The sequence below is a fragment of the Diplotaxodon limnothrissa genome, linkage group LG6 (genome assembly GCF_057381915.1).
Source record: "Diplotaxodon limnothrissa isolate DT_005_m linkage group LG6, D_limnothrissa_male_GT1.1, whole genome shotgun sequence".
Lineage (NCBI taxonomy): Eukaryota > Metazoa > Chordata > Actinopteri > Cichliformes > Cichlidae > Diplotaxodon > Diplotaxodon limnothrissa.
In genome coordinates, this window is record NC_140601.1 from 5,997,578 (window position 1) to 6,141,756 (window position 144,179).

General features: G+C 39.0%; 6 protein-coding genes across 6 annotated transcripts in view; 2 read left to right on the forward strand and 4 right to left on the reverse strand.

Annotated features, from left to right (window-relative positions):
* Positions 1–4,028: 4,028 nt before the first annotated feature.
* LOC146630008 (sialoadhesin-like) lies at positions 4,029–11,829 on the reverse strand. Its single transcript, XM_085355400.1, has 14 exons — positions 11,740–11,829; positions 11,315–11,421; positions 10,891–10,957; positions 10,735–10,771; positions 8,503–8,838; positions 8,085–8,285; positions 7,647–7,979; positions 7,305–7,529; positions 6,232–6,486; positions 5,845–5,997; positions 5,546–5,630; positions 5,396–5,453; positions 4,267–4,526; positions 4,029–4,092 (listed from the first exon to the last, which is right to left on the reverse strand). The coding sequence occupies exons 1-14, from the start codon at positions 11,827–11,829 to the stop codon at positions 4,029–4,031; spliced, it is 2,271 nt and encodes a 756-aa protein (XP_085211526.1).
* Positions 11,830–22,798: 10,969 nt separating this feature from the next.
* On the reverse strand, positions 22,799–60,529 carry LOC146630009 (uncharacterized). The gene is made up of 12 exons (XM_085356739.1): positions 60,503–60,529; positions 56,873–57,029; positions 56,103–56,438; positions 55,764–55,986; positions 31,013–31,332; positions 30,675–30,896; positions 27,343–27,600; positions 26,846–27,100; positions 23,909–23,990; positions 23,764–23,821; positions 23,030–23,286; positions 22,799–22,862 (listed from the first exon to the last, which is right to left on the reverse strand). Exons 2-12 carry the CDS (start codon positions 56,925–56,927, stop codon positions 22,799–22,801), a joined length of 2,130 nt encoding a protein of 709 aa, XP_085212865.1. The 5' UTR covers positions 56,928–57,029; positions 60,503–60,529.
* A 6,209-nt stretch (positions 60,530–66,738) lies between these two features.
* On the reverse strand, positions 66,739–80,863 carry LOC146630010 (uncharacterized). The gene is made up of 14 exons (XM_085356737.1): positions 80,718–80,863; positions 79,165–79,500; positions 78,830–79,048; positions 78,376–78,708; positions 77,866–78,099; positions 77,422–77,754; positions 77,054–77,284; positions 72,141–72,398; positions 71,645–71,905; positions 70,501–70,761; positions 68,936–69,017; positions 68,766–68,823; positions 66,986–67,203; positions 66,739–66,839 (listed from the first exon to the last, which is right to left on the reverse strand). The coding sequence occupies exons 1-14, from the start codon at positions 80,821–80,823 to the stop codon at positions 66,770–66,772; spliced, it is 3,000 nt and encodes a 999-aa protein (XP_085212863.1). The 5' UTR covers positions 80,824–80,863; the 3' UTR covers positions 66,739–66,769.
* A 7,014-nt stretch (positions 80,864–87,877) lies between these two features.
* Positions 87,878–100,958, reverse strand: LOC146630011 (uncharacterized). Its single transcript, XM_085355401.1, has 16 exons — positions 100,906–100,958; positions 100,573–100,702; positions 100,389–100,469; positions 99,335–99,394; positions 98,183–98,353; positions 96,088–96,216; positions 95,841–95,886; positions 93,738–93,828; positions 93,482–93,623; positions 93,218–93,322; positions 89,213–89,300; positions 89,024–89,057; positions 88,689–88,763; positions 88,465–88,567; positions 88,178–88,317; positions 87,878–88,013 (listed from the first exon to the last, which is right to left on the reverse strand). The coding sequence occupies exons 1-16, from the start codon at positions 100,956–100,958 to the stop codon at positions 87,878–87,880; spliced, it is 1,584 nt and encodes a 527-aa protein (XP_085211527.1).
* Positions 100,959–110,360: 9,402 nt separating this feature from the next.
* On the forward strand, positions 110,361–120,716 carry LOC146630012 (uncharacterized). The gene is made up of 12 exons (XM_085355402.1): positions 110,361–111,382; positions 111,584–111,806; positions 111,983–112,148; positions 112,230–112,312; positions 112,391–112,567; positions 113,008–113,100; positions 113,776–113,841; positions 117,223–117,309; positions 118,661–118,795; positions 119,800–119,853; positions 120,007–120,075; positions 120,618–120,716. The coding sequence occupies exons 1-12, from the start codon at positions 110,361–110,363 to the stop codon at positions 120,714–120,716; spliced, it is 2,274 nt and encodes a 757-aa protein (XP_085211528.1).
* Positions 120,717–143,802: 23,086 nt separating this feature from the next.
* Positions 143,803–144,179, forward strand: part of atp6v0e2 (ATPase H+ transporting V0 subunit e2) — a 7,707-nt gene continuing 7,330 nt past the window's right edge. Inside the window, exon 1 of the mRNA XM_085355537.1 lies at positions 143,803–143,906. Within this exon, the coding sequence (XP_085211663.1) occupies positions 143,803–143,906 (104 nt within the window). The remainder of the gene's footprint in view (positions 143,907–144,179) is intronic.

Sequence of the window (144,179 nt, forward strand, 5' to 3'; positions counted from 1 at the left end):
ACTCATTTTGAATCCATTAAATAAAAAATTGGAGTCTTTTTTTTTTAACTTGGTCATACTATGTTTCGCTGTTTTTTTTCTCATTGACTGTACTGGCCTGTCAATCACACTCATCAGTGCATGACAAAGGTACTCTACGCGTGAAACTAATGAACTGAATAAAAACCTACTGCTGTGATCTGCTAAATAAAACAGACAAGAGTTAATCACCCGGTTATCTTTGGGAGTTTCAACCAAAACAGTTTTGGTCGAAACTGACAGTTTTGCTAATGCACTTAAATTCAAATGCAGATGGTGAAAAGAAATGCCCGTACCAGTGTCCCTTTGGTGTCTGCTTAATGTGTAACAAAGCAAATGACAGATATTCAAATTCAGTATGTCTTTAGTGATTTGACGTCTATCCTCAATAACCTGCAATCCTCTTCATATTATATAAGCTATTATGTGCTTATTTGTACAACAGAGTCAAACACCACTGAGCCGATTTCTCCTGGATGAAGTTGAAGTCTCTGTATGCTCACGTGCCGTCTAGATCAGTTTAGTGTGGAAGAAGTGTTTGATAAAGATGGATAAATAAAAAAGGAAAGCTGAAAGAGGTAAAATAAACTAAAAAATAAATGCAACAAAATGTGTCAGACTACCCAATGTAGGAGAAATAAATAATATAAAGGCCTCGGATTCACGGGTGGTGACTGCTGTGAACACTAACCAGGGAGAAACACTGGAGGAAGAACAGCAGTCCCACCAACCGAGTGAGCAAGAGACGGAGAAAAGTGTACTTTACGTGCGAATAACAAAAATCGATGGAGGCACATAAAGAAAGAATAGAGGAGGAAAATCAAGTAAACTTGATTAACCTCGTTTAAAAAAACTGTCTCAATATCAGTAATTAAATCTATGTATAGAATTATATTTATTTTATTTTTATTATTAATTTTTGTTTATTTATTAAAATGGACTGATCACGGCGGGCCGTTTTTTAAATCGCAGTCCAGACATGACCGTTACTGAGCCGTGTTCGTAAATATCGCTGCAGGCTGTGTGAAACTGAAGCTGCATGAACGGATTAGAGTCGTTATTATATATCTGAAGGCTGTGGCATGAAGCAAAACAGTTTTATTAAAAAAAATTAAGAAGAAGAAAAGGAAATGACATGAAAATCGCTCTGCGTGCTCACTGGTGAGACACTTGAGGTTTGTGCCGATCTCCGTGCACAAATGCAACTAAAAACCTGAAACACGCTTCAGTTCTGCTCAATAAAAATCTCTGTGTTATTACTGAGGAGCAGAAAGCGCTCAGCTCTGCGTGAGGACTGAGCGAACAGAGAAAGCCACGTTTCAGCCGTGAACTCTCAGCTCTGAGACATCCACCCGTCACAGTTACTCTACACTTACTGACATTTCCCCGTCTCCTCAAACACTCTATATACCCTTACTTACTTCTAGTTACCCTTACTCATTTCTCTTTTTTAAATTGCATTTTTAGAAAAAAATTCTCATATAATTTTTTTAAGTAAGAATTTTTTTTTGCCTTTTATTTTTGTTAATCCCTTCACCATTTGAATTATTTATTGATTAATCAATCATTATTTATTATTCCTCTTTTACTGTTCATTAAAATTTTCTAAATTCACAGCCTCCCACATAACTCTTAACCCTTTCCACTCTGATAGACAACTTTGTTTCTTTAGCTCTGTCTTTATTGTGGCATGATGTGTTGCATTTTGTGCTCTTCACTTAATCAGATAAGTTCTGTTTAAGTGATTTCTTCATTCAGTGGGTCCTGCAGCAATCAGGCCTACGTGTAGCAAACTAAATTTAACTAGCTTTCCAATAAATAGAAAAAAGCCAGTTATTTCAAAATTTAACGGGGTAATATTTCTCATAATATAAAAAATATCTGTCATATTGTAGCAAATATACAAAAAGAAAGAAAGCATATGCAAAGACATCAGGAAGGGGTAAATACTTTTTCAGTGCACTGTATGTGACCTCACATGTACATGCAAGAATCCTTGATCAAAGCTGTCAGATAAAATGCTTGTAGTGGTGGACGCTAAAGTAACATAGTATAAGTATATTTTCTAAAATTTGGTTTCAGTCCAAAACAGCCGTTTCTTCATCCCGCTCATTACACAAACACAGCTTTACAGTATCATATGATGTGCAGCGCTTCAGATGCTTGAGGTGAAACCACACGTGAGTGGTTTGTGTATAAAAACAAAACATAAATGGAGATTTATATTTTGTACCATATCAGCACAGAGAGAAGGAAGACTTCACTCGTTACTGCAGTTGCATTTATAGCTGCTCCTCTCATTTCTTTAAACACTTCTTGCTTAAACTGCATCAGGTCGATCACATATGAAAAATTGTGTATTTCATCAAAGATGTTTGAAGATGGTTTCTTCTGTGGTTGGAAAATTAAAGCGAGATCGATATCCGGCTGTCTTCCTTCCTCCGCACACGCCTAATGTGCATGAACAGATTAAATCTCCTCTGGTGCGATCACTGACGACAGCTTTAAGAAAACACATTTAAAATGGTTGTTTTAAAACACACAACAATTTATTAATGAGATCATTCCTTGTGATAGCTGAGCTATTTTCTTTCCCATACGGAAAAGAAATAGTAAAAACTTATATGTGATTACTCATGAAAGTGGCCACTTTCATGTGTAAATCATATAAGGCTTACATGATTTACTCATGAAAGTGGCCACTTTCGCATTACTTTCATACATTGTTTTAGTAAGTATCCAAAACATACAAGTTTCATTATATAATTTTTCAAGGGATCTTATATCTGTTTTCACTCTTATATGCTTTTCATACAAGTTTCACACAAGACAGATACAAACTTTATAAGATTTATATATATCTTTTCCATATGGGTTACCTTCAGCTTTAAATTAAGTTTATTGTGTGAACTTGCAGTAAAAGGGAAACTCAATGTCTCATATCACCCAACTTGAAGTAGATAACAGGAAGTTGGTGAAGTGCAGCTGAATTTAGCCGTTCTGCTAGCAGAAAGCAGCTCAGCTCAAACCCTCTATTTAAGATGTTTGGGACAAAAGCAACCTGCAATTATTTAAATATGTAAATGCTCAGCACTGTTACTAGCTTGCTCAAAAGCAGCAACATGAAGTGGAGAAAGACACCAGAATTTGTAGAAACAATGTTTTTTTATTATTTTGTTTTATTTTATTTAATCTCAGTGAAACATTTCTAATTTTACTCAAATTACAAGAACGACTTGAATGATGGACAAAATCATGCTCCCTCTGATTCACTATAAAGGAAATAAGTTTAAAGATAACAAGAAACTGCTAAACACAGCTGTAATCACAAAACACATGAGCGCAGTTCAGCAGGGCACTGAAAATAACAGCAAACGGTCAAAGCACCAGGACTTTAAGATTAATCAGACCTACCTCCTGCTGTTCTGCAAAGACTCCTATATCCCATATCCACACAAATAAAAAATAATTCTACTCACAATTATGTTAAGTACATTAAAATGGGTTTCAGCAGGACAAATAAAAGCCTTTACACTTGTTTGAGTGTACTACAAACTTAAAGTACCCTTAAAAAGAACAAAGAAAACAAAATTAACATAAACAAAGTACAATACAATTCCCCCAATAGTGCCTACTGCCTAGAGAGGTCTTGGGCTTCTTGTTAGCTGTAGTAAGATTTTATTTCAGTAAAGGTAGACTCATTTTTTTTTTAAAATTTAATCCTGTCTGGCAGCTGTTGCCATCAGAACTCTGATCAGAGTGCATTTGTGGTGCAACACATTTTGCTTTTCCAAGATCGCCAAAAATAAATTCTGTAATGTTCCTCTTGTTCAGGTCTTCAAGAAACTAGATACACGTGTAGACAGGGACAGGAAGTCCACTGTCCAAGGACACATTTTGATTCATCTGTTGCATCATTCTTTATCAAAATGCAAACACAGCCATACACAGCAGTATCTTCCTAAAAGCATTAAATATGTACACTGAGGACACACATTCATGTTCATACTCTACTTTTTCCTGACTGTGCTGTACAGTGCTGATGAATGCTCTGCAGCCTGTTGATCTCTTAACCTGTAAAGGTAAAAACACACTCTCAGAAATATAAAGATAATATGATTTTTTTAAAAGCTCACAATATCAGTAACATTAATTAAGAAAAGAAAAAACTTTGTGTAGTGCCAAAAATGAACAAATATAACAGCCTGGAAATATTTTCCCAGCGTTTCACAAACTAAGTGTCCTCACCTTTGGGTGCTGTTTAATCTGACCACAGTGTAGTCCACATCTGTTACTTCTTCATCCTGTTTTTTTCTTCTTTTGGTCTTAATGGGGAGAATGTTGTAGTAGTCGTGCTCTTCTGGCTTCTTTATGAAAGTTACACTGGAATAGCAAAGATCATCCTGGTGCTCCTCTGCTGCTCTACTCTGTGCTGGAGCTGAAGGGCCGTCACGCTTTGGACACCCACTTTGCGGAGCGTTAAGTGTGTAATAACAATATGCATTTTCCTGTAATTAAAAATAACCATAAAAGGTGAAAGGTTATGGTTGGACATCCCCCTTTCCTCCTGAGCCACAGCCTCCCAAACCTTGTATTTCTATTTATTCCTGGAGAGGTTTATATGGTAAATGGCCTGCATTTGTATAGCACTTTTCTAGTCCATAGGACCCCAAAGCGCTTTACACTACATTCAGTCATTCACCCATTGCTACATTGTAGCCACAGCTGCCCTGGGGCACACTGACAGAGGCGAGGCTGCCGGACACAGGCGCCACCGGGCCCTCTGACCACCACCAGTAGGCAAACACGGGGTTAGTATCTTGCCCAAGGATATTTGGCATGCAGCCAGGGTGCAGCCTGGGATCGAACCACCGACCTTCTGATTAGTGGCTGACCTGCTCTGCCACCTGAGCTACAGCCACCCCACCCCACTACAGCCCTATATGCAGCAAAGGAAGAGCAATGCCACCAACAACACTATTAAACAGAAAGATGTCATTTTCTCAACACATGAAAGTTAATTACAATTAATCACACTCTCAAGAAAAACAGTAGACTTTACATTTTATGAACTGTTCATGTACATTTTCATATATGAGAGAACTTAAGATACCCACACACTGTGCAGTATTAGAAATCAATCATTAGATCCACACTGTGCAGTGTGGATCTCATAAACCTGGGTGGGACATGAAGTTTGAAGCATGTAAACTATACAAAGTCATCAAACGTCTGTACTATAGCAGCCAAATTTAAACTTCCCACTGTGCGGTGTATGACAGCAGTATGCGACATATACAAAGAGATTCATTTACATTAACATGGTCTTTTTCAGGTTCATATATGTATACCTGATACCTGACCTCTTCTTCCTTACCTCTGGTTTGTTGTCTGGCCTCTGTCTGGATGAATTTGTTTTGAAGCACCCTTTTCTTCTGTACAGAAGAACAAATGAACATGTTAATTAATCATAACATGAAATTACTAAATAAATTTTTAATAACAACAATAAAACTGAACTGCTCACCTAATGAATATGATTCCGCAGATGATTATAACAGCCAGAAATAGAACAGTGATTGATACAACTGCAGCTGTTTTTTTCCATGAGTCTAGGAAACAGTGACCAAACTGAAAACTTGTTACTGGATTACAAGATTAATGGTCCCATAAGAATGGACATAGAAGATAAAACATATCAGACCAAAGTCTTAATTAATGACTCATTTTGAGTATAGTTCTTGCCTAACGGCATACAACAGTTGAAAACTAAAAATACTAAAACTACAATCAGGGCATTTTTTAACAACTCAGTTGTGTCACTACCTTGATTGTTCCTAATGTCAGGAGAAAAACTGACTGTGCTACAGGTCAGAGTCACTGGACTGTCGTCACCAATCTCACCAGACGGAGTGACTGAATTACCCTCCATTATCTCAGCAGAGGGACTCACTGACACAGAGGGAAGCTTTGGAGCATCTGGAAGGGATGTGGAAATAATTATGACAAAAATTGCAGCAAATTTACATTTGAATTTAGTGTTCAACATAATAATTGTGAAGAAATTGTACACCATCCTATTCTTTAAGTTTAAATATCTATTCCCGACATCGCAGATTGTACAGTTGATTGACAGTTTTCTCCACCTGTGACGATTTCAGAGTTTAAACCCCTGTTTCTGTGTGGCATTATAAGAAAACTGTCTTGACTCACATTTCACTTTGATAGAGATCACTTCAGATGACCTTCGCCCCACCTCATTCTCAGCAGTACAGTAATACTCTCCAGAGTCAGAAGACCGGGTGGACCTGAAGGTGATTTGCTTTTCTTGGCTGATTGGTTGTTGTTCCTTGTACCAGGTGTAATTAGCTGCTGGGTTAGCATCACTGCTACAGGTCAGAGTCACTGAACTTCCCTCCACTATCTCACCAGAGGGACTCACTGACACAGTGGGAACCTCTGGAATGTCTAGAACAGAAAAAATACATTTACTTTTATCGTTATTGTTATGTTATAATTGTGTGTGCAAATTATCTCTATTATCTAAAGTGGTGGTCAAGAAATTTCCCTCACTTTCATTTCAGTCTGTCACATCCAGTATGGGGAAACACAAGCCTGTAATTATTGGTCACATCTGTTATCTTTAGGGTGACCAACCGTCCTCTTTTTTTGCACTTGTTGACTTGTAAAAGCCAATATGACATTTTTAATTTTACCATTCATTAACCGCACAGAGAAGGCATTGTTTAAATATGTTTTCTTTAAGCAAACAGTATTATTAAAGTTCCTCATGACTGGGCCAGGTGTCCTCTTTTTTGAAAATCAAAATATGGAGATCCTAGTTATCTTCAATATAGCAGATTCATGCTTTGCATGAACAGACCATGTTTGCTGGATTTGTCAGTTGTTCCATAAATTGGATGTACACATGACAGTCCATGGACAGACCTTTGTAGACAGTCAGAAGATCCCTGCTTATTACATTGCTAATTAGTTCCTCTAAAGTAAATAATCACGATTAAATGTACATGTGCTTGTACCTTCCAAAATGAAAAGAACTTTGATGTTCTCTGATCAGGATCAAACCACTCTTCAGCACAATGACTGTTCTTTTCTGACTTTAACTGAGTGCTTACCTCTAATTCATGAACCTGACTCCACTCACCTTTAAACTGTATGTACAGTATTGTGAATTCTACTTAATATCTTAAACAACATTTTGGTGAACAAAGAAAGCTGAGGAGCTGAAAATCATGATCATCAATAACAGAGTGAAGTAAACTTACACACAGGATCTGAGGGATAATCTTCATGTCCTTTGAAAGCACAGGAGATGATGTCTCCAGGATTGAACAGATCTTGATAAGAACTTCGTTCAACCATAAGCTGCTTGTTTTTGAACCAGATGAAAGAAAGACGACCAGCTGGACTGCAGCTGCTTTCACACTTCAGCTCTGCCTCAGTCTGAGACTCATGGACTGATATTATTCTGCTCACCTTCACCTGCAGAGCTGAATATGACAACACAGCAGACATCAGACTTAAATACTCAAAACAATAAATACACCCATTAACACAACAGAGCAACTGAGCTGATTAAATATCCATCAGTGTGTGTTGATCAGTACCTGTGACAGTCAGAGTTGTTCCAGGTAAACTACTCTTCCATTCAAATCTTTGTGTTTTGAATTTGAAGTGATACTCGGCTGAATCACTCTCTGTCAGGTCTCTGATTCTCAGAGTGGAGCGTCCTCTCTCTCTTTCAATTACCTGAACACGACCTGCATACTGGGAGTCTTTTCTGAGGTCCTCAGATCCACGACCAGAATGGAACCAGGATGTTGATTGGATTTGACGTTCAAAATTGTTGTAAGTACAAGAAATGTCCACTGATGAGCCTTTGAATGCACAGATTCTTCTGTTACTGTAATTCACTCTGTTGCACCACTGTTTTTTGGCACCTAAGAGATAAAAAAAAAAACATGCTTATTGACAGAAAGAACACACCATTAATAAGCCTCCATATTAAAAGTTTTCATTCAGGTAAAATCTCAAAGTGAACTCACAAACTAATGGAGAGTGAAAATCCTCAAATCCTTTTAAAGCACATGAGTAGCTGTTTTCAGTGTCATATTGAGCTTCATAAGAAGAAGAGCTGGCTCCATTCACTTGTTGTTCATTTTTGTACCAGACATAAGATGAAACATAATGATTGCACCTGGTGACACAATCCAACTGTCGTCCAGTCGACACACTGACCTGAACATCTTGACCAGTGGACAAGAAACAATAAATAAGATGTCAGTCACTCTCACACTGAAGGAGACATCAGTAAAATTCACAGAAGTAATAAAATGAATTACGGTAGTAACAAAATAATAATTCTCTCAATGTCTATACATTAAACTATTGAAAAGTTTAGAAGCACAGTAGAACATGCATATTAAGTTGATGAAATATTTATCAGTGTGTGTAGATCAGTACCTGTGACAGTCAGAGTGACTCCAGGTAAACCAGTAAAACTTTTCTGGTTTGCTTCAAACCTGAACTTGTACACAGCTGAGTCGCTCTCTCTCAGGTCTCTGATTGTCAGAGTGCAGCTCTTCCAATGAGAGCTGTATGAAAGTCGACCTGCATATGCTGGGTCTGTTTTCAGATCATACGGGTTATAATTATTCCCTTTAGTGAACCAAACTTTTTTTAACACAATTACTCTTGAAGGGTGTTTGAAGGAGCAGCCTATGACCACTGTTGATCCTTTTACAGCACAGATCTGAGTAGAAGTGTAAGTCACTGCATAATCATTCTGACTCTGTACCACTGTAACACAGAACACATCAGAATGCAGTTAGATTAATGATAACAACCATAAACAGTCTTATTTGTAGTTAAACTATATACAGAGAGAAATTCTGATGGGATTTAGACCAAGCACTCTTCATCACAATAGAAAAACTGAAGTTTTGATTCTTTTGTTGTTGACCGTAACAATCATGAAATAGTTTTAGAGTCATTTTCTTCTAATCACCTAATTGGTTGAGACCAGGTATAGTGCTTGATAACAGGGTATAATATAAATGTATTCATATGAGGTATATGTGAGAATGTTTATTAATCCTTAGAAGATTTCTCTCATAAATTCAATGTTTAATAAACTAGAAATAATCTAAATTGTGTAAATAAGTACTATAGCAAAATAAACATTTTAGAAAGTTAAATACAAATACAATGGCCTTTTTCTAACAGTGTATATTTATGGAAAAAAATAATATCTGTAGTGTTTACAACACATTACACAACATTTGTATTTTTTTACTAAAAAAAAGAAGGCAAAAAAATAAATCTCTTCTGTTTACAGTTATAATTCATAAAAGTAATGCAGTTGCTGAATGTGTGACAGCCAGAAACAGCTCTGGTGTCGACAGTGTAACCGTAGGTATAAATCAAATATAGAGGTTCCCAATACCTGATAAAGAGAGAAGGAAGATAACAAATCCACTGGCTGCTGCACTTAAACTCATAGCTGCTCCTCTCATTCCTTAAATTACTTCAACATGAAAAATCCTGTTCACTAGTTAGTCTTCATGAGACGCTGAGGTGAGATGAGATGTCTTCTGTGGTTGGAAAATATTAAAGTCATATTAAACTGTCTTCCTTCCTGCTGTACACGCTCAGTAAGCATAAACAGACTCCCACACTGAAATGAAGAAATGGTTTTTATACAGTGCAGCACGCAGAATGAACTTCTTAAAAACAAACACAACATATTTTAATCACGTTTTAATTTTACGTTTCTGGTCCAGTTTATTAATGAGATCATATGATCACAAGACCATGATCAATTTTTCTATAAATCTATAAAACTCAAAACTAATCTCCACAGTGTTACATTAAAATAAGTATCTATAATGTAACTAAAATTTTAACATGGATGTCAAAATAAATATATCCTGTGTGGGGCGTGAATGATTCACATACTTGTTAAGAACCCCGCTGTATGTGATTCGGGAATTTATTTTTTAAGACAATAAGAAACCATTAGCTGTAGATTTCATAGAGGGCAAAGATGACATGCCACCACCTAATATTTAGAATACAGATACGTCCAACATTTGTAGGATTTTTTTTCTCCAAGTGAAGTGATCTATTTGAACCCTAAACGTGAAATTTAAGTACACATTACACCACACCACAGTCTTTCTGATACTGAAGATAGTTTTCTAAAACAGAGTCAAAAACCACCACTATGCACACAATACCAGAATGCAGAGTGGTCTTGTACTTGCTCTTCTACTCTCAGTTGGCAGCCAAGTAATTATGTATCATCACAAGTTTATGGACCACAAGCAATTACCACACTTTTATCAGATAAAAGAACCTTAAATATTAGTCCCTGCAAATCTGCCCTTTATTTTGCACTTTGGGATTCTTCGCTGTTTCCACCAGGTCATCCCTGTTTCTGTTTCGCTAGAGTCTGAGGAAAACCATTTTTTAATTTGGATGCATTACATTTATTTTAATCACATGGTCATAATAATGCATAGTAATTCTAAGTAATTAAATACAAATTTGAGTGTGACCTCTTCCATGTAGTAATAACTCTCTTAATTAGCAAAAGTTAACCAGCTTCTAGTGGATGAGACGAACCCAGAATGGCTAATCCAAAGCTGGACAGTCCTGATCCCCAAGGATCCCCAGAAAGGACCAACTACTAACCAATAATCTGCCTCAATAAAACATGGAAGCTCCTGTCCTGTAATAGGGCGAAAATGAACAGGCACATAGAAGGAAAAAGGCAGAGACACCAGAGGGGCAAAACACCTCCTTGTTGACGGAGCAGTCACTTGAGACTGTAAAACCAGAATGACCAACCTGTGCACCGCCTGGATCGACTTCAAGAAAGACGATGATTCCAGGATTCAGATGGATCCTGGAATGCCTGAAACAGAAGAAGATCAACCAGAGAGCCTTCATTAGGAATTCAACAGGGATGTGGCCAACAACACTAGAGGCCAACAAGTCACTGTCAAGGATGCAGGATTTACCAAGGAGATACTCTGTCCCCACTCCCTTTCTACAAAGGCCTGAACACCCTTAGTCAAATCATCAATGAGACTGGCTGAAGAAATCATTAGTCATATCCTCAACATGGATGGTATCAAGCTGTGTGCCAGGAGAGACATTAGTTCACCGATCCACACTGCTAGGATCTAGTGTAACAACATCTGGACTGGATAAATGTAGTTGGATGGGAAAAAAGTAGAGAAAGTCGTTAGAACTGGGGAGATTGTACTACCAGAAGGCAGCATTGTTGACATGGAAGATAGATGCAAAGATCTTGGAATCCCACAGGCAAATGGGACTCATGAAGAGGCCTATAGGAATGCCACAACTGCCAAATTCCTGCAGAGAGAAAACCAAGTAAAATGAGCCAGTTGAATGAAAAGAAAAAGATCTAGGGAATCAACACCTACACACAAAGATCCTTTAGTGCATCAGGAAGATGGCAACAGCTGATCACATGCTTAGTGAATACCCGAGACAGCAGAAACCAGAGAAAGAAGAGGAGCAAGAAGATGAACCATCAAAGAAGCACAGGCCCCTGAACAGCACGTACCACCCAGCAGATTGAAAATCCTGCCAATGGCTTTACAAAGCCGGACTAAAAGATAGCACAGAGGCACTAAACACAAGATCCATAGAGGCTGGGGTCTACCACACCAGGCAAGAACCCCAGGTGCAGGTTGTGAAAAGATCCCCCTGAGACAACCCAACAGCAGGGTGCAAGATGCTAGTAGGCAGGGCGTACATGGAACACCATCTCAAAATGGTGTGTAAGTCTTATAAATAAAAGTTATGCACAAATTACATATTTAACAAACTTATTTTCTTAGTGATAATTTGAGTGTCATCTGGACATTCCAGTTGTTGTTTTTTTTCTAATTCCTAATGTTAAAAATATTATGTGCTTTACTATTGTGAAATACACCTATGTATCTATTCAGAAATTGCCACTAGTTTTGTTTTTACAATGTCCTGGGATTTTTTAATTTGTTCAAATATAGGACTTTAAAGGGTTGCCTGAATTTTGGTTATATTTTTAATTAGCCAATACACAGATGTGTTTTAATACATCTGTCCCAAATTACAGATTACAAACATAATATTTTTAAGGAAATCAGGGATGGCGGGGAAGAAAATATTCTAATATTTTGATGACTTGGGATTCGAGTGACCAGGTCAATCAAGAATTGGCACACATTTAACTAAATTATTTTCTGAGCTATAATTAGAGCACTACCTGGACACTCCAGTATTTTTTCTGTTTTGATAGGACAGTTTAGTGATCGTTTTTGTGGTGAAGCCTGCCATATTTGTTCAATCCATCATGAAAGTTAAATAAAAATAGCATTGTATTCATTTTTATCACTAAAAATTAAATATTAAAAAGTATCTGACATGCTTTATTTTTACAGTATTGTATTTGATCTTTTCTGTTTTCTATTTATCACAAAAAATACACACAGACTATAAAAATGCTACCAAAACAGTAAGTTCAGCTCCAAGTCGATGCAAAAATACAAATACAAATAAATAATCAGAAGATAATGGACAGGTCAGCAGGGTCAGCAGGGAGTGTTTTACTCCTGCAAATCTACATGATGGGGTTGAGTGTGATAGCAGTCATCCACTGGGCAGGCTTAACTACTCACTGCAGTGATGTCTTATCTGCAACAACACAAGAAGTCTTTCTGGAGGTTTTCACTCCACACCTGCAGGTGGTGGTGTTGGTCCTAGTTTCTTTAGCCTCCTAAACAAGAGGAGTTGGTTGATTTGTATCCAAACGAGCATACACTGTTAACTCTTTCCACATTCACAGCTTAACAGTATAACAATATGGCTGATCAAGTAATAATGTGAGCTTAGAATGTTTTATTATATTAATCAGGTTTTGTTGACTGTGGAGTACAGTGCAGATGATTTCTCTACTCTTCCTTTACTTCTGGTGTAGACAGAAAAAGAGAGAAGATGATATTATTGCTATTAATACAGATTCACATAGTAGAAAAGCTAAAAAGCATTACATAGAAAACACCAGCAGTTTGGATCAGGATATTTAACAGGGTTTCTTCACACTTAATGCTAAGTTTCCTCATTGAATTGTTCATGACAGCTCATTTGTCTAAACAGCAGATAAAGCGGGAATCAACACATGTTCATGTTTTACCACCAAGCAGTGTGGAAACTGTTGAGTTTAAAACAACATGTCGAGTTCTTTAAGAAGAGTTACACACCAAAATATTTGTTTTCAAAATTAAATGACTTTTTCTGTCTATGAGATGCAAATAAGGTCATTGGAAGCTCTTTTCCTTAACATTAAGTTTTAAGATTGCTTATTTTTCTTTTCTAGTGAATTAAAAACTAATTTATTGTGAACATATTATAGCATAAGTTGTATCCGTAGGACCTGTTACTTTAACGATATTTATTATTATATATTATAGATTAATTTGTCCACTTTCAAAAACCTACAAGTCTTTTCCTTGTGGATTTAATCCAACAACAAGAAACTGGTTGTTTAATTAAAAAGAATTCATTTATTGGACTACCTGATCCACAGATTCAACACAAGCAGAGAAATCAGTATCGAGTCAATTTAATGATGCACTGAAAGTGTAGGAATTACAAAGTATAAGAATATTTTGTTTTCTTTGCACTGGTTACATGTTTTTGGAGTTCTGACGTCCTCTTGTGTTCTTGGCTTCACAGTAATGAGTCCCACTGTTTTTGGGTCTGATGGTGAAGTTCTGTCCTGATGCTTTTGGGAGTCTTTAATTAGCTGATCTGCACAGTGATCTAAACAAAGACTGAATCGGCATCATCATAATAATGTTGGTCCAGGATTAACATTGCAACTGACCAATCATGTCGCTGTGATGTCTGATGTTTTCTTTATTAATTTGTACAAAATAATAAATAAATTATTGTATCACTCATTGTTACTGTGGGACCCAACATACAGACACTGGGTCTCTCGATGATAGAACACACAGACTTTATTCTTGCAGAGATTTTAACACACTGCACACCGCAGTCATCACTCACCCCTGGTCCCAGCGACCTACTGAGGCTACGTCCACACGTACACGGGTATTTTTGAAAACGGAGATTTTCCGTTTTCGTTTTAAAAAATAATCCCGTCCACACGTAAACGCAGAAATGAAAGAAAACGCTGCTAGGAACATGCCAAAGCAACAGGTGGCGATATATTCCTAACCGTGTAGAAATGTTGGCCAATCAGAAGTCTAGAAGCCTCGGTGGGAAATAGTAAACAAAGATGGGGCATAGAAGCAGAACCGAGTTGTATGTGTGGAGGGACAGTAACTGTGTGTGTATATGTAAGCATTTAAACACTGCAGAGAGTAGAATTAACAGTAACAGTATTGTAGAAATTCATTTCACCGGAACAATAACGTGGCGCACAGTGTGACGTCAAAAAAGGCGCACACCTTTGATGCTGCATTTTCTGCGTTTTCTCCGTTTTTCTCGTCCACACGTAAATGCAAAAACTGAGTTTTCAAAAATATCCACCCTGGCCGGAGTTTTTAAAATCTCCGTTTTCAGTGACCGAAAACACAGTTTACGTGTGGACGAAAGGTACAAACGCATAGAAAAATACCCGGGTACGTGTGGACATAGCCTGAGACAAAATAGAGGAATCACAATTAGCTGATGACTGGCAGCTGTGGCCGCCCGACTCCTCCGACACTGTCTCCAAAACCTCTCCACCCATTCACCACACCCACCCACTCTAATTATCAAGTTAAGTTTGCTGTTAGCCAAATTTAGGTTACAAATTTGGTGTGATAGTCATAATTTTAAAAGCATTAACTAACTTTTTGGCTCAGATAATGTAATTTGGTCAGTTGGAAGGTTGATCCTAGAACATTTATGACGAAACAGGAACCTTTCATGACTGGAACAAAATTTGTTTTTTGTTGAACCACACAAAAGAAAACCAGCTGGACTGCAGCTGCTTTCACACTTCAGCTCTGCCTCAGTCTGAGACTCATGGACTGATATTATTCTGCTCCAGGGCTGTGCAGAGATCTTTAAAGGGGCGGGTACTCAAAGTTAAAAAGGGACACATAGAACCAGGCTGAAGAACAACAACACACATTCATCAAGAATCTAATATGGAATCATATCATACTATACCACTGTCATCAGGTGGGGACAATGTAAAGCAAATGTAGCCTATGTTTTTACCTGATGGGCTACAACATTGTAACGCGTTACAAGTAAAGCGTTACTGCCCATCTCTGGTTGTCACAAGACAGTTGACCAATGTGTACATAATAACCTAATACTGCTGTGTGCTATACACTACAATGTACGCTGTACACCTACTTACTGTTTTTGCATCAGTCTGCATCTCTCAATTAACTTGTGTTTCTCCTATAGCTCTGCACCACTCAGACGGCAAAAAACGTGCATGCTCTTTGCGAGCTCGTTCCCGGCTCGTAACCAGCACGCTCTGCCATCAAGAGCGATCATTGGTTAATGGTAGTCATGTGACTGATGCAAGCTAGATCCTTTTATTTAGCAAAAATGTAATTAATAGTTAAATATTATTGTTGAGGGGCACAGACAGGACTCCACACACACACACACACACACACACATTAAAAAGAATTATAATAAAAATTTAAAAACAAATAAAAATCTGCCTCAAGAAAAGGGCACTTGGGGCACTGTAAGTTCAAGAAATGAACACTGATGAATGCACAGATACTTCTGTTACTGTAATTCACTCTGTTCCATAAATCACCCTGGACAGTGAAAAATTTCATTCTTTATATACTTAGCGCCCATTTTTGTACCAGACAACATGTGAAGCATAGGGATTAAACCTGGCGACACAGTGGAGAGAGTGGACAGCTTCAAATACCTCGGAGTTCACATCACGCAGGACCTGTCATGGTCTTGTCACATCAACACCATGGTGATAAAGGCCCGTCAGCGTCTCTACCACCTCAGACGCTTGAGAGACTTCCAACTGCCCTCCAAGGTGCTCAGGAACTTTTACTCCTGCACCATAGAGAGCATCCTGACGGGAAACATCTTAACCTGGTTCGGGAACAGCACCATGCAGGACAGACGAGCTCTACAGAGGGTTGTGCGATCAGCTGAGCGCACCATCCGCTCCGAGCTCCCTGACCTGCACTCAGTCTACAGCAGGCGGTGCTGGACCAAGGCCAGGAAGATCGTGAAGGACCTCAGCCATCCCAACAACAGACTGTTCTCTCTGCTGAGGTCAGGAAAGCGATTCCGCTCCCTGAAGACCAACACAGAGAGACTGAGGAGGAGCTTCTTCCCGCAGGCGATACGGTCTCTCAATCACACCACCACACAGTACTGACCCACACATACAGTTCTTACACACACACTGGACTTTCTGGACATTGTTTCACTTCATTACTTAAATCACTTTAAGCATATTTGCACTGCACAAGACATAATGTGGATTGCACAACACTGGTCACTATATTCTTCATTTCCGGTTAATACTTGTACAGCTGCTGTTATTGTGTATATATTTATTTATATTTCTTCATACATTCTTATATAGTTCTATATTGTGTATTTTGTTGTACAGTTATTTTATTTTCAACTTTAATTTATATATTTTATCTTATTCTTCCCAGTTAAATTTACCCTTCATTCTAATTTGTGTTGTACAGTTATTTCATTTTTAACCTTAATTTATATTTTATTCCTTCCTAGTTAAATTTACCCTTTTTAATTTTTCATATTTATTTCCTATCTTATTCATAGCCTTTTCCTTTTTTGTTTTCTTTAGGTCACGAGCAGTTGTCCAAGCATTTCACTACATATCGTACTGTGTATGACTGTGTACGTGACAAATAAAATTTGAATTTGAACAGTCGTACACTCCGTTTTAACAGTCGCCTCTGAACAACTTGATCAATAGAAAGAAATAATAAGCTGTTATTCACACTCACACACAGACAGAGCAGGAAATGCAATTCTCAGAAGTAAAAATGGATGGAGATGGAGATGTGATCTGAAGATGATTTCTTCTGTGGTTGGAAAATTTTAGAGAGATAGACATCTGGCTGCCTGACTTCCTCTGTACACGCTTAATGTGCATGAACAGACAAAGGCCTGTAAATCCCCTTTAAAATGAGAAGAAAGAAATTACTGCATAAAAATTTAAAATTTCATGTCACATTTGACTTCTGACTTCATCTTTAAGGCCAATAGATTAGTCTACAGGTGAAATTAATAATAATGCTTTATAGAGCTTTTTAAAATGGCAATATGATTTCAGATTCATTTCAGTATGCCTTTGTTGTGTACATTAGATTAACATCTTATAACAGTTTAAATACATAACATTTTGAATCCCCAAAAGTTGATTCAGTTCATCTGGACGTAGCATTTTGAGACTGAAGAAGTCACTTGGCTCAGTGATGAAATGTTTCTCCCACTGAAAACACCACGTCTGGATGAACTGAATCAACTTTTTGGGATTTACTTATCTGGATGACTGAGTATGCATCTATGGAACGCCAGGACTGCCATAATGAATTAATTAAATACACCATTAAATAATTATTTAAATGTGGCAATAATTAATTAAAATTGGAATTAATTAATTAAATAAATAGTTATGACACATGTAATTAATTAATTATTGACACATTTAATTAATTATTTATGTATTTCACATTTTAATTAATTATTGACACATTTAATTAATTAATTATTGACACATTTAATTAATTATTTATGTATTTCACATTTTAATTAATTATTGACACATTTAATTAATTATTTAATGATATATTTATTTATTTCATTTTGGCAGTCCTGACGCCTGGCTCTCATCATGAAATAATTTTATCTGTCAGCCTCACCCATCAAACTCAGGGGGCGGGGTTAACGCTGCCCATGCAGCTTCTCTAACATTTGATTGGTTGCCGTGCAAAGTAAGTCAAAACAGGTCGATCCTAGAAAATCGATTGCTTGTGTAGACTTGGGGCAGCCAGGTATCCCAGAATGCAGATCAAATCACAGGCAGCAATGGTGGTGGTGTAGTTTTAAAATACCCCGTTTTTCTGTCACCAGCTACACTTTTAACAGTGTTTTAGCCGCGAATGTCGCAACGTATGTCTGGTCAGGTTGTCAACATAGAATATGTTTGCAAAAGTGCTCAGATGTTTTCAGAGATTTCACTAGCTCTGCTAACAATTAGCATGCAGAGTGCACCGAGGGGGTTACGTTAACCGGTTTGTTTACATATTCCACTCTCCGTGTTCCACATGTTGCATTCGCAGATTCTCATTTTCACCGAACGATCGTCTCTTTCCGCCTGGTCTTGTGTCTCTGTGCTTCTGTAACATAAAGAACGAGCTGACATTTTTCTCACGAAACCAGCGATCAGCTCAACAGACCCTCAGTTTACCTGCATGCATCCTCCTCCTCATCTGTCAGCTGTTTAACACCTGCTGCTAATTCAAGAAACACGCCTACGTTACCTGGTGATAGTCACAGTTTAACTGGGCAGCCGGTGCTCGATATAAAGCAATGTCAGCGCATTTTTCTGCACAAGATAAGTAAATATAGTGTTTTCCCTGAGCGCAGAGCTGCTGGAGCTTGTTTCCTTACAGAGCACTTTATAGGCGAACAGCTTCATCAGCGGCTGATGTCCAATCACCGGCACACAGCTTTCAAACCTCAGCTGAGTTTTAGCTCTCAGTGGTTAAACACTGGACTTCATTCACTCAGGTTCTGTCTGTCGGGTCACGTTTACTTCGCTGTTTTATTTACAACTGAGCAAATCGGTTTGGCTGAGGTTAAAGTTACGTTTCATAACTGCATAGTTTCACAGACGTTTAATGGTTCACTGGCACATGTGTTAGACTGAACTATCATCTAAATATCATCTGTTTTTTAATAGTTATTCAACTGTATTCTAAGCACCAGCTATCTGTTAGAATGTGATTTTTTTTCTCTCTCTGTTGGCAGAGGTATAAAAATGCGCAGGAAAATCTGACGTGCATGGCAAACTTCAGCGACGATATTTAGGGAGGAATAAACACACATCAAACATAAATGAACCATTTGCCTGTCTCCATAATTGAGAGCATTTTCTCTTCTTATCTCAACACTCTCTCTCTCTCTCTTTTTTTTTTTTTTTTTTTTGCTTTTTCGGTCATGTTATGTTTACCTGTCAAAGGCTTGTTACAAACTATGAAACACATCGTGCAGACTTCTGGATGTTAGAAGAAAACTAATACTGCTCATGAATGAGACTAAAGGCAGGAAGGTGTCCTTTAAGACTAAACATGTTAATAGGACCTCCCTATTTATATCATAGTTTATGATATAGCATGTGTATTTCAGTAATAGCCTGCTGAGGCCACTATACGTGCTGGCCTCATATCAAATGTGAAGGCAGACTGAGTCTATGTTTGACGTTTTTTATATCTAATCTTCCTTTTCAAACATTTAAACAGCAGCGAGTCTGCAGCTGAGGGAATACAAATTCAAATTGTCGGAACAGGTTTGCTCGTTTCTTGGATTCATTTGGTGATTTATTAAATGTATAACTGTTATTCTAATCTGCTGCTGAGTCTCTTACACTTTTCTTTATGCTGTATATTTTCACGTCTCTGGAATAGTTGGAAGTTAGATAGTCAGGTGGGAAACTTTGTGTTAACTCATGGAGCTGAGGATATCGTGGATATCGTGGACATGCTGACCTCGCTGCGTGGTGTACAGAGCGAGGTCAGCATGATTAATATTCACAATAAAAATATTAGCCGAACATCATGAAGTCTGTATGTGTTTCATAGTGTCGAACAACCTTTGTACAGTTAAAGCCAGCAGTTACTACATGACAGAAACACCAACGTTATCTCTTTTATGTGTTTATACACAGGTCACGCTGATTACTGAACAAAAACCCAAAGATCAGATGTTAAACAGATTTATTTGCTCTCTCTCCTCCTTAAACATGTTTTTAATGTTAGTTATAATTCAGAATTGGCGACTGAAACACGTAGGACACATAAGAACATCAGGAAATAAAACACCGATAAATATAACCTCAGTAAAAGAAGTCAGCGGGGGTTACTACAGCTGTGTACCGGGGCCTGCGCTTTGTCGGTGGGATTGCTTGTGAGGCGAGCGGGTCTATCCCACGCTTTGCCGTGAGACTGGGCAGACATCTCCGAAATCATCGAAACACTTTTGCAAAGAGGCTGTATCTTGACAAACCGACCAGACACATGAAGATTAAACCACTACATTCTCGGCTAAAAAAAATATTAAAACGGTATTTGGTGACACACAAACAGGGTTTTTCAAAGCTCAGTTCTGTTAGCTTCCACATGCCGGTTGTTGTGTGCTAGAAACAATGGCCACCAGGCCAAAGCAATGGTTTTGACTCGATCAGCGTTAACCCCGCCCCCTGAGTTTGATGGGTGAGGCTGACAGATAAAATTATTTCATGATGAGAGCCAGGCGCCAGGACTGCCAAAATGAAATAAATAAATATATCATTAAATAATTAATTAAATGTGTCAATAATTAATTAAATGTGTCAATAATTAATTAAAATGTGAAATACATAAATAATTAATTAAATGTGTCAATAATTAATTAATTACATATATCATAACTATTTATTTAATTAATTAATTCCAATTTTAATTAATTATTGCCACATTTAATTAATTATTTAATGGTGTATTTAATTAATTCATTATGGCAGTCCTGGCGTTCCATATGCATCAAAACATTTTGAATGTACAAAATAAACCGAATCAAATCTTTATTCGCATGCTTATTACCAAAGATTTTAACAAATTGTATTAAACAATGAAGTGAATGTTTACACATTTACAATATCCACACGAATTAAAAAAAAAACCCAAAAATATTATACTCAAATTATGTCAAGTATATTAAAATGCTTGCACATTGCACATTGCATTTTTTTCCTGCATTACAAACTTCTTAAAGCAAGTTTAAAAATAATAAAGAATACAAAATACATATGCAAAATGTAATAATCTTCCCTTAAAAATAAAACTGCCCAGAGAGTGGTTTGTGCTTTCAGAGTGCTTCTTCTTGTATTAAGTTTATATTCCAGTACAAGCTAGATTAACTTCTAATAAACTAGTAATGATTGTTACATGTGATACACATATGCATAGCTCTAACCAGTAGCTGTTTTAGATACGGGCGACATGGGCGGTTGCCCAGGGCGGCATCATGGTGGGGGGCGGCATCACGGGCATCGGCAAAAAAAAAGAAATGCTCGTACTCATGCTGCCCCGACGTCAGCCAGCGCATATTGGGAATGGCATAGGCACCGATCGGTTTTCTATCATTTGCTGGGAGTAAGGGCGCCCTCCGTTTGCGAGGTGCGCCTGCTGCTTGTGGCGCAGAGAGGAGGGGACGGGGTGACGGGGGATTCTCTGACCGGATGAAGCAGCATCTAATAACCAACTCGCAATAAAACAAAATAAAAACAAACCAACAAACACGAAAACACCAGACATCATGATACAGACTTATAATTTGCACCGATGTTTTTTTTTGAAATTCTGTACACAAAAAGTGAGCGCGAGAGCCCTCGGTGCGCCTGCTTGCTGCTGAAGTCAAAGTAAACTTTATTGTCATCTCCGCTACAGTCCAGTACATAGAGAGACGAGACGAGGAGGCTCCAGTTACAGCAGTGCAAGTAAATAAACAATATATATAAGAAGAGTAAGAAAATAAATACACACTTTAGGACTAGGGGTAAAGGGATCAATAATCACACACAACCCGTCGAAAGGGGAGGGAGACCTGCTGCTTCCAAATAGAGCGCATTTCATTTATAATGTTGTAAATCCAAGCCCATTATTTATTCGTGATTTGAATCCTGGGTTGTGTGAAATCTCAGAAATGCACCCTAGACAAAGTGAATCTGTGAACTAAGGTGTAGATCTGTTAAATTATGTTGTGGTGATCCTCGGGTTGAGGGATGGGTGCTCATGCTGGAGTCCAAAATTAAAACCAATGGAAGATGGACAAGAAAACTTCAAATCCATCAGGTTCTCAGTTTAGAAAAAAGAGAAAAGAAGAGGAGAAACGAGCAAAAGATACAGGTAAGCAGATGTGTGAATGGATAATGGCAGGTCATCCTGAAACAATCAGAATCAGAATACTTTATTAACCCTAAGGAAATTATGTGGGTTACAGTTGCTCCAAGAAGAAATGGTAAAAATAGTAACAGTAACAGACTAAACTCCAAACAATACATTATGTTACAGATTTTAATATTAATTAGTCATTGTCAATTGTTGATTTGCCCTGTTCTCATTGTATGACGAATTATGATGGCTGTTTGGTAGCCGTTTGCATACTATGCATACTCTCTCTCTCTCTTCGTGTGTGTATACAACAGTACAACAGTTGTATACAACAGTTGTATACAATGTTAATGTACAATCCTTAATATGTTTTGTGTGTGTGTGGGGGGGGGGGGGGGGGGGGGGCAGAGGGAGTGTTCGCCCAGGGCGCCAAACAGGCTAGGACCGGCACTGGCTCTAACGTTTATAATAGTCCACTGTCCAAGGACACATTTGTTATATCTATTGCATCATTCTTTATCAAAATGCAAACACAGCCATAAGCAGCAGTATCTTCCTAAAAGCATTTAATATGTACACTGAGGACACACATTCATGTTCATACTCTACTTTTTCCTGACTGTGCTGTACAGTGCTGATGAATACTCTGCAGCCTGTTGATCTCTTAATCTGTAAAGGTAAACATGATGTCAATAAAACTCACAATATCAGTAACATTAAGTGTTTTCTTTTCTTAAGTTAGACCAAAGTTACACCAAAACTAAATAAATAATGCATTTACAAAATCAAAACAAAGAAATTATGGAAACATTCCCACAGAAACTAAGTGTCCTCACCTTTGGGTGCTGTTTAATCTGACCACAGTGTAGTCCACATCTGTTACTTCTTCATCCTTTTCTTTTCGTCTTTTGGTCTTAATGGGAAGAATGTTGTAGTAGTCGTGCTCTTCTGGCTTCTTTATGAAAGTTACACTGGAATAGCAAAGATCATCCTGGTGCTCCTCTGCTGCTCTACTCTGTGCTGGAGCTGAAGGGCCGTCACGCTTTGGACGTCCCCTTGGTGCAGGGTCAAACATGTAATAATATGAATTTTCCTGAAATGCAAGATAACCATAAAAGATGAAAAGTCATGGTTGGACCTCCCGCCCTCCCCTGCCATCTGAGCCACAGCCTCCCAAACATTGTATCTGTATTCCTGGAGAGGTTTATATCCCGAGCAAAGGAAGAGCAATTCCACCAACAACAGCATTAAACAAAAAAGTGTCATTTTCTCAACACATGAAAATTGATTACAATTAATCACTGTCTTAACTAAAGGTACCCACACACTGTGCAGTATTTTAAATCAATCATTACAAGCCGCACTGTGCAGTGTGGATCTCATAAACCTGGGTGGGACATGAAGTTTGAAGCATGTAAACTATACAAAGTCATCAAACTTCTGTACTATAGCAGCCAAATTTAAAACTTCCCACTGTGCAGTGTATGACAGCAGTATGCGACATATACATTAAAATTGTCTTTTTCAGGTTCATATATGTATACCTGCTACCTGACCTCTTCTTCCTTACCTCTGGTTTGTTGTCTGGCCTCTCTCTGGATGAATTTGTTTTGAAGCATCTTTTTCTTCTGTACAGAAGGATGAATGAACATTTTAATTAATTATATGAAATCAATAAAAAACATTGATTAAAACATTAAAACTGAACTGCTCACCTAATGAATATGATTCCAGAGATTACGATAGCCAGAAATAGAACAGCCATGGATGCAACTGCAGCTGTTTTTTCCCATGAGTCTAGGAAACCAAATTGAAACCAAATTGACCAAACTGAAAACTTGTTACTGCACTAAGAGATTAGGAGATGGACACAAAAGATCAAACTGATCGACCAAACTCTTCAAATTAACGACTCATTCTGAATCTAATTCTAACTCTAAACTGTAACAATACTAAAACCAACATTAGGACATTTTACAAATCCATTGTGCTATTATGTTGATTGTTCCTAATGCCAGGAGAACAACTGTTTGTGTGTTAAAATGTGCAGACCATGACCTTTAGTGAACTCGACCTCAACCGACTCAACACTAAATACAGAGAAAACAGAACAGTAAGACTTGTGGTTAGCATTAGCTAATGGGACTAAAGGGAGCCCACTTAATTTCATCTAAAAAGCTCCACAGCTGCAAGTATCAATTAAATTCTCTCTGACATATTTAGGACAATGACAGTGTCTTTTGTAACTGCTACACACTGATTACCATTGAACCTGAAAGTTTGCCCATGTCACACTGTACTTTAGAGGATTTCATTTACTCTCTTTCAGTTTGTATTTACAAAATGTCAAAAAGACACAGATGACAAATGACAAAAAACACTACAGTTAAAGACATAATCATATTTCTAATTAAGAAAAACAGAGTTGGATATCCAACACTGGCAGCACTGACTATGGCTATGACAGCCAGAGGAAATAGATTTTCAAACATCAGATTGGAGAACAGTTAAAACATTTCATGCCACACTTTAACTTACTTGTGAAATGCTCTTTTGATCTCATTGTTGGTCATTATCATTATTTGGGTGTTTCGTGGAAAAATAATAATGTACAGGGAGTGCAGAATTATTAGGCAAGTTGTATTTTTGAGGAATAATTTTATTATTGAACAACAACCATGTTCTCAATGAACCCAAAAAACTCATTAATATCAAAGCTGAATGTTTTTGGAAGTAGTTTTTAGTTTGTTTTTAGTTTGAGCTATTTTAGGGGGATATCTGTGTGTGCAGGTGACTATTACTGTGCATAATTATTAGGCAACTTAACAAAAAACAAATATATACCCATTACAATTATTTATTTTTACCAGTGAAACCAATATAACATCTCCACATTCACAAATATACATTTCTGACATTCAAAAACAAAACAAAAACAAATCAGCGACCAATATAGCCACCTTTCTTTGCAAGAACACTCAAAAGCCTGCCATCCATGGATTCTGTCAGTGTTTTGATCTGTTCACCATCAACATTGCGTGCAGCAGCAACCACAGCCTCCCAGACACTGTTCAGAGAGGTGTACTGTTTTCCCTCCTTGTAAATCTCACATTTGATGATGGACCACAGGTTCTCAATGGGGTTCAGATCAGGTGAACAAGGAGGCCATGTCATTAGTTTTTCTTCTTTTATACCCTTTCTTGCAGCCACGCTGTGGAGTACTTGGATGCGTGTGATGGAGCATTGTCCTGCATGAAAATCATGTTTTTCTTGAAGGATGCAGACTTCTTCCCATACCACTGCTTGAAGAAGGTGTCTTCCAGAAACTGGCAGTAGGACTGGGAGTTGAGCTTGACTCCATCCTCAACCCGAAAAGGCCCCACAAGCTCATCTTTGATGATACCAGCCCAAACCAGTACTCCACCTCCACCTTGCTGGCGTCTGAGTCGGACTGGAGCTCTCTGCCCTTTACCAATCTAGCCACGGGCCCATCCATCTGGCCCATCAAGACTCGCTCTCATTTCATCAGTCCATAAAACCTTAGAAAAACCGGTCTTGAGATATTTCTTGGCCCAGTCTTGACGTTTCAGCTTGTGTGTCTTGTTCAGTGGTGGTCGTCTTTCAGCCTTTCTTACCTTGGCCATGTCTCTGAGTATTGCACACCTTGTGCTTTTGGGCACTCCAGTGATGTTGCAGCTCTGAAATATGGCCAAACTGGTGGCAAGTGGCATCTTGGCAACTGCACGCTTGACTTTTCTCAGTTCATGGGCAGTTATTTTGCGCCTTGGTTTTTCCACACGCTTCTTGCGACCCTGTTGACTATTTTGAATGAAACGCTTGATTGTTCGATGATCACGCTTCAGAAGCTTTGCAATTTTGAGACTGCTGCATCCCTCTGCAAGATATCTCACTATTTTTGACTTTTCTGAGCCTGTCAAGTCCTTCTTTTGACCCATTTTGCCAAAGGAAAGGACATTGCCTAATAATTATGCACACCTGATATAGGGTGTTGATGTCATTAGACCACACCCCTTCTCATTACAGAGATGCACATCACCTAATATGCTTAATTGGTAGTAGGCTTTCGAGCCTATACAGCTTGGAGTAAGACAACATGCATGAAGAGGATGATGTGGACAAAATACTCATTTGCCTAATAATTCTGCACTTCCTGTATGAATGTCTCTCTCAGTGGTCTTTTGGGTGTGATATAATAATATAGGGTCTCACAAAAAAAAGTGAGTATGAGGTGAATATATTGTTCATGATGATGACCATGAAGAGCATTACTGTTAAAAACGTCTTTGGCAGAAAACACTTGAGCCAACTGCAAAGCTTGAGGACATGATGACGGCTAACCCTAACGCAGTGAAGAGGTATTTTATTTATCTTACCTAACTGAGACTGGTAGTTCAAGAATGCCAGAATAAACTAGATAAACTGTTCTGTAACCGTAAGACAATGTGATGCTGTGGAAGAAATTATAATAATAAAAATGCAGCAAATATGTATTCATCTTTGGTGCTCAACCTAAAAATTGTCTACAAGTGGCACAAAATCTTTCTATAATTTTGATTATCCACACTTGATAGAGTCGATTATACAATCATAGCATTTTAATGTCAATATAAGAAAAGTCTGTCTTCCCTCACATTTCACATTGATAGAGATGACTTCAGATGAGTTTTTGCCCAGCTCATTCTCAGCAGTACAGCAATACTCTCCAGAGTCAGAAGACTGGATGGAGCTGAAGGTTAACTGCTGTTTTCTACTCATCAGTTTTTTGTCTTTGTACCAGGTGTAATTAGCTGCTGGGATAGCATCACTGCTACAGGTCAGAGTCACTGAACTGCCCTCCACTATCTCAGCAGAGGGACTCACTGACACAGAGGGAAGCCTCGGAGGATCTGTAAGAAATGTGGAAAAATTTATGCCAAATACATGCAGTAAACTGAAATTCAAATTTGGTGCTCTAGCTAACAAATGTGAAGAAATTTTATAAAATAATTTTCTTAAACTTTAAATATCCATTCATGATACAACAGATTTTCAAATCCTAGAGTTTCAATGTCATGATGCCTCTTTTCTGAATCTGAGATTATATATATATATATATATATATATATATATATATATATACTTGACTCACAATTTACTTTGATGGAGATGTATTCAATCATTGGCCATTTGCCCAGCTCTTTCTCAGCGGTACAGTAATACTCTCCAGAATCAGAAGACTGGATGGACCTGAAGTTGATTTGCTTTTCTTGGCTGATCTGTTTTTGTTCCTTGTACCAGGTGTATTTAGCCATTGGATTAGCATCACCAGTGCAGGCCAGAGTCACTAAACTGCCCTCCACTATCTCACCAGAGGGACTCACTGTCACAGAGGGAACCTCTGGAATGTCTAAAACAGAGAATATTAACATTAGATTATTAATTTTCATGAGTTGGCTTTAGAAATTAATTTGAATACATTTTGTATTCAGACCCCTGTGAGTAGAACACCAAGGGAACAGTACACCCTGCCCAGGACATGGTTACCATGGGCCCCACCCTGGAGCCAGGACCGAGGGCAAGCGTCTCGTGGCCGTGCCTTAGTCCATGGGCCTGGCTGGGCACAGCCCAAAAAAGAGACATGGGCCCATCCTCCTGCAGGCCCACACCCACAGGAAGCACTGTTGGGGTTGGGTGCATTGTGTGCCTTTGGGTCTGGGAACTTTTCCTGACTGTCATCTGTGCTTATGCGCCAAGTAGCATTTCAGAGCACCCAGCCTTCTAGGAGTCCCTGGGTGGGGTGCTGGAGGGTGCTCCTCCTGGGGACTCTATTTTCCTACTGAGAGACTTCAATGCTCAGTGGGCATGATTGGGTGGCGTGATTTCCTTAAGTAGATATTTGTCAGAGTAAATTGTTAAATGTTGTCATTGTTGTACTTAAATTTGTAAACCGTGCCTTAAACTGCATGGTTAGATATTCGTCTGGTCCTCCCCTACACATCTGGGGAAGGTAATTAGCTGTAGCTGTTTAACTGCAGGCACATTCCATGTGAGATTCTGGGTTCCTTATCTTGTGAGGGATGTCCATCCCCGGCCATATAGGGGCTTGCCTATGCTTGCATATGGTGAATCATTAAAGTTAAGTGTGGGGAGATGACCTTTAGATAACTAGGGAATGTGGTTAAACAGCTGTAAGCATATATTGTGTGGCAGGAAGTCATGTACACAAGAAAGGCTGTATATTTGAAGTTGGCTAGGAAAAAGGTGAGGAGCGTTCAGCTCCAAGATCTTGGGTTCCGTCCAGCCTTCCGTTGCTAGCAAGTAAAACCCGGTTCCATCATTGTCTTGCTTTCGTCATGAGTAATGAGTCTCTGAACTAGCGGGTTTGCTGAAGCGCCAACCCAACAATATACCTCTTAAACCATACACATATATTGTTCAAGGTACTGTTGTCTTATTTGCTTTCATCACCACATGCCAGTCCACAGGTAGGAAATGATAGGAAACGATCTTTCATGTTCTCTTATCAGGATCAAACAAGTCTTCAGCACAAAGACTGTTATTTTGGACTTTGAGTACCTGCCTCTGATTCCTGAACCTGACTCTGCTCGCCTTTAAACTGTACAGCAAAACACTTGCAGAAATTAGATGGTTGAATAGTATTGTGAATTGTACTTAATATCTAATATTTTGGTTAACAAAAAAGCCAAAATTATAAAAATTATTCACCATGTTTATCACAGTAAAGTAAACTTACACACAGGATCTGAGGGATAATCTTCATGTCCTTTGAAAGCACAGGAGATGATGTCTCCAGGATTGAACAGATCTTGATAAGAACTTTGTTCAACCATAAACTGATTGTTTTTGAACCAGACGAAAGAAAGACGACCGGCTGGACTGCAGCTGCTTTCACACTTCAGCTCTGCCTCAGTCTGAGACTCATGGACTGATATTATTCTGCTCACCTTCACCTGCAGAGCTGAATATGACAACACAGCAGACACAAGACATTAAATACTAAAAACAATAAATACAACCATCAACACAACAGAAAAACTGAGCTGATTAAATATCCATCAGTGTGTGTTGATCAGTACCTGTGACAGTCAGAGTTGTTCCAGGTAAACTACTCTTCCATTCAAAGTCTTGTGTTTTGAATTTGAAGTGATACTCGGCTGAATCACTCTCTGTCAGGTCTCTGATTCTCAGAGTGGAGCGTCCTCGCTCTGTTTCAGTCACCTCAACACGACCTGCATACTGGGAGTCTTCTGTGAGGTCCTCAGATCCACGACCAGAACGGAGCCAGGATTTTGATTGGATTGGACTTTCATAACTGTTGTAAGTACAAGAAATGTCCACCGATGATCCTTTGACTGCACAGATTCTTCTGTTACTATAATTCACTCTGTTGCACCATCGACCATATGAACCTGAGAAAATTAGAATGAATAAAAAAAATATAATTTTTTTAAAAAACATATTTATTGACAAACCCCTGACATTAATTATTTTAACCTTTTGATTGATTAAAAGTTTTAATTCAGGTAATATCTCAAAGAAAACTTACAAACTAACGGAGAGTGAAAGTCTTCAAATCCTTTTAAAGCACATGAGTAGCTGTTTTTATAGTCATATAACCTTTGATATGGGTAGCTGTTTGAAGTGGCACGTGGCACGTCATAAGAAGAAGAGCTGGCTCCAATCACTTGTTGTCCATTTTTGTACCAGACATAAGATGAAACATAAGGATCACATCTGGTGACACAATCCAACTGTCGTCCATTGAACCCTCTGACCTGAACATCTTGACCAGTGGATAAGAAACAATAAATAAGATGTCAGTCACTCTCACACTGAAGGAGACAGTCAAATTCATAAGTTCTAAAATACATTTTTAACAAAGTAATATTTCTCTTAATGTTTATACGTGAAACGCTTTTAAAAGTTTAAACTGTAGTTTAAAAGCACAGTAGAACATACAGATAGAATATTAAGCTGATTAAATATCCATCAGTGTGTGTTGATCAGTACCTGTGACAGTCAGAGTTGTTCCAGGTAAACTACTCCTCCATTCAAATCTTTGTGCTTTGAATTTGAAGTGATACTCGGCTGAATCACTCTCTGTCAGGTCTCTGATTCTCAGAGTGGAGCGTCCTCTCTCTGTTTCAATCACCTCAACACGACCTGCATACTGGGAGTCTTCTGTGAGGTCCTCAGATCCACGACCAGAACGGAACCAGGACTTTGATTGGATTGGACTTTCATAACTGTTGTAAGTAGAAGAAATGTCCACTGATGAGCCTTTGACTGCACAGATTCTTCTGCTACTGTAATTCACTCTGTTGCATGAATCACCTTGGACACCTGAAACATAAAATGATTTTGAGGTCAGATTAAAGTAAGCAGTGATAGTGAGTTTGACTGTTTTTATTCAATTGTATGTAGTGACTCTACAAGATTGTTTTATGTTACTAAACTCACACACTGAAGGAGATGGGAAATCTTCATGACCTCTTACAGCACAGGAGTAGCTATCTGAAGGATTCAGATTGTCTGGATACCATTTCTGGTCTGACTGAGTAGAAATTTTCTGTCCATTTTTGTACCAGATGTAGGAGGGACGATCATGTAGTCGACAACTGCTCTGACAAGTCAGTGTTGCTGAGTCAGAATATGATGATGTGTCCACGTGTACCCGAATGGCTGATTATGTGAAGAAATAAAATCAAAGCAGAAACATAGACATCTATTATCCATATCCAAACACACACAGTCATGTTCATAACAATTTCTGACTGATGTGTAAAAAAAAAAGTTACCTGTGACATTCAGAGTGACTCCAGGTAAAACAGTAAAATCTTCCCAGTCTGTTTCAAACCTGAACTTGTACACAGCTGAGTCGCTCTCTCTCAGGTCTCTGATTGTCAGAGTGCAGCTCTTCCAATGAGAGCTGTATGAAAGTCGACCTGCATATGCTGGGTCTGTTTTCAGATCATACGGGTTATAATTATTCCCTTTAGTGAACCAAACTTTTTTTAACACAATTGAAGGGTGTTTGAAGGAGCAGCCTATGTCCACTGTTGATCCTTTTACAGCACAGATCTGAGTAGAAGTGTAAGTCACTGCATAATCATTCTGACTCTGTACCACTGTAACACAGAACACATCAGAATGCAGTCAGATTAATGATAACAAACAACAGTCCTATCTGAAGTCGAGCAATTAAAGCAGGTAAAATAAGTATGGAAAACAAAACCAAATTTCTAAGTATAATATATTTCTAAAGGTGCTATTTACATGAAATTCTCACCAGATGTCAGTAACAAACCATCCAATCCACACATGCAAAGAAATCAAACCATAGATGCCCATAAATCAAGTTATGTGTAATAATGGGAAATGAAACAGGGAAAACGTATTGAACACTTAAAATATTGGAGCTGCAAAAAAGGCATGGAAAATCATGCCACCAGCTGAAAGTTGTCAGAAATTAGGAAACAATCCTGCCATTAAGTGCAAATTAATCTCAACTGGCCTATAAAAAGGTGTCACACCAGAAACATCTCATGAAGTGTGAAGGCAATAAGCTCTCATGGGGCTTTCACAACCTTATTGTTTAAAATCATTGTGATAGCATTGGTCACAGAAATTTTCTAAACTACTGACGGCTCCAGTGAGCACTGGTGGGGCCATAGTGTGGAAGTGGAAAGAACATCATTTTACTACAAACCGGCAATGATCAGATCCTCCCTGCTCAACCACCATTGCCTGTATGAACGCTCACCACGCAAGACTCAATTGCAGAAGAAAAGGCATGTTGAATTTAAAGTCTGCTGAACAACATTTAGACAAGCCTGTGAAATACTCAGAGAATATAGTCTGATCAGATGAGACCAAAATTGAACTCTTTTGATACCATAATACAAACAATGTTATGAGGTCAAAGGGCACTGCATATCAACCCAAAAGCGCCATACCAACAGTGAAGTTTGGAGGTGAGATCATCATGGTGTGGGGCTGTTTTTCAGCATACATCACTGGCACACTTCATACAATTGAAGGAAGGATGAATGGAAACTTGTACTGAAACAGTGTTGATGAAAATCTGCTGCTATCTATCAGGATGATGAGGATGAAATGAAGATCACCTGACCTGAACCCAAAATAAAATCTGCTGAAAGAACTAAAGTTCAGAGTTCGTAGAAGGAGCCCACAGAGTCATCAGGATCTGAAGAATGTTTGTGTGGAAAAATGGGCCCAAATTACACTTGAGCAATGCATGTGACTAGTTTCTCCATACAGGAGGCCTCTTGAAGCTGTGATCAGGGCTGGGTATCGATTTCAATTTCTATAAACGATTTTTTCTATAAACAATTTGATTCTGATTCACAAGTTCGATTTTATTCTGTTTTGACTCAGACGGTCAGAAATATTATAATTCTGATCATTTATCAGTATATATATCCATATTTTTATGTCTATGTATAAAAACAAAGCTGACAATTGTGAGACTTCATCAGAGGTGTGTTGTATCCACATACTATTGCATTTGTTCTGTAGATGCATTTACTAGAGGACGCTAGTGAGTATGTTGTTGTTGTGGTATTTGGGAAGAAGAAAAGATAATAAAAAAGGAATTCTCTCCGGTGATCCTCTGTTCCTACCTGCATGTGTGTGTAATGCCTGCTGAACAAACACCACACAACAAGTGGCGACGAGGATGGGATGAAGTTATGGCTCTGCTCTCTTTGCAACCCCGGGCTGTGTTCCTGGATTTTCCAGGCGAACCGAAAATTCAATTTGCTGCGTGGAAACAGTTGTTCGATAACTACTTGCTTGCGATCGGGGGTAATGACTTTGCTACGGAGAGAAAGAGGGCCCTGCTCATTCACTGCTTGGAGGAGGGACAACAAATCTATAGTGCCTTACCACTCACTCCGTAAAGGCTTTGGAAATGTACTTTTGTGGAGGTAAACACAGACGACACGAGAGCTCTCGATTAACGCTCCTCGTTTATTACTCATCACCACACAACTGAACACTTTTCCCTCCAAAACATAGCAACAACACTTCCTGAGAACTGGGTGTGAGTGGAGCCCTCCAGTGGTTCACCACACATGGTGAACCACTGGAGGTTCTGGAGTAGGGTCATCCCCTAGTCCAGAACCCTTGCTTTAATCAAACGTCCAGAACAGTTGTGAACTCGGAAATGGCGCTGGAAAACCTGACGCAAAACCAGCTGTCAGAACAGCTGGCCACCAATATATCGTCAAGGTACACGAAGACGAAAGGCAGCCCGTGCAAGACAGAGTCCATCAACTGCTGAAAAGTCTGGGCGGCGCCTTTCAGGCCGAATGGCATGCGCAAAGATTCAAACAGGCTGAAAGGGGTAATAACGGCAGTTTTGGGGACGTCTTCGGCGCGCACGGGAACCTGATGATACCCCCGCACCAAGTCAATTTTAGAAAAAATCGAGGTGCCAGCGAGGTGGGCGGAAAAATCCTGTATGTGGGGAATGGGGTAACGGTCGTTCTCCGTGACATTATTCAAACGGCGAAAATCCCCACACGGCCGCCACCGACTGTCGGACTTGGGCACCATGAGAGGCCCAGGCACTATTCGAGCGCTGCAGAATGCTGAGGCGCTCCATAGCGGCAAACTCTTCCTGAGCGACGGAGAGTTTCGCGGGGTCGAGGCGGCGTGCACGTGCAAACACCGGGGGACCGACCGTTGGAATATAATGTTCAACCCCGTGCTTCGTTGCCGTGTTCGAGAAATTAGGAACAGTCAGTGAAGGGAACTCCAAGAGCAAACGCTGAAAAAGATTCCCCGAAGTCACCAAATTAGCCCGATTCAGGGGCCCGATGGCGCAAGTGAAACAGGGTACTGAAGAAAAAGACTGGGCATCGATTAAGCGTCTGTTAGCGACATCGACCAGCAGTCCGTGGGCACAAAGAAAATCAGCGCCCAAAATAGATACAGAGCTAGCAGCAACAACAAAGGTCCATTAGAAATCCCGACCATGAAAACAAACAGTCACGAACCTTTCCCCGAACGTTGCGATGGGAGAGCCATTAGCCGCAATAAGCTGTGGTCCGCAGCCCGCTGCTAAACTGTCGGCGCCGGACGGGGAAAGGAGGCTCTTCTGGGAGCCAGAGTCGACCAGGAAACGTCTCCCGGAGCACGAGTCTTCTATGAAGAGCAGTTTTTCTTTGTCACCAGCGGTTGCGGCCGCTACAGCACGCTGTCGAGGCCCGTGTCCCAGGGTCGGAAAAGCACAAGGCTGCAAGCAGCGGCGCGCTCTGGGGCCAAAATGCAGATGGTAGAAACAGAGGTCGCGTCCGCGGTGTCGCTGTGCCGCGATCATTGCCGTCAGCGAAGGAGCGGACACGTTAGGGCAGGTCAGCGGGGAAGTGGAAGGCGCCGCCGGCGAGGCTGGAACTAGGTCGTGATCGTGGAAAGTGCGGGTAGCCAAGAGAATACGATCCGCGTCCTCAGCCAGGGAGCGATAATCCTTCGTGCCCAGAAGCGGAGAGTTGGCGAGGCCGGCTCTCACGGCCGCCGGCAGCTGTCGGAGGAAGATGTGGGCGAACAGGAATCCCCCTTCGTCTGGACCGAGAAAGGACAGCATGCGCTCCATCAGTTCAAGAGCCGTACCGCCACCCAGGCCTGAGAGGGGCTTCTCGGCTCGCTCTGAGAGGAGCTTCTCGGGTCGCTCTGCGTCGGAGAGGGCATAGCGCTGAAGAAGCAGCTCCTTAAGGGCGGCGTACTTCCCTCGGGCGGGTGGGTCCCGGAGGAGAGTCAACGCACGACGGGTGGCTAGCGGGTCGAGAGAGGCCACCACCTGGTGATATTTCGTGTCGTCAGCCGAGATGCCACGAAGGGCGAACTGAGCCTCCACGTGCACGAACCACGACGGGGGATCGTGAAGCCAAAAGTCCGGCAGCTCGAGCGGCACAGCAAACGCAGCTGCAGCCGGAGGCAGAGGGCTGGCGGCTGCTGATGCATCCAGAGCGGAGTCGGTGCCACCATCGGACCGCAGCATGTTCGAGTCAGGGGTCATCAATGTGGAGGTAAACACAGACGGCACGAGAGCTCTCGATTAACACTCCTCATTTATTACTCATCACCACACAACTGAACACTTTTCCCTCCAAAACATAGCAACAACACTTCCTGAGAACTGGGTGTGAGTAGAGCCCTCCAGTGGTACACCACACTTTCATCCTAAAGTCAATGTTGTCACCGAGAGATACTGCTTCATGCAACGAGCCCAAGCTGTTGGTGAGTCTACAGATCACTACGTTGCAGCACTGCATGAGCTCGTGATACAATGTAAGTTTGGAGCTATGGAGAATGAAATATTGCGGGATCAACTTGAAGAGAAGACAAATAATGCTCATATACGTGAAAAACTGCTAATGGAGGAGGATTTGACGCTCGATAGAGCTTTGGAAATTGCTAGGCGTACAGAGGCTGCAATAGCTTATGCAAAGGCCATTGCTGTTAGTGAAACAAAGCCTGTTGCCAGTTTTCAAGTATAAAAGAAGATGCGCAAGCCAAAACACAAAGCAGCTATAAAAAAACGGATACAGCTCAGACGTGCTACCGTTGTCGTTCAGCTGACCACAAAGCCAATGATAAATCCTGCCCCGCAAAAGACTGCAAATGTAATACATGTGGGAAAATCTGAAATTTTTCGAGAGTGTGTAAATCTTCCCATACGCCTGTTAATGAAGTGACTGTGCCTGAAATGTGTGTTTTAAATGTTGACAATTGTGTCAGTGGTGATCCGGCTAAACTGATGTGCACTGTTACTGTACCAAATACTGCACATGCATGTACTGTTAAGCTACTAGTAGACACAGAACTCAAGAACCTTGAGGAACATGGCATCATAGAGAAAATAGCTTCTGAATGGGTCTCCCTGATTGTAGTCACTAGAAGGAAGACTGGTGGCATACGCATGCGCGTTGATTTGTGAGAACCTAACAAAGCGGTGGCCGTTGACAGTCATCCCTCGCCTCTGATTGAGGACATACTGTCTGAGCTGCGTGGGGCTGTCATGTTCTCCACCCTGGATCTTAAATCTGCCTACCATCAGCTGAAACTACATGAAGAGAGTAGAGGGCTCACTGCTTTCATTACACATAAAGGACTGTAGCAGTACTGCAGAGTCCCCTACGGGTTGAGTTCGGCACCTGCAGTGTTCCAAAAGATGATGACACAAATCCTACGTGGCCAAAAAGGGGTGCAATGCTATCTTGATGATGTCATCACATATGGAGCTTCAGAAACTGAACATGAGGCCCACCTGCGTGCTGTGTTACGCAGAATCAACAATTCTCATATCACTATTCTGCATGCTCAACCCCCTACTGATCCTGCAACCCTGCACTAATTTCTTGGCTTGGGTGCATGGTACAGCAAATTTGTGCCAAATTCCGTGACTTTTGTTGAACCTATGAGAGCTCTTCTGCGTAAAGACTGTTCATTCCACTTGAACAAAGCAGCTCAAGCTGCGTTTGATCAAGTCGAGCGGTTAATTGTGCACAGCCCTGCTCTGGTGATGTTCGACCCCAGTAAGCCAACCATAGTCTCGACAGATGCCTCAGATTAAGGCGTAGGTGCTGTTTAAACTCAACTTGATAGTAATGATGCAGAACCGACTGTTGCATTTGCATCTCGCAGCCTGTCTGATACAGAGGAAATACTCAATTGTCGAGAAGGAACCCCTGGCTCTGGGGCAGAAAATTCATCCTACGAACAGATCACTAAGCGCTTACAGCACTGCTGACTATTAAGGGCAATAACAGAGCTGGTCTACGCATAGCCAGATGGTCAGCTCGCCTGTTGGAGTTTGACTATGAAGTGGAATATAGAACTGGTCATTGAACCATGTTGCTGACTGTCTTTCTAGGCTCCCACTTCCCGAGACAGACATGGCATGTGCAGAGGATGTGGAGTCAGTTGCAGCCATCCTCACTGATCTGAGTGCTGTGTCTGAGGATGACTTCCAGTCAGAGTACAAAGCCTGTCCAGTGTTCACAAAGCTCCATGTAAATGGACTGATTCTTATATAGTGTGTGCAGATACAGAAAGGCTGGCGTGCAAGGAAGACGTCACTGGAACCTGACTTACAGCCGTACTTCCCAGTCCGCCATGAACTTGCGGTCATGAACGAGTGCATTGTCAGAGGTACACATCGATTGCTAGTGCCTGAGTAGTTGCAGAAAAAACTCACTGATATAGCTCACCAAGGCATTGTACGTACCAAACAATGCCTGAGGGAATTGCACTGGTGGCCCAAAATGGATTGTCAGATAGAGACAATGATAAAGAACTGTGCAACAGAATGACAAGTCAACTGTCACCCATGATGACTTCAACCCATTCCTCTACCAGCTACTGCTTGGGAAAAGGTGTCTGAGGACATCATAGGCCCTTTTGGAATAGCCCCTTCTGACTGTAGATTTGCTATCACATTGGTAGACTACTTCCGTAAGTGGCCTGAAGTAGCTTTTTTTGTTTCCCGAGCTGATGCAGCTACTATCATTCATGTCCTTTCTGTAGTTTTCTCTTGTGAAGGGAATCCAAAGACACTGATAAGTGACAGTGGCTCTCAATTTCTCTATGCTGAGTTCGCTGACTTTCTCAAAAGCAAGGGAATCCAACATCTGAGATCCTCAGTGTATTACCCAAGAGCTAATGGGGAAGTTGAGAGATTCAAGGACAACCCTGGAAGTCGTTCCTGAGAACTTACTTGATGGACTACAGAGCAGCCCTTCATTCAACAACTGGAGTTTCCCCTTCAGAACTGCTCTATGGATGACAAATGAGAACAAAGTTACAGGTAATGGATATGCCTGTTCCCCAGACAGAGATGCATACCATGTGCGAAAGAGTTAAGAATAAGCAACTGAAAATGAAAGAATACATGATGCTCGCAGACACGCCAAACCGTTCAACTTTCAGCCTGGTGACAAGGTACAGGTTAGGAAGCCATGGAAGGTAGAGAAAGGCGAGTTAAAGTGTTCTAAACCAAGGACTGTCATGACAAGGAAAGGACCAAACGTGTATTTTCTGGATGATGGAGGGACCTGGAACTCCTCACAATTATCGGCTCTGTCAGAGCTGAACACAGGTACTGATTCTGACACAACAATGGACTGTCATAAACCAGAAACTGATCTAGCATCTAACTCTGAGTCTGATAGTAGGCTTAGGCCCACCAGGATGAGGAATCCACCTTGCTGGACTCAAGACTTTGTCATGGGAAAGTGAATGTTACTGAGTGATATGAAATATGTTAAAACGCGCATTAGGTGACATAGATCAGAATAATGAAGTCAGTTTCACATAAGAAATCCTTGTTCAAAGGGCGAAGATATTGTGTCCACATACTATTGCATTTGTTCTGTAGATACATTTACTAGAAGTGCTAGATGGCGCTAGTAAGTATATTGTTGTTGTGGTATTTGGCAAGAAGAAAAGATAATAAAAAAGGAGTTATCTCTGGTGATCCTCTGTTCCTACCTGTGTGTGTGTAATGCCTGCTGAACCAACACCACACAAGAAGGTGCAAGCATCACAGCAGTGATGCAGTCAAAGTAACCGAGGATAAAACAGAAAAATGTGAAAAATATGAAGGAGATTTTCCTGACCTGGCTTTCTCCAGATTATGGCTTTATAGCACATAACCTTAAATACAGTGGATCTAAAAATGAAGAAAACCATGAACCAACATATGAACATTACCTGATGCTGCTGAAGTGAAGCAGAGCAAAGTTACAGAGGTTTTATTAGAGACACAGCAATGCATTTTGCAATTTGGCATCATTTTAAACAGTTTAAATTTCTTCAGTATTGAACAGCAGAAATTAGGCTTTCCTGTCAAAGGTCATTTTTGAAGAAAACAAAAAACAAACAAAAACAAAAAACAGTGTCCGACAGCGCTGGAAAGAAGGGTAGACTGATGTGTTATAAGCAAGCGAATAATGCAGAAAGCTGATATTTGAGATGGGAAACTGGTCTTTAAGTACACTGAGAGAGAGCTGTGCATGGCGTAGGATTTTTATCGTGGTGGGAACAAAACAGCCAAAGAAAGAGGGAATTCATGACGATGTTCTTCAAATGTGATACGTAGTTTGGATCTTCTTTTGCTGCTGGTTCAGTGAATTTTGGTGTGACAAAACCTGCAGCTTCAGAATCTGTATGATATCGGCTTTCAGCACCCAAAAACATGCACAGGTACATACTGTCGAGTGACCGATCTGCGCTCTGTGTTTACATCTTTCTGTGGAATCCGTTTACCTGCTTTTTAAAAGTTTGGTGTTTTAACTCTTTGGTGGTTGTTGACAGGCACGTGCAGAGGGGGGGGCTAGAGGGGCTTGAGCACCCGCCCCTTTCCTGATGGGTGCCCAAGGTGCCCTTTTGTTGAGGCAACTTTTTTTAAAAAAAATATATTTTTTTTTATGTTTGTGTGCGTGCGGAGTCTTGTCTGTGCCCCTCAACAATAATATTTAACTATTAATCACAGTTTTGCTAAATAAAAGGATCTGGCTTGTATCAGTCACATGATCACATTTAACCAATGGTCGCCCTTGACGGCAGAACGCACTGGTTACGAGCCGGGAACGAGCTCACAAAGAGCACGCGCATTTTTTCCGGTCCGGAGCTGTAGGAGAAACACAAGTTAACTCAGAGACACAGACTGATGCGACAAAACCAGTAAGTAGGTGTACAGCGCACACTGTAGTGTATAGCACCCAGGAGTATTAGCTTATTACGTACACGTTGGTAAGCTGTCTTGTTGCAACTGACGAACTGAAACAAATGAGCGTGCTGTGTTTGCAACAGCGCGACAAACATTACCTGTCCTTTTATTAACTGCACAAGTAGTGCTGGTCATAGCTGCTAGCTACCTGTGTAAGGCTGTCATGGGTCTGTAGCTCTGTCACCGTTTTAGGGAACATATTTAGTTTTAAAGTATTTAGAAACATATTTAGTTTTAAAGCAAGTTACAGGGCTTTTCCTGCCTTTCTGGAGGGATTATATTTCACTAAAAAACGATCTAATATGCATGTCCACATAATTATGCATTATTATAATTATAATATATTAAAAACACACGCTGTATTTTAAAGAACATACATTAAGAAGCAAATTATATTAGATTTATATTTTAAATAAGACAAAATTTGGATTTTACAGCAGTAAAATGATTGTATCTCTACAGTTTAAAAATGTAATAAGCTTTGCCCCTGCACAGAGTGGATAGTGAAACAAATGGAATCATCATAATGACATTATTTCATATTTATTACTTTTTTCCCCTCATTGCTTTATTATTGTAGCTCTAGTAATAAATAATAATGTAAGGATTCTGGATCAGCACTGTGATGCCCATAGTATATACAGTATTCTGAAGAAGGTCTAAAATGTCACTGTGTGTGCGTGCATGTATGTGTTTTATTTAGATGGAATTTTTAAAAAAATATTACCGTAATTGTCGGGCTATAAGCCGCTACTTTTTGCACAAGCTGTGAACCCTGCGGCTTTTAGTCAGGTGCGGCTTTTCTATGGATTTTCCATGATTTTTGTCATATCGTAAGAGGATTTGTTTTGTTGGTTTCGCTGTTGTACGACTCTACCTTGCCTGGCGGAAGGATCGGGGTTCAAGAGTGGTATGTTGGTCACATGTCCGTCCACCAGGCAACGTAGTGCCGTACGAAGTACCGCGAAAAACAAACTTCAAAGTAGCGCTGCGCGTTCAGCAGGAGGCGTGGATGATGAGCGGCGATAAACTTGCGAAAAGCAAGTTAAGCTCAACTCCACCGGTGGATTCTGACAGCGTGGAAAAGTGCGAAAACATCCACGATCACCAACGGATTTCGAAGGGCTGGACTGCTGCATGATGGAGAGGAGGACACCGCCACGGCCCTTCTGAGGGTGTTCGACTCTGACACTGACAACGAGGATTTGTTTGGTTTTGAAAGTGACAACGAAGGAAAGAAGCGGAGAGTGGATGACGAAGCCATCATGAACCTGTTCGTTTCCGACACTGGAGGAGAGGACTTTGGTGGTTTTAGTGCGCAGGAAGAAGAGAAAGATGGTGAATGACTGACTTTTCTTCTTGTTAAAGCCGTGTCGCTGCACCTGAGCCTAAAAGGTAGGCTGAATCTATTTTTCTGGTGTGCTGTAGGTTATTGTTATACACTACATTTGTTACTCATTTATGAAGCACAGTACATGTTTCATACTTGTAATTACAGCTACTTGTACATATACCCTAAAAAGTTATGCAAATATGTACCCATAACTTGTTTTTCAAAATATTAATAAAAGGGGTGTGTCTCCAAACAGCCGTCTCTTTCCTGACAATTCCCTTTGTGCATATTCTCTTACATATGATAAGTCAACATTGAAACACCTGCGGCTTTTAGTCAGGTGCAGCTAATATATGTACAAAACTGGATTTTCCCCTGATTTTAGCTTGTGCGGCTAATATTCAGGTGCGCTTTGTAGTCCGGGAAATACGGTACTCATGATATAACATTGTCCAGACATTCCAGGGGCCTGTTCTTCGTACGTCGCTTACTACATCCAAGATCAAATGACACATCCAAGACCAAACCATCGCGCTAACCGTGAGCTCGCTAATCCGGTTCCCCGAACACACCTGCTGTTGACGATTAGTACAGCTGGACGCAGTAATGTGACATCACTGGGTGTCGTAAAAGGGGCTACGCATCGATAGTAGAAACATTGATCGGCAACCCGCTGATTGGTCGGCAAAAATGTCGAAGGGGCGTGCACGGTATTTTCCGGCAGCAGAGCAAGAACTCATGAGTGAGGGATTTCAGGAGTTTCAGAGTTTAATTAAAACGCAAGAGAACACTGCAAAGGCTGCAAAAGCAAGGAGAGAGGGGCTGGCAGAAAGTTGCTGACAAATCAAACTCGTAGGTAATTTAATAATAATAATAATAATGGATTGGGTTCATATAGCGCTTTCCAAGGCACCCAAAGCGCTGTACGATACCACTATTCATTCACTCCCACATTCACACACTGGTGGAGGAAGCTACGGTTGTAGCCAGGCTGCCATATCGCGCCATCGGCCCCTCTGGCCAACACCAGTAGGCGGTAGGGTAGATCTATCATATGACACTATATTGTCCAATATCATATGGCATTATATTATATTATAATATGTTATATTATATCCCCTTTCACATTAGAGCCACAACAGGACCCACAAGAACATGGGAACAAGTAAAAGTGGAATACAGGAGTATTCTACAGAATGGTAATATTTATCTCTTAGATTGCTTTTCGTCTCTTGGCAAGGTAATACTGGCCTGTAATACTCTGTTAGTTTGTTCCTAACAGCAACCAAGAAAAGGGCAGAGCAAAAAAAAAGACAGGTGGTGGTCCTGCACCCCCTCGTCAACAAGTTGGTTAAGTAAATAATACCCTCACGGGAATATCGATATCTCTCAATGAGCACACTGTCGCGCTGAGCTAAAGGATCCTGTCTATCCCGCAATATACGCTGAATTCTGAGGACTCTCCTTATCAATCTTGCACCTTCCGCAATGGGTTGGTCGCGTATACGGACAGGACATGGCTGCGACAGGCTTCCCAAATCCACCTTCGCTTTTATAGCCGTGGTCTCCCATCTTGATTACACGAAGTAATTTACTATTACTACTCTGAAATATGAATTACATCTGTAATAATCACATACATGTAATAGAATGTTAATAGTACATTTCCCTTTTTTAGGAAATGACCTGTATGTATCTGTGTGACATCAATAAAAGGATCAAGTGCTGCATTATCTTTAGTTACATTGATGTTATTTATTTATGGTGAAACAGTGGTGGAATATCGCTGTTGCTTTCGTATAAATGAAGCGGACATACCTGCGTGGCCGCGATCTAATCCTGTTTACATAAAGTAAACCTGCTCCCGAGCAGGTTTACGCTTACGGCTCTGTTGCTATGACAGCAAGTCCCGGATGAGCTTCGGGGAACCGAACGATCCAGGATCACGCAAAATCGTCAACAATCTAATCCAGCTAACTTACTTAGCGAGGTACGAAGAACAGGCCCCTGGTAAGGACATGAGGAGGAAACAGTAGGAACTGTGTGAGGCTACTAAAGGCAGTGCTATAACATTTTTCTGTCATCATTTTATTTTAGATTAAGTGCTGGAGTTGTTAAGTGTGGATAATTAGATTATAGTTTATTGCAATAGCAAGTTGTGCCTTGTTCTCAGATAGACAGCAAGTGGAGAGTGATATATGAAATGATGGGATGGAAGGAAGAAGAGAAGCAAAGAGTGAATCACAGGCAGAGCCTAAATTATTTTTCACAGTTTTTTGTTGCCTTATGGTTCCAAGCGCTGTCACCAATCTTTGCATTTTGTTATTATCTCATGACATTTAATCAGCCATCTCTCCTATGGACTTTTTAATGTCTACAGTCTCAGATCAACACAGCCCTGCCCTCCAGCACTATCCACAGCAACCCCTCAACAGCAACATTGTACCCATCAGGTAAAGCATCGGCTACGTTTGCTTTGCCTTGTTGCCCATATTAGATTCTTGATGAATGTGTGTTGTTGTTATTCGGCCTGGTTCAATGTGCCCCTTTTTAACTTTGAGCACCCGCCCCTTTAAACCTCTCTGCACAGCCCTGGTTGTTGAAATAGTCTTGTGAGCTTTAACCCGAGATTCTGGCATTTCAGGCAAAATACATTTATATTTAAAAGTCAATTCAGGATTTAATAAACCGATATTGTGTTATTCAAACTAAAATCGTGAGAATTGTGTTTGAGGAATTAAATATGTCAGTAAGCATGTTTAATACTTTTTCCCTGAGTCATTTCTCATTATTACACATAATTTATGAACACCTACGGTTTGATTTCTTTGCATGTTTGGATTGGATCGGTTGTTACCAACACCTGGTGAGAATTTCATGTCAATAGCACCTTTGGAAATATATTTAGTTATTGGTGTCGTGTTCAATACTTATGTTACCCACTGCATATAGGGAGAAATTCACAAAATGGAAAAAATGAAGTATGTGCTTCATTTCTATTATAAAAAATATTTAACAACTGTTTTTCTCAGCCAAATGTGTGAAACGAATATCTTAGAATATAAATAGATACAGTTGAGTTTTACACATTTTAAATTATCTAAATGATCTATTTATACTACTTGACAACAAAGTATAACAGAAAATTGTTTTTTTTATGACACAATTTGTATTAGTGTCAGAATTTTTCTCTCTGTAATTCAACGATATATATAGTAGAAAGAAAGTAAGTACAGTATTTTTAAAAAATTATTACTATACTTAAATACATATTATAGAAAGTAAATTATAACAGTTAATGCATCAGCTGTTACTTCTACTTATCCTGTATAATACAGACATCTCCATCTCCATTCGCTTCCGCTTATCCTTTTTCAGGGTCGCGGGGGGCGCTGGAGCCTATCCCAGCTGTCATAGGGCGAGAGGCGGGGTACACCCGGGACAGGTCGCCAGTCTGTCGCAGGGCCAACATACAGGGACAGACAACCATTCGCACTCACTTCCATTCGCACATTCACACCTAGTGACAATTTGGATTATCCAATTAACCTATCCCCACTAAGTGCATGTCTTTGGACGGTGGGAGGAAGCCGGAGTACCCGGAGGGAACCCACGCAAACACGGGGAGAACATGCAAACTCCACACAGAAAGACCCCGGCCTGTAGTTGGAATTGAACTCAGGACCTTCTTGCTGTGAGGCAACAGTGCTAACCACCGTGCCACCGTGCTGCCATACAGACATACTGTAGCTTTATAATGTTAAGTGTCATGGTGAAGTTACTGAGAACGTGAAAAGTGGAAACCACTCTGTGTTTTTCTAAACGCATGTATATATAATATCTGCGGTGTTTGTACACATCACACAGCATCAGTGTTGGGTAAGTTACTTTTAAAAAGTAATTAATTACTAATTACTAATTAGTTAGTCAATATTGCATTTAAAATACTTATCTAATTACTGTGTCAGAAAAGTAACTTAATCATTAAATAAGTAATTTAACTAAATACTTCTTAAAATCGCTATAAACCTTGAGTGGGCAAACAATAGAAATTAAACTCTTTAAATAATAAATACTTTTTTTTAAAGACGGAGACTCTACAGTACGCAGCGGTAGCATCTCTTCCACAATGTAGCCTGCAATCATTTTTTTAAGCTCACCTTCAGACACTTTCTGTGCTGCTGAAGTAAAATCACGTTTTCCTGCTTAGCAGGAGTTGCCGCGGTGTTATCCATGGATGATGAACAAGGATCGCTCAGAAGTGTTCGTCTTCGTGTCAGGCGCTTCAGTAGATGTGCTATTAACAGCAGCCGATAGTTTTTTCTCCCCAGGACATAGCTTACATATCACTGTAATATTCTTGTCTGCTTGTTTCAGAAAAGTGAAGAGATGGGAATATTTCAAAGAACAGCCACTCGCTTCAGCCGCGAAATGACGTGCACCTGCACTACAGCGATGTTAAAGCGGCAGAGTTTACTTTTACGTTTAGAAGATAAATTATTGAAATTAAATAATGATATTCAGCGAGTTTAATTATTTTACAATGTAACGCAAGTACATTGTAAGTAATTAAAATACCTAAAAATGAACAGTAATTAGTTACTCTACTTTTTCAGTGGAAAAGTAATTTAATTACAGTATCGCGTTACTTAGTAAGGCATTACACCCAACACTGCACAACATCTGTATTTATTTGCTAAATACCTATTTAAAAACATTAAAAATGTAAGTAGAAAACAAATGCAAACATGTATATGTAATTCCTGCAGATGGTGGATGTGTGACAGCCAGAAAGAGCTCTGGTGTCGGGGTGTAACTGCAGATATAAATCAAATATAAGGGTACACAATACCTGTTAGTGAGAGAAGGAAGAGAACAAATCCACTGGCTGCTGCACTTAAACTCATAGCTGCTCCTCTCATTTCTTAATTCACACCAACATGACAAATACTGTGTGCCAGCTAGTCTTCATCAGACACTGAGGATGTAGTCTTTGATGGCAGCGTCTTCTGTGGTTGGAAAATATAAAAGTGATATTAGACTGTCTTCCTTCCGCAGTACATGCTCAACATGCGTAAACAGATGAAATCTGGTAAACCTCCACTCGAACCCTAATGAAGTGAAGAAGTGCTCCTTATACAGTGGTTTACATGTAAGATTAACTTCTTAACAGACAAATTTGGCATACAGTGCCTTGAAAAAGTATTTATACCCCTTCAACTTTAACATTTTGTCACCTTACAACCAAAAACTTCAATGTTGTTATTGAGATTTTCTGTGACAAACCAACACAAAGTAGCACATAATTGTGAACTGGTATGAAAATTATACATAGTTTTCAAAATTTTATGTTAATAGAAATCTGAAAAGTGTGGCATGTATTTATATTCATCCTCCTGAACTCTGATACCCCTTTAATAAAATCCAGTGGAATCAAGCTTTGAATATCTGAAGGAGTACTGTTCAATCCATCATCCAAAAATGGAAAAAGTACGCTACAACTGCAAACCTACCAAGACATGGCCGTCCACCTAAACTGACAGACCGAGCAAGGACGGCACTGGTCAGAGAGGCTCATGGTTAGTCTGGAGGAGAAATTCAACAGGGAAGCTGGTCAGAGTTGATGGGAAGATGGATGGGGCTAAATACTGGGCAATCCTGGAAGAAAACCTGCCGGAGGCTGGGAGGAAGATTCACCCTCCAGCAAGACAATGTCATACCACTTCACATTTATGTGCTACTTTGTGTTGGTCTTTCACACAAAATCTCAATAAAAAAAAAACAAAAACCAAGTTTTTGGTTATAAGTTGAAAACATTTGTAAAAGTTCAAGGAGTATGAAAACTTTTTAAGGCACTGTATTTCAATCACTCTTTGCTCCTACAATTACCGCAAAATGTGTTAACAACACCATGAACAGATTTACTGTAAAGGTCTCCTGTAATCACCTCTAAGAGTCCAATGACAATGTACTTCATGAAAGCAATTTGAATTTCCAGTTGTCCCGACTTGTCTCATGTCCAGAGTGTTTACATTGAAACTAGTATCACATTTCTAATATTACAAGATACCATGGATGTCAAAATAAATATATACAGTGGGAGGCCTGAAGGATTCAAATACTTCAAGTCTAAGAAGGGTTCTATTTAACACCAAAACAAAAAGTTTAATGTACAACCACATATATACAACCACATTTTGGCATCTTGGCAGGATAACTGAAGATGCTGATTTTGGAGCATATGGGCAGATTTGTCAGACTTCAGCTTGTGTACCTACAGTAGTTTTAAAATCATGATCTAATTCAAAAACTGGAAAGGAAATGCAAATTCAATCCTGTTTTTTACACTATGTCATCTAAGACAGATATTTTTGCACTATCATACATGTGGCTACATTTCTGAGTGTACAACTGTATGCAACCCATTATGCATATAACTGCATGCTGGTTTTGCAAAGGTGACCCAGGTTTTCAAGGATTGTCTTGTTTTTAAAGTACAAATTACCGTTATTTAGTTTCCTTTTTTAATTTTTAACCCATATCTTTTCCAGAAAAATGGCAAAGAAAGAATGTAAGTAAGAATGGGGTGTGATTTTTCAAGGCAAGGCAAGGCAAGGCAAGGCAAGTTTATTTGTATAGCACAATTCAACAACAAGGTGATTCAAAGTGCTTTACAGAGACATTAGAAACAAGCCCTGTTCTATTACAGATTTATTATGTGACAAATGGGGCTGAACAAGACTTTTATAATTTTGTATTAGATAATTACTTTCCAAAGTATAAAAAAACATTTAGACTTATTAATGCATCTTTTGTAATCAAAATACATTTACTATACTCATATAGCACTCGTATAGAACACCATTTTTTATTATATACAGTATTAAATAAGTATTATATAATTTATCCTTTTCATGTTTTGCGTATTGTTGGGATTGTTGGGACTGTTTGGAATAATTTGCAGTGCCTCAATAATGCTATGCTTTTTACTAATAAGTGTTATAAAGTTATACAGTATAGTATTAAGTGGACACAGCCCTGAAAAATAAAGGCATTAGACTATGTGTCCTTTGGTGATAGAATATAGGAGACTCTCTCACACGTTAGTGTGCAGGAGAGACTCGCCTACGCTTGGCTGCAAAATTGACATAACAGGGAACTGTTTTCTGGTTTTGGCAAGGACACAGCCTCGCCAGGGCTGAGAAAAGATGTTTTTGCATCCAATACACAATAACCTATGAGTATGCTGTGCAATACAACTACTGAATGCCTGTGAAACACCTTTGTTTAGACTAGAGTGGAACGCCCTGCAATAAAACTGGTAGGGGCACACCACCATTTTGAGATCCGCGGCAGTGTTTTGTCTTCCATCGGATGCCTCTGAGGAATCTAAAGAACTCGGTGATTTAACAGTACTTATATATTGCTGAATAGCCTGACTGATAATGATGCCATTATCTGTAAATAACAGGCAGCTAAAGCTTTCAAATAATCTGGAATAAGTACAGTATTTTCATCCAAAATACAGTGACATAAAAGCTAAAAGTGGTATGAGATAGAATTACAGTAAAATTCTTGAGTAAATCAGTCACACTCCTCACAGTTGTATCAGTGCTTTAATCCGGTGATGTTGGTGGTTGTCCTCCTGTTTAAGCTTCAAATTACTCCTTGTGGTATTTAAAACTCTTTTTGTTCTAAACTGAGACAAGTTTCGTTTTATATTTTTCTATAGAAAAAAATGAATTACAATAAGTAGTATCATCTTTGCGTGGCTGACTGTAGCCTACAGTACAGAATCTAACCAGTTAAACAGATGCTGGCAGTCAGCCTTTATTCAAACCCATGTGTGTGTAACTAGTGCCTAAATATAATCTTGGTCCAAAGAGGATCTTGCTTTTCCTTGACCAGCCCACAGTTTCAAAGTAATTTATTTTTTTATAAACCTTAATGAAGCAATATAATTGTGAAACGGGGCACCTAAGATCTTACTTGCTGACCTTTCATAACAACAGCTTTTCTGTTTTTGTCAGGTAATGTTGGTTTGTTTGTTCTTAATTATTAACAACCATTTAACACAGACTGGGTTGCAGCAAAACGGGTCTTGCATGCCAGAGTAAAATAGCTAAGCACCATATTAATGGAAATATGTAGTCATATCTACCCGTGCTTTGTCGATCAGGCACTGATACCGATCAGTGTTAAACAGTTGAATTTTTTGTAACTTCCTGGTTTTAAATGTGGTACATTTCAAGTTTTTCCAGTCTTGGTATAATATGTCATATTTTATACTACACACCAACCTATTATGGTCTTTGGTATGTAATTGCTACATATAGAGCACGAAATGCTGGTTTGGCTGCAGTGGTGTAAGCACAGATTTGGTGTTCCATGCAAAAATAAATATATATAAAACTTTAGGCCCCACCACATTAATACTGTAAACCATGCCAGCTCTGAAAATATAACACTGCGCAGACCTGGATCAATATTCTCATAAATAGATTAAATAGATAATATAAATAGATTTTATAATGTTGTGCAAGACTGATGAGATATGTAGAAACCACTTTTTACATTTTAATATTTTCTAAAATTCTAGTATTTTAAGTATTTTTTACTGCTTGAACATTTGTATTTATAATACTACATATTGGCAAATGTGAATAATCCTTTGAATATCAGCTTTCAAGCAAAGTATAGCAAACTAATATGTCTGTCCTGAGACCTATAAAGCAAAGGTTTTAATCTGATTTAGCTCACTGAAAACTCTGATCACCTGTAACAGTACTTCTCTCTTTATGTAGGCTATGATGATAAAAAATTCCTAACGGGCTCCCAAGAGGTGATTAGACACATTTTGGCATAAAAGAACTCACCTGCTTATGTACAAAGGTTCTGCCTCCAATTACAAGTTGGCTAAAACAACAAACACATTATTTTCTGTCAGAAATGAAGCAAGCTGACTAAAACTAGGAAAGTCCATCAAGTTAATTTCTGCCTGTCTCTTTTTTCTTTTTCGAAACTCAGACTTTACTGATAACAGAGACATCCTACTGCAGCGCTATCTCTGTATCGCTAAGAGCGCGTGCACATGGACCAAACCAAATCATGAAATAAGGAGGGGGAGGCGGGGTCAGAGGCTGACTGAATTATATTCTTTGGTGTCAGAAACAAACAAAACTAATGCTAGGAAACAAACACGTTTATAAGTGCCTTGTGAAGCAAACAGTATTTTATGGTGATAAAGTTAATAATTTCATAACAAAAACAAATAAATAAAATAATATGTATGGACTATTTGACTATTCCCTTCATAGAATCGTCTTAACTTCTCTCCTCTAAGGAAATCCTCTCTTAATTGATTTCACTTGCAGACTTAAAAAAGACGTACAACCGACCTGGTGACATCATCACTGGGAACGTGCTCCTGGTTTTGATATGACTGTGACAATTTTTAATTTCTTGTTATTTTATTGTTGTAATTGTAACATGTTTGTCTGAAGCGGGTCTCCCTTGTAAATGAGTTATTGAGTCTCGATTGAGCTAGTAAGTAAAAATAAATAAATAAAAAAGTAATTGAGTTAACTAATGAGGTTGCTTTGTCTGCTTTGGCCAATAGTGGTCACTGCATGACATGTGCATTACATGTGCAATGCATCTTTTGTCAGTCATCTTTTGCTGACTTTTGAAGACAGGCATATCCTATTTAATACGTGCGTGGTTTTCTTGATTGATTGATTGATTGATTGATTGATTGATTGATTGATTGATTGATTGATTGATTAGGAAAGCTTTTAGAAAACTTTGTTGGCTGCAGTTCTTCTTTGCTCTTTCAATGTTGGGATAAATTCTCTTTCCACATTCGAGTGAATCCAGGCTGCAAATATATAATCAAAAATGGACAGGTCAGCAGGGTGTTTTGTTTTTGTTCTGCAGATCTATATGACTGAGTTTTGTGCGATACCTGTGATTCACTGGGCAGGTTTAAATACTCACTGTAATGATTTCTTATTTGCAGTGCCACGCTGAGATACAACACAGGAGGTCTTGGTGCATTATCCTCCACACCTGCAGGTGGTGGTGGTCCAAGTTTATTCTCCTCAGCAAGAGAAGTGAGTAGATTTGTAAACAGTAGACTGTAGGATATGCACAGCATGACAGTACGGCAGATTCAAGTAATAATATGAGCCAGGTTTTGTTGACTTTGGAGTGCAGTGCAGATGAATTATGAACTTTTTATTTTTGTAGACAGAAAAAGAGAGGAGATGATATCATTGCCATTAATACACGGACACATGTTATAAGAAAATCAGAAAATGTCAAAAAGAATTTGTAATATTTCTATGTGAGATGCTCCTGAACTGAGGGCTGTGCTGCATCTGTTAAATTTAACAGCAGAGTACTCATTGACGGGTGGCTGGCCTCTCCTTTAGAGATACAGTGATGAATTTATTCCTCCGAGAGAGGCTCCGAGTAGAGCCGCTGCTCCTCCACCTTGAAAGGAGGCAGTTTAGGTACTTTAGGCATCTGACAAGGATGCCTCATGGGTCAGGTGTTTTGGCCATTTCCCACTGGACAGAACGACAGATGGATACACTGAAGGAGGTGGCTGGGAAGAGGAGAAGGGTTTGGTCAAGGTCACGTGTTTCCGCTTGCTGTGGAGCTCCACAGTGGCTGCAGCCAGGTGCTCTTGGGGAAGGAGGAGGTCTGTGTGTCCTTTAGCTGTTGTTCCTTTAGCTCTTCCTAAACAAGGCTCATGCAGGATGGAAACATTTGTCTTGGCTACTTGACAAATAATAAAATGTATTTACATTAATACCAAAGACAGACCACAAACAATTTCTCAGTCAGCTCATCCCTTTACATAATTATTCTCAGGAATGAAAACACCAGCAGTATACGTCAGCAGTATTTATCTGAATGAAAAAATAAAGCAGGAATCAACACGTGTTCATATTTTACCACCAAGCAGTGTGGAAACTGCTGAGTTACAGTGCTTCACACCAAAACTAGTTCAGGATATTAAATAATTTCACTAAATCAAAAAATTTAAATTAAAAAGTTTTCAGGAAGTTTCAGAAATAAAGCTGATGTTTAAGTTTAGCCTCATCTATGAATACTGCATTTGATCCTCAGCCAAACAGCACAGTCCATGAAAACATCCTCCACAGAGGCAGAGACCGTGCTCCTTAACTTTTCTCTTTCTGTCATCATTCTAACGTCTGATTAAACACCATCTAAACAACATGAGTTTCAGTCTGTTTCTTTTATACGCAAGTCTCTAACATGACTGGACTTCACTGCAGCTCTTCCTGCTCTTCAGTGTCGTCTGCAGTGACGCCCTGTGAGGCTGAGACGTTCTCATAATCAGCACGAGTGTTTACCTGATGGAGAGAGAGCGAGAGAGCTTTCTGTATGTTTTTGATAACATTCAAAACTAAATACTTTAGTAATACTTAAAGAACTTCACATTATCCTACCTAATTTTATTTACATTTATTTTTGGATCACTTATTTTTCTATTCTAGTGCAATAGAAACTATCATACATCTATCATAACACATGTTGTATCAGTAGAACCTCTTACTTTGATGACATTTACAGATTCATTTGGTCCAGTTTCTAAGGCCACATGTGTCTTCTTTCTGGATTTAATCCAACAAAAAGAAAACGGTATTAAACTAAAAAGAATTCATGACTTTAAAACTGAAGGTTTTAAGATGGACATAAAAGAGCAATTATGACACTGTTGTTACTGTTTTTCTTTCTTTTTAAAAAGAAATGTGTTACCTCATCCACAGACCCAACACGAAGAGAGCAATCAGCATCAGGACCACCAGAGTCAATCTGATGATATTCAATATTATTACAGATTTTCCTATAAATTGAGAAAAGCACAAAGGAGATATGTCTTAGTCGAGAGATTAGATTTATAGGGTCATGCTATTTGTCATTGGGTATCATCAGTAACTGCTGTCACTAAGTTTACTCTCTTAACACAACTGCAGAAAGTTAAACATTTTTATATTTTCTTTGCACTGGTTAGAATATACACTACCAGTCAAAAGTTTGGAGACACCTTCTCATTTAATGTTTTTTCTTTCTTTTCATGACTATTTAATTGTAGATTCTCACTGAAAGAATCAAAACTATGAACGAACACATATGGAATTATGTAGTAAACGAAAAGTGTGAAATAACTCAAAACATGTTCATGTTATAGATTCCTCAAAATTGCCACCCTTTGCTTTGATTACTGCTTTGCACACTCAGTTCACAGTAACAAAACTCCCACTGTGTTCAGGTCTGAAGTCAGTGATGGTGAAGTTGTGTCCTGATGCTTTTTCTGAGTCTTCATCCTCCTTGTACCAGGTGTAATTAGCTGTTGGGTTAGCAACACTGCTATAGGTGACTGAACCGCCCTCCACTATTTCACCAGAGGGACTCACTGACACAGAGGGAAGCATTGGAGCATCTAGAACAGAGAATATTAAGATTAGATGATTAATAAGAGATCACATTTGATCATAATATACTGTCTATTTTTCATAGGGGGCAGGGGTAGCTCAGTAGGTAGAGTGGTGGCCTCATGATCGGAAGGTCGGGGGTTCGACTCCACTGAACGGCTACCCTGAGGTACCCCTGAGCAAGGTACCGTCCCTACACACTGCTCCCCGGGCGCTGCACTGGTGGCTGCCCACTGCTTCACTGGGTGAATGGGTTAAATGCAGAGGAACTATTTCCCTATGGGGACTAACACGCACACTTTAGATAGCATCATACTCCCTGTGTCCTCACTGGTCTGACCTGTGATGTCTACTTATCCCTCCACTCCTGGAGTTGATTCTTTGTGCAGTGTCAGACTTTAAGGAGAGTTCCTGCTTCTTGGCTTCACACACCTGCCTTTAATGATCTTGTCAAGAGCCAATATTTATAAGAGTGATGAGCTGTATCATTGAATGAAAAACGGAAACCATCTGAGTCCCGCGTTTCGCCTATGGTGGCCAACCTGACATAGACTTTTATCCTTACTGTTCAAATTATTTCTATTTCTTATCTAAAGCTGTTGTCAACACATTTCCCTCAGTATCTTTTCAGTCCGTCACACCCTCAGTTGTGGGGACTGACAAGCTTTTAATTACTGCTCAGATCTGTTATCCTCATTATATTAAGTTCATGCTTCTTTTCATGGACAGACCTTTGTAGACAGTCAGAAACAGCTGATGTACACCTGTTCTTCACAATTCACACATCTCTGCTTATTACATCTCTAAGGTAAGTCTTTAAGTAGATATTCTTGTTAAATCTTACACATGTTGTTCAGGGTACTGCTGTCTTTCATTAAATTATTTGCTTCCGTCGCCACACGGCAGTCTACAGGTGATGATAGGAACTGATCTTTCATGTTCTCTGATCAGGATCAAACCACTCTTCAGCACAAAGACTGTTATTTTGGACTTTACCTCAGTATCTGACTCAGATTCATGAACCTGGCTCCACTCACCTTTAAACTGGTTGTACAGTAAAACACTCAAAGAATTTAAAATACATTATAGTATTTTGAATTCCACTGCACATCTTAAACAACATTTTGGTGAAAAAAGAAAGCTGAAGATCTGAAAACACAAAATTGTTCATGATGACCACATAACACAGTGAAGTAAACTTACACACATGATCTGAGCGATAATCTTCATGTCCTTTGAAAGCACAGGAGATGATGTCTCCAGGATTGAACAGATCTTGATAAGAACTTCGTTCAACCTTAAAATGATTGTTTTTGAACCAGACAAAAGAAAGACGACCAGCTGGACTGCAGCTGCTTTCACACTTCAGCTCTGCCTCAGTCTGAGACTCATGGACTGATATTATTCTGCTCACCTTCACCTGCAGATCTGAATATGACAACACAGCAGACACAAGACATTAAATACTCAAAACAATAAATACACCCATTACCACAACTGAACAACTGAGCTGAATGAAATATTCTGTGTGTATTCATCAGTACCTGTGACAGTCAGAGTTGTTCCAGGTAAACTACTCTTCCATTCAAAGCTTTGTGTTTTGAATTTGAAGTGATACTCGGCTGAATCACTCTCTGTCAGGTCTCTGATTCTCAGAGTGGAGCGTCCTCTCTCTCTTTCAGTCACCTGAACACGACCTGCATACTGGGAGTCTTCTGTGAGGTCCTCAGATCCACGACCAGAACGGAACCAGGACTTTGATTGGATTGGACTTTCATAACTGTTGTAAGTACAAGAAATGTCCACTGATGATCCTTTGACTGCACAGATTCTTCTGTTGCTGTAATTCACTCTGTTGCATGAATCATCTTGGACACCTGAAACATAAAATGATATTGAAGTCAGATTTAGAAAGTAGTTACTGTGAGTTTGACTGTTTTTATTCAGATGTATGTAATGACTCTATGAGATGGTTTTATGTAACTGAAATAAACTCACACACTGAAGGAGAGGAGAAATCTTCATGACCTCTTACAGCACAGGAGTAGCTATCTGAAGGATTCAGATTGGCTGAATACCGATACTGGTTTCTACTAGAAATCTTGTGTCCATTTTTGTACCAGATGTAGGAGGGACGATAATTTAGTCGACAACTACTCTGACAAGTCAGTGTTGCCCAGTTGGAATATGATGATGTTTCCACGTGTACCTGAAGAGCTGAATATGTGAAGAAATAAAATCAGAGCAGAAACTTAGACATCTATTATCCATATCCAAACACACACAGTCATGTTCATAACAATTTCTGACTGATGTGTAATTAAAAATGTTACCTGTGACAGTCAGAGTGACTCCAGGTAAACCAGTAAAATCTTTCCAGTCTGTTTCAAACCTGAACTTGTACACAGCTGAGTCGCTCTCTCTCAGGTCTCTGATTGTCAGAGTGCAGCTCTTCCAGTGAGAACTGTACGACACTCGACCTGCATACGCTGGGTCTGTTTTCAGATCTTCAGGATTATAATTGTTCCCTTTAGTGAACCAAACTCTTTTTAACACATTTACTCTTGAAGGGTGTTTGAAGGAGCAGCCTATGTCCACTGTTGATCCTTTTACAGCACAGATCTGAGTAGAAGTGTAAGTCACTGCATAATCATTCTGACTCTGTACCACTGTAACACAGAACACAGTCAGACTCATTACAGCAACAGTAAACAGTTTTACTTGTAGTTGAACTACATGCAGAGAGAAATTCGGATTCTGACATTCGGACCAAGCGCACTTCATCACAATAGAAAAAATGAAGTTGTGCTTCATTTCTGTTTTACAAAATATTTAACAACTGTTGTTCTCAGCCAAATGTCTGAAATGTCTGTCTTCAGAACATTAATAGTTAAAGATCAGCTTTCCACATATTAAATTATTATAGAAATTGTCCAGTTAGGTACAACCTATTTATATCTACCGATAGATGTAGATATATAGATGTATATAGAGATATAGAGAGAGATGGGTCTACAAAAATAAATCCCTTATGTATTGTAATTTTACATTAAAAAGTAACTCCTGCAGATACTGAATGTGTGAAAACCAGGTACACATAAACCTGTTAGAGAGAGAAGGAAGAGGACCAATCCACTCGCTGCTGCACTTAAACTCATCGCTTCTTCTCTCGCTTCTTAAATCACATCAACATGACACATACTGTTTTCCAGTTAGTCTCCATCAGTTGTTGAGGATGTAGTCTTTGATAACAGGGTCTTCTGTGGTTAGAAAATATAAAAGAAATATTAGACTGTCTTCCTTCAACTGGACATGGTCAACATGCATAAACAGATGAGAGCCTCTAAACTCCCACACTGAAATGAAGAAGTGGTTGTTATACAGTGGTTTACATGCAGAATAGCTTCTTAAAATACAAATATGGAATATTTTTAATCAGTTTTAAAATCGTACGGTTCCGGGCCAGTTTATTACCAGGATCATAAATAGATTTTCTCTCATGTACATTAAGTTTTAATGTAGGTTTTCTTTGCAAAGTGAGTGTGAAGCTCTCTTTTGAGAGGGCTGAGAGCAAATCTTTAACACACAATGTCTCCTGGATAAAAAGAACAGGTGACTCGGGTAGTGATGACAAAACCGTTTTTGACCAGGTTAAGTTTCAATGCACGTATTAAACCTATTGTATGACTGCTATCTTCTATTGCCCAATATTTCTAAAATTAGAAACATCCCGTCTCAGAGTGACACTGAAAAACTAGTAAATGCATTTATTACTTCTAGGCTGGACTACTGTAATTCATCCAAAAATGTCAAGAATCAAGCAAGTAAATAAGTGCATCAGCAGTCATGTGCTCAGCACTAAAGGAGCTGCTGCAGAGAACCACAGTTGTGCGTCAATGAACCTGTAAGCGTTATTTCTTTTGGCAGTTAACTGGCAGGATACTGCTTCTAATTGTTTGTGCATGTTAAAATTATGCCTCAGTACTTTTATACCATGTTGATAGAAATAATAATGGATAGGATTTATATAGCGCTTTTCAAGGCACCCAAAGCGCTTTACAATGCCACTATTCATTCATTCTCGCATTCACACACTGGTGGAGGCAGCTACGGTTGTAGCCACAGCTGCACTGGGGCAGATTGACAGAGGCGAGGCTGCCATATCGCGCCATCGGCCCCTCTGGCCAACACCAGTAGGCGGTAGGGTAAAGTGTCTTGCCCAAGGACACAACGACCAGGACAGAGAGCCCAGGGATCAAACCTGCGACCTTCCGGTTACAGATATGCTTCCCAACCCCCTGAGCCACAGTCGCCAAACATTTAGCACCAAGTTAATAGCAGTGGCCATAATCTCCCGCCATGATTACATCTAGCGTTATTAGGAATAAAGGACTTTTCTATTGTTTAGTTTAGTGGTTCCCAAACTTTTTTTGCTAAGCCCCCCTTTGTTTTACAAGAAAAATATTCCCCCCCCCCCCCCCCCCCCCTTCTTGCGCGTGCACGCACACACGCACAAACGCATCCTCCAACCACACACACCCATATTTTGCTCCATTGCGGTTTATTTCACACCTCAAACATTTAGTAAGCAATTAAGCAAATACAAGTAAACTGCAATAAATTACAGGTAGTAAGGAAATACACTACTAACTCTTTTACGCTACGTCCGCACCTACACGGGTATTTTTGAAAACGTAGCTGTTTCGTCCATAAACGGCGTTGCCAATCACCGAAAACGGAGATTTTATAAAACTCCTTTTTTGCGTTTACATGTGGACGAGGAATACAGAGTTTCACAGTGTATGTGCCTTTTTTCTCGTCTGTGCGCCACGTTATTGTTTACATGAGATGAATTGCAGAATGGCAGATAGAGACAAAATACTGTTACTGTTAATCTGACTATCTTCAGGTTTTAAAGTGTGGGCGGGCCCCACACTTTGGGAAGGTCTAGTTTAGTTTAAGTGTTGCTAGCTTGATTAGCAACTTGTAAGACATGTGCTATTTATCCAATCTGTGGTCTACAGTGACCCCTTGTGGACATGTGTTGAGTAGATGATGTGTTGTGATTGTTTTCCTAGTTATCTATGACTCTACTAACTATAGAATTGAATGTTTTCCAGAAAACCATGCTCATAGTCACACACACTGTATACTAACAGGAATAAGTTCAAGTATGGCTGCACTGAATTTGTATTAAGCCTAGCAAGCACTCTGATGGAAACAATTATTCTGTGGAACTTAATCAAAGACAGTCAACCCAACTCCTGGACTGCTGCAGACTTGTATACCCAGCTTTCCAATATATATATTTTATAGTACCACTATCACTCCACTAGAACACTTCACTCTCAGTTCTTTCCTATAATATTAAGTGCATTGAGACAACTGCTGGTAGCCAGATGCCCATCTCAGCCAAATTAATCGAGAAACTAGCGCCTCCTCCTAACCATTAAATCAACAAACAATGCAAGAGGTAGAAAGCGAGAGAGATAGAGAGAGAAACACTCTTCTACTGCCTCTTGTCCCACAAACAGTTGTACATTACTGCCAACTTCTGTACAAACAGTCAGTATTTTTCACATAAGAGGAACCTAAATATCAGTCACTGAGCATCTGTACACTATTTTACATATACCCAAAGAGGATACAGTGTGCCCAGACATGTGCACAGGGTGGTTTTGACATGTTTTTGAAAATGTATATCTGGCTCTGAAAAGAAATTTGACAATAGAATACTAGGTGAACAAATTCACCCCTAATTACCTTCATATTAGCACGTGTATCAGTATCAGAGTGCACACATCTGGCCTAAGCACATATAGCCATATAAATGTCACCATACTATGTACATTACATTATTTTCTGGGCTTCATGTATAATAACATATTATACCTAACGATTTAAACTATTTTATTGAATGATTATACAATAGTCTTTTATCATGCCACTTTTAGATCAACACCATTTTTTGATTTGCCTCTTTAATAAAGCTGATGTCAAGGTTATGGTGAATAAGGACCCAAATCCAGAATCACTCAGACTCACGCACATCTAGGAATCAAATAAGAATAAACTTTTATCAAAAGGCAGATGAAAACTAAATCCAAGACAACAGAAGACATCCCAGGGATAACAACAGGAAACATCTGTGGGCAACAATATGATGTGGCAATAAATAGAACTGAAGTTATAAATTCACACAACTCAGAGGAAGTGAACACAGCTAGGGGAAGTAAAACTGAATGTCAAATGCAAACACTTAATGAGAACACAACACAGATACAAAGGCTACACAAGACACATGCGAAAAACAGGACTTTTAACTTTAAAACCTAAAGACAAAACTGAGAGTATCATCAGTTACCACTAATCCATGAAAATAATGAAAAACTTGAAACACTGGGGTCAAAATATTCAAGACACACAAGATCAAAGAAAGACAATGATAAAACAATCAGCACCTACAACTAGGCAAATACAATGGAAACACACATGAAAATCTAAACAATAAGCAACGTCCAAAAACACTTTTGCCCACTTTTTCTTAAACTAAAGGCAAAGAAGTTAGAAATAGGAGATAAGATGGGAAGTACTTTTGGAAAGCAGCCCCAGTCTGTCTCCTTGTCCTCTGATCAGTGTCTCTGTTGGAAGTCAGTTGTTTCTGTCTGAGCTCTATACTGCAAAGGAGGTCCAGTGTACCCAGGATATGTTTCTGTCATCTAGATTCACTTACCCTAACATTGGCGAATGGGATAAACTGTCACATGAAGCTGGTTCTCAACTGGCTAAGTTATATGAGGGTTTCCCCTGTGTGTTCACATGACCAATGCCAAAGGGGCGTTTCACAGATCATATGACTCTTCTTCCACAGAAAATGATCCCTGTGAGTGCCACCTACTCCAGAGATGCTAGCAAATAAAAATCTCTAAAAATCATACAAAATATATCAGTAAAATCCAACACTATTGTGAAAAAAAAACAAGATAAATCTGGTGATTTAGTGCAAACAATAAGCATTTTCATTCCAGTTAATTATTTGCAACATTGAAGTTTACTCTCCTTACAGGAATCCTTGGTGTGTTTCGTGTTTCCAGCAGTGTAAAACAGATTAATTAACAGATTAGAGTGAAGTATGACAACATTTAGACATTTTCTAAATCACCAAATTAAAATGCGGATATTCTTGTAGAGATGTGACTCTCAGTTTACGGTGTGTTTAGTAAGGTAGTTAGTTTAAAAAGCTGCCCATATAAAATGTACTCCTCCAACAGAGATTTTATATCACACGTAAAACATGTTGAATTACAAAAAAATAAGTGGAAATGTTGCGTTTCCAGATGATTTTACACTGAAACTAAAAACATTACATGCTTCCAGGAATTTTTTCACAGTCCATTCTCTGCTCGCCGTACACGCTTCACATAACACTTTACATCAACCCTATTTTCCCATACTGTCAAACTGAATTCTGTCATTAAACCTTTTCCTACCCATCATCTGTCAGCCAGTCAGCCTTTGTTCCATATGCTTTAAATCAGCGGTCCCCAACCCCCGGGCCACAGACCAGTACCGGGCCGCGAGAGTTGATGCTTGGGTGTGAAATTTATGGTTTTCAGGGTTATTTTTGTTTTTTATCATTTTTTTTTTATTGTTTTTACCATTACCTCGGTTTCCCTGGGTCTTTTCCCGTGTGTTATGAATAAATCTTCTTTTTTTGGTACTGGTACCGGTTTTATTTTGTTGTATTTATCCGCGACACCTTAAAGGCTGGTCCGTGAAAATATTGTCGGACATAAACCGGTCCGTGGTGCAAAAAAAGGTTGGGGAGCGTTGCTTTAATTCTTAGTGCTCTTCTATCTTTTTGCCTTTCATGTCACTTCCTGTCTCCTCCCCATCTCCACATCATGCTGAAGAGTAAGTGTCTGATTAGTCATTTAGACCTTTACAACTGCAACAAAAAGCACATCACAAACTGAAATCAGATTCAAACAGAATGGACACACTGTTAAATTCTGGAAAGTGGAAAGTTCTTGAATATTTTAAGTACCCAACTCTAATGCCTCCCCGCTTGATGTCAATAACGGTCTGGGAAGTCACAGTGGAGCAGGGCAAACAAAGGATTTCTGAACTTTTTTTAAATGTTTTTTTAATAAACAGGAAGTGAAACTGCTGAGATTAAAACATTCTTTTGCAAGAGTGTCCGGGGCTGACACAGGCACCATTAACCTTGCATGTTTTTTCATTGTGTAATGTTCAGAAGTCAACCATCAGAGCAGCATGGAACGGATATACTGCAGAAGTACTGATCACCAAAAAGAGCACTTCTCCCCATTTAAAATGAGATTTGATGTGTCTAATGAAGGCACAAATCCAACAACACGTGACACTAAATGTGTCATACACTGATAATGACTGAGGAGCCAACAGTGCCAAGACTTGGCACCAAATGACAACAAATTTGTGACACCTCGCTGAAATTTTCAGGCATTTTAAGGGTAAAACCTGAATATTAATGATTAGAAAGGTGTGGCTGTTTTCCTCACTGTGTTCACTGAAGTGTGAAACAACAGACGAAATGTTGAAGTGAAACTCTTCAGCGTCTTGATAATGTGCCATCATTTTATTTTATGCACACAAAGTAAACTACAGTCTGAACTAACAAGGTTCTCATACACATGTACAGGCTAAAAATTAAATGGCTCACAACTGGACAGAAGATTGGAGAAACATCGTCTGATCTGATGAGTCAAATTCTGGTGTAACATTCAGGTGGAAGGTTCAGAATTTGGTGTAAACAGCATGAAAGCATCATGGATCCATGCTGATGTGTATTGGCAGCTCAGGCTGGTGGTGTAGTAGTTTGGGGGATATTTTCCGATAACACTATGGGTAACTTAGTGCCATTTGAGCAGTGTTGCATGAAAATTGTTGTTGACCACGTTCATCCCTGTATGACTATTTTCTGATGACTGCTTCCAGCTGTCACAGCCGAGGCCGCACCAAACAGACTGACTCAGAGCAAAACTCACATGGAAGCACAAGATAACATGGTTTACTTTTAAGACTTTATAGCCAAGAGATCAAGAATATGAACTATAAACTAAGAACTGGTAGGGATAACCAGAAATGAGGACTATAACCTATGAATTAAGGCTTTCTAGATCAGCGGTCTCCAACCTTTTTTGCGCCACGGACCGGTTTATGCCCGACAATATTTTCACGGACCGGCCTTTAAGGTGTCGCGGATAAATACAACAAAATAAAACTAGTACCATCCATCCATCCATCCATCCATCTTCATCCGCTTTATCCGAGGCCGGGTCGCGGGGGCAGCAGCCTAAGCAAAGAGGCCCAGACCTCCCTCTCCCCAGCCACCTCATCCAGCTTATCCGGGGGAACACCAAGGCGTTCCCAGGCCAGCCGAGAGATATAATCTCTCCAGCGTGTCCTGGGTCTGCCCCGGAGCCTCCTCCCGGTGGGACATGCCTGGAACACCTCACCCAGGAGGCGCCCAGGGGGCATCCTTGTCAGATGTCCGAACCACCTCAGCTGGCTCTTTTCGAACTAGTACCAGTACCGAAAAAAATAAAATTTATTCATAACACACGTGAAAAGACCCAGGAAAACCAAGTTAATGATAAAAATGATAACAAAATAAGGCTGAAAACCAATAAAAACCCTGAAAACTATACATTTCACACCTGAGCCTCAACTCTCGCGGCCCTGTACCAAACGACTCACGGACCGGTACCGGTCCGAGGCCCGGGGGTTGGGGACCGCTGTTCTAGATCTATGACATAAACGACAAACTATGACTAGAACTAAGCACAAACATGTTAAACATGAGGAACGTTAATTCATTTAGTAGACTTAGGTTCAAGGCTAGGGGGAAGGGCATCGGGAAATGCAACTGGGAGTCTCCGAACACTGCAAAGAAAAGAGGAGATTTAATGACAAAGCCCTGAAGTCCAGAAGAGGAGAATCAAAGTTGAGTCATCTCAGTCTTACAGCTGACGAAAGGGGAGAGGTCAAAAGGTCCGAATGAGCAGCCAGATTCCAGAGCGGGTAATCCGTAGGGCGCTGTGACGACGACTGGAGAGCAGCCAGGTGAGTAGAATAAACTGCAGATGCGAGAAACTGAACAGCCACGATTAAACCAGCAACAGGATGAGGGTGAGTATTGTTCGGGATTGAGTGCAGCAGTCGGCTGGAAGTCTACAGAGATAAACATAGCATCAGTGGCTTTCTGTGAAAAACACCTCTTTAGACTAAGACTGTGGTGACCATCAGTAACTATGGTTAGCTGAACACTTGGCGGCGAGTAGGGGTGAGCGGTGGTCTTAAATGCTGGCAGCAAAATTGCTCACAGGTGAGGAGGCGTGCCAGAGCACGGCGACTCCACCCAGAGGTGGAGGCAGCAAAACAGATAATTACGCCAGCACTCACCCAGACCATGACACCAGCAGAATAACACACCATGTCAGAAAGCTCAAATCATCTTGAACGGGTTTCTTGAACATGACAGTGTGCACTGTATTCATATGGCCTCTACACAGAGCACCTTTGGGATGTGGTAGAACGGGAGATTTACGCGAGGGCTGTGCAGCCAACAAATCTTCACTAACTGTGTGATGCCGTCATGTTGATATGGAGCAAAATCTCTGAGGAATGTTTCCACATGTTGTTGAATGTGTGCCACAAAGAATTACGTTTCAAAGGGAACGACTTGCAGAGGGTATCGATAGTGGTGATCCAGTAAATGAGGGTCGTTACCTGACATAAATGTACAGTACCAGACACAGACAGGTACTGTTAGCCACTGTTAGACTAAAGGGTTCATCAGATCTGTGCATCAACAATCACTTATCTAAAGTAATAAATAGCACAGCTCACGCAATCTTAAACAAAACTTGTGACTTTTTTGAAAGTATGGAAACCACAAATCAGTTGTCTGTGCTGGTTTCCTTCCTCTTTATGGTATGAAATAAGCTTAATATTTGAATATCTGTATATTCCCAACATGAAATGGAAACTGTGCATGAAATCTTCAATACACTATAGGCTGGGTGGGGCAGTCTGAAACATGTACTCCCCCCATCCATGACACCATTTGTTAGAAGAGAATTAATTGCAATAAAATTATTATTTACAGTAGTGTTTGATGATCATTCAATCATTTAACACATATATATATATATATATATATATATATATATATATATATATATATATATATATATATATATATATATATATATATATGATAAACATCAGCAGATGTTTTGGAGGTCCAGCATCATGTTGCTCTTTATCGTCTGCTTTCACTTTATTGTGGTATATGTGGGGTCGGTTTAGTACAGGCATTAAAATTTGATTGGTCTCGGATTTTTATTTATTCTTTAAAGACATGCACTGTCACTTCTTGTTTGTCTTGCAGTCTGTTGTGTAAAGTTCTACTGCACTAACTGCACATAACACGGTCAAAATGCTGAGAAGGCAATAAAAATAAATGCATTTCACTGGTCTGGTGATCAGGCAGCTGCATTTTACCACTGCAACACTTATTTTCAGTTTCATTAATTATATAACTTCTTATTTCTTAATTTTCTTGTGCTGTTCAGCATATCAGAAACCAAGAATGGTCATGAAGCACAGAGAAAGCATAAAATCTGAAACATGGAACAGTTTAACCAACCAGGCTGGCGGCTAACACTGTGGTTTACTGAGGCTAGCTCTGTGGACACTAGCGGTTATTTTTACTCTTTCAATTTACAGACTTCCCCTAAACTGACTGACTGAGTTTTAGATTATAATTGGGCTTTGATGGGTTAAAGCAATGAAAGGGGCGTAACTAAAGATACTGAAACAAACCTGCCTGTGTATTATGTATACAGAAGATGGGCTGAAAAACAAGACACAGCTGGGAACGGGGCGCAAGTAAAAACAGTTACAGGCAAACAGTCACTTCTAATTCTAGAATAAGACACATTAGAAACCAAACCTTCAACCAAAAATAGAAACTACTGAAAGACAATTAACACAGACAATCTAACAGTAACCACAGTGACAGAGATAAAGAAGACAGAAGACATGGGACAAAGAGAAACCAGGAACCCATGACATGACACAACGACAGATCCACTCACCCAAACTACCTCAAACTGTGGATCTGGTCAGCAGTTGTCAAGATGCTGAAGGACAGATGGACACATGGATGGACAGGCTGTCTAAATCTTGTGGACAGAGCTAAGCAACCAAACAGCTGGAGCAACACTGATATGAGATATAAAGGATGCACAAATTATTATTTGCCATCTACTGAGAAACTTGACCCTGCTCCTTCACATCTGCCCAACTGTAAAATACCCACCTACAGTGCAGTCAGAGGTGTGTGGGTATGTGTGTTTATTAAATCTATTTAATGAATGAATACCACTGCATATTAAAATATGAAATATAAAAACATGTCCCCTCACTTACAAACAATTAAACCCATGAAAAAAATCCTTAAGCCCTTAAGAATTATTTATTAAAGTTTTTTTTTTTCATTAAATAATATATATCAGTGCATTCCAGTCAGGTTATTATGAGAGTGAAAGCATTGGTAAATAAGTCACGTTCTTAAAAAATAAACGAAGCCACGGTAAATAAAAAATCTCTTTGAGTTGATAGATACATAAAACAGTCATCAGTGCATGGAGACGGAGCTATAATGCATTTGAATGATCGCATTAGAAAATGAAGGAAGCAAGAGTGTACATGTGGACATACACTGATCAGGAGAGTGAGTCATTCACAAACAGTGCATACAAACAAATCTGTGTTGAAACCACATTCATGCACAAATGTGAATACATTTAAAATGCTCTACACTATACATATCAAACAAATTAAAGCCTAGCTGTCATGGAAAATTTCTTCTTCATTCCCAGTTTTCCAAAAGACCATTAACCAAAAACGCTCAACACTCTTTAATAAATACAAACACATCCTTACAGACTCAATGGTAGATTTTCCTGACTGTGCTGTACAGTGCAGATGAATCTTCCACAGCCTGTTCACCTCTTAATCTGTAATGATAAAAATACTGAATTATGAAGATTTTATAATAAGAATCTCACAATATTATGAGCATTAATTAAGGAAAAAAAGTCATAGGAACAACAATCAAAGCAATAAACATTTTTCAACATTGTGGACAAATAAAGAGGCTCACCCTTGGGCTCCATTAATAAACTTGACAAGAGAGTATTCCACATCTCCCCCTCCCTCTTCCTCATCTTCTTCATTTTGTCCTTTGGGTTTAGTGGGCATAATGTTGGAGTAGAGAGGATCTTCTTGGCTCTTTGAGAAACTGACACTGGCGTAGCAAAGGTTGTCCTGCTGCTCTGCTGGTGGAGCTGAAGGGCCATCATGTTCTGGAGATGCACTTTTCTGAAGAAAAAATTTTCAGCAATAAGAATACTTAATACTCAAATGAATCCCACAGAAACAGGGTTGGACATCATAGGGTCCACCATGAGTGGACTGTATCTGTTTTTGGAGAGGTAAGTATCCCCAGCAAAAGATGGTGACGGCAAAAACTAAGTGAGTGAGAATGACCACCTGAAGGAAAATAACAGAAGGACACAGTGTTTTGGAAATGACAGTCTTCACTAGTGGGGATAGTTACAAAGCTTTCTTCGTTATGAATTAGCATACATGTTTTTATTGAAACTCTTGTAGACAACACAAAGTCCGAGATAGAAACGACAAGGAGCAGGTGCATCTAGTACAGGTAGAGCTGCTGTAAAAACCCACAGAATTCAGCAGCCAGCGCAACAAATTCTGGATCCTTGGCTTTTAGTTAGCAGTTAGCATTAGCAGCACATCCTGCATCCGATGTGAAAGGACCTTTATGCTGCGCACTGTGGCTCACAGCAATGGTCCCGGGTCAGCCCTGACTTTGTGTTAAACTAATCCTAAAGTAATAATGGTATTTCTAACCACTGATATACCACAACTTTATCCTTTCAACAGCTGCTGAAAGTTAGGGGACCTAGCTTCTATCGATATTTACATAGAGATCCTCCAGCTTCAAAATGTATTACCCTTCAAGGACCTGCTGAACTGCAGATAGGTTTGGCTGTCGGAGGGGGCTTTTTTGAACTAAAAAGCCCCCTCCGACAGCCAAACCTATCTGTTCTCTGATTTGATAGTTAAATTTGTGATTGACATGACATTGACCAATCAGATGAAAGGAATAAAAATAGGGTCAAAATTCGTACTTGTAACTTGCAGAGTTTCACATGTATTTTTTTGGCTAAGTCCACATAAAAATCTTTTTTACGCACACACAAATTCTTTTTACACATACAAATCCTGATTTACAAGTACAAAATATTTATGACCACACTTTGAGCCCATATCCATCCGTCCGCCCGTCCGTCCATCCATCCATCCATCTTCTTCTGCTTATCCAGGGTCAGATCGAGAAGCCCAGACCTCCCTCTCCCCAGTCACCTTCTCCAGCTTATCCTGAGAAACACCAAGGCATTCCCAGGCCAGCAGAAAGATATAATTTCTCCAGTACATCCTGGGTCTGCCCCAGGGCCTCTTCCCGGTGGGACATGCCTAAAACACCTCACCCAAGAGGCACCAAGATTCATCCTTGTCAGATGCTCGAACCACCTCAACCGGTTCCTTTCTATATCGAGGAGCAGCACAGCTCCACTCTGAGCCCCTCCTGGATGGCCAAAGTTCTCACCCTATCATTGAGGGAAAGGTCAGCCACCCTTCGGAGGAAGCTCATTTCCAATTGCTTGTATCCACAATTGTGATCACTTGTGATCATATGTCAGGGAAGGATGTAGATCAATAGTAAACTTAGAACCAATCCTCAGTTGGGACAACTGTGTGCAGCCATAACCAGAGATACTCCTACAGTACAGCTCTTTCACATTAGTTTTGTATTTATCTTATGTGTGATGACCATTTAATCACCCTTTCTTCCTTACCTGTGCGATGCTGTTTGTCCTGTCTTTGGAGAAAATTACTTTTAAGGGCCTCGTTTTTCTATACAGAACAGAGAACGAACATTGAACAATGAGCATTGGAATTTCAGGAATCTTTGGATGACAAGAGTGAAGAACTAATTGTAGTTCATTTTAAAAACTGATCTGCTCACCTTATGAATATGACTGCAGAGAGGATTACGATAGCCAAAAAGAAAATAGTCATCGATGCAATTGCAGCTGATTTCACTAAACCTGGGAAACAAACTCTGGATTAGTAACTGGATTACAGGATTTTGGGTCTATTAACCCTAGAACACTATCGCTGGGTGAAAATACATTTACATGATTTCTCACTCCTGCAGCTGTTTGCGTGTCGAGGAGCCTGTGCCATCACCAGGGAAGTCTCAAATGTCCCAGGAATGGGTGGACCAAAGACCAGCTTTCCAGAGTCATTATTTTGTTTTAGGAGTTTTATTTTTCATTTTGTTAGACATGGCACAGTTGAAAGTAAAAGAAGACCACTCTAATTTGTCATGTGTTGTCATATTTTGATATATTTGATTACTGTTCATTGGTTATATTATACCGGGTATAAATCACCCAGCATTAGTGATCGTGTTACTATTTATAGCGATAGTGTTCTAGGGTTAAGAATGAACATAAAGCATATCAGACCAAAACCTTCTAGTTTATGACTCATGGACTGTGGTTTTGCATCTAATTCCTGCTAAAGTGGCTTTTATTCTGACAGCTGGTACGTTGTCGAGTAGGAGGAAGGATAGCTCCACAGTGGGTGGCATCAACTGTCAACCATGGAGGAGGACGTGTGATGGTCTGGGGCTGTTTTGCTGGATCCAGGATCGGTGACTTGTACAGAGTCGCCCTGAACCAAAACGCCTACGACAGCATTCTGCTTATCCATGCAATACCCTCTAGTATGTGCCTAGTTGGTCAGGGGTTCATCCTACAGAAAGATAATGACCCAAAATGTAGTCCAAGCTATTCCAGAACTACCTCAAGAAAAAAGAACAAGGTCGTAAGCTTGAAACCATGAAGTGGCCAGCACAGTCCTCAGACCTAAACCCCATCGAGCTAGTTTGGGATGAACTGGACAGAAGAGTGAAAGCAAAGCAACCTACAGGTGCTGCATGTTTATGTGAATTTCTGCAACAGATATGGTAAGAACTCTCTGAACAATGTTTGATTTCTATTGTAGAAAGAATGCCACAGGCGTGTTCAGCTGTTATATTTGCTAAACATGGCTTAGGTTTAAAATACATTTTGGAAAGACTGGGATGATCTAAAAACTTTTGACTGGTAGTCTACATTTTTCTATTTTTTGCAAAGTATTATATTTGGGTAATGCTGTATCTATTTATTCCTGATCTGATCTTATTTTCTCAATGTCAAAGTACTATAGGCACTGTCATCTATTTTGCGTGATTACAACTTCAACAAAAAAGAGAGAAATGGGGAGTTAGCCATCTGTAACATCTTTGAACTGGTAAATGCTGTTTTACATTAATAAAGTAAGAACAATATAACTAGTATTTTTGGAACTGCCTAGCAAAGACAATGATGTTTAACTGTCTAGTTGATGAATCACGCACACACTTAGATCCTAGTGTAATATTTCTACATGTATCAATGTTCAGGTCAATTTTTATTTATTTATTTCTGAAATGATGAAATGATGCAGAGATAAATGGGCAAATTTATAAATTTAGTCACTTACTTGCTGTAACAATCAGCTGTAAGGTGGAGTTATGATGTCCTCTTGTGTTCTGTGCAACACAGTAATAACTCCCAATGTGTTCGGGTCTGAAGTCAGTGATGGTGAAGTTCTGGCCTGATGCTTTTGCTGAGTCTTCATTCTCCTTGTACCAGGTGTAACTAGCTGCTGGGTTAGCATCACTGCTACAGGTCAGAGTCACTGAACTGCCCTCCACTATCTCAGCAGAGGGACTCACTGACACAGAGGGAAGCCTCGGAGGATCTGCAGCATATTGGAGACCAGTCGTCAATATTTGAAAGCCTTGTTTTGTTTAGGTTAATCAGTATTTATTTATTTTTTGACATTTTTAGAAACCCAATAATGCAGAGTCAGAATATATAGATTACATAAAACACATGGTTGTAAACTCTTTGCATGTACAGTACATTCAGAAAAGTGTTCACCACGCTTAACTTCCAGTTCCACATTTTTGTAATGTTACAGCCTTAAAGTTCTACACACAATACACCATAATGACAAAGTGAAAACATTTGCTAACCATTTAGAATAAGGCTGTAATATGACGAAATATGGAACAAGTAAAGCACGGAAAATACTTTCTGGATGTACTGTAATGCCAGTCTTAATCCAGTTTATCCTGTTCACACAGGGGCACAGTGACAGACTATAAATGGTGAGCATTAAAGCACACTAACAGAGAAAGAGACAAACATTCATATTGACCGCTACTGCCAGATTAGAATTACTGATTAACCTCATATGCATGTCCTTGGACTGTGGGAGGAAGCCAGAGCACCAGGAGAGAACCCACACAGGGAGAACATGTAAACTCCACACAGCTGGCAAGAAGATTCAATCCCAGAACCTTATCATACCTATAATTATAGTTTAGCATGTTTGCATCATAGATAGTATAAAAGACGGGCATGACGTGAAAAAGGAGGGAGGAGAGTCCGACTATAAAACCATTTACTTACTGCAAAGACTCAATCACAAGTCATTTGTCAGTTAGCATATAATTTTGAAAAAAGTATGACCAAAAATTCTGGTCTTTTTTTTAGCCTCATCTAGTGCTAGTGAGTACTTAATAGCGCAATTATTTGCAACCAGACATGTTTTCTGAGCTGTTCACTGAAATACTTACACTCAACATCTATGTATAGAGTTACGGACTGTGCTGGTCCATACAGATTCTCAGCTTTGCACGAGTAGTTCCCGCTGTGCTCAGAGCTGATGGAGGAGAAATGGTACCTTCCCACTGGTCCATGAAGCAATAATTTGTTCTCCTTGTACCAGGTGTAATTAGCTGCTGGGTTAGCATCACTGCTGCAGGTCAGAGTGACTGAACTGCCCTCCACTATCTCAGCAGAGGGACTCACTGACACAGAGGCAAGCTTTGGAGCATCTGGAGGAGAAATAGAAAATATACTAAAAAACATGTATTCCTGTTCCTGTTTGACCTAAAATTTGTGACATATTAAACCTTTTCTATAACTGAATACTGATAAAGGTTTTAGACCTGCAGCATTTACTCTGACTCTATGACTGTATCGGGGTTTGTAAAGTGTGGCCTTGTTTGGTTGTAAAAAAAAATTGCTGTTAAAACTATTAATTATGCAAAGATAACTGTCTTCACTCACATTTCACATTGATAGAGATGACTTCAGATGGTCTTTGACCCAGCTCATTCTTAGCGGTACAATTATACTCTCCAGAGTCAGAAGACTGGATGGATCTGAAGATGAGCTCTTGTTTTGTACTGATTGTTTTTTTGTCCTTGTACCAGGTGTAATTAGCTGCTGGGTTAGCATCACTGCTGCAGGTCAGATTCACAGAGCTACCCTCCACTATCTCATGAGAGTTATTCAGCACCAGTACTGAAGCAAATTTTGGAGCATCTAGGAGAGAGAATATAAAGATTGATTAGATTTGATTAGATTTTAACAAACACAATAAATAAAGCAATTTAATTATCAGTCATTTTCTGAATCTGTTATCTTCAGCATATAAACGTGTTTTGTATAGATCAATTGAGTTTCTCAGTCTTACCACTCTCACAATTCACAGGACAGACTTTACATCTGCAACTAACCCTCTGTGTAGTCAGAGCACTGCTGCTTATCTCTTGTTCAAAATTGCCAAACAGGTACGAGTACCGCAATGCTCATTACATTGGTAACGGTATCTTCTGAATTAATTAAGCATGCCTTCCAAAAACAAATTTAATGATGATATGATAAGGCTATAATTCAGGTTGGCTGGATTAGGCACAAAAATGATTTTCTCAGCTTTTAGAATTGATTGTTTCTGTCATGGCTGTGTGCAGGCAGGCAGAGAGGAAGGACCCAAAATGCAGGACTCACTGACGCAAAGGTAAACTCAAACAGCTTTATTGCAGCTTGCAGACTGAACAGAAGACTAACTATACTGAGGAAAAAATAAACTAACAGGCAGGCAAAACAGGTAACGGAACACACAGCGTAAACTGAGGGTAAGCAGACATTAACAACGCAACAAAGAGTGTGTGTTCCGTTACCGGCAAACACAGGGCTTATATACACTGGGGAGTAATCAGGGAATGGGAAACAGGAGGGAGACACAGCTGGGAGAAATTAGACTAACGAGACAGGGGAGAAGTAAAACTGAACATTATGACATCAGACTGGGACTATCAATATATAACAGGAAACACAGAACAATTTACAAAGACACAGACCTGACACTGAGGCAGACTGAAAGAATATAACACAGGGAACCCAAAGACGACAGAGACTAAAAGAAGAATTAACATCAAACTAAACTTATAACCAGAACCAAACTGAAACCTAGAATAATAATAAGCAAAAAAGCATATCTTGAGAATCATAACATTACGGAGCCCCGCAAGGGACATGGGAGAAAAAAAAATTAAGACGGACTTTTGCGAGATCTCGCAAAACAAACTCGGGATCTCGCAAAAGTGAAAACATTTCGGAGACCGCCTGCTCGAAGCCGACCGGGAGTTCGAAGCACGATGTGCCGGGAGAGCGGTGTTCCCCCCGGCTGTAGTAGGTCTCAACCTCCCGTTAGCTTCGAGATGGTGGGTGTCAGACATCTCCAAAAACGTCAGAGCACTTTTGCAAATATGTGATGTCTTGTAAACCGAGCAGATATTTGACGTTTAAACAGCTACATTCACACCTCAAAATATCTTAAAAGTTTATTTTGTGACCCAGAAAGAGTAATAGTACAACTAAGTAGCTGCCGCCATTGTTGGAATTCAACTTTTGCAAAACTTTTGCGAGATCCCGAGTTAGTTTTGCGAGATCTCGCAAAAGTTCATCGTAATTTTTTTTCTCCCATGTCCCTTGCAGGGCTAGATTATGATTTAGAACATAAATATAATCTAGAACAGGGGTCTGCAACCCTAGGCACGCGTGCCATAGTTGGCACGCGAAGGGTTAACTGATGGCACGACCATAGCTGGACTGGCCATCGGGCATTTGCTGGGTGGCCAGATTATTTTTTTTAATTTTTTATTGTAACGGTATAAACAATGAAAGGTGGTGGATTGGCCAGATGCTGGCCGGTGTGTAAAAAATAACTCAGTTGTTTGGTGGTGGCTGTGGTGGAGCTTCCACAGATTCAGTAACATTAGCAAGTGGTGGAAGCCAACAGGTGGATGAGGGAAAGGGGAGGCAGGAGGAGGAGAGACCCAAGGTGGCCGCTGGTCCGAGTTTGAACTGAACTTCAGGTAAGAAGTTATGACCTGCAGTCTGTCTGGGTCAGATATAAACCAAGTTTAGGTGGAGTTTATTTTCGTTGTGCTGACTTTCTACAGTCAGTTACAATAACTCGTACTGCATACTAGCTAGCATGATGGATTTTCTATACAGCTGGGTGGGTGCTATGATGTTACTGATAGTGAACTTTATTTTATTTATAAGGTTAGTTAGTAGAGTTGCCAACTGTCCCGTAAAAAGACGGAATCCTCCCGCATTCAGAGACAATATTTGTGTTTCGTGTTGAGCTGAGAAGGGATGCAGTTTGTGTGGTTTTTTTTACATTCTAGCTGAAGTATGGGACAAAGCTGGAGTTATTCTGTGTCGTTACGCTGCACAGCTGCCTCATTCTTTCCCCCTCCCTCACCTGTTGCTACTTTAATCATGAAACTGATCAATGATCAGCTGATCGGCTTTTCTCTCTTGTTTGTTTATCGCCACTTTGCGCCAGAAAGAAGAAACCGCCGGATGTCGCACTAAACAACAGCAGCACATTTAAGCTTGATCAGCTGTTGTTAGAATTTATTTAATATTACTTTCTAGTGGGCAGCACGGTGGCAAGGTGGTTAGCACTGTTGCCGCACAGCAAGAAGGTCCTGAGTTCAATTCCACCATCAGGCCGGGGTCTTTCTGTGTGGAGTTTGCATGTTCTCCCCGTGTTTGCGTGGGTTCTCTCCGGTACTCCGGCTTCCTCCCACTGTCCAAAGACATGCAGCTTGTGGGGATAGGTTAACTGGATAATCCAAATTGCCACTAGGTGTGAATGTGCGAATGGTTGTCTGTCCCTTTGTGTTAGCCCTGCGACAGACTGGCGACCTGTCCAGGGTGTACCCCGCCTCTTGCCCTATGACAGCTGGGATAGGCTCCAGCACCCCCCGCGACCCTGAAAAGGATAAGCGGAAGCGGATGGATGGATTACTTTCTAGTATCAGCTGATGTTTGCTGGAGCCACAGCTGTAAAAGCTGGTGGTCATGATATCGGTTTGGATATGTGGCGAGAGGGAAACATGAAATCAGGAGATGTCCTTACTGAATCATCAGAGATGAACAGCTGATGGAGAAACAGGTTTACCTTTTAGGTGACATGAATGAGTTGAAGGGAAGTTATGAACTGTTTCTGAGAAATAACACCAGGATCTGTTTCTAAGTAGCTGACAGCTGGTAACTGTGCAGGGGCGGGTCTAGCAAAGTTTTGCCAGGGGGGGCAGGTAGGGCATTAACAGGGAAAGGGGGGCACAAAGATGTACTTTCTTATTCTCATTTAAAATGTCTGGCTGTTATTAAATAATTATCTGAATCTTACAACCAAAGGTGTTATCTGATGTAAAATGTATAGAAATCATACATATACCAACAAGACAGTGTACATCACTGTCACAACAGCGTTTGTTTTCATTCAAAGGCTTTATGGCTTTAATACCTGGTGGGCAGGTCTTTAGTCAAAATGCCCGCGCTGATTTTTTGTCCCAGTCCAGCCCTGGGCACGACACCCAGGGAATTAATCTGAGAAGGTGCATCAAAAAATAAATGGCCGCACCTCGGTGCACACTGCAAATTGGGACTTTCAGGTGTATGGACCAATGTTTTATTTTCTGATCAAACCAGAGATCTTTAATGAGCAGCTGGATTTGTCTCGCATTAACTGGCTGAGTTAATACCAGTTAATGCGACATCGAAGCAGCTGGAATCCACAGCTGTGTGTGTTCATGGAGCTGCATTTTCACCTGCTGGACATCACTACCTGACAAGTTTAACTGTCTTCAGAACATTGCAGAGGCCTTATTGACAGTACTTGGCTCTAAATATCTGTGTGAGCAGATTTTCTCTCACATGAAGAGTGTCCTCAGGTAGCCATCTGAATGGGCACTCAGAGACCTGTGTCTCTGAGTGGGAGACCAGAGATCACATTAACATGTGTGTCTTTGTATTAACAGACATGCTATATTGGCTTAGTTTATTTTTCTTATCATCGTTGTGAGGAGACCATAAATAACATTTGTATTTTCTGTTGTACAGTTCATTTGCTGTTATGGAGTTCTTGTTATGGATAAAAAGTGTCTTTTTTTTGTTTCAAAATAGCTGATAACTATTCGCTGACAGCTGCCAACATCTGCAAACAAATATAATTCTAGAAAGTGGTTCTATATATTGTGTAACTGTTCATATAGCGCGTTATTCAATTTATTGCTAATGCAATCATATGGCACACTGACTTCTGAGGAAATTTTAAATGGCACTCGTCATCAGAAAGGTTGCCTACCCCTGGTCTAGAAAAACATCAAAATATAAGAAACAGAAAATGCTGGGTCAAAATGACCCAGAACTGTGACAGTTTGGTTTGAAATGGGTAATTAGTTCAAGTTTAGTTAACTCTTATTTATCACACGTTTAACATTGATATCCATATTGTGACTGCAGAATCATCATGTTCCTGAATTATGAAGAAAAAAAAAGTCACATGAAATAGGCCTGGCAGTGAGAGAACGATGAACGATCTTTCCAAACTTCCAAAGGAAGAGCTCCTTGTTTCCTTACATGAAGCAGATTTCCTGCTCAAAAATCGTTCGGCGTACGGCCGTCTTTCATTAGAGTATATGATATCTTCACTATGCAGTAGCCTACAGCTGGGCAGTGAAAGGAGCTGATATATCCTGTCCTCTGATCACGAACACACACAAAACTGAATGAAGGTTTCAATTTTGTGAACCTGACTCGAACTATCGTCACTTTGAAGTTATTTATAATCTGTCAGAATGATAAAAGTCTGTGACTGAATCATGAAGTGAACTCACACACTGGTGGAGAGTGGTAATCCTCATATCCTGTGAAAGCACAGGAGATGTTGTCTCCAGGATAAAAGCAGTCTGTATAAGTAGAAGTTTGCTGTTTTGTGTTTTTCTGTCCGTTCTTGAACCAGATGAAAGAAAGACGACCAGCTGGACTGCAGCTGCTTTCACACTTCAGCTCTGCCTCAGTCTGACACTCATGGACTGGTATTATTCTGCTCACCTTCACCTGCAGAGCTGTGTGAAATTAAAGTATTCACATTGTTAAATAGTCAAACCACAAAGACACCAACAAGTAAATAATTAACAACACAAGATTCAGTTTGTAAAATTCAACTGAATGAAATTATGAGTCACTGTGTGTTGATCAGTACCTGTGACAGTCAGAGTTGTTCCAGGTAAACTACTCTTCCATTCAAAGTCTTGTGTTTTGAATTTGAAGTGATACTCGGCTGAATCACTCTCTGTCAGGTCTCTGATTCTCAGAGTGGAGAGTCCTCGCTCTGTTTCAGTCACCTCAGCACGATCTTTATACTGGGAGTCTTCTGTGAGATCCTCAGATCCACGACCAGAACGGAACCAGGACTTTGATTGGATTGAACTTTCATAACTGTTGTAAGTACATGAAATGTCCACTGATGAGCCTTTGAATGCACAGATTTTTCTTTTACTGTAATTCACTTTGTTGCACCGTTGACCCTGTGTACCTGAAAAATTACAATTAAAACATTTTAAAACAAATTTAATGACAGAACATGACATTAATTATTACCCAGATAAGAAGTTTTAATTCACGTAAAACCTCAAAGTGAACTCACAAACTAACGAAGAGTGAAAATCCTCAAATCCTTTTAAAGCACATGAGTAGCTGTTTTTATTGTCATATGACCTTTGATATGGGTAGCTGTTTGAAGTGTCACGTGACACGTCATAAGAAGAAGAGCTGGCTCCAATCACTTGTTGTCCATTTTTGTACCAGACATAAGAAACATAAGGATCACATCTGGTGACACAATCCAACTGTCGTCCATTGAACCCTCTGACCTGAACATCTTGACCAGTGGACAAGAAACAATAAATAAGATGTCAGTCACTCTCACACTGAAGGAGTCATAATAGGGAATTCAGTTCTGAGTAGATGAATTCATGAAAATGATCATTCTCTCAAAGTGTAAACATGAAATCCCTCAAAAGTTAAAAGTGAAAGTGCAGTATATGTATATATATATATATATATATATATATATATATATATATATATATATATATGCAGATAAAGTATAAAGTTGTTCCTGATTAAATATCCATCAGTGTGTGTTGATCAGTACCTGTGACAGTCAGAGTTGTTCCAGGTAAACTACTCTTCCATTCAAAGCTTTGTGTTTTGAATTTGAAGTGATACTCGGCTGAATCACTCTCTGTCAGGTCTCTGATTCTCAGAGTGGAGCGTCCTCTCTCTCTTTCAGTCACCTGAACACGATCTGCATACTGGGAGTCTTCTGTGAGGTCCTCAGATCCACGACCAGAACGGAACCAGGACTTTGATTGGATTGGACTTTCATAACTGTTGTAAGTACAAGAAATGTCCACTGATGATCCTTTGAATGCACAGATTCTTCTGTTGCTGTAATTCACTCTGTTGCATGAATCATCTTGGACACCTGAAACATTAAATGATTTTGAAGTCAGATTTAGAAAGTAGTTACTGTGAGTTTGACTATTTTTATTCAGATGTATGTAATGACTCTATGAGATGGTTTTATGTAACTGAAATAAACTCACACACTGAAGGAGAGGAGAAATCTTCATGACCTCTTACAGCACAGGAGTAGCTATCTGAAGGATTCAGATTGTCTGGATACCGATACTGGTTTCTACCAGAAACCCTGTGTCCATTTTTGTACCAGATGTAGGAGGGACGATAATTTAGTCGACAACTACTCTGACAAGTCAGTGTTGCCCAGTTGGAATATGATGATGTTTCCACGTGTACCTGAAGAGCTGAATATGTGAAGAAATAAAATCAGAGGAGAAATTTTAACATCCATTATCCATACGCAAACACACACAGTTATGTTCATAACAAGGTTTGACTGATGTGTAAATAAAAATGTTACCTGTGACAGTCAGAGTGACTCCAGGTAAACCAGTAAAATTTTTCTGGTTTGTTTCAAACCTGAACTTATACACAGCTGAGTCGCTCTCTCTCAGGTCTCTGATTGTCAGAGTGCAGCTCTTCCAGTCAGAACTGTACGACACTCGACCTGCATACGCTGGGTCTGTTTTCAGATCTTCAGGATTATAATTGTTCCCTTTAGTGAACCAAACTCTTTTTAACACATTTACTCCTGAAGGGTGTTTGAAGGAGCAGCCTATGTCCACTGTTGATCCTTTTACAGCACAGATCTGAGTAGAAGTGTAAGTCACTGCATAATCATTCTGACTCGGTACCACTGTAACACAGAACACATCAGAAACTAGATTAATGGCAACAACAAACATATTGTTTCAGTAAAAGTTCTGAGAACCTTTTCTCAGAATAAGCAGCACAGATTTATTGTTCCTGAGATTTTTTATCATGCATATGGTATTAAGTATTTAGGAAGGTATTTTTGTTTTTGTTGTTCTTGTTGTTTACATATGCGAGATCATGTCCATTCAGAAGTCTTCATCCAGTCAATTTCTGAGTGAGTTAATGATGTGATTTTTCTTTGAAAACAAGTCTTTGCAGGCTGTGAGAATGAGTCAAAACAGTAAGTACATCCATCCATTCGCTGGCAGGGGGCTGCAGCCTATACCAGCTGTCTTAGGGCAAGAGGCAGGGTTCACCCTGGACAGGTCGCAGGTCTGTTGCAGGACTAACACATAGACAGAGATAACCATTCACTCACATTCTCCCGCATTCACCCTATGGGCAATTTAGTGTTTCCAATTAACCTATCCCCACTAACTGCATGTCTTTGGACTGTGGAAGGAAGCCAGAGTACCCGGAGAGAACCCACGCAAACACGGGGAGAACATGCAAACTCCACACAGAAAGACCCCGGCCTGACGGTGGAATTAAACTCAAAACAGTAAATCAGTAAATCAAAAACAAGATAATAATAATGGTATCTGTGGGTTTGTTATTACAAATATAACAATTTGCATAATACATCCATTACAGAAATATGACAAAATGTTGTCAAATGTTGTCTATGTAAAATAAATTGCAGTGGCATGAAAGGGCCATTATATAGTGTAGTAAATTATTCAGGTGACATACAAATTTCGCTGTGTGCCTAGAATTTATCTCACAATATAATTTACAAAACATGTTTAGGAACCAGGAACTATGTGTTTGTGCAAAAAACAAAGAAAAGAAAAGAAAAGAAAAGAAAAGAAAAGAAAAGAAAAGAAAAGAAAATGGCTGGGAATTCACTTTCTGTTTATCTGTTAGTTTCTGTTAAGAAACTTCAACCCAAGTTAAAGCAGCCTGAAAATTGTATTTGTCCATTAAATGCAGTGGAGACAATAAATAAAAAAAACTTTTCTACAATCTGTATTCAGTTGCAGTATTGGAAATGCAAACCTTTAACAGCTATGTGCTGCAGATGGTGTGGTGTAAAAACCAATCAAAAACAGTTCAGTTGTGATCTACCTCAAGACTGACTTACTATTACAGAATTACCTGGCAGCGAGAGAAGGAAGAGAACCAATCCAGTTGCTGCTGCAGTTGAACTCATGGCTGCTCCTCTCGTCTCATAAATCCCATCAGCAGGTAGATCACACAACATGTAACATGTTGTAAACCAGCCACAATTTCTGCCAGTGTTGAAGATGCTGTCTCTGAAGACCGTGCTCTCTGTGGTTGGAAAATGTAACAGAGTTATCTGGCTGTCTTCCTTCCTCTGTACATGCTTAACATGCATGAACAGACTTTAAACCTGTAAACCCCCGCGCTTAAATAAAGAAGTGATTCTCTCACAACACTTTGCATGCAGCTTTATGTTCTTAAAATATCACCTTAAGAAAAAAAGGACTGCCTCTGATACAACTGCTGAGGACAATAGAAAACATTTTAACACGAGTCTTTTTTGAAAACTTCAGGCCTGACTTTATTAATGATCATTTTGAAAACTGGGCCATGAATAGATGTTTCATGTTTCATGGGTTCAAGTTCAGTTTAAATCTCTCTAGAGCTGTTTTTTGTCCAGAAGGAAGATAATAACTGCTGAGTGGAATCCTAACAGTTCAGTAGTAGGACGGCTAAAAAGTATGCTAGGTATAGCTAATATACTGATAGAGTTTTAAATGACTAAAAAATGTTCTTTGGCAAGCTAGGCTAACCCTTAAAACAAGTTTAAGTAGGGATGTTTTGTTACCCCCACTTCTGTGTGTAGTGTGGCTGGTAAAAGTGAGGGTAAACAATACCCTGATGCAAAAAGGAAACAAAACAGAAAGAATCACTAAGTGCCCAGCAAAGTTAAAATTGATGCAGCAAAGCTGATGGGAAATTGGGGATTGCATAAACTAGAGACTAGACTCAGACAATATTTAAGGATCTTCTGCCAGCTCTGTCACAGCCCCACAGCCATGTGCCTTGCTTTCTGCCTTGAATTCTTAGTTATTATAATCAAGAGTGAGTTATGTGTTGTTATCTTGTTATTTCTCTGTAGGAAGTTTAGATTAAGATGCCACGTCAATACTTGCCATCTCACATATTGATGTGCAGTTTAAATATTGATGTGGTGGGAAAGAAGGTTTGCTGTGTCTCACAAGCATGCACAAGGTTACAGGAGACAGGCAGCAGCACCCTGACTGCCAAGTTTCAGGATGAAATCCCTGGACCCAGTGTCATTACCCTACACTGCTGCAGTGTGTTACTTTAGTGCAAAGTCTTTATAAAATCAAGGAGACTGTGGTAGAAGATGATTGTTTTCTAAAGCTCTAGCAATGTTTTGAATCCAACAAGTCCAACAAATGCAGTGCCTCCAAAAAGCTGTTAAATGACTCTTCTAAAAGATTCAGTATCCAGCAAAGGAGTAAATAATGCAGTGGGGTTTTGAGTTCTTAATCACACAAAAGTTATGTTCAAAACCTTTGTTATGAATCCTGATTCTGTTTAAACTGCTACCTCGGTTAGCGGACTGCACGGTTAAGATGCAACCACAACATCTAAAATCGCTCAACAGTTCTCTTTTGCCACAAAGATTACATAAACCTTTTCACCAGGGGCAAACCAGAGCACAGGATCAGAAAATGAAACCAGCAGATACAGAACATTGCAGCTCAAACCAGCCCCTGAATACTGTGGTTAATAAAAAAGTGGTAACTGGTGTGGCAGCTGGAGCCTGTTAACACGAGGGCTTCACTTGCAGGTGGAGCAACCACAAAGCCAGCCAGACTCGCCACCTGAGAGAGAAAGAGGAAAACAAAATACATGCCTGACAGTCAACAGGACCAAAAGGATCAGTGGGTGTGTGTGGGTGTTCCTGTGCTCCGTGCAGGTCTGAGAGCCACATCAGTGTTCTTCTTCAAAACTGTGTTCGTACCTCTCATCAGTTAAGAACCTGCTCGATGACGGACTTATGATCTGCAAAGGGCACTGGGACCTCCTGATGAAATCCACAGCGTGTGTAGATTAGTTTATTAACAGGTGACACATAACAGAAAAGACTAAGTCAGGTATGTGCTGACTCAGCAAGGACTCTATAAAGAAAAGTGAAACACAATACCGGAGAGTTTTCCTTTAAATTTTCACCTGGTGCCTGTGAACTGTTCATTCTTTTAAATGCTTTGGATTCAGTTTAACTCAGTTCAAGTTTATTTAGAAAGCACCAAATCAAAGGTCCCCTCAATGACCTTTGTACTGTAAGGTAAAGACTCTTAAGTAATAAGGATCACAGTGGGCTCATTACTAAGGCATTACAGCTGTCACTGCTTATTTTCTAACATTACACAGAGCAACATGTGTATCAAGACAGATACACATCAGTACAGCCTCTGCACTCATTAGATGTAACTAATACTTGCCTGAAATCTAAGATTAATCTTCACACCAAGGATTTCTTCTGATCTTGAAAATGTTATTTTTACAGTTCAGTTCAGTGACTGTGAGCTAAACACACACACACACACACACAAATGCGCTCACTCTCCTTTGCTGAAGTGTGTGAGTGTCCTCTTGTGTTCATAACGATGTCCTGCAGTGTTGCAGATATATTTCAGCCAGAAATGATCACCTACACAGCTCTGGTTTCTTCCTCTGCCACCGATGAAAGACAGCATGGATGTGCTGTAGGTGTCATTATGTGTATTTAATATGAAGCCATCATTTAGCAGTCTCAAAGGATTAATTACTAATGAAGCTGCTCGTGACCATTATCATTTACACGTGTCATTGTCCACCCGAGATTTACTTATTCTTTTAATGACTCTGATTCTGACTGAAATGAAAATGAATACATTATACAGATATGAATACAGCTGGTTTTATTTGGACCTTTCACAAAACACTGTTATGGTAAAAATGGCCTGTATTTGTATAGCGAAAAGCTGCTCAGATGACAGTGTCATCAAATGAAAGTAGCTCAGGATGCAGAGCGGGTCATCTACATCAGAAGGTTGGTGGTTTGGTGCCTGGCTGCTCTCAGTCTGCATGCCAAATATCCTTACACTTCCTTCAGAGTATAAATGTGTATGAATAGAAGGCACTTACGCTTTGAAAAAAAAGTGCTTGTCTGAACAAATGTGAACGAAGCAAATTGTATGAAGCATTTTGAGTGCTCTGATAGAGTAGAAAAGTGCGCTATAATAACCAGTCTATTTACTATTTAGCAAGGACAGCAACCACAAAAAACAGGAAGATGTAGCATGTTCATAAACAGGGATTATACTGGCAAAGGACGAGTTGATTCCTAAACTAAAAGCTGGAAGAGAAAGTGGAGACGTGTCTTTTTGAAACTGAAAAAGAAGCAGAGTTGATAAGAACATGCTTGTATAGCCGGCAGCCAAGAAAATACAATAAAATGAGGAAAAATGTCACCAAACTAAATCAAAAGTAAAAGACGGCTGTAGAGCCAAGCAGAACAAAGCCATAAAACAGAATGTCAACAACCTACATTAGTGGAAGGGAAGCTTTAACACAAAGTCCAATGAAATTGCAGGTTCGGTTTGCAGGGTGAGGTGCATTAATTAAGAAAGCAATAAAATAGCTTATACATTTTGTACACGGAAGTAAAAACAATTTAGTAACAAGCAGGGGCGGAGCGTGGGGGTGGCTTACTGGGCTTAAGCCCGGGTTGTTTTGTCAGAAGCCCGGGGTCTTTTGGAGTGTAATTTTTTCATAGTTAGATGTCTGGCTGACAACTGTATAAAACAAAAAGTACACACAATATTCGAAGCACATAGTGCACACTGTGGGAATTTACGACTGTGCGTGAATCCCCCCTGATATTGGTATGATCCGAGCTCAGGCACTAAGTGACTGAGCGAGGGGGCGGGGCAGCTGCTGCCTGTGTGCGCTGTTGGAGAAACGGAGCCAGCCATACTAAGGAGAGCTTAAGTTTGACCAGTTACCAAAGAAAATCATTCATACCGTACAAATAATGTAAATATGACGGTGCATCACGAAAGATTGATATCAAACTGATCACTTGACCAATATTACGTTACTCGCTCTTCAAGTGAATCAACAAATGGCGAAATGAAAAGCCGAACAAATGCTATTTTTTTTAGAGTCTTAGCTTACGTGTGTTTATTTCATATTTTCAGTTCTTACCCTCCCCGACTAAATCGGTTTCAGTTATGTACTGAAATATAAGAATGGACATTAGAGGCTTCTTTCAAAGAAAAAACTCAGGTAAATGTTATTTTATATATTATGCTTTGTATGTTGTTCAGTATATTTCTATGCAAAACAAGAGGGATTTCAGTACACAGCAGGATATTCACATTTGTAACCAGATATTTACATACACTTTAGGGAGAAAACATAAAACATTTTTACTGTACAACATCAATTTAGAGTAAACTTTTGTTTTAGATAAATATTGAAATATCTTTTGAATTAGTTAAATGTCAGAATAAAGAGAGAGAGAGAGCTGTCTATTTTTTATCACTTTGATCAAATTTAGGAGTACATATACATTAAGTTTATTGTTAATTAGTAAGAAACTCCAGACGATTCCATTCTGAGCTGAAGAAGCTTCTGATAGGTTAGTAGAGTCCATGTGAGTAAACTGGTGGCACAGCTGTGGATGCATATAAGGCAAAACACAGAGCCTGTTTTTTTGAAATGGGAAAATCAAGAGATGTCAACCAAAACACCAGGAAAAGAACTGTGGAGCTCCATAAGTGTGGCTCAGTTTGAATACAATTTGGTGCCATTTGCAATTAAGAAATACAGATAGTTTCTCTCTTTACTCTTAAAGTTAACAAATATGTTTTTTATATTTATCAATCTAAAAAAATAAACATTTAGTCCGATTTGATGTTACAATTAAAAAGTGTTTGTGTTTTGATCTGAACAGTACATAAATATGTGGTTTCAACTGTATATTTGATGATTGTCAGCACAAAGAGGGAGAGAGAGGAACAGAGAGGGAGATGGAGAATGAGGACAGAACAGAGATGAACAAGAGCAGGTGAGACACACATGTTAGTCAAATGGTCATTTGCCAAAAGTATCACCGTATCATAGGTCCTCATGTATCTCGTACCTAGTGTTTCTTTTTAGGTTTGCTATTTTTCAAATTCTATATTTATTAAGTTATGCAGGCTTGTTCGCACAACAAGGATAAATAATTATATAAACTTTTCTCAATCTAAATATTGTACTTTGGTGGAATTAAAAAATAAGTGTAGTGCAGGTCTATGATGATTTTTAGTGCTACTATCATCTAGTTCTGATTCTGGTTCTGTCTTGGTTAAGTCCTCAGTAGTCCTGATTTTGAACTGTTGTAGTCCTGTTTTAATTCCGGATCAGTTCTGGGTCTGGTTGAATTGGGGTTTAGTCCCTGTGTCTTGATACAGCCCCGACTTTGTTCTGCCTTGCTGCTTAATTAAAAAACTAGTTTAAGATGTCCTGCACATGTGATATATATTTTTCCCTATATGAAGTCATTCTTTTTTGAACAAAACTCAAAACAGAGCCTATTAATCTTTCAGTCATTTCTAACCCCCCCCCCAAAAAAAATAAATAAATAAATAAATAAAAATACCACATGCATACTACCCTTTAGGGCTAAGCCCCGGGTGTTTCAAATGTCTGGCTCCGCCTCTGGTAACAAGTCTGACAGAATACCAAGAACCTGACAGAGAGGAGGAAAACTGAACGATCCACTCATGGTGCTGATAAACCCATAGCTGCTCCTTTCATCTCTATTCAAACCCATCTGCAGGCACACTCTGCCCCGGGCAAACTCAATTAGCTAACATATAGAGCACTTGTTCAGGAGGATGTGGTCTCGGACAACACAAACAAACGAAAACCCACTTCTGTTTAGATTGTGGTTGGTAGACTCCTCAACAATAAATCAAATAGCTCACAATGGGATTGCTTTCTTCTGCCTCACATTACTGAAAAATAAGAGTTTAATACGCATGAACACACATAATGAGAGCGTCTGTATCTCTGTCTTCTGTTTTAATAACACAGAGCGAAGATCAAACCATCACTCCCAAACCCGAGAATTTCTCTGAAGAACAAATGCAAGCAGCTGGTGTTGAAAACACGCAGTTCTTTGAATCTTTGGGCTGAAGGAAGGACAATACTCGGTGTATATATGCTCAATCAACAATCATTTATTTCGGTACAATTCACAATAAGAGCATTACAACGTCCGGACGGGAGAGATGCCTGCAGAGGTTCGACAGCATGTCTCCAAATGGTGGCAACTTTCACAGACTTTTATAGCTAATCCCAGCCCCCCTCTTTGTCATAAAAGCTGCATCTTCACATGTTTTTCTAATTCTTAGTGAGCCTGGCTCCTGACCTTGCCTCCCTGTCTTTCTGTGTGAAACTAGAAGGGGGGTAAAGAATGTGGTTTTATCTCTTCTGCTCAGACACCTAGTCTCCCTCTTATGGCCTTCTTCACATGATTCAACAGTAAAACATTCTCAAGAAGACAGTGTCAGACTTTCACAGCTGATCAAGGATACAGAGTAATGTACATTTTGTCTAATGAACTACAAATGATTATGTTTCTTTTATTCAAGAGTATAATAGAGACTAAACTAGATACGTAGCACACCATTAGAACTAAAGGATAATATATGGCCTGCAGCTGTTAAGCTAATTTACTACCTTGACTACTGGTCATAAAATGGCATATGTTTAACTACTTGTCATTAACAACATTAACAACACTGGAAACTAAAACAACAAACAGTAAGGGAAAATAAAAGGTCTCATATATCAGTTTTTATTGTTTTATGCAAATATTTATACATTTTATATGCAAAATCTAATTTTACTGATATGAAAATAACTTCTTTTTAAAATCTAAAGTGTTTCCAACATGGTTCAACCAAACATTTGGACCATAAATCTCTGCGACATGCGTCTGTGCACAAACCAGGAGCTCCTGTTTCTGAAATCCAAGTGAAGCCTTGAAAAATACATTTCCACTGAGGACTGTCTCTGCTACAAGATTTTCTTTAAAATGGATTTATTCTTCCCCGGATCAGGGTCTGCATAACATCCTTCATTATTTCAGAGTCACATCTTCTGACTTTGGTTATCACATGTGATCCATGTCTCAGGTTTCTTCACAAACATTCAGTTGTCAGTGTTCCCAAGTGGACTTTGATGTGCCTTGCGGGCAGGAGCTGAAAAGATAAGGGACATCATGGTTGCCAAGACTTCTTGTCTCGACCTTGCTGGTCTGGTATGTGTTTGAAGCGGCACTTGTCGCCATAGAAACAGCCTGTGGTCCGCCAGTAAAAGCACTCATCTCCATTTAAAGGTGCCCGCCATCGGGACCTGTGTGGACAGAAGCAGAGGAGATCCGATAAGAGATCAATAAGAAAAGTAACATCTCTCAGCTACTACTGAAAACTATTCTACGGTGATTTTGTTTGTGTCACACTGTAAGGGACCCTCCCTCTGGAAAGCCCACAGATACACATTAATGAGTCGCTCTGTACCCAGAGGCAGCTGAACTTGGCTGAGTTCCTGCAGTGTTGGAGGCCAAGCTGCTGCTGCTTCTTTGCATGGAGGACACAGTCCTGTGGATCCAGCGATCTGGGTACCTCATCACCAGCTTGTTGCCCCCGAGCTCCACCCCCTGGACAGAAGGACACAGTGCAGTTAAACTTTTTTAAGACAAATTTTCATGACAATATTCAGTTTTTTGACACTCAGAAGTATCAATCAGCGTAACGAGACACAGACAGTCCCAATGATGAAGACGGTTTCTAGGCCCGTCACACACCTGCAGCTTGTCCAGGGCTTTGGCAGCCATGTTGGCGTTCTTGAAGTTGACAAAGGCACAGAAGCGTTCATGAAGAACTCTGATGCTTTCAATCTCACCGAAGCTGAACACACACAGAAAAGGTTAATACTATTAATAAGCTATCACTGCTGGAAACTCTTTAAAGCTTTAATGTCTTCATAGACACACACAGACACACACACACACACACACACAGTCTTTACATTTTGAAGAGATCACAGAGGTCCTTCTCTGTAACTTCCTGTGTAACGTTTCCAACCCACAGAGAGCGACAGTTTCTGAAAGACGGGAGGAAAAAACAGAGAAGCGAAGGAAACGAGTGTGGCGACCACACAGAAGGGAAAGTGTGGTTATTGTTCAGTGTTAACAGATGACAAAGATGCAGAACTATTTTCTCACTTGTATCTACATGTCTCTTTCTATGAAGGAAATAAAAGAAACTTGTTGTGTTTCATTCCATTCAAATCACAACAAAGATTTCCCTGAAAGGTGCTCTGGGTTTCTGAATGTGTGATAGATGGGTGAGGTAATAACCTACCCACTCTGGTCCTGCTGAGAAAAGAGCTTCAGAGCTACGAGAGAGAAAAACGAAATACTTTGTCACAAAACGATTTAAACAAACAAACTCCTTAAACTTGCTTAAATTTTGGTTTTATTACAAAATACTGTCATTATGCAACAGTGCTGCCTCATGGTGGACAAAGGTGACATTGCAGGCAGTTCTTACTTCTGGCTTCAAATTGGTTGACAACTGCCTGAACAGTGGTGAACTTTTGTAGAAGCTCTTTGCTCTGCGCCTCATCGAAACCCATCTCCTGCAAAAACAAAGTTAAAAATCATTTATGTCAGACAATAGAAACATTTTACTGTCATCACTTGGAAAGCAACATCAGCTCGAGTTTTGTATTGTATTGTATTGTATCTTTATTTGTTTCAGACATATAAAACAAAAAACAATATATACACACTACATATATTTTCATTTACAGATACGAATATATATGTAGATATACACACACACACGTATGTGTTCAGATAAACAAAAAATATATAATGAAATAAAACAAAATCGTCTGACATAATGTAACAATGTTTGGTCTGAAAAGGAGTAGGAAGAAGTATGAACATACTTATTAATTCCTACCCCTGCTCAACATCTTATTGATCCCACATAATTCACCTAATTCCCATCATCACATACTCCACACGATACACGAGGAGAAACTATATAAACTTGGCTACCGTGATTGATATAATTTGGATATAATTTGATATTTTTATACATACAATGGGTGATCATCTTTATCGGTATCATATTCTTCCAAAATCAGTTTTCGAAGTATTTTCATGAACTTACTAATTCCTGAGCATTGCTGTAGATCTATAGTAAAACTATTCCACAGTTTTACCCCATAAATAGTGACACAAAAGGTTTTAACCTTTGACCGTGCTTTAAGAATCCTTAGATTCAATTTCCCCCTCAATTCATAGTCTCCTTCTCTGTCATAGAACATCCTCTGTATATTTCCTGGTAACATATTGTATCTGGCCTTGTACATAATTTTTGCAGTTTTATATTTTATAAGATCCATAAACTTCAGTATTTTTAATTTCAAAAACATGATGTTAGTATGGTCTCTAAATCCTGCTTTATTAATCATCCTGATTGCTTTTTTTTTTATTTTACATATTGGTTGAAGTGCAGTTTTATATGTGTTTCCCCAAATTTCCACACAGTATTCCAAATATGGCAATATAAGTGAACAATAAAGTACCCGGAGTGATTTGGAAGGCAAAAAATATTTAACTTTACTTAGTACGGAGATGCTTCTTGACAGTTTGGCTTGTATATGCTTTATGTGAGGTTTCCAGCAGATTTTGTTATCTATTATCACACCCAGAAATTTTGTATCTGAAACTTGCTCTATTTCAACATTGTTTACTAATAATTTTGCTCCTGCATCTTTTTTACAATTTCCGAATAACATAAATGTAGTTTTTTCCAAATTTAATGATAGCTTATTTCTATCAAACCATGTTTTCAGTTTAATCATTTCTTGTGTGACAATTTCCAAAAGCTGCTGTAAGTTCTCTCCAGTACAAAAAATATTTGTATCATCTGCAAATAGAATAAACTGTAGTATATCTGATGTTCTGCATATATCATTGATATAGAGGATAAACAGCTTTGGTCCCAATACTGACCCCTGCGGAACTCCACAAACAATGTCCATACACTCTGATTGATATTCCCCAATTTTCACAAATTGCTGCCTGTCTCTCAAATAACTCTTTACCCATTCTAACACCACTCCTCTAATGCCGTAGTACTCCAGTTTATCAAGTAATATGTCATGATTAATTGTGTCAAAAGCTTTTTTTAGGTCAATGAATACACTAACTATACATTGTCTTTTATCTATATTGTTGGTGATATTTTCGATCAGTTCCATTAATGCCAATGATGTTGATCTATTTGATCTGAAACCATACTGACTATCCATTATTATTTTGTGTTTATCTATAAATTTGTCAAGTCTATTACTAAAGACTTTTTCCAGTATTTTTGAAAACTGAGAAAGTAGAGAGACAGGCCTATAATTTGTGAATTGGTGTCTGTCACCATTTTTAAACAGTGGTGTTACTTTAGCTGTTTTCATTTGTTTTGGGAATGTACCAGTTTGTAAGGACAAATTGCAAATGTGTGTTAAGGGTTTGGAAATGCCCTCTATCACTCTCTTAACGATTTCCATATCAATGTCGTCAGAGTCTGTAGAGTTTTTTGTTTGTGATTTCCCAACAATATCAATGATTTCCATTTCTTGTCATGGTCTCCGTGCCTGCCCGGTCGGCCCCACAAGGCTACAATTGCTGTTGCTGTTTTCTCCCTCTCTGCCTGGGCGGAGCTCACTGTGGGCTCCCGCCCTTGGCCCACACACACACCTGACAACACTCACCCATCATCACCGGGAGCACTATTTGAGGCTGGAACACAGATCCTCTCGTCGCTGGATGATTGTACCCCTAACGTTAGTTTTCTCACAGCTCTTGTGCTTCATATCCGTGATTTGTGATTAGTTGGTGACCTGCCTTCTCGTCTGCTTCAGATTCCCCCCCCGGACCTGCGACCTCCCTGCTGCGGGAAAGTGTGTGAGTGTGAGAGAAGAAGACGTGAGCGAGTTACCCTGTGATTTCCCCCCCCCGGAGTTTTGGATCCCTTCACTGTACATATATTGCACTGCACTGTAAATAAACCACACCTTGGAGATACCTTACCGCTCTGCGCTTGAATCCCTGTACCAGATCGTGACATTTCTTCCACCACCGTTAAGAACATTGAATGAGGATTGCGATCAATGAGTCTGGTTTCTTTCTCTACAGAATCTGTTATATCAGGAATTGTTTCAGCCAAGTCTGGCCCAACACTTACAAAGAATTTATTGAACTCATTTACCACATCTCTCATATTAGTAATATTTCTATCATTATTTGCGAAATACAAATACGAAGGATAGTCTGCCTGCCCCGAGCCCTTTTTGATGATGGTATTTAATGTTTTCCAGATCCCTTTAATATTATTTTTATTCATAATCAGTAATTTTTCATAGTATTCCTTTTTACATGACCTTAAAATACTCGTTAATTTATTTTTATATTTCTTGTATTTATTTTCAGCTTCTGTACTTCTGTTCAATATAAATTCTCTGTATAAGGTATTTTTCTTCTTACATGCATTTTGCAATCCTTTTGTAATCCATGGGCACTCTGCATATTTTTGTTTTTTACTATATTTCTTTACTGGGCAATGACTATTATATAACAGTTTAAATTTTCCTAAAAAAATCTCATAAGCTTTATCAATATTTTTTTCCTTATACAGCATCTCCCATTCTTGCTTGAGTAAATCACTTTTGAATGCGTTTATTGACTCTTCTGTTCTCACTCGTTTGTATTTTATTGTGTTTTGCTGTTTAACCTTCCTGTAATTGCTGTTATACACTATAAAAACAGGTAGATGATCACTGATGTTATTAATTAGGAGACCACTTATGGTTCTATTTTCTATTTCATTAGTAAATATATTGTCTATTAGGGTTGCCGACTGTGCTGTAATCCTGCTGGGCTTAGTGATCACTGGAAAAAGTCCCAAGCTATACATTGTATTAATAAATTCCTCTGTCGCTCTCTGCTTGTTTGGATTTAGTAGATCTATGTTAAAATCCCCACAAATGAACATGACTTTTTGATTTGTCCTAATGACAGTTTGATTTAATAAACACAGAATTGACTTTTTATTGCTCATTTTCAGCAAAAAAGAATTCTTGCAGAATATTGGCTTATAACAATAATAAGCTTTTATCTATTTTCTAAGTCATCTAAGTTCAATGTCTAATCTCACATTCGATGAAATTCAAACGTAAACTACAACAGATACACATCTAAAACTGTGTGAATAAATGAAGGAATCTGGTGGAGTTTAAGGAAATGTACAGCTGAGTTGAGCTTTTTCTCTCAGTCGTGTCCCATCGTCCTGTTGGACACCAGCAGTAAACAGCTCACTTTGGTTTGTCTGCATTTCTAAGCACCAACAGTAACTGGTGTTCCCAAGAATTTAGGATGTTTTATACTTTTTTAAAGAATGTGAAATGTTTTTGTAAATTTAAGTTTTTAAAATATCTTCCAGGCAGCTGTTATACCCCAGAACCCTGAAGTCACTCGTGACGTTCCTCACCATGAGCTGAAGGACCCGACAGTTAAAGAGTTTTTTGGATGCTTCCTTACAATTCTGATCCAACTCCAGCACCTTCTCCAGGGCCTTCTCTGCTTCACTGTACCGCTGTCATTTACACAGACACGCAACAGCAGTTAGTGAAAGAAGGAGTGGAGGAAATAAAACGATAGAGTGTTGTAGCATCTTTTATGCAGAAACATATAAAAATAAAGACACAGTTGCTTGGCATTGAAATGTATTATTTGTTATATAGAACTCACTGACCTTTAACCCCACCAGAGCACAGCCCTTACGAAAGTATCCCTTCGGCCAGTCGGGAGCCAGCTGGATGGACCTTCGAGCATCACTCAGAGCTGAGGAGTACCGCTCCAGAAACCAGTGACAGTACGACCGATTTCCATATAACCTGAGGCACAAGAAGAGACACGAACACACAGGCAGCAGGAGACTTTACTCAACCAAAGTGGATGTGAAAAAGGCTGAAGTCTGAGCTGGAGTCTGGGTTCACAGGTCAGCTCACCTGTGATCTTTGGGGTCGCAGAAGATGGCTTCTGTGAACATGTCCACCGCCTCTGTGTACTGGGCTTGCTCGAACATCTTAATGCCCTGCACTGGAGAAGGTCACACACACTTTTATGCGTAGAGTAGGGGTGACACATTCATTTTTTTGTCTTAATTCTTACTTATTACGCACTATCTGGCCACTTTATTAGGTATGTTTTTGGCTAGGCCAAACCATCCAATGTAGCAATGTCTGTTTTCAGTTCTCTGTGCTGCTGCAACCGTCTGACTTTCATAAACAGCAACTCGCTTTCCTACAGGCAAACAATCCAGCAGCAACAATTTATGATTAGCATTTTCCTTTTTGTTTATCATTATTAATATTATTATCATTACAACTGTTGCCATTATTACAGACTCAGTAATAAACAAAGTAGACTGATCACTTTTGTTGACAATATTTTAAAAAACTGAAAACGTAGCTGCTTCCTAAACATAAAATTTACAAGACGTGCATAATTAAAAGGCCAATGAGTATATATAAGCACATATTATTCATGAGTTACATAATCGAATACCGATCAACGCTCCTGAAATAGACACCATCTTTTAGAGAGAAGAAATATTTCTTCCTTTTTTGGGGAATGACTAAATATTTTGCAAATTTGGTCCAAAATTTGGAATTTGACTGGGCTTAAATCTAAAAATGGACCGATGGCATCTTGTGCACTGAAATTATTGCAAGGCTGCAGCAATGTTCCCTCTAAGGGGCGCGCGTGCGCAATTGCGCACTGCTGGCACGGTCTCTGCGCACAAAAAATCTGTTTTGTGCACAAAAAAAATCTAACCTGAATTGAAATTAAAGTAAATACATTAACAATCTGTTTTGCAGTGTTAGTCAGTGACTGGCTGCTCCCGTATGGGATCAGAACGCTGCCACCTTATCCCATAGTCCAGCCAATCACGCGATTCACATTCGTATATACGCAGCTAATCAACGTCGTTGACAGGCTATGACAGCGTCCTTATGTGCCGACACCGGTGTTTTAGCGAGCAAAACGGCGTGGCTGATGTGGAGTGAAGCCACGTTAATGACAACGTGTACAACCATTGGAGATGTGAGCAGGACAGATGGAACCCAGCCTTTCCTATTGGTCAAAAAATGTACCATGTGTCGACCAATCAAAAATAATATGGCAACATGGCATTTAGTGGTTTAAGAAGGGGGAAGTTTTAGGAGTGACTGCGGTGTTTGAGATGTGAGAGATTTGCGATGTTTAGCCCATATCTTGTGTAGTTAGTGTAGTCAATAGTTTTGTTGTGTGTGTCAGAACAATGAGGCCACTGCTGAATGTTACAGGTGTTACAGCAGTGATACATCTCCTGCTGTCAGGCCTGCAGGTATCAGGCTGTTGTTCTCCTTCATCTCATAGTGGACAGAAATTACTTTTTGGAGTGGCACAAATAATTTGTGTGGCATCAAATTTGATGCAGAACAGCTGATTGTTCTGTAAATAATTTGAAATGTTTATTTAAAAAAACGCCTTGGCTGCATTTTTAGGTAAACAGCTGCAAAAAACTTTGTTTGCAAAACTCAGTAACTTTTTTGAAGAAGTAACTATATAATTAATTGCCCAACATTGGTCATTATATGCTGTATTTTGCAGACAGAGAGTTACAGGACTCTCTCCCAGACCACAGACTCATAATACAAGTCAGAGCTTTATAAAAAATAAAAAAAAGAAGAAGAAGAAGAAGAAAAAGAAAAAAGAAAGTTGTGTTTTCAAAATTGGAGTTCAAGTTATTTTTACTTCCAGTTGTGTTAACATGCTACACAGGTCATGAACAAGATTTTTTTTTTAAATTTTCATTGTAAGTGGGCTAAAGCAGTTAAGTAAAAGTAGTGTAACATAAATGTAAATGCTGTAATGTGATTATTTTAATAAACCATGTAACTTGGATGGATTCGATGCTGGTGTGACCACAGTGCACACGTCTGCTGTGGCTCACAGTGGTCCAAGTGTCCGCTCAGGGAGTTTGTGTGTTCGCTCAGACACATGAAAAATTAGAGGGAACATTGGCTGCAGGATAGAGCTGAAGAAGAACACATGAGCAGACTCACATGTCAGGGACTCCCCCATCCTCCTCATTTCTTCTGTGTTCTCCTCCTGAAATCACCACAGAAAGTTCTGTCACTGCAGTCACGTCACTGGTTTCTAACTCAAAATACATTTAGCCAGCCGTACATGAAAGAGGATGGATCATATAAGCTCATCTCTGGGCTAGATCACTGGACCTTGCGTGTGTGTGTGTGTGTGTGTGTGTGTGTGAGTGAGAGAGAGAGAGAGAGAGAGACAGAGAGAGAGTACCTGGCTGCTCCTGGCCTCATTTTCCTTGTTCTCTCTGGAGATTTGCTTTGCTCTGTTCATCAGGCCTTTCAGTTTAATGTTGTTGGCAGCGTTGGCCACAAATGCACTGCTGATATCCCACTCAGGCTCCTGAACCACAGGAAGTAACACAAAACCTTCAGTATTATAGAGTGACAAAAACTGAAGATGTCAATCTGCTCTGACCTGCTCCGAGCTAAAAATACATAAATCAGACTGGCTGATCTTTATGATCCTTTATGATCCAGAACTGGAGGCGCTGAATCCAAAACACGGCGCAGTAGCTTTAGTATTTTTTAGAGGTTTTACTGTGTTTGTGCACAGATCTCTTAGTTCTCACATCAGTTGCCTAAGTCACAGTTTATCCATAAATCAGAGCTTACCTATTCATAGAAATGCAAATACTTTCTAAGACTCTGAGTCGTGTCTTTGTGTGTGTTCAAATAGTTCTGAAGCACATAAAAGTCAGTGCAGGTTTAATTTTATGATAATAGGAATACAGGTGTTGTGTACAAGTGTTTCACAGTCTAAGACCCGTATTGCTTAAAATTATTAAGGGAAAGATTTTTAATCAGAGTACAACATCAAGTCAGCTGCTTTGATGTTCATGAAAATAACAACAGCTGCACTAAAGGGACAACAATGAGACAACCCGTGAAACAGGAATGGTGTGGGACACCATGGACACTGAGGTTTTCTCCCTCCTCATCTTTTCTGACCTTTTTCATTAATTGTGCATTTGGTTAGAGTCAGTGTCATGAGGTGATACTTGGATCCTACAGAGGTTGCACAGATAATGAAGGTCTGCTGTCTCCCAGCACAGTCTCAAGAACACGGAGGAGATTCCAGGAGACAAGCAGTTACTCTAGGAAAGCAGGACAGGACCATAGAAGGTCCTTAACCCATCAGCAGGACCGCTATCTGCTCCTTTGTGCGAGGAGGGACAGAATGATCACTGCCAGAGCTACAAAATGACCTCCAGCAGGTTACTGCGTGAATGTCTCTGACCAAATATTTAGAAACAAACTTCATTTAGCGCCCAACATCCCCCCGCCCTGGCCCTGTGCTCAGTGCCCTGCACCATGGGGCCAATTAGCATTTACCATAGAATACCACAATTGACATCTCCACCACTGGCGCCCTGTGCTTTTCACAGATAGGAACAGGTCGCTGCCTGTAGCATTGTTCAGCAGTGGTTGTCTAAAATGGCACATCTATGGACCGACACCCAGACCTCTACAGGCTAGGCAACAGCAACCTGACTTCCATTATGGATTGGGATAAAATTCTTGGATCCAGTGTCAACACCCTACACTGGTGCTGTAGGTCCTGGGTCCTCCTGGTATGGCAAGAGCATGCAGGCAGTTCCTGGAGGATGAAGGAAATGTGATACCACTGACTCACCCTCAAACTCGCCTGACTGAAATCTAATAGAATAGCTCTGAGAGATCATGTTTCGTTCCATCTGACGGCTCCAGGTTGCACCTCAGACTATCCACGAGGTCAGTGATACCCTGGACCTCATAGAGTTCCCCCAGGACACCATCCATTGATTCACTTGGAGCATATTGTTAGGCATGCATACAAGCATGCCCAATCAAACTATTAAATGAGTTGCAGCAATGCAATTTCAGCAAAATCTTTGACTTTTGGGTGTCTTTGAATTCAGCCCTCTGTAGGTTGATCATTTTTATTTCCATCAGGTTATGTGGCCTCCTTTGGGTCCTAACACAACACCCAGTCCATGTCAGGATAGATGTTTAAAATGCATTGAGATCTGCCACTGCCACTGCTTTAAGCTTTTTGAACAGTGTATGTGCATGACGGTGCACCGTCATACCAAGTGCAAGTCATACCAAGCATGTTTGGAGCAGGTTATTACAGAGTAGAAATCAGTGTTTTCTATGATAAGCCTCATGTGTCGTACTTCCAGAACACCTTGCAGGTCTGTTAAACCGTTGAGTTTCTCTTTTGCTTCGCTGGATGAAATATGTTCACAGACACTCTGTTTTATTATTTATTTCCCACCAAATGGACGGGATAAAACACTAAGTACGGCTACCTTGCTTCAACCCACCTCATCTGACATCCAGTGGGACAGCTGGCGGTTCGTCTTGCTCTCCGTTGTGACGGCAGCCACTGATTCAGGATTGCATCTGGCTCTGGAATGAACGGCAGTCCATCGCTCTTCTTCTTTCATCTCCTCATCACTGTCAGTATCTGACACTTCTCCAGCTGCTTCCTCTTCCTGTTACAAAATAAAAGCATCACTGTGGAATAACTATAAAATCATTATATAAAGTGACTGGATAAGCTAGGCCTTCTTCAGTGTGGGAGTAGAACAACTCGAAACCTTGAGCTTTTGATGAACTGGATTTGCAAGAAGAATTTGTCTTCACTCAGTATTAGGCAGTCTCTCTCTTTTGTGTTGTATTTCACAGAAAGTGAGCATTTTATGTGTTAGATTAAAGCAGCCAGTAAACCCAATAAAGAAGAAAACAAGTGGTGATGTGATTGTTTTCTCTTATGCATTTTATAAGAGCCTACATTATAACAGAAGAGCAAAATGTTGTTATAATAAAGCCTTTAAAAATAAATGTTGAGCAATTACAATCTAAATCACAGACTGTACATAAAAATACAGACTTATGACTTTTGTACTTATTATAAAAAATAAGTAAGATGCAGATACCTGTGAGAACTGATACCTGTCTTTAAATTTACAATAAAACACAGCCTAGCTGACCTCAGAGCAAAGGACACTGAATGGGGCTGTAGCAGAGTAAATGGTTTTGTGTGCAACCTACAGACAAAGGTAAGAGCTGTGATTTCTACACAACAGATTTCTATTGTCTGTAATTTTGTATATAGTTTAAGAACATATATAATACTGTATAATAGTAAGTGTTGTCATTAAACCACCATTGTAAAAAGATGACAGTTCCACCTGTGGTAACATATATTTGCTGCCTGCAGTAGAACAACACAAAGACACCAAGCAGAAAAAAGACTTATTACATGAATCAGATACTGCATAACGTGGAGTGAAGGTGGACTGCAAAGTGGCTTGCAGAAGCACAGCAAGTGTGGGCAGGATAAGGCAACTCAGATAGTTTCCCAGCTAAGTGTGTGAAAGGGTATGAGGCATCAGGTGATGTGGTCTGATGATTGCAGTGAAAAGAAAGAAAAGAGAAAGAAAGAAAGACAAATGTGAATATTAGCACCGCACCTGCTCTGAAGCATCCTCCATCCTCTCCTTTCGCTCTAGTTTCCTCCGTTCTTTCTGCCTCTGAAATTAAGAGCAAGGACATGATGGCTATTGGATGATAGATGATGACATGAAACATGAGTAAACAGAGGTGGAGAAGCACACGTGTATTAGAATGTATCATAAAATGAGGAAAGAGGTTGGTTAATGCATTTTAACAATGTGTGTGAACAGGTGGAGCAGCAGGGAATGTGAGTAGTGCTAAGCTGTATGATAATGTAGCAGATGCAGTCATTTCAGTTAGAAAACAGCTTTTAACACTGACAACATACTATATAAGCTGTAGGTATCGTAATAGTACTGTGTAGACCTGAGCCACCACTCTGTTCTTTACACTTCGCTTCCAAGCAGCCAGACACTCGTGTCGTTTTTAAAGTGGGGTTTTTTTGGCACTAGTTCTCCAGGCTTTTTGAAGGTTGGCTGCTTTTCCACTTATCCACTCCTTGAATCTGATCATTTTAACTTAACTTTCACATCATCAATAAGCAGAGGCGGACAGGAAAGAAGTACAACAATGAGTGTCTACAGCCAACCTGTAACACAAAGCAGAGGCTCCGTCCTTGTTTGGAAGTCAAAATTACTGGAATTATGAATACAGAAAAGTACACGAAGATTTTGATCCACCGTGCAGTGCTATCTGGAAGGCATCTGATTACCAACAGCTTCACATTTCAGCATGAAAATTATCCTAAAAACAATCCCATTGCAGTAAAAGCATACACGAACACACAATGAAACACTATCAGCCATGGATTTCCCCAGATCCCAGACCTCAACTTTATTGAAGCAGTGTGGGATAATTTTAATGGAGAATGGCAGCTTTAAATGCCCTTCAAGAAGCCTATGCAGGAAGACTACTTTTACGAGAAAGTGTACAAACTCTGCTTTTGGCTTTGGCTTGTACATTAATACCATTCATGTTTACACGTTTAAATAAATTGCTGTACCTACTTCACATTTTCCTAGTGGTGGTTCAAGACTTTGTACAGTGCTGTTGTGACTTTTTCTTACTTACTTTCCTTTTGGCCCTCCTTCTTTCAGCTCTCCTTCTTGTTCTTTCCTCATCATCCAAATCTTCTTCATTGTGCATCATGGCCTGCTCCACAAACAGGAGCAAACACACACACATTCATTCCATGACTGGCTTTAAACACAAGCTGACCAAATGATGACGCATAGTTTATAATCGCTCAGTGTACCTGTGATGACTTCTGATCCTTCCTCCTGTGTGATGGGTCATGGGGTCCATTCTGAGCCTCCATCTCCTCCTGTCCAGAACCGTCTAGACACAAACAAACAGGAATATTCTCATTGCACTGAGCCGTTTTCCTGCAAAGTGACAGGACACAAAAGGCATGACGCGAAAACACAAACAGCCACTTTGCTATCAGTTTAACTGGGCCTCTAATGACGGGCATTTGACTATATTTTCTGTTTGTCTGTAGAGTACGAGAGCACGTGCTCAATTCAGATCTCTGACTGGCCAATTTCCCTTGCAAAACCATGCAGGTGATCGTGTGGCAGCTTCTTACAGAAGGAAAGGAAAGGAGGAAACACATAAATGTGTCACCTTATCTGGTCTCATGTTTCCCCTTCTTTTTCAGCCTTCTGGGCAGCTACAATAAACACAACTGCTATTAACTTATTTAAATACAGGCCACTGTACATCTCTATTCTTAAAGCGTGAAAGAAAAAGCACAACACAGGATCACGGAAAGGTCAAAACTAAGATGTCAGTTTGCTGTTTGGGTCAAACAGACGCTATGTAAAACTCAAAGTACAACAAATATATCAGTGCCAAGTTAGATATTTGTTTAAACTGAAAAACATGCAAATAAATCTGCCTGTTTCTCCTGATAACGTCAGTGGGTGCATCTACATCATTCAAGACCACAAGACAATTTTCCTTCATGTAGTGCTTCCAGCTTACGTGCAACTGAAGCTACTTTGTTGTTTGTGTAAAAGGCACAGATGCAGGTGATTCTACACTCTATTTGTGGCATCAGTCTTTTCATTGATTCTTTTCTTTTCCCCCCTCGAGATGTTTGTCTCATGATTAAAGCCAAAATATAATCACAACTAACTCTGCGCTCTACACGATTCAATTGAAATTTTAATATGGTTAAAAAATATTGAAATCAGAAATGCAACTTGTTACAAAATGCAACATGCAAAATGTAAACAAAGCAGTTTTATGTAAGGAGTTGGGGAACTCCAGGCCTCAAGGGTCGGTGTCCTGCATGTTTTAGATATCACCCTGGGTCAACACACCTGAATCAAATGATTAGTTCATTACCAGGTCTTTGGAGAACTTCAAGACATGCCAAAGAGGAAATTTAGCCGTTTACATGAGCTGTGTTGGAACAAGGACACATCTAAAACCTGCAGGACACTGGCCCACCCCTGAGTTAGATGGTAATAAAGCCATCTCCATTGACAGGATCAGATAATTTAACAACTTAGGCTCTGGTTACGCAGGTCTAGAGACTGATTGGTGACCACCTTACAACCAACACTCACTACGGAGAAATGTGTATTTTCCAACCAACCATTGATTTGTTGGCAGTTTAAACCCTTTAGATGGTAAGTGACCACCTGGTGACCACTAGGGAAAACGTGTATTACCAACCACTAGTGAATGGTTGCTGTAAGATGAAGTGGTATACAGATCTGCAACAAAAATCTCCTTCAGATTGCTTTGTGACAGTTTGCCATAGTCTTCTGTAGTTTGCATTGAAGATGCCAACTTGTCAACCAGAAACTATTGCAAAGTACAGTGGAACTCCGACTTACGAATACCCCATTTAAAGAAAAATTCAAGTTACGAAGGCACTGAACGGCAATATTTCTGCCCACGTTACGGCAAAATGCCCGTGTAACGAAATCCGCTGGCTCTGATTGGCTGAGCCTACAATGCCCACAATGCCTTCCGAATCATGTGACAACCCCTTGAACAACGTATTGTTGTTCTAGTTAGCAATTAGCCTATAGCCTATCGTTCAGCATCGCCTCACTCAAAAGGTGCCATGGGTGATTCGACTTACGAGAATTTTTGACTTACGAAAGACACTCGGGAACGAATTAATTTCGTAAGTCGGGATTCCACTGCACTTTACAGCCTTACTTACTTACAATCCAAGTCTCCAAGAATAGAATTACAACTAACAGTGGTAAATAACTAACAGTGGTAAAAACAATGAGAAAACACAGAACTCATGGAAAACAGCCACCATGACAAGAATAACGACTAAATTCCAACAATGCTAAAAACAATGGTAAAAAACAACAACAGCCAAACAGCAAGCTTGACCAGAACACGAGGGACCTCAGACTGGACCAGAAGCAGTTAATAATGTCTGATTTAAAACCGTCAGTTGTTGAACAGGTTCTTATGTTGGATGGGAAGATTATTCCAGAGCTTAAGGCCAATAATAGCAGAGGCCTGATGGCTTTGAGTCTTTAGGTGAGAAGAGGGAACTGCGAGAACTTGTTAGGATGATGAGTGCCTCAGTGACCTGGAGGCAAAATAGGGAGTTAAAAGATAATAATAATATTAATAATAATGGATTGGATTTATATAGCGCTTTTCAAGGCACCCAAAGCGCTTTACAATGCCACTATTCATTCACTCTCACATTCACAGATGTGTATTAAGGAGTTAATACAGGGCGGTGTTTAAAAGCACATAACAAAAATGTAAAATCTTTAGAACCCCACAGGTAGCCAGTTCAGCTGAGCTAAAACAGACTGCGGTAAAGTGAGCCGTCATTTGTGAGCCGCGGTCAAGCCAGCCGCCTCCTATCCGCCGCATAAATTTCCTTGCGCTTTTACACCAGTCTTTACGGTAGCGCCTTTTCGCTTTATATCCTGATTGAAAGCCTAGACTCGCGCACACATGCACGCGCGTGAACAGTCACACGCACGCGCGCACACAAATTACAATGGAACAGCCCAATACAGCCATCGTGACAGTCTGGTTGCATATTCAAAAATTCATTAAAAATCATTCTTAAAAGTTGATGCCAAGCTTTCAACACAATCCTCTTCTCGGACACCTACTTTACCTCTGGGCCAGTTTTTACCCAGATTTACTGTAATATTACTCAGAAATCACAGTAAACTCATATTCAGTGCAATACAGTCAATGCACTACAATTATGTTTATTTCAACAATTCCTTAAAAGTCATCCTGAATAGTTGAGGTCCAACTTTCAACACATCCCCCCTCTGGGACACCTACTGTACCTGTGTGCCAATTTTCATCCAGATTTACTGTAGAATTCCTCAGAAATTAAAGGGTACTTGTATTCAATGCAATACAGTCAATACAATAGAATTATGTCAATTTTCAGAAATTCATTAAAAATCATCCTGAGTAGTTGATGTACAACTTTCAACACATCCCCCCTCTGGGACACCTACTGTACCTGTGTGCCAAGTTTCATCCAGATTTACTGTAGAATTCCTCAGAAATTAATGGAAACATTTATTTAATCTAATACAGCCAATACACTACAATTGTGTCAATTTTCAAAAATTCATTAAAAATCATCCTGAGTAGTTGATGTACAACTTTCAACACATCCCCCCTCTGGGACACCTACTGTACCTGTGTGCCAAGTTTCATCCAAATTTACTGTAGAATTCCTCAGAAATTAAAGGGTACTTGTATCCAATGCAGTCGGCCAATACAGTAGAATTATGTCAATTTTCAAAAATTCATTAAAAATCATCCTGAGAAGTTGATGTACAACTTTCAACACATCCCCCTTCTGGGACACCTACTGTACCTGTGTGCCAATTTTCATCCAGATTTACTGTAGAATTCCTCAGAAATTAAAGGGTACTTGTATTCAATGCAATACAGTCAATACAATAGAATTATGTCAATTTTCAGAAATTCATTAAAAATCATCCTGAGTAGTTGATGTACAACTTTCAACACATCCCCCCTCTGGGACACCTACTGTACCTGTGTGCCAAGTTTCATCCAGATTTACTGTAGAATTCCTCAGAAATTAATGGAAACATTTATTCAATCTAATACAGCCAATACACTACAATTGTGTCAATTTTCAAAAATTCATTAAAAATCATCCTGAGAAGTTGATGTACAACTTTCAACACATCCCCCCTCTGGGACACCTACTGTACCTGTGTGCCAAGTTTCATCCAAATTTACTGTAGAATTCCTCAGAAATTAAAGGGTACTTGTATTCAATGCAATACAGTCAATACAATAGAATTATGTCAATTTTCAGAAATTCATTAAAAATCATCCTGAGTAGTTGATGTCCAACTTTCAACACATCCCCCCTCTGGGACACCTACTGTACCTGTGTGCCAAGTTTCAGCCAGATTTACTGTAGAATCCTCAGATATTAAAGGGTACTTGTATTAAATTTCACCGTCAAATTAATAAAGCTTCTCTGGTTCTGATTTTTCTGTAGAATATGTATATTTTGGGCATAAATAAAATTACATTGAGGTGCAGAATAGCTTTCCAAAAGCTAATTTTGATAGTCTTTAATTACTCATTTTAATGTCAGATCCTTTAATCTGAGTTGCACAGTGGCATGGTGTTTAGCACTGTTGCCCCATAGCAAGAATGTTGTCAGTTCAATTCCACCATCATGCTGTTTTCTTTCTGTCTGGAGTTTGCATATTCTCCACATGTTTGCATGTGTTCTCTCTGGGTACTCTGGCTTCCTCCCACTGTCCAAAGATATGTGTGGAATTGATTAATCTAAGTTATAGGTGTGAGTGCTAATGGTTTTCTGTCCCTGTGTGTTTGCCCTGCGCCAGACTTGCGACCTGTCCAGGGTGTACCTCGCCTCTCGCCCTATGACAGCGACCTCACGCAAGCCTTTAGAGGACAAACGCAAGTGAATAGATGGATGTTTCAATGTAGTTGGTACATTATGACAAAAATGATACACTTTACTTAATTACTTAAGAATTGATTATCACAGTGGCAATTATCAGAATCGTTAAAATTCTGAAGTGATTAAAAATTTGACTTGGTCTTCTCATTTGCATTCTATTTTTTATCCTATTGTATATTTTATTCTATTTTTTCTAATATATGTAGTATTTTATTCTATTCTACTTTGTATATTTCTGTACAGTATTTTATTCTTATTGTATTCCAATTTTGGTATATAACTTTTGCACTGTCCACTTCCTGCTGTGACAAAACAATTTTCCCACGTGTTCGAATAATAAAGGTTATCATATCTTATCTCTTTTTTCTCATTGTTTTCTGTTTTTAATGTTGGTTGATTTTACACTGTAATACTAAAATGTACAGCATTGCTGAGTATCAAAATATTTTAGTTTTACTCACATTTTTCAACATTTAGCTTTCTAGGAGACTTTCTTTTAAAATTTATTTTCACAATAATAGTGAGGACCAGTTGTCAATGTTTTTCAAAAGTCCTACACACACTTTCCTATACTCAACCAATGTGTTATCATCTTCCAAAAATACTTCAACAAACCTGTATAATTTTTCCATAACACCAATAAACAAAATCACAAAACAGTTGCTCAAGAGTATTCACCCATCAGTGAAGTATGAAGGTTATTATACCATAATGGAACTTTACCAAAAAAAGACATTAATTATTTTGTCTAATTCATTTAAAATATCCATCCATCCATCCATCCTCATCCGCTTTATCCGAGGCCGGGTCGCGGGGGCAGCAGCCTAAGCAAAGAGGCCCAGACCTCCCTCTCCCCAGCCACCTCCTCCAGCTTGTCCGGGGGAGTACCAAGGCGTTCCCAGGCCAGCCGAGAGATATAATCTCTCCAGCGTGTCCTGGGTCTGCCCCGGGGCCTCCTCCCGGTGGGACATGCCTGGAACACCTCACCCAGGAGGCGCCCAGGAGGCAGCCTTGTCAGATGCCCGAACCACCTCAGCTGGCTCCTTTCGATGTGGAGCAGCAGCGGCTCTACTCTGAGCCCCTCCCGGATGGCCGAAATTCTCACCCTATCTCTAAGAGAGAGGCCAGCCACCCTTCGGAGGAAGCTCATTTCTGCCGCTTGTATCCGCGATCTCGTTCTTTCGGTCACTACCCACAGCTCGTGGCCATAGGTGAGGGTAGGGACGTAGATCGACCGGTAAATTGAGAGCTTCGCTTTTACACTCAGCTCTCTCTTCACCACGACGGGCCGGTGCAGCGTCTGCATTACTGCAGCCGCAGCCCCAATCCGTCTGTCGATCTCCGGCTCCCTTCTCCCATCACTCGCGAACAAGACCCCGAGATACTTGAACTCCTCCACTTGGGGCAGGAACTCATCCCCGACCCGGAGTGGGCACTCCACCCTTTTATTATTTTATTTCAAATATCTTTAAATGCAATGTATTTAATTATTTTTTTAACTGTCAAAAATATTTTTTCAATGTGACACTAAGTACTTTTCCAAGTTTCAACCGTTTATCTACTGAAATGTCCATTTTAAAAACCTTTCATGGGTATTTTTGGGTTTAAGTACAATTGATGCATCAATGGGTTCGTTTTTTATGTGCCTGTAATACATTTTAGCGTTGCTTAATTGAACATCGAAAGTCAAAGGTCATCTGTAAACACTATTTATGTGTAACTAATATCAATTATCCAAATGATTAAAATTGAACAGGCAAGTATTAACATTTCTAAATCGCGCATTATTTTACTTTTCTGAAATGCGTCCGAGGATATCCGGTGACTATTGATCCGGGACACTGATTAAGGGTGAAGGTGATAGTAGCCTATAGCCCAATGAGTCAAGTACTTGCGGTGGCGGTGTGATGCGTGCACATGCTGCAACAACTGTAGGAACTACGGAATTACAATTTTACTTGACAGTCTTAAATACACTACGTTTGTAAACTTGGAAAAGTTACGAGTTCCCGTGGTTCTGCAACAGACAATAATGAGCTACGCAAAACGACAGATAAGGTAAGCATGCAATTAGCTTAAGCCACAAGTCATAACGTTTGCCTTCTTGACAAAAATTTTTATGAAGTTTTCCTTATGGCTTTTTGCTTCATATGTTATTTGCTTCCTATTACTGTTTTCTAAGTTAAATTTGGTTTTAACGTGTTTTTAAGTACTATGTATTTAGGTAGGGACACATTACGTAATAGATGTGGTATGACCACGTGATGCTCTCGGTAGCTCCTATAAACAAACAACCACTTTTAAACAACTTTGTTAGAAATAAATTTGATATTAATACATAATTTAATAACTTTTCCTATGTAGGCTTATTTCCTTGAACCCGAAACACAAATCATAAGACTGTTGCTTTGTCCATATCTTTGACTGTAATGGTGCGTTAACAATAATATGATTAGTCTGTTTCCATCCGAGACCATTTCGCTCACCCCAGTGGTTTTAAATAGGTCATTTCGAGTAATACAGGAAATATGTAAATATAACAAGTGCATGACAAAAACTGAAAATGTTATTGTTTGGCAAATACATTGAAGCCTTTGTTTTTTAATTTCTTATTTGTGTTACAGAACCTCCACATTTTCATCCTTTGGAAAGGCAAGTTTTATCCTTAAACAATATTTAGAAGTTATATTGTGTAAAAAAATTGAAATATAATTTTATAGTTGTATAGTTCTTTCTATTTTATTTAATTGTTTTTTACTTGCATTTACAGACACGGAAAATTCGTTTGAAACATGAACATATACTAAAATGCATTGAGACTTTCTCCGAAAGACAAAACAGAAAGAAACACAGTGTTCACCGAGGAGACGCATTCTGGAGTAACGTGTGCAAAGACTTGGGAGTGCCAAACAATTATACAAATCGTAAAAAACTTAATCATGTTGCTCTGCACTACCAAAAGGTAAGCACTCTATGATATCTATGTTTAGAGTCTGAATACTACTCTGGACTTAGTATTTATCAAGGAGAGTGGCAAACATTTTTTAAGCTCTGAATTAATTACAGAGCAAAAGTTGAGTGAGCAACAGAAGTTTGTTTAGACATGAAGAACAGTGGATGAATAATAAAAATTGGGCCTTGCACAGGCACACCTAAGTATAACAAGGTGGAAGGATACGGTTTTACATTACAGATAGATGAAAATGTAATTACTACATGTGTATTAAACAGAGAACCATGGAAGTCATACACAAACCAAAAAATATCGATGTTGAAGGTGATAGTGGGACCTCCGCAGTGAACTCATCTGCTTTGGTATGTATTTCAAAACAAAATTACATGATTTCTTTGATGTTACATATATTGTTATGAATTCAAAAGTTGCATTTTTTTAAATTATATTAATGTTTAGATTACATGGTTAAACAATCATTTACACATGAATGTATTGTTTTCTATAAATTGTAGTGTAGTGGTAAGTCCATAGTGTAGTGGGGCGACCGTGGCTCAGGGGGTTGGGAAGCGTATCTGTAACCGGAAGGTCGCCGATTCGATCCCCGGGCTCTCTGTCCTGGTCGTTGTGTCCTTGGGCAAGACACTTTACCCTACCGCCTACTGGTGTTGGCCAGAGGGGCCGATGGCGCGATATGGCAGCCTCGCTTCTGTCAGTCTGCCCCAGGGCAGCTGTGGCTACAACCGTAGCTTGCCTCCACCAGTGTGTGAATGTGAGAGTGAATGAATAGTGGCATTGTAAAGCGCTTTGGGTGCCTTGAAAAGCGCTATATAAATCCAATCCATTATTATTAGTGGTTAATAATAACACCTAACATGAGACATATTGCATTAATGGATGGAGGCACAAAAAACATAAACCGTTGTTTTTTGAAGGGCAAATCAAAATCACAGCTTTATTTGTTGGTCACAGAAAATGAGCATACTAAACTAAACTTGGAAAATATAAACTCACACTTTGCAGAGAGGCACACAAGGAAACACACAGCTTGAGGGACGACACGACACTGACTCAGAGAGCTTTGAGTACTCTGGCTGAGCAGAAAAGCAATATATATAAATCAGTCCATTTATCATCTATGTGTGTGTGTGTGTGTGTGTGTGTATCAATCAATCAATCTTTATTTATAAAGCACTTTTCATACAAAGATGTAGCACAAAGTGCTTTACATGGTTAAAAGCAGCCCACCCTGCCCTCCAACTCACCCCCCACACTCTCATTAACATAAAGTAAGTAAATTACTTGTATTATGTCCACACTGCAGAATACAATATTTTCATATAAAAGCCATATAAATATATATAAGGCTTCACAACACTGTGGTGTTCAACAAACATTGCTTCTTTACTCTACTAAAGAACTTGCTGTGACAACATGCAATACAGAGTAGTTGATTTCACATTTCTATTATACAGTTTCCATGCCTTTTTGCATAGGTTATATAAACATCTATTAAATTTGTAATATAGAGTAAGCTCTATGCTAAACCTTTTAAAATAAAACATGTAGTTCTTGTTTTACCTTACTATACTCATGAGTTAATAATTATTTCACACTCAGGATGAAGGAAACACTGGCGACGAAACATTGGAGATGTGTCCATCTGCAATGGAAGGAAATGAATCTCTCCATTTGCTCAAACAGGTTGGAATTATTTATTACATTAATTATAACTACTTTTACTCTATGAAAACAATGTCTCTATTTAAAAGTTATTTCTTTGTTTGACAAATAAAATGATATTCAAAGGATGTTGTGGAGGAGAGTGATGACAATGGCATTGTCCAAAACATTTCTCCTGAATTGAAACAACCCGGTGTGTCTCCATCACAATCGTCTACATCCCTCGAAAAGGTAAAGTATTTTCCACATAACATTTCTGTCATGAAATTACATCACCTATTTTTAATAAAGTCTTTCTGATGCATTATAGGACTGGAGTAGAAATTCATCAAACACAAGTGACAGTAGTAATGCTGAAGAGGAATTCTACAAATGCGCTTTGCCACAGCAGCCATGCTTTTTTTTCATTGATCAGAAAGACTGGCAAGACATAAAAAAAACACAGAAAGGGAGGCTTTTCAAAAGTATGCAGTGGACTAATGTTGTAGCCACTGGCATTAAGTCAGTACACCCATTTTGCAGTTTTGGATTTAAGAGGCATACCATCAAGACCAGTCAGTCACATTCTAAGACGGCTGTATTCTCATGTACGGGATACTGCCGTTTTAAGGATTGTCCAGTGACTGTGAAAGTGGAGGTTAAAGATGAAAAAACCCTGAAGGCTGATGTGCTTTTCCAAGGAGGTGAGGTGTGCCACAACACAAAGGAAATAAAAACAAGACCTGTGCGTGGACAGTCCAGAGATGTTTTAGCAGAAAAACTTGAAACCAAATTGCCAAGAAGTCTTTATCTGGATTCTCTAAATCTAATACCAGAAAAAGCTTTCCAAGCAGGGTGTCGGGATGAGGCTCCATCTAAAGATGTGTTGAAAAATATTGCCTTGTCCCACAGAAAAAAACAGAGACCTCATTTAAATGAGATGACCAGTCTGCAAATTTTAATAGACAGACAGCAAGGACTTCCAAACGAAGTCCTTCAGAGAGTGCTCCTGCATCCAAAAGGTATAATGCTGTGGTCCACAAAAACACTTTCAGTGTTTTACCAGCGGTGCAAAGAAGACATAGTATATTTTGATGCAACAGGAAGCATTATCTCTAAAGACAATGCTTCTGCTAATCCGTACTATGTGTATGAAGTGATAGTTAGAAATCCCTTCAAGGGATCATCACCTCTACCAACAGCAACTTTTGTAACATGTGACCATACCACTGCCTCTGTTACATATTTTCTACAAGCATTTCAAACAGAGCTTACACGAATGTATGGAAGCAGGGCAAACAAAAGGCCAGTAATGATCATATGTGATGGCTCACTGGTGCTTCTCCAGTCCATTGCTGTAACATTCTGCAGAGCAAGTTTGGAAGACCTTTTGGAGCGATACTTCCAGGTTATCACAGGACAGTTAGACACGGATAACTTCAACATACCCATTCTCCACCGGTGTTTGAGTCACATCATGAAGAACGCAAAGGATCTTTGCAAAAAGAGGTATTTGTGCTCGAGTCTGTGAGTACGATTGTTATTTTTCTGTTTTAAGTATTTCTCCGGTGTTAGTGTACTTGCCCTTGTAGTTATTGTTGACTTTCTAATTCATGTCTATTATAATTATATTTTGCAATTGTTTTTTCTGCTAATGATTAGACTTTGTGTTTAGTATGCATATTGTTTATATGCTTTTTTTCACTATAGACTACAGAAACACTACAAATTTGGCATGCACGTTTTTGGATTACTGGCCTGTTCTTCAAACTTGAAAGACATGGATGGCATCATTATAAGTGCAACAGTTGTTTTCAAAAGTCCATGCAGTGGACCAGAAGTGAAAAAACACCTGCAGAACCTCAAAATGCTGATCGATCAGACGGGGAATGGGGATGCTGAAGAAACAGACATCATTCCAGAGGATTATAAGGTAATTTTAAAATTCATCTTGGATTTCAATGTTTCAGATATTAATTGTGTTCATGATGTAGTGTGACACCAATAACATCGTTTTGTAGTATATTTATGTGTTTTTAAAAACAATTAAGACTTTCTTTAAAAATCAAAAGACATTGTAATCATATGATATTTCAATTTTTATTTCAGACAGATATTGTTCATTCATCACTTAAAAAGCACTTTGTCGAAGTAATTGCCAGTGCCCACCTTGATGTGACTGGACCACTGAATGTGTACTATGCACCAGCATTCATTTCAAGTATTTCAAAGTACTTTCTACCACATGCTACCTTGTGGTCAGGAATGCTGCTTGGTATGTCTTGTTTTGGTCAATCAACACTTATATGTTGTTATTTATGTGCTTTATTGATTAAAAATTCTGTCTTTTCTTTAGGAGACCTTGGACGGCATGGGAAAGGCTCAGCGTATCGCTTTCTCAGTAAACGGTACAATCATGTGTCGAAGTTTAAGAAGCAGGTAGAATAAGTTAATACAGTAAAAGAAACATTATGCTGAATTCGGCCAAAGTGTAAATGATGTAATTAACATTTTCAGAACTACACTGAAGACAATCGAACGCAAGGGATAATGGAAAAAAGTCAATGGGACCTGAAAAGGATTCGCTTTGAACGAAGGCGTCTCACTAGACTCGATGACTTTGTGCAAATATATCAAAGGAAACATGATGCTCTTCTCCGAGAATATGGCGATGTAGGCAAAAAAAGGATGAAGGTGAGGTTTAAATAGGATAATTTAAATTTTGGGACAGATTTTGTGCAGTTTTTACACAACAACAGTCATTCGCACTGCTGTTTTTGAATTTATCAAATCTGTAATGTATATTCACATTCACATTAGAAATGTTTTTTTCTTTTTGTGCATTCTTTAGTCTAAAATGTCTTTGGTACTGTCATTGTGACTTTGTGTTATTAACAAACATTTTCTCAAATGCATTACATGTGGTTAGAATGACATTTCAGACGTGATAAATATAGGAGATTATTAGACTAACAACTGTAATTAAACAAAAGACAGGAAGCATTAAGCATTTTACGGTAACTAAATTTGGGATTACAGTAAATGTCCTTGACGGTTTGCATGTTTGTAATCTTTTAAACATGAAGATCAGATCTAAAAAGTATTGTTAATTATTTAAAAATTATACTTTTCAGTCTTACCGAGTGGAGACCGAGAAGTGGAAGAAAAAAAGTCGAAAACGAAAAGGCTTCTATGTAACTCCTCTGATGGGAAAACGAGTCAAACAGGTAAGGTATCATCATTTTTTCTATCATCTATGCATGTCACTAAAACATTTTCTATTAGAAAGGTTGTGTGTTCTAATCAAATTTAAATGTGTACTTTGCTTTTCTTTTTTTTACAATTGTTCAATTAGTTATGTAAAAAATACTGTAATCTTACTGTAATTCTCTTTATGCTCCTGTGATTTAATTCATTTTATGCATATTTATGAAAGTAAATAACGATGTTAACTATACATAAATGTACAGTAATTATAACTCATCTATGTGTTAAAAATGTTTTGTATACATCAAATAACCATGTTAAGTCCCATAATACATTTTCTAATTAAAAACATCATTAGTCTTTCACAGCTTTTAGGAAAACTTTGTTAATGAAAATCTTGATATTGTACACTCCACACATGGCAACAGCTACCCATAAAATACTTGATGTTAGTGAAATAATTATCATTATTGTTAGTTATTGCTGTTGTAGAAGACCATTTATATCACTTAAAATTTTGTTCGGAAAATGCAGTAACATATAAACACAGACAAAGACTGTATATTGTCTAAACCTATGTATGTATTAGAGATCAAGAATAATTTAAGTTCTGCTAAAGACATACATTGTCATGTGTGTTCTGTAATTAATCTGTGTTCTTCCATGTAAAGTAGTAATTATATTATTTTTATAAGGATCATCAAGAAGAACCACCACACTCAGATGTGCCCACAGAGCAGACTGAAGCTGTCACTAAACAGGTTTGATATATACATACACAACACCCAGCACGCCCCTGCGGGCGGTTATTTATTTATTTATTTTTTGTATCCTTCAAGCTCGGGTCCTCTACCAGAGGCCTGGGAGCTTGAGGGTCCTGCGCAGTATCTTAGCTGTTCCCAGGACTGCGCTCTTCTGGACAGAGATCTCCAATGTTGTTCCCGGGATCTGCTGGAGCCACTCGCCTAGCTTGGGAGTCACCGCACCTAGTGCTCCGATTACCACGGGGACCACCGTTACCTTCACCCTCCACATCCTCTCGAGCTCTTCTCTGAGCCCTTGGTATTTCTCCAGCTTCTTCCTGATATTGCTGTCATTCGGAACCGCTACATCGATCACTACGGCCGTCTTCTTCTGTTTGTCTACCACCACTATGTCCGGTTGGTTAGCCACCACCATTTTGTCCGTCTGTATCTGGAAGTCCCACAGGATCTTAGCTCGGTCATTCTCCACCACCCTTGGGGGCATCTCCCATTTTGACCTCGGGACTTCCAGGTTATACTCGGCACAGATGTTCCTGTACACTATGCCGGCCACTTGGTTATGGCGTTCCATGTATGTCTTGCCTGCTAGCATCTTGCACCCTGCTGTTATGTGCTGGATTGTCTCTGGGGCATCTTTACACAGCCTGCACCTGGGGTCTTGCCTGGTGTGATAGACCCCAGCCTCTATGGATCTTGTGCTCAGAGCTTGTTCTTGTGCTGCCATGATTAGTGCCTCTGTGCTGTCTTTCAGTCCAGCTTTGTCCAGCCACTGGTAGGATTTCTGGATATCAGCCACCTCCTCTATCTGCCGGTGGTACATACCGTGCAGGGGCCTGTCCTTCCATGATGGTTCCTCGTCTCCCTCCTCTTTCTTGGGTTTCTGCTGCCTGAGGTATTCACTGAGCACTCGGTCAGTTGGGGCCATCTTCCCAATGTATTCTTGGACGTTCGTTGTCTCATCCTGGACTGTGGTGCTGACACTCACCAGTCCCCGGCCCCCTTCCTTCCGCTTAGCGTACAGCCTCAGGGTACTGGACTTGGGGTGAAACCCTCCATGCATGGTAAGGAGCTTTCTTGTCTTTATGTCAGTGGCTTCTATCTCCTCCTTTGGCCAGCCTATTATCCCAGCAGGGTACCTGATCACGGGCAGGGCGTACGTGTTGATGGCCCGGATCTTGTTCTTACCATTCAGCTGACTCCTCAGGACTTGCCTGACCCTCTGCAGGTACTTGGTGGTTGCAGCTTTTCTAGCGGCCTCTTCATGGTTCCCATTTGCCTGCGGGATCCCCAAGTACTTGTAACTGTCCCCTGTGTCTGCAATGTTGCCTTCTGGTAGTTCAATCCCCTCAGTTCTGACTACCTTCCCTCTCTTTGTTACCATTCGTTACCATATATATATGTATTTATATAAATTATTTAATTGTATCAAAGAAACTATTATTATAATTACTGATTTTACTTTGCTTTATTTTATTTTTTTTTGTAAACACTAACACTTAATTATCATTTTAAAGATGTTGCTAGTAAATATTTATTAAGGGAACCTTCTAAAAGAAAAGCAAGCTTGCTTTTCATTTAAATACTTTGAAAGTAGTTCTCCCGGATGCTCCTCGAAGAAGCCTTGAAAACAACAACACCAATGGCCAAATTACATCCCTGAACAGTGACAATATATTTTGTTTTTAATCATTGGCTATAGATATAAATATTGTATCTCTGTACTCATATTCTCATAACCTACAGATGACGATATGAATGAAAAAAATTAAATTTTACAATTCATCACCCATTAAAAAATGTGGCCGCTGATGTTTTTAATTTTTCATATCACAGTCAGTGATCCATATTTTGCTTCATTGATTATTACTTGTTGACAATCGTTCATATTTTTGATCCGATAATCTTGAAGGCCAGCCATAATACTGATTCATATCATGACTTATGTTCGTTGGTTCCTTTGTTCTTCGAGCAACTTAAAAGATCGAGTTAATTGGGTCGTCAAGAAGTCACTTCTTTTTCTAAGAATAATGTCAGTCAGTAGTATTCGCGTAAAAATGATTGAAAAAGTCCAGTCATGAAAGGCATTTAAACTGTTGGATTGATTGCTCAATACTGTTTAAAAAAAAAAAAAGCAAGACATTTTAATATCTATCTATCGATCGATAGATAGATATACATAGAGAATGAGAGAGAGAGAGAGAGAGAGAGAGAGATAAATATGTGAGTGTGTGTTTTTAAATTTTAATGTTATTATGTGAGAACAATGAAAATTTGGATGTAATAGCACTAGTTCATGCTTTCTAATACAGCAGGTAATACAAAGAAAGGATGGCTGGCATCTATAGTAGTTTTGCCTAATCTAATTTTGAAATACATTGTTGTTGAGCTATACTTGACCTTGAATAATATGTTTATTACAATCTCTGTATTCATCTTTCTTAAATTTTTTATAATGTTATGAATTCTATATTTACTTTGTTATTTAAATTTTTTTGTTTTTCATTTTTACAATTTTCTCACAAGGATGAAGAAGAACAAGCAGCAACACAAAAAAGGATAATGTCAGCACATCTCACGCAAGATGTAAACATTTCAGTGTGGATTGCTGATCTCTGCAAGTTTCAAGTGGACGCTGTTGTCAATGCAGCAAATCCCATGTTACAACATTGTGGTGGGCTGGCATTGGCGATCTCAGAATGTGGTGGGACAAAAATACAGAAAGAGAGCAATAATTACATAGCAGAAAACGGACCTCTGCGGACTGGAGAAGCTATTGTAACAAGTGCTGGGAACCTGTCTTGCCAAAAAATTATTCACGTAGTGGGACCATGTCTGCAAAGCAAACCATCAGCCAAAGATGTCACACAAGCAAAACCAATGTTGCGACAGGCCATAATCAGTGTTTTGCAAAAGGCCGAGGAGCACAAAATGTGTTCTATTGCAATTCCAGCAGTAAGTTCAGGAATATACAACTTTCCTGCCAGGGAATGTGCTGATGTGATTGTTCAAACAATCTATGACCATGTAAAAAATAAGACTAAAAAATCAGCACCATTTACAATAAATCTTGTGGACAAGGAGGAAAAAAATGCAAAGGAAATGGAGAGGGCGTGCAAAGAACTGTTGAAGGACCCATTTCCAAACAGTGAAGGACAAGGAAATCAGAATGAGGATCCAACTCCAACTTCCATAAGTCAGGTGATCATGGTTTTTGTGATATTAAGGTTTTAATTATGGTAATGTATTTTTGATTTATATCAATTTGAAAATATTAAATGCAAGGCAAAAATTACACTTTAAAACAGTGAATTAGAATATAGTAGCACACCACACATATTAAACAATATTTAAATGGTAATGTGTTTTAATTTATGATAGAGCACAGACGATATAGAACGATGCGATGTGCGAAACACCTCCAGAGAAGTACAGGAGGAAAAGGGCAACACATTGGATAAATTACAGGTAAATCAATGTGTATTATACTGTCTTTAGCTTCAATGAAATCACAACAAAAAGTCATAACATCATGATCACTAGAGTTGCTGCTATGTCATTCAGACACAGTTCGGAAACATGCAGAGGGTTACATGAGAATAACATGTGTGTAGGGTAATTTCCAATAAACCAAGTTCAAAAAAGGAGAGTCTATGGCTGACGCGTGTTCCTGGTTTCCAAAAGAAATGCTTCCAGTTGCATTATGATTTGAAGACTGTTTATTTATTACAAACTGAAGATGTAACAATGAACTCCTTCCTAAAAAAGCATGAAAGTTCCAAAAAATAGCAGTTATCCATAACTAGCTGTGCACACGGTCAGAAAACCGTGAGACTCCTAACCTCTATGTCCATGCTCCTCCCCTTCCCTCTCACACACTCACACAGGGTTTCATGCTACTATTGCACTTACATACTTAGTGAGAGGTACCCCCTTTTAGGTTCCAATCCCAAAACAGTGACTTAAAATTACTTTATGTAAACACATATATTTTCACATTTATTAATCCTGAAAAGATGACTTATGTAATGAATCTATGAATTATAAAACAAACATGAACTCAATCGTAAATAAAAATATAAAGCAGACGTCTGGCGCTTACAATGTGAATTTTTATGTTTGAAATTTTTGTGCAAAACTAAGGCTTATGTATTCTGTTATGATGAAAACTCTTTCTGTTCCTTTAAACTATTCATCCTTTTTACAGCTTTTCCAAGCTAATTAATTATTGATTGTGGTAGGTAGACTGATGTCAAATTGAGTTATTAGTATTCACAAATTAAATTTGAAAGTAACAATCTTGTGCACATCAAACAACTTTTCAATAAATACTTAACTTGTCATAAAAAATGTATTAGGTCTCTATAATGTTATAACACATAGTCATTTATATGTCTTGATGAATTGTCAATCATCCTTTTTATGTCAAACTGAAAAACTTGATTCCATTCATCTGGACGTAGCTTTTTCAGTGGGAGAAAAGTTTCGTCAATCATCAAAGTGACTTCTTCAGTCTAATCTTACTGCAGTTTTCCCCCAAATTATAAAGAGAACATTATCATTCTAAGTTAAACCAGCAAACTGAAGTAATGATCAGTTGCGGGGTGAGTTGCTTCATCATAACTATGCAAATTGGTATGACCATTGATCAAGAACGACTCATCAAAGACCACTAATAAATGCCCATGAGTCAGTATGCAAATGTACATTTTGTAAGATGCGGTACATCTGGAGTTATTTGTGTACTTTTTTGACAATGTCAAAAGCATTACTTACTCTTGTGCCACAAATACAAATACACTGTTTATGTTGCCCATAGGTCACTGCACTGTGGAAAAGACAGGAAACCGAAATTGTTGTTGCTGTGATTCCATCACAAATAAAAGGGAACAACTTTATAGTTCACCACAGCGAGCTGAAATCACTGGAACCTCATCAATGGTTAACAGGCGAGGTACGTGGAAAAGACAGACTACAAAATAAATGAAGCTGTATTTTAATTACTGTGTTACATAACCTTTCAAACCAAAAATTTAATTTCCTGGTGTTTGTTTTGGTTTATTGCTATTCATAGAGCAAAAACATCACTGATCTTAATGCTGTTCCCATATCAACAACACATTTTAGCATCCACGTTACACAGTTGGAATGTTTTTATAGACAGAGCTATTGTTTATACATGCTTTAGTCTTAAATGGATTTGTTACTGTGCTGATGCACTTGAATCTTAAAAGGTTTTATACTGTTGTCAGTCACAACTCCAGATCGCTAACTTTCATGCGTAATGACCAGCATTGCTTTAATTTAAAATAAATAAATAGCCGTAAAAAATCAAAAAATATCTATCAAATTATTTAAAAAGGTGAAATTGTCTAAGATGAACTTTCAGTCTTGAGTCACATTTTGTTATCCAGATTTTCCATGAAAACACAACTAAAGGATTTAATAATGTTCTGTGATATTGTAACTTTGATATTTATTGGAGTATATTGTTTTTTAAATCTGTTTTTATTAAAATGTGAAACGTTAATAAGCACAAAATGTTGCTTCAATCTCCTGTTCATGGCTGACAGGAGTCACACACAGTGTGGTCTTCGGTTGATATAAACCTTCTGCCTCGATATCTGCTTTGTTGTATTTTCATAATTTGTCTTCTGTGTACTTTGGTTTTATATAGTGTTTATTTGAGTTACTGTTATTATACTGTTAGCTCAATATATTCTTTCATTTTGTAATGTTTGACATAAACTAGCTATATTTTGATAGAGAAAATCACATATAAAATCAGTCAGCCAATCAATGAAAATGAAAGTGCGTTTGAGTGCTTTAGAGAGTAAAATTCTTACATTGATAGCACTACATTATTAATTAATCATGGATTACATATTTTCTAAAATGTAACATAATTAGCAGTTTAATTTGACCTCTCTTCATTATTCAATGTTTTTTTTGTACAAGATCATAGAGTGTGCCCTGCATGAAATTGCCGGAAAGTTGGATTTGGGCAGTAAGGTATACATACTGAACCACTACACTGCCGGTGTCATCCTGTTCGGGAAAAGAGAAATGATGAGGAGGCACTGTTTGTCAAAGGTAATAAATACATATACATATTTCAATATAAATATATTTGTATTTTACATTGTGTTAATGCTTTGTTAACAGGTCAACTTTGACAACTACCAGGCAATTGTTTCGTTTGTGAACGTTGGAAATGTTCACTGGAAGTTCCTGGTTAGTACTAACACAAATTTTCCTCCAGAAAATTCATATTTTGAATAAAAAAACGCAATATTATGGAATAATTAGGGTTTTGTTTTTCAAATTATGTACTGTTAGTGCCATAAAATTTCATCCCTGGAAACCTTTTTTACTTTGTGAGACAAATGGATTCATCAAACCCAGATTTGTGGTGTCTTTGATCTCCCACTATGAAGTCCTGCGCGTCAAATGCCAGTATACTGTAATGCTAATTGTTTCCTATCATTTTTCATTAAAAACTGAAATTTACGGTATTCGACTGTAGTAAATCTTGTGTGGACAAATAAGATAATAGCAAATGGAATCTGTAAATCACCTTGACTTATTGTAATAGGGATTGATGGGGATTGATGTAATAATATCTTTTATAACTGCTTTTCCTGGGCTCATTTTAACAATCAGCTGTAATAACTGATCAAACTAGTTTTATTCAAACCTCTCAAGCATGATAAAAGACATATTTTTATCTGTAATTACTGGCTAGAGAATTAATTGTATTATCTTTTCTGTTACAGTACCTAAGTAAAGCAGACAGCTGTCTTTACCTTGTTGATCCAGCACGCAACAAAAGAGAGCTTGAAGAATCCAAAGTGGCAGCACAAAAATTCAGGTAAATGTTATTTTTCCAAAATTAAAATTAAAAAATTATCATTTACTTTTATAGTTGTGCAGTGTTTTCCAAATTTGTAGGCCAGGCCTTATCGGTGGGCTGGGATGGTAATGTGCCTCAGTAATTACATTTTAGCATGAAAAAGTACAAGTTGGTTGTTAGTTTATTATATTACTTAATATTGTGTTAAATCACAGTATTAAGTAAACTGTATGTGTCCCAATAGTAGATGGGTCAGTCATTGGCCTTAAGAACTTGCTTTAGCAGTTTAGATGCAGCAGCTTGTGTTTGTAATGTGATGGTTGATTTTTGTTTTTTATTTAATTATATATTACTTTCCCTTTTTTTTTTTCATTGAATTACAGTTTCTTTTATTCTGTGTGTTTTTTGGTGGTGCAGCCATATTGGCGTTGGGACTGTGTAAATAATATCAATAGTGAATTGTGATTACTGTAGATGATTTAATACAGTACTCAAAGCCAGTGCTATTTTAGTTTTTGTCTAAGTGATATCTCTCGACCGTCTTTGTTTCCCATAAATAAAGAATGTGGCATAAAATTAAGCCACATGTTATTCCAAAATGTTTTATAGTAGAGTTTTTTTCAAACTGTGTGTGCTGACATTGAACATTCAAAATAAGGTAATGACCTGCCTGTCTGGCAGCGTGCCGAGCGGGCAGATTTTGTATTCTAGTTCAGAACATTTTTCTGTTTGCCGTCCAGCATTAAAGCTGTACTTAAGTTCAGAATTTTGTTTCCGTGAGTCTGCATTTTCTTAACTTTTCCTGCCTGGACATGATAGTATAACCCTTTCACAGGGAGTTCTTCAAAATGAGGCGTACTGCGATCAACAAGACTGACTGGGTGGATGTCAAGTTAAAAGGAGGAGTTTTGAAACACCCAGTACAGAAGGACACAAATAGCTGCGGTGTGATTGTCATCTTGGTAAAGTAACGAAGACATGAGTTTCAAATAATTTTTGTGCTGATGGTGCATTATAAAATTGTGTCTGCTATAGAAAAGGAATGTGACTAAATAATTTTTTAATATTTTGCTATTTACATAGATGGCAAAGGCGTTCATGGAGTCATTTCCCAACATACCAGAAATGACATTTAAAACAACAATTAAAGCAATGGCTCAGCAGCGTGAAGCCATTGCTTTAAATATACTGGGAGCCTCAGGTTTGTGAAGTGTTACAGCACAAAGAAATGACTTGATTTAAATATTCATTGTCAATAACAAATTTTACTATGTTTGTACTAGTGTTCGAGGCAGAAAACAATTGCGCCATGTGCTCAACTCCAAAACCACCTTTTCCAGGGCCTTCAATCACCAAATGGGTAAGACGGATTTGTAATTGGGGATATTATTTAACAAAATCTATTGTGTATAGTTGCTTTTGTTATTTGGTTTTTTTGTTTTGAGGAAGAGGGGAAATATAGCCTTAACTAGCATGTAAATTTTTTTTGGTTTGTGTGTCAGTTATTTAGAATAGTTGATAATGAAAAAATATGCAATACATACTAATGGCAGATTAATAAAGATATTAATGTTAAATCATGTGATTAAATAATTTTTTGTATTTTTGGTTTGTTGAAAATTCACAGATCCAGTGTGACAGCTGTTCAAGGTGGTTTCACACACAGTGCCTGCAGATGAACACTGAGCTGTTTCAGAAGGCAGAGGCTGCAGAATGGGAGTGCGCTCTCTGTGAAAAATAAATACTTGTATTTATTTTATAAAATGTATATAAGGTTGAATAATGTCATGTAAATTATTATTTGTATTGATAGAAACTAAGGAACAGATGTAAATTGTTTTTATACATTTTGTATGTGTACATATGTAGGTTATGTATTTCCGAAATGTAAATAGAGCTTGTTCGTTTAGATTTTGTATTGCATTCTTTTTCATGTTAATAGCTTTTGTAAAAAATTACACTAAGTTTAGAAAATAATGCGATTCTCGCACTTTGGGTTTGTGACACAACATTTTTTGCATTAGTTTTGGTATTTGTTGATTAAGATTACTATTGATCAATGTATGTAATTCTTGTTTTTGCTTTTATTAGTTAGTATTTTTTATTTGGCGATACTTTGTTATGTTCTTCTAATTCTCCCAGACACCTCATAGTTGCTCATTCTTTACTGCTTTGTTTAAATAGATCGTTTCGTGTCACCTACCATTACAATTCATTCCAATTGCCCTTGTTTGTTAATGTGAGGTATACATTCGTCATGTTTCCTGTTTTAAGAGTCTGTTTTCCTTTCTCATGTTCAAGTCTTGGGTGTACCCCTTCATATTTTATGTCATACTGCTGGTCGCCATCATGTTCAGGTCTGTAGTAGTGTTGACATAGTCACAGTAATATTAATAACAGTCGTATTTTACTCTCGCCCATTTCAGGATTAATTACAGTTATTGTAACAAATTGCTTTTGCCTTGTTGTATGTTCAAGTTTCTTCCATCAGCCACAATAAAGGGCTCTCTTTTAATTCAACACAGTTTTGTTGTCCTCTTATGTCCTGCTTTTTAGTCTGCTTTTAAATTAAATCATCTCACCCGCTGTATAGTAAGTAAAACATATTCCATTATAAACCTTGCGGTAATCTTTAAGAAAATATTTTTTAAAATTGAAAAAAATTGAAATATTGTTTCAGAAGACTATTTGTAGTGGATTCATCTTGTCAATGAAGTAGAGTTTGTGAGCAAATATTGATGTCTATGTTGTTGTTGTACATCAACTACTCAGGATGATTTTTAATGAATTTTTGAAAATTGACATAATTCTACTGTATTGGCCGACTGCATTGGATACAAGTACCCTTTAATTTCTGAGGAATTCTACAGTAAATTTGGATGAAACTTGGCACACAGGTACAGTAGGTGTCCCAGAGGGGGGATGTGTTGAAAGTTGTACATCAACTTCTCAGGATGATTTTTAATGAATTTTTGAAAATTGACATAATTCTACTGTATTGGCCGACTGCATTGGATACAAGTACCCTTTAATTTCTGAGGAATTCTACAGTAAATTTGGATGAAACTTGGCACACAGGTACAGTAGGTGTCCCAGAGGGGGGATGTGTTGAAAGTTGTACATCAACTACTCAGGATGATTTTTAATGAATTTTTGAAAATTGACATAATTCTACTGTATTGGCCGACTGCATTGGATACAAGTACCCTTTAATATCTGAGGAATTCTACAGTAAATTTGGATGAAACATGGCACACAGGTACAGTAGGTGTCCCAGAGGGGGGATGTGTTGAAAGTTGTACATCAACTACTCAGGATGATTTTTAATGAATTTCTGAAAATTGACATAATTCTATTGTATTGACTGCATTGAATTGAATATAAGTTTCCTTTAATTTCTGAGGAATTCTACAGTAAATCTGGATGAAACTTGGCACACAGGTACAGTAGGTGTCCCAGAGGAGGGATGTGTTGAAAGTTGTACATCAACTACTCAGGATGATTTTTAATGAATTTCTGAAAATTGACATAATTCTATTGTATTGACTGCATTGAATTGAATATAAGTTTCCTTTAATTTCTGAGGAATTCTACAGTAAATCTGGATGAAACTTGGCACACAGGTACAGTAGGTGTCCCAGAGGGGGGATGTGTTGAAAGTTGTACATCAACTACTCAGGATGATTTTTAATGAATTTTTGAAAATTGACATAATTCTATTGTATTGGCCGACTGCATTGGATACAAGTACCCTTTAATTTCTGAGGAATTCTACAGTAAATTTGGATGAAACTTGGCACACAGGTACAGTAGGTGTCCCAGAGGGGGGATGTGTTGAAAGTTGTACATCAACTTCTCAGGATGATTTTTAATGAATTTTTGAAAATTGACATAATTCTATTGTATTGACTGTATTGAAACGAATAAAGTACCCTTTAATTTCTGAGGAATTCTACAGTAAATCTGGCTGAAACCTGGCACACAGGTACAGTAGGTGTCACAGAGGGGGGATGTGTTGAAAGTTGGACATCAACTACTCAGGATGATTTTTAATGAATTTTTGAAAATTGACACAATTGTAGTGTATTGGCTGTATTAGATTGAATAAATGTTTCGATTAATTTCTGAGGAATTCTACAGTAAATTTGGATGAAACTTGGCACACAGGTACAGTAGGTGTCCCAGAGGGGGGATGTGTTGAAAGTTGGACATCAACTACTCAGGATGATTTTTAATGAATTTTTGAAAATTGACATAATTCTACTGTATTGGCCGACTGCATTGGATACAAGTACCCTTTAATTTCTGAGGAATTCTACAGTAAATTTGGATGAAACTTGGCACACAGGTACAGTAGGTGTCCCAGAGGGGGGATGTGTTGAAAGTTGTACATCAACTTCTCAGGATGATTTTTAATGAATTTTTGAAAATTGACATAATTCTATTGTATTGGCCGACTGCATTGGATACAAGTACCCTTTAATTTCTGAGGAATTCTACAGTAAATTTGGATGAAACTTGGCACACAGGTACAGTAGGTGTCCCAGAGGGGGGATGTGTTGAAAGTTGTACATCAACTTCTCAGGATGATTTTTAATGAATTTTTGAAAATTGACACAATTCTATTGTATTGACTGTATTGAATTGAATATAAGTTTCCTTTAATTTCTGAGGAATTCTACAGTAAATCGGGCTGAAACATGGCACACAGGTACAGTAGGTGTCACAGAGGGGGGATGTGTTGAAAGTTGGACATCAACTACTCAGGATGATTTTTAATGAATTTTTGAAAATTGACATAATTCTATTGTATTGACTGTATTGAAACGAATAAAATACCCTTTAATTTCTGAGGAATTCTACAGTAAATTTGGATGAAACTTGGCACACAGGTACAGTAGGTGTCCCAGAGGGGGGATGTGTTGAAAGTTGGACATCAACTACTCAGGATGATTTTTAATGAATTTTTGAAAATTGACATAATTCTACTGTATTGGCCGACTGCATTGAATACAAGTACCCTTTAATTTCTGAGGAATTCTACAGTAAATTTGGATGAAACTTGGCACACAGGTACAGTAGGTGTCCCAGAGGAGGGATGTGTTGAAAGTTGTACATCAACTACTCAGGATGATTTTTAATGAATTTTTGAAAATTGACATAATTCTACTGTATTGGCCGACTGCATTGGATACAAGTACCCTTTAATTTCTGAGGAATTCTACAGTAAATTTGGATGAAACTTGGCACACAGGTACAGTAGGTGTCCCAGAGGGGGGATGTGTTGAAAGTTGTACATCAACTTCTCAGGATGATTTTTAATGAATTTTTGAAAATTGACATAATTCTACTGTATTGGCCGACTGCATTGGATACAAGTACCCTTTAATTTCTGAGGAATTCTACAGTGAATTTGGATGAAACTTGGCACACAGGTACAGTAGGTGTCCCAGAGGGGGGATGTGTTGAAAGTTGTACATCAACTTCTCAGGATGATTTTTAATGAATTTTTGAAAATTGACATAATTCTACTGTATTGGCCGACTGCATTGGATACAAGTACCCTTTAATTTCTGAGGAATTCTACAGTAAATCGGGCTGAAACTTGGCACACAGGTACAGTAGGTGTCACAGAGGGGGGATGTGTTGAAAGTTGGACATCAACTACTCAGGATGATTTTTAATGAATTTTTGAAAATTGACACAATTGTAGTGTATTGGCTGTATTAGATTGAATAAATGTTTCGATTAATTTCTGAGGAATTCTACAGTAAATTTGGATGAAACTTGGCACACGGGTACAGTAGGTGTCCCAGAGGGGGGATGTGTTGAAAGTTGTACATCAACTACCCAGGATGATTTTTAATGAATTTTTGAAAATTGACATAATTCTACTGTATTGGCCGACTGCATTGAATACAAGTACCCTTTAATTTCTGAGGAATTATACAGTAAATTTGGATGAAACTTGGCACACAGGTACAGTAGGTGTCCCAGAGGGGGGATGTGTTGAAAGTTGGACATCAACTACTCAGGATGATTTTTAATGAATTTTTGAAAATTGACATAATTCTATTGTATTGACTGTATTGAATTGAATACAAGTACCCTTTAATTTCTGAGGAATTCTACAGTAAATCTGGCTGAAACCTGGCACACAGGTACAGTAGGTGTCCCAGAGGGGGGATGTGTTGAAAGTTGTACATCAACTACTCAGGATGATTTTTAATGAATTTTTGAAAATTGACATAATTCTACTGTATTGGCCGACTGCATTGGATACAAGTACCCTTTAATATCTGAGGAATTCTACAGTAAATTTGGATGAAACATGGCACACAGGTACAGTAGGTGTCCCAGAGGGGGGATGTGTTGAAAGTTGGACATCAACTACTCAGGATGATTTTTAATGAATTTCTGAAAATTGACATAATTCTATTGTATTGACTGCATTGAATTGAATATAAGTTTCCTTTAATTTCTGAGGAATTCTACAGTAAATCTGGATGAAACTTGGCACACAGGTACAGTAGGTGTCCCAGAGGAGGGATGTGTTGAAAGTTGTACATCAACTACTCAGGATGATTTTTAATGAATTTCTGAAAATTGACATAATTCTATTGTATTGACTGCATTGAATTGAATATAAGTTTCCTTTAATTTCTGAGGAATTCTACAGTAAATCTGGATGAAACTTGGCACACAGGTACAGTAGGTGTCCCAGAGGGGGGATGTGTTGAAAGTTGGACATCAACTACTCAGGATGATTTTTAATGAATTTCTGACATTTCCATAATTGTATTGACTGTATCGGGCCGTTACATTGTAATTTGTGCGCGCGCGTGCACGTGTGCGCGGGTATAGGCTTTCAATCGGCACATAAAGCGAAAAGGCGCTACAGTAAAGACTGGTGTAAAAGCGCAAGGAAATTTATGCGGCGGATAGGAGGCGGCTGGCTTGACCGCGGCTCACAAATGACGGCTCACTTTACCGCGGTTAAAACAGGAGTGAAATTACAATCAAGCAGCTGCAAACAACAGAGATTGGAATTAGTCGAACTAAAATACAAGGAGCTGCAGTAGTCCTGCCAAAAAAGTGTGGATAACTGTTTCAGATCCTTCAGTGCAGCAGCGCTTTATCCCATCATTGTGCTTCTGTTTTTCTTTTTAATGTTATTGTGTTAAAGTGCACAGAACAAAAGAACATTTTGAGTGTGACTACTTCTCTACCTTTCTGTGTTCCTTTTTGTTTTTTCATGACTGTGACAGACCTAGTAGGTCCTAGCATGGTTTTTCCTATGTTGGCATGTATTACTTTCCCTCCCCTGACTAATGTTTATTACATGGCACCACAGTTGTGTCTGTTTGCATAAACATTTGCCTACACAGAGGGGTTTTCAACCAACACACCTTCTCCCATGCAGTCCTCAGCACGTAGCTCAACTTTGTGTATGCTGAAGGCTGACTAGTTGACAATGCTGACAGATGTGAAAGAAACTCAATGATTAAAAATAAAATACACTATGAAAAGCACAGACAGTGGCTGCAGTGGGCATTTTTCACTGTTTTTAACACCTCGTTTCACTTCAACTCTTTATAGGTTACTAACGTTTCCACGCCTGGAAAGGACCAGCAGCTGCACATGTAAGAGTATCCCACAGGCTGGAGGGCTACTGTCTTTATTTGACAACAGCCACTTTTTGTAGGTAGACGGGCTGTCCATAACTCCTTATGGATTACCAATGGAGGAGCACATAGAGTCCATTGGGTATTGCCAGCTGCAGCTGACTCTACTTAGCAATTATACCAGGAGCACTTAAGTCCAGGAAGAGAGCTCCAATACCAGAGAGCTTTTCTCCAGTGTGTCCTGTGCATTTGTAGACTCTTAGTTTCTTAGAGCGTCCCTCCTTTTTTAACTTTCAACAGGTGAGTGGAGGCTGTGGTGAGGGAAACGCTTGTGGGCCACACGAGGAGATCATCATGCCTGAAAAATGCCTGACACATCTGAGACCCTCTGGACAGAAATAGTGCTCAAACAGCTAGAAGCATTCTAGAAATATTTCACTCTTGCTCTTGTTTAATTTTCAGCTGAACATTACCCAGTAAGTTAAACTTTTCAAATTCAAACAAGACACATTTACCAATCAATCAATTATTAAAAACTCAGACGGGATGCCAGAACTGGGATGGTCGAAAAAATGTCACACCCAACCGTTTCACAGATCAGTGACCTCGCGCTTAAACTAGAAGCAGGGAGGGCCAGAGCAGCCTGTGCATTTCAAGTGACTATATTTACTTTTTATAGAATATTTGACATGCCACTGAGATTTAAAGGTTTCAAGGGTTACAAGGGAACCTCCACCTTTATCACACTTGTTAATGACTATATTTGCAAGACAGTGAATCATGTAGTAGTTAGAGGTTAATAAAACTGCCTGCAATTTTTTTACTTCCTGAAAAATCAATATGTTGAGTAGTCATAGATAGTTAGTAACTTGTTGAATTTTTTCTCTCTAAAGTATTTCCTTAATAGGTTGCCAGTTTGAATAAACCATGTAATATGCAAACTTTGTCTGGTAAACATATTTAAACATTCATCAGACTTTTCTATTTAGACCAGAAGTTGGGTGAGATGCCAATTAAAGGAGCCACTGGTCATTTTAATTCTTGTGTGAGTTTATTTTTCAGCCATTCAAGATTTGGTCTGCTGTGTTATGAACAACAGAAGAGATCAAATGAAACAGATTTGAAACAGATTCTCCTCCTGCTGGCCACATACAGAATGTAAAAGGGAAATTTTTCCAGTGTGTTTTGTGTTGGTCATCATTTTGTAAGTGCAAACTGATAGACTTGCAGAGAAAGAGCAGGCATAAAATCATTAAAATGTTTAAATCACTTTTAAAAACACACTTTTTTTCAAAGGCCTTCTAGGAGTGTTATCAGAGCCAGTTTGTAGTCAGTTTTTAGTCAGCTGTTGGTCATTCTTAATCTTTTTACTTTGTTAATCTTATTCATTGTATATCTTATTGTTTATTCTACTCATGTTGATTTATTTTTATCTTCTTTTTCAATTATATATTTGTTTTGTTTATTGATTTCATTGTATGCTTAAAGTATGGTTTTAACTGCTATCTCTGTTTTATTATTGGAAAGCACTTTGGTCAACTTTGTTGTTTTTAAAAGTGCTATATAAATAAAGTTGGATTGGATTGGATTAAGAATCCTTTTGTGAGTCAGTAATGAGAGCAGTTTTCTGTTGCTGAGCTTCCATGCAAGCTGCGCTCTGAACAATTTGTTCTGCTGCCCTCGGAGCAAAAAGAAGTCAGAAGTTCAGTCGGAGAGCACCCTGGAGAATAAGTCCATTTCATAAAATGTCTTGTGTTATCAGCCTGCTGCGCAAAAACAACATCAAGCTATCTGAGCTCTCAAGGTGGTAAATTTTTAAGTCTTGAGGCTAAGGCTGATGATACATTTGCACACTCCTGGCATGTAGCCACATCTTTACCTCAGCTATGTCTTCCTGATATGAAGCAAACCTTTTCAGTTATCGTTGTGAAAAACCAAGACCACGTAGCAGAAGGAAACCAGAATTATCTCATACTACCTGTCCATTTGCATTGCTTGATAAGAAATTGAGTCGGAAATGTGGGAATGAGTGGGAAATCTCTGGCGCTAAACGTACATTGGTACAGATTGCCACACACACACAACAAAGTCTCCTATACTCCCAAATATGAAGGCAAAGAGGGGGAAGGAAAGAATATACTTTATGGTGTCATGCGAACATTTTTACCCCTCAAAAACAACATTGCTGCAACTGGTGCTAAGCAGAGCAGACTTTTTCATCAGAAACAGTAAGACACTGAATCGTTTTACCTTTCCGAAATGGCACCACCTGACTCAGTGGCACCAAAGACATGCAAAGGTATGAAAAGAACAGGAAAGAGGGAAGATGTTTACACGGGTGCAACAGGCTTGTTTTGAATTATCATCCACATTTAGCCAATGTCAAATTACAGTTTGAAACAACATCACCACAACATAAATACCACTTACATGAAGACAGCCTATAGAGAGCTATTTTACAGTATGCATTGTGGGGTTTTTTGGGTAGGGCTGCCCTCCATGCTTTAAATTCATGTGTTAGTAGTGGAAGATCAGCTGGCATGAACAGATTTCAATACATATGCAAGGTTGCATTTTATGTCATCAAATCAGGTGATATCTGTGGTGTTTCATTTCATACTGTCTTTATCAGATTTACTAAGAATACAGTAATCCAAAGATATGCGGACAACAACTGATTAATATTATCATGTTTCAGGGGAGCTTATTGTCTGATGATTTTAGTGTCAGAACCGTCTTTTTCTTTGATGACACACAGCCTTCTAATGCCACCGGTTTAATGTAGCCAGCATAGTTTCCATTTATATTCATTCTTAAAATATTTGACTACACAAATGAAATGTGAATGACCATTTTATGATGAAACTGAATGAAGCTGGATGTTTTGATGAGGCATTTATACGCAGTTGTCTGAAGTGCTTAAACTGTGTACATGCAAAAGCAGACACTTTTTTCAGATTCTTGCTTTGATTTTGCTCATGTATTCGATTCTTCTTCTAGAGAGTTGTACTCAAAGTAAATAACTTGCATGTAAAGCACAATTAATGCAAAACAGTGGCGTCTTCATCCCTTTTTTGTGCTGAACTTGAGTTAAAAATCACATGCAGACACTAGCATACTGCTCTGATAGAGATTCTCGTCTTGCAAGTGAATGAAATGCCCCAGTAATAAGACGTAATATGAATAATGCCGAGTGCTGCAGAACAAAGCGCAATATGCAAGTCCCGATTTTTATTTCTGTCAATATGATGAGAAAACAAGTTCTCCTGGAGGATTTGCTAGTTACGCTACTAAGTAAGCTAGATAGTTACATGTTACAACATGTGCATCCTAATCATTTACTAGCTTCTTTTTGCACTGACTGTGATTAAGAGGCTTCATGAAGTCATTCATTTAACTGGCACATTTAACTCCATCCAACTTCATGACAAAAGAAACATGGGATTGAAATACAGCCAGGGCTATGACAATGTGGACTATTAGACTTTTTTTGTATGCATAATCAACATAGACTCAAAGGTTCAAAAGTAAAAGGACAATTCAATAAGAGGAGGTTTCGTGGCTAGGTGAGGTCTATTCTTTTATCATTTTATATCAAACTAAATTGACTTACTAAAAGATTTAGATTTTCTTTTCAAGGGTTCCAGAGATATTAAAAAAAAAAATTTTGAAATGGCCAAAGCACTGTGGATATATGGATGATGGCAGAATTATTTCCTTGGTTTAAAAAAGGTCCTTCAAAATATCTAGTCAAGTCAACACTCTCACACTCTTGATGAAGGAGGCATATTGTTGTCAGGGTCTACAATCAATAGATTCCTTTATGAATCCAAACAGAGTGGGTTACACTCAAAACCATAAAGACCAGATTAGACTGGAAGAGCCTGCAGAGTTCTGGAAGAAAAACTTCTTTGGACAGATGAAACAAACATGAACTTGAACCAGAATGATGAGAAGAGAAAAGTATGGCAAGAAACAGAATCACGATCACAATCGCATTACATTATCTGTCAAACATGGGCAAAATATTCATGAAATGGCTGCCAGTGGAACGACGCTAGTGTTTATTGATGATGTGGCTGCCAGCAGAAGTGGCAGTGCCTTTATTTTCATACGCACATGGCGGAAAACAAATGCTGCAACTTCAGTGGTGTGGAACTGGTTTAGCTTTTGTCCGTCAGATACACAACTAAGCACTATTTTTGGTAGAGCGTGCTAGCGGGCCGTCGTTATTACAGTTTTTTTAGAAAATACGGCACACTTAAAATCAATCCTTTGATTTTTCTGAAAGTCGACAGAGCCCCTTATCATCCCGTGTGCCTTATGTTTGAATTCTGGTTGTGTTTACTGACCTCAAATCGATTTTATGTACACGATGACAGCACTCGAAAATCTGTCAAATGTTTTAGTACGACTGCTAAGCTATGAAGCCGCACCGCTTGATGGATTGTCGGAGCATTACTGCTATTGTAGGCAGGAGCCTTGCAAAGTGATATGTACTGCGCTTCAACATAGTATTACCGTATTGTGTGTATAACCTCTTTTTACGTTTTGTGGATATTATACATGCTTATGCTGAGGATATGTCGGCCAATTTCCACTGGAAATGCCTTTTGGTTAAACTGTCAGCAAGGATTTGCACTGTTACATTTTTATATAACTTTAATGCACATAAAATAGCTGCTTATTTAAGTGAAAATACATTGATGACTTTTTTTTTCTTTTTGCACCAATAAAGTTGTGGAGTTGTAAAGTGTCGATTATATTGTCAGTTATATCCTTATTGCAAATGTAATGTGTTTCAAATGTATAAATGTATAATGATAAACATTTTTGGTCATATTGCCCTGCTCTAACTCCAAACCAAATAATAATGACCCAAAGCATGCTCAGAGCAAAGAAATTGAATAGTCCTCAAGGGACAAGTCAATCACCTGATCTCATCCTGAAAGAGCAGGATTTTAAGTTACTGAAGACAAAGGTGAAGCCAAAGAGACTCACAAACTACTGAACGTGGCTGCAGTACCTTGGAGAGAATCTTAATGGATTAAACACCATGATGGTGATTTCTAAGGTTATTTTGCCATGAGTCTTTGTCTCAAGTTTGTTTTTAAATTTGCTCGAGAAAACACGTTCATTTATTGAACGAGATTATACAGGTGTGTGATACATTCGGATTATTTGTCACAATCTGCACCAGATATTTGGAAATGCATCTAGAATTGTCTTTAAATTAATCTGGGAGCATGGGAAAAGACCACTGGAAGCATCAGGTCAGAAGATGCAAATTCAATTAACGCAACAGGAAACGAATATCCTAAAAATCCACCATTTTCTCCTGCTTATCCTTACCAGAGTTGCAAGGGGGCTGGCGCCCATCCCAGCTTACCATCAGGCGAGAGGCAGGGTACCCCTTGGACAGGTCACACATAGAGACAGACAACCATCCGCACTCACATTCCCACCTATGGGCATTTATATTAGTAAACCTAAGCCACCAACATAATTCAGAATACAAATCAGACATGTTAGTTTGCATTTAAATTAAATGTTAATATTACTGCTGCATGTGATGAAATTTCTTAAGGGTGACTACAAGATTCCACTGTGATGAACAAGCATGTCAATCAATCAAGGCTTTATTCGCCACATGCAGATTGCCCTGCAGTGAAATGGGACCCCCCCGACACAACACAGACATCACATGGGGATACAGGTCGGAGATCGGTAGCGTTACGAAAGAAACACTGAAATGTACACTACAATGGGAAAGTCCAAGAGGAAAAAAAGAGACCTCTACTCATGCTGGGCTCCTATGGGAGGTGTCAGGTTTTAGTTAACGGACTCAGGCGCAGACCGGGACTCTTTACAGAGTTTACAAATTTATTTACACAACGACACCAGGTGATGCTATTTACAACGTGCTGGAGGGAGGGGAGGGGGGTCCAGGGTTCCGGGGTATGTGAGGGGAAAGACGGGAATCCGACGCCCTCCAAAGGCTCTCTCTCTTCACTCCCCACACTGGGGAAACACAAATCCACTCACTCGTCCACGGGATGATAGGCAGGCAGGGAAAGGTCCGGGAAAGGTCTGTACACAGAAACTTTAGTTAGAGGCGAACAGACGGAAAGAACTCACAGATTCTGATTCACAAACTACTGAGCGACTGACGCTGATAGCTCAACGATCCAGCGACGAGTGACACAATGCTGCTGTCTTAAATCGGCCTTGTGATCATCCCGATAGGCAGCAGGTGCGTGGGCCAGGGGCGGGAGCCCATAATGAGCTGGATCAGCTGGTGAGGCACAGGGACCATGACAGGAGGACAGGATATCAGGATGATTCAGCGAGTTATGACTGCTCTCTATTCAGCCTAGGTTTGTAATATTTACTCAGCAGATTAAGCACCATGGGAGCTTTCAGATCAGGTATGAAAGGCAACATTAAGTTATGTGCTACATGCATGAGCTTGTGTGCAATCTCCAAAATGTTAACAAGAGTGTGTACTGCTTTAGTAAGTCCTCCAGAACTGAAACAGGGCAGCAGGTTGAGTCTACACTGCAGTTGTTATTTGCAGTAAAGAACGACAAGAATATGATTGGTGTAAAGATTCTTCTGCAGTTTATTAACAAGTGAAAAACGTAAACTTTTTACTGCAATTCAAAGAAATCTATGTAAATCCACTAATTCCTTCGAGTGATGTCATAAAATAATTGTTTTAATGATGTTTAAATTAGGACGTTGTGTTACATTCACATGAAAACAGAAAAATGTTATCTTTGTTCTTTCAAAGATAAATATATTCTCAAATCGGTTATTATTCAAATGGTGGCCCCAAAGTGACGTTACACAACAACACAGTCATGCACCACTAGCAATCTGAGGTTATCTTTCAAACATACATGCTGTTCTCCCAAACCTATTTACTATTTTATGCTGACTGCAACAGAAACCTCAATATCTTCTCTAACTGTTTCATGGTTAAAAAAAAAAGTTTCCAGGAAAGTGAAGCAATTCTATCCCCTGGACTGCTGGAAGAGTTTAAGGGTGATAAATAAACCCTGACCTTGCTCTAAAGACAAGCAGTACAGCAGAACAGAGAGGCTTCTGACTCAGACATACAGATAAACGAAACAGAGAAAGTAGTCTTTGCGCACATTTCACTGAAGTGGTAAGTGGTAAGTGTTGTTTGTTTGTTTGTTAATTAGTTAGTTAGTTTATTTGCTTGTTTTATTCAATTTTAAATCATGCTTTTTATTTGTTCTTGTTTCTAATGTCTCTGTAAAGCACTTTGAATCACCTTGTTGTTGAATTGTGCTATACAAATAAACTTGCCTTGCCTTGCCTACCAAGGTCCTCGCATTTAATCCAATTATATCTTTGTGCGTTTTTTTCCATAAATGACAGTGTTCAAATTCATCTGCAGGTCTTCCAAGGCTGTTTACCAGTAAAGTATGCTAACAAAGCATAAGAACTGAGCTCAATGTTTTTTAATAATCAACTGCAAACTATTTTGGTGAAAAATAAAAAATATTAGACACATTTCAAGAGAGAGAGGCATAACTAACCTAATTGCACCGGTGAAATAAGGTCATTTGCTCGGATTATGTTTTTACTCACAGACACGTGGTATGACATAAATATGATTCCAATGACACTTTAAATCTACGGAGGAACCCCACAATAGCAAAGATGATGGTAAAAATCTAAAGAGTTGTCCACACAGCGAGTGATTCTCTTCTTGCTTTTTGCTTGGTAGTTACTGGACACTAGTAGACCAATCCCTCCAGTTGCCTAAGCAACCTTATAATGCATTAAACCCAGAGCATTGAATAGGAGAGTCGTGCCATCACCACGTGTGATGCTGAACTATTGCGAGACTCCATCATCCTCGCAATAGTTCAGAATGTTAGTAACATATGCTAGCCGCGCCATAGCATTATACCAGTATAAAGGTTTGAGATGTATTTTAAAAGGCAAGAACTTAAAAAAACAACTAAAAGGCTACTCAAGGGCTCTGGTTTAAACCTATTCCCTCAAATCTCAAACAGTAGCATTCTTTGCTCTCATTGTTAGTTTCAATCACTCACCTCAAAGTTGGGAGAAGTTTAATTCCGGTTAACCCGCCCGCTTCACAATGCCCACAGTTATGTCACTTGCTGTGACTCAAAGTCACTGAATGTCACTGACTTTCTATGGCTTCTGATTGCCAACCTGCTGTGTGGACACTCCCTAGCTTCCAGAGGAATTTTTTTTTTTTACTTTATTCTTTTCTTGTTTTAGGAAGAAAATCAGAAATCATCTTATGCAATTTCTAAAAGATAGTGATTTTATATCCCAGCAACCACTAAAATTAAACTTTACTTAGATTATGTTTGTGAATACCTGCCTACCTTCATCAATACATCATCTTGAATTTTGACACAAATTCTTTCATGCTTGGAAGCTCTGATACACATAGGTCCATAACCTTTGGACAATGGCACTTCTTTTTTTTAATTTTATTTTTGCCTCTATAAACTACCAAAGCTAATTTTACAGAAGCAGTAGTAAGACTGTAGACTTCCAGCTTCCAGTTACAGCCACTTTTATGAGCAGTCCTTCAATTTCAGAGGCTCAAAAGAAAGTCAACAATTAACTGATTGTTTCATAACCAAGTGAGGTCTGTGTGATAAAATATGTGGCGCTGATTCCTCACACCATTTACAGAGCAGAGGAACTTGCTTCCATTTTCCAAATTTGAACCGTAATCAACTTAAAAAGAAAATAATTTTACATGTTTACATTTAGGTAACAAGTTTCTTATCCAGCCTCTGTATTATAGCTGTGACATTAAATTCAAAACGGGTAGTTCCCCCTATTTTAGCAGCTAAATCTTTTGGCTAATTAGTGCCGAGGCTAATCACACACAGACGCACCCAGTTTTGTAAACAAATACAAGACTGAAAGACGCATGCAGGACATGCTATCGCTCTGACTCATGTGTGTCTTTATGTGTTGCTTCATTGCAGTAAGTAGATCACTATAATTCCTGATAGGACAAAAAATGAATTCATGGTCTTCTTAATCATATTTGTATTGGGGGGGGGGGGGGGTGGTGTATATATTCCTGTCTTATTTCTATGCCATGTTTAGTTTTCACCAAACATGGTGCTGTGCATTATGTCCACAGCCAAGTCTTAGTCTTCTAGAGGTTTTGTGTTTGTTCCCCTCCAAACAAGCCTTTCTTTATCCGTCGTGTTCGAATTGTACTTTCATGCTGACTGAGGTCTGTAGCGTCTGAGATGTAGCGCTAGGATTTCTGTGAGGATTGCATGGTCTGATCTTGGGGTGAATTTGCTGGGACGTCCACTCCAGTCAAAACCAGTCACTGTCTGTGACTAGGGTTTTTATGTGTTACTTAATTCCAGTAAGTAGTTCATTATGATTACTGATAGGGCGGTAATCATAATGAAGCCGTCACTGTCTGTGACTGGTTGTTTTTCAATTCCATTCCTGTCCTATTTAAAAATGTGTTTGTAAAATGATTATCATGATTGAAACCACAGGGCCAAATGTGCTTGACAAGGAATAAAGCTGCCCTTTATGATACAAAAGCTGCTGTAACTTTAACTTCTTCTGTTCTCTGTGTATTTTGGAACCGGGGGAGGTTGTGCTTGAAAGCTTTACTCTGATTTAATGCCAAAATCTGTGACTCTTAACTTGAAGTGTAACATCTTTTAGTTCCTGAAAATTTACCAAGCGATTAAAAGAAAACCCATTGGGACCTTTAAGAGATTTAAGAGAATGAGCTGCTCAGTCACCTCAATAACATTTCTTTTTTTTTAATGTTTAAATGCTTGTTTCTTATGCAGCTATTTAGGAAAAGCAGCTCTTTAACTGGAACTAGAAAGTGAAACGCAATTCATACTTGGAACTGTTTTTCGTAAGAGTAGTAAGAAGATGCTGATTTCAAATTGTGTTTAAAGTACCGAGACGTACAATTCTTCTTTAAGATGTGAAATAACATAAGCACTGAAAAGTCAGGGGAATGACGTTCCCAAGCAACACAGTCCAAGGACACGAGGAATGATGAACATGGTAGTACTGATACGAAATACGAAATAAACCTAATTTATGTCTAGAGGTTATAGATGGCAGGAAGAGGACCGTGTTAATGGTGTAGGCGTTTGTTTAACCAGAAAATTAAATATCTTCAGCTGCCAAAGTCATGATACAGACAGCAAAGGTCAGAACTTGAAAGAAGACACAGTGTGATGAAGGATGTTGGGTCTAGTAATGCTTCAGATTCCTGTCGACTTTTTATTACTTTGTTGAAGGAACATGATGAATTTAAAGTGTATCATCAGTTTTAAATGTACATGAGCTGAGTGCATATTATCCCATATGGAAAAGATCTAAATCTTATAAAGTTTGTATCTGTCTTGTGTGAAACTTGTATGAAAAGCATACAAGAATTAAAACAGATATAAGATCCCTTGAAAAATTATATAAATGAAACTTGTATGTTTTGGATACTTCCTAAAACAATATATGAAAGTAATGAGAAAGTGGCCACTTTCATGAGTAAATCATGTAAGCCTTATATGATTCACTATATGAAGTAGGCCACATCTTATGCAAAGTTTTTTCTATTTCTTTTCTATATGGGATATTACACACAGATATTTAATCATGGATCTGGCAGGTTACCTGTAGATGATCCCACTCAAACTGATCACCATGACTACTGATGTTCTAAGAAGTGGGTCTCTCAAGTCTTTCTATCATTATCATTCGATACTGGTGTATCCACCGTAAAGGGCATCCATGTGGGTGCTCGTCACACGTGGTGTGTCGCTAACATATACGCCACGCCATCGTATATCAACAGGATCCCAGGATACGCTCAGTGAAACTAAAAACAAGCTGAGTTCAATACCTGCCTATTTTTCTTTGCATTTTCATCACTTGAAAGTCATTAATGTTCCACAGGGTGTGGTTTCCACATCACAGCAGTCTGCATCCTATGTGGACGATTAGGAAGGGCTGCACGATTACAGCCAACACAGTTCAACATTGAGATCATAATAATTTGTCACAACTTTTCATTGACTGCAGTGACAACATGTTTTTATTTCAATATAAACACAACAGTGCTTTTACATCTGTACTTTATATAGAAACACTATATTTCCAAAATTATTCACCCACACATTATATTCCAAGTGCAAAACTAACCCGGAGACTATCCACCACATAGTAGCAAGAACTAAGATGGAGGCTGAAGCAGCATACACTCAGAAGCACATCCAAGCGACTGTCAAACTCCTGATTTATGGTAAGGTTGGGGTCATCACTGATGAAGTCGTCTCCTCATGGGATTAAAAGAGAAATTTGTTTTAAAAAAACAAAGGGCATCCATATGGATAGACACTTTCAGCGATTGCCCAACACTGAATAGCACAGAAACTGAGCAAAATTAGAAAACTGTGGCACTAAGTGGGCAGGCTCACAGCTAAATTTAGCAAGTAAACTATGCAAACAGAGCCTGGAATGTCAACTAGCAACCAACTACATTGACATAGTTAAAGGCCATGTCATACATAAGGAATTTCCGTTTGGATTTAGTTTCAGGTTTCATTTTCATTCATAAAATTCTGTCTCAACATGTACCTTTGGTGGTTAGGGAAAAATTTAACTGAAAAAATTGAAAAATAAAAGTACAAAGGAAGGAGGTATTTCTTGTAGTGCTCTTTGGTACATTGCAGTGGAATGAGTGGTTTGCTGAACCTGCTTCTGCGTGAGATGAGGCATGTGTGACGGAGATTCAAGCTCCAAACCAATACATAACCTCACTGACTTATAAATCACTTTCTTTAGTCTTTTAGTATTTGATGCCCCTGTGCACCCCACCATAGAGCACAGCACTGAACCCCAGGCACATAAAAGTCCTGTTTATTGTCATACATCTGTACGTCTGTATTGTATGAGTGATTTTGTTCTCCTGATGTTCACAAACAAGTTTTCCTGTTATTTCTAGTAATTTGATTTTTAAAAATGTATATGGTGCTGAATTAATTGAATCCCTAATTTTAAAAATTGTTTAAAAGTCTTCTCATTAAAAGTCCTTTCATGGTGATTTTCCCACTGAGGAAAGGCCAAAACTTCTTTGCGGAGGGCACCAAATTTGTTTGTATGCAAACAAAATTAAAGTACATTTTACTGCTTTCAGTAAAATTCAACTTTTATTTTCTGTCTCCTGCTGCTGGCTTGAATGCCCCATATTTGGAGTGTAGACACTTTTATTAAGTCTTCATTACATGGATGACGTTATTACCGGTCATGGCTGACCATAAACTTAAAGGTTACAGTGGTGGTCAGACCAGTTCCTGTACATTCTTGTGGGGCTGGCGTGCAGCTCATTTGTCAGTCAAATATTTTTGGTTGTGCTTATAATCCTTTTCCAGCTGAGTCTAAACATAGTAAACGCCCAAACAGGGCACCTAAGATCTAATTCATTTGCAAACAGAAATGGAAATCATCATAACAGAAGACCAAAAGTACAATTTTGAAGCCATAAAGGTCTTAAATATGAACTGTGTGGCAGACTTTATAAATGACTTTTAAAATAATGTTCAGCTTTAAAAACAGCAAGCTGCTGTAGTGAACTATTTACCTTGTAGTGTTCACTCTTTAACTTTAGTTAAACAGTTGATTAAAAGTGTGAATAGCCTTTGGAACTAAAGGGTCTTCGGTCAATGTCATTTGTATGCTCTGTTTACACACTACATAGCAGATCTATATGAGTGAGACAGACTACAAAAAACTCAGATTATTATTACTCAGTAGTAATAATAACTTGGATGCTCATATATGTGCTTTGTTCACAACAGACACTGTTATAAATTAGTGATGCACCAACCCTGTTGGTCATTTGATACCTCAACTCAGGATATCTGCCAATAAAACCATGTTCCAGAGCAATCTTTCTTTATCCTTTATTTATAGTGTTTTTAAAAAAGGCAAAATGCCACAAAACCAATCTCCAAAACCTCACAGCACTTTAGTAATCTGAATGATTCCTATAAAAGCCATGGATTACTGTTGGCTGCTACTGGCCTATTAGTCACACATAGCTAACAATAATCAACTGGCAATAACAATGATGTGTGTGTGTGTGTGTGTGTGTGTGTGTGTGTGTGTGTGTGTGTGTGTGTGTGTGTGTGTGTGTGTGTGTGTGTGTGGGTGAATGTGTAAAAATATTACTAGTATTATAAATCAGTAATGTCATACCTGATACTCAATGGGACATTAATAGGATTGTGTAAATACATATAGTGCATGAAGCTGAACTCGGATTAAAGTAAAGTGAAACAGGTGGCAGCTCTGGCAATAACCTTCTTCAAATACAATAAAGGTATAGATGGCCAGTTACTATTACTGTGGTTGGTTTGTGATTGTCTCCAAGGTATGTGTATTATACATAAACACTGATAACAATTCCAAAGAGCCCTCATTTCTCCCCAGAAATGTTACTTTGGTGAGCTCTGGGCTCTCACTCAAGTCAGAACTCACTGTAAAATCAGGTCACTTACACAAACACGAAGAACAATTAAAATTACAGGCAGGAGTGACTAAAACGCCCACTCTCCACCTGAGTCCAACTTCTATTAACCTAAAAACACAGTTTGGTCTTATAACACTCAAAAAGGCCACACTTCATTCATATGTAAATGTAACAATGTAGCAACTATAGAAACTCGGAAAATGCCACCAACATCATTATATGTTGGCAGGTGACGGATAACAGTACAGCTACTGAATCTCTGAATAGTCTGTTTGACTCTTTATGTTTTATACATCTTTCTGGCATATTTTTCTAACACATATACAGACTATTTCCGAAAGTTATTAATTGTGAGTGCTACTGAAGCCTGGACAATAGGGGCTCTGAGATACAGTATTCAATAAAAACAGAAAGTCCACAGAGCAACCAACCAGTGTCACCACTTTATTTCACCGAAGAGCCGAAAGTTGGTAACGGCTGGCTGGCAGTATTACTCACCGCCTCTTAAGCCTAGCAGCCGGCAGATATCTCTGGTGAACTTCATCAGCTTTTACCGTCCACACATTAGCGGGCCTCACTCGGCATTAAATCCCAGCTGTCCCTCTGTACACAGTCACACACTTCCACCCTTCATTAAGCGCCGACAGCTCGCCGGTGCCAGTACCGGCTCATATGAAACATTCCCCGCTGATCCGCCTCCGATTGTACGGTCATCAAGTTAACGGGATTACAGCAAAACACTTTTCCGGTTATTGCTTTCAACAATAAAATAGGAAAAACGGCTTCCTTTCCACACCCATCAAAATAAAACCGCGGAAGCGTTAACGTCGGTCTTTTCATAATTTTCCTAAAGGCTTGACATCAAACTGCGAGATTTACACGTTGAAAAGAATAGAAAACAATATAATATTTAAAGATCAATAAATTGTACAACTACAATTATTTTTTGTGGGTTTTATTTAATGTTTTGTCAATAATTTTGTTTTACTTGCATTTTAGATTCATTTATTTCATTCTGTTAACTGTTCCAGCATTTAACTATAATTCCCTATGAGGGTTTAATTCTGAATAAACTATCCTTTTTTTTTTTACATGTATTCACTTCAACTGAAGATTAATTGAAGATTAAAAATATTAAATCCTGTAGTAAAGCCATCAACAGGGGATATGAAAGGAGCATATACAAATGACATAGTGATTCACATCAAATGCCTCTCAACACATTTTCTACTGTATCATAAGCACCAAATTTTGCTTATAAGACAGCAAATTTAAATATGTACTCATTTGGTTTTCTTTCTTCTTTTTAAATGAAGTTTAAGCTGTTTGAAGCCCAGTAAAAACAATGTTTTTTTTTCCAAACTTTATTTGAAATTATAAAGTGAACAGTCAGTCATTCCAGTTCAGTTTGTAAAAAAAACAATGTATTTGAGGGTTTACTTGAGCAGATGTGAAATGTAACAGTGAGGTCAGAGGTCAAATGTGACATGATATTTGGATGTTTAGAATACCAGTACCATTTACTAAAAGGAAGTATACAATAAGAAGCTGTAGCAGAAAAACAAATATGGAAACTTAACTTATTAGAAATTTTTATATTTGGTTATGGTTTAATTAATTAATTAAATATATAGATTTCTGCTGAAAGCATGGTGTGTGATGTGGTGATGGTGAGGGGGTCTGCACTTGCCTCTAATCTGCTGGCATATACATCCGTCCAATCCCCCCGTTCTGTAATGCTGAAAGACAGCAGGCTGAACCAATAAAACGTCGCTTTAGCAGAGCTTTCAACCAATCATCGACAGCAGCGACAGATTTGGGCGGGTCCCTAACAGAAGCGACAGACTGGCTCAGCGGCCATTGAAGCATTTTTATCTTCAAAAGGACAAGCAGAGATTTTTTTGTACATCTGCGGGGTCCTGCGGACTGAAGCCATGGTCTATCATTCTCTCGCCCTGCCGATGATCTGCTTCACCACGTTATGGGCGTTGGTGGGGGTCGTAGCCCCGTTTTTAGTGCCCAAAGGACCCAATCGGGGGTAGGTGGTGTAACTGCTTTTAATTGGATACAATTAACGACATCATTTTGCGTTCCCTTTCATTTGACAGTGTTATTATTATACTTTGTAACTATACTTGTATTTTCCTTGCTGTTAGTGTTTTCGCTGTGTCGGTCGGAAAGAATCTTTAGACATATGCGACGCGCGCGAGCGTGCTCCTGATCCTCTTCTGGTGATGGAGGCCCAGCGTCATCCACGAAACAGTCATTCAGCTATCCCTCCATCCAAACACACACACACACACACACACAC

Coding starts and splice junctions, on each gene's coding strand:
- LOC146630010 (XM_085356737.1), bottom strand. CDS start 80,823: ATGTTGTGTGATCTACCTGCTGATGGGATTTATGAGACGAGAGGAGCA. Junction 77,755..77,865: donor TTTTCACTCTTCGTTAGTTT/GTGAGTTCACTT, acceptor GTAATTTTTCAG/GTACACAGGGTCAACGGTGC. Junction 66,840..66,985: donor TTTATTAATGGAGCCCAAGG/GTGAGCCTCTTT, acceptor TTATCATTACAG/ATTAAGAGGTGAACAGGCTG.
- LOC146630008 (XM_085355400.1), bottom strand. CDS start 11,829: ATGTACGCCCTGCCTACTAGCATCTTGCACCCTGCTGTTGGGTTGTCT. Junction 11,422..11,739: donor GCACCTGGGGTTCTTGCCTG/GTGTGGTAGACC, acceptor TTCTCTCTGCAG/GAATTTGGCAGTTGTGGCAT. Junction 6,487..7,304: donor TTATCCCTCAGATCCTGTGT/GTAAGTTTACTT, acceptor TTTCTGTTCTAG/ACATTCCAGAGGTTCCCACT.
- LOC146630011 (XM_085355401.1), bottom strand. CDS start 100,958: ATGAGACCAGATAAGGTGACACATTTATGTGTTTCCTCCTTTCCTTTC. Junction 98,354..99,334: donor TGGAGGATGCTTCAGAGCAG/GTGCGGTGCTAA, acceptor ATTTTGTAACAG/GAAGAGGAAGCAGCTGGAGA. Junction 88,014..88,177: donor CCAAGTTCAGCTGCCTCTGG/GTACAGAGCGAC, acceptor CTGTCCACACAG/GTCCCGATGGCGGGCACCTT.
- LOC146630012 (XM_085355402.1), top strand. CDS start 110,361: ATGCAGTGGACTAATGTTGTAGCCACTGGCATTAAGTCAGTACACCCA. Junction 111,383..111,583: donor AAGGATCTTTGCAAAAAGAG/GTATTTGTGCTC, acceptor TTTTCACTATAG/ACTACAGAAACACTACAAAT. Junction 120,076..120,617: donor ATGTTCACTGGAAGTTCCTG/GTTAGTACTAAC, acceptor TTTCTGTTACAG/TACCTAAGTAAAGCAGACAG.
- LOC146630009 (XM_085356739.1), bottom strand. CDS start 56,927: ATGAGTTTAAGTGCAGCAGCGAGTGGATTGGTCCTCTTCCTTCTCTCT. Junction 55,987..56,102: donor AGTCACTCTGACTGTCACAG/GTAACATTTTTA, acceptor TCACATATTCAG/CTCTTCAGGTACACGTGGAA. Junction 30,897..31,012: donor AGTCACTCTGAATGTCACAG/GTAACTTTTTTT, acceptor TCACATAATCAG/CCATTCGGGTACACGTGGAC.